Raw genomic sequence first — 133104 nt, forward strand, 5'->3', positions numbered from 1 at the left:
CATGTCCAGATTAATCTAGAGCTCTCAGTAACAAACCCTTCCTGCATTCTGTTTCTAGAATTCCAGGCATTATAGATAAACTACTGTCACCACGGCAACAGCATCATGGATATCTAAATAAGTGGATGATGCTAGACGCAGAAGGCAGTCAGTAACTTGAGCCAATCCTTTCTACTCCAATGAAAGTATAGCATGGCTCTTTAGAGAATAGACAGAGAAATAATACAAGGGTATGAACTGTTCTAAGACAATAAAAGAGTCGTCTAGAGGGAGGGTTGGGGGTAGGATAGTGATAGGGGCAATAAATGGATGGATGTGTTTCTCCTGCTCAGTGGCCAATAAAATGTCGACTTGCTGAATCATAACGCAGGGTGGGGTGGAGCTGGAGCTCAGTGTAGCAGGGCAGTAACAAATAACGGCTAAAGTGTTTGGTCCACAATTTATATTTTATTTGTAATCTTGCCGAACAATACATATGTTGCAATTGGGTACATTCTTAGAATTTAATAAATAAGTATATTGGCTGTTGTAATGCACAGAATTTCTAAATGTACAAGAATGGGTTTACCCATATGTAAGAAGGGGGAGGGAGAAATGTTTAAAAAAAAAAAAACTTTGATGATAGACATTAAGATGTACTAGTACAAGTTTGAGTTCATTATCAAATGTACACTGACTGAAATGGAAATGTTTAACGTGCATTCATCAATAAAAAATTGTTTTAAATAAGGTGGAAAAAAAAAAGAGTTGTCTAGACAAAGTGAAAGGATCAGAAAACTGAACAAATTAACACTTCAACTTAAACAAGAAAAAAATTATTTTAATGAGAAACAATACAAATTAAGTTTCAAAGAATTTTATTTAAGCACTTATATCACAAGAAAAGCCAGGGTACTGCTCACTGAATATAAAACTGCCATACCATTGTGCACTGAAAACACAAACCACTTCTACAGTGCTAAATGCTATGAAAAATATACCTTTTGGGTTCAAATCCAAAAACAAAGCTCTTTGTGTACAAGGGCTGTTATAAATCTACACAGGGATTATACGTGTTTAAAAACAGGTGCAAAGGAAGAATTGCTTTTACACAATCTGCATGTAGGTTTTATGTATTTTATGAACATAACTTCTTTGGAGTACGTGTAAATTTGTACAAATGTACTTATGTGATATTGGGAGTGGTTCTGGGTGCCTTTTCCCAACTTTGACACATGCATTCTGTTATTAAGTTAGCTCCCAGGAGTAGAACTGAAGCTTCAAGTATAAATTCTAGCGTTAAAGAATTTATGGACTAATATGGGCAACACTAATTGGCCATATTAAACTGAACATGGCCATTTTAACAATAACATTTTACTTTAAGTGGTCAATTACTACAGGAAATTCAAAGGGAGAAGGGGGTGTTGCCAACATAAGGGTTATTTTTCCCTTTGTCTCCAAACCAAAACTGTGCTTCTGGCCCACTGACCTCCACTCATCTAGACTGAACTTCAAAGTCAGGCTTCCATCTCATTCCCATCTCCCCCAAAACAAAGTAAAATAAAATAAACCCTAGCAGTGGGGTTAGTTGGGTCACCAAATTATTTCCCACCCCAAGTCCTCCCTAGTGAGGTTCAGAGAGTGACATGAAGTTAGTTGGTTCAAAAATCTCCAATATCCCAGCACTAAAAATACATTGACTTTCAATCTTAAACTTAATGCAACATAACCAAACCACTGAACCAGCAGACGACTCGTTTCACATGAATCACAGTCCATGGCTCATCCTTTGTCCTCATGTGGAAATGGTATTACACTATGAAAACACTTCTTCCAATATTTTACTTTTTAATTAGCTTACAAAAAGATTTAAAATGTATAAAGGGCTTAATGGCACTTATCTCAACCAAGGTACAAGTAGACTTAGGGCCCTATTTACTAAGGTGCACTAGTGTTTTTAGCGCACGCTAACGCTAGAGATACCCATTTATTCCTACAAGTGTCTCTAGAATTAGTGTGCGTGCCTATAGCGCAGCTTAGTAAATATGGACCTTAATGTTGATGGTCTCTGCACAGACTTCTCCCACTATATAGATTTGTACCTACTTCAAGGCAGGTTTAGATATGTGGCCAAACAGGAGTCCTGTTCTCAATAGTGGCTGCACTTTAAAAAAAAAGGAGACCATTTGTAAGGCTTTCTTTTAAAAATGGACTTGAAGGCCCATAGGAATAAAGTTCCCAGCGGCCTGTAGTTGCCCTGTATAAACCTTGTACACAGGCATTAGTCCATGTTAAACGTGGGTGTTTAAGCTAATAACCATTAGTACAGAGCCCCTCGTTATTCTATGATTGTCCAAGACAAAGGAATACAAAAAATATTGACAGATAAAAAGCAGTCAGTGATATTGAACTCAAGATTCACAAGAAGGTTTTGGATATTTTGTGATGTTCCATTTTGGCCCCACAGTGCCCAAATATCAGACTTTTTCAGGAGCCACTCAGTACCACCATAGGTGACAGAAAATATTTTCTGTCGCATCCTTTGATCATTGTGAATGCCAATCAGCCTTTACAGGCAAAATATGCACAAGACAACAAATCTTATAGCTGATCCAATCTGGAACTGCCTTCAACCCTTGAAAATAATTCCTGGAATTTAAAGAAATAACAATGAACAAAAACATTTGACACTTTCATCCTTTGAAATCTCCCCCCCCCCCCCACCTTATATATTTTTGTTCCCTCAACTGAAGGCACTGACAAGAAAAACACTTATTTCTATCTCAGGCTCATATACTGCATTCTGTTCCACAAAAGGATAACCCAAAGCAGTTTACAGCAAAATAAGGAGAGCAATTTTCATTGTACATTATAATTTAAATAAGGTTTCTAAACTGGGCTATAATCATGGACCCCAGTATTTTGCAACAGCTCAAGAGTAGATTCTGCAGCAAGTCTTAGGAAATTCTGTAAACTAAACATACAGTTTCATTTTACTTAAAAAAATGAATTGAACACACAAAGCCAGAAAACTGCATAATTTTTTTTTTTTTTTTTAATGGGGGAAAGGAACTGAGGGAAGAGTGGGCTGGGATGGAGATAGCAATCTCAAAAGGAGGAAATAAGACAGGAAGGGCTGGAGTAGGAAGGGAAGAGAAAGCAGACCCTGGAGTGGGGATGGGGATCAAGATCAGGAAAGGGAAGTCAATCCATTCCCACCCTTCCTCCAAATTCTCTCTCACTCACAGCCCATTACTACTTCTGATGCTCTTGCTCACACCCCAGAGCACCCCCAAACCTTATTCACTCATCTCCAATAGTCCATTCCCCATATTTCCCTCACTCTCATTATGGATTAGCAGTGTGACTCCTGGGTCTTGTGTCATGCTCTGAAACAAGCACAACACCGCACTGCTGTGTGGTTCAAAATGGGACATCCGGCCAAGCAGCAGAAGAGAAGAGTATGGCCTGCTGCCAATGTCCTCCAAAGACAAGTCAGCACAGGCTGAGGAGGGGGAGAGTGGTTTCACTGACTCTGTCTCCCTCATCAAATCATGGGGAATTCTATGGCCCTTCCCACTGCCATAGCATTCCAGTAGACCAAGGGCCCTAGCTGTAATTCACTTCTATAGAATTCCAGAAAGCCTAGGTTTCCAAAGATGGCACTACAAAGAGAGGTCAACAAAAAGCACTGCACAGTTTAACTAGCTGGGATTAATTAGGTGTTCAAGCCCTAGCTTTATCATGGTAAAGCCTTGTGACAGGGAACAGGTAGGGTTTGATCTAAAAGAACTAAGCTCTTACCAGGTGAGAGTGGTTGTGCAAATCTCTCACTGCAGTTCTGGGTTCCACTAGTGTCCTCAGATCCAGGCTACTGAGGATGGTATCATTGCATAAAGTGCTACTTTCCCAGCCAGCTGAACAGTGCTGAAAGCACAGGAGAGGGGGAAAAAAAACCTCGTTTAAATATGCTTTCCGGTGTGAAACATGTGCTCCACTTTTAAATACTGTGCATGACGTGCTACACATAGGAGCCAATTTTTCACAATCCTGCAAGTACTAAACCCATCACATATTACCCACACTTGGACAAAACGAAGGCATTTTCTCAATATAAGCACCCACAGCACTCAAAAGAGCTGGCTCCTATAGACCTACACCATTCTCTGAAATGAGAAGAATCAGGAAGACAAAAAATAAATTGCCATAGAAAAGGAAAAAAAAAAAAGTCCTACTGTGATCCATCTGCCTTTAGTCACCACTCTGGACCTTTCTGGGTTGCTGCATCAGCTCTTCTGCTGTCTTCAGTGCTGAAGAGACTGAGCAGCAGAGGAAAAAGTGACAGTCCAGCACAGCTCTTTACCTAACACACTGAAATTAGGAACTTATTGCTTTCTTGTCCCATCTCACAATCTTACACTGAGGCACCAATTTTCGAAGAAATTCTTTGAGGGTAAACAAGGCATTTACCCATAGAAAATGGTTCTTTAAAAGTTGCCTTCTACTAGGAAAAGATAGTGCTGAGGGGCAAGGCAGGAGGCTGGCAAAAGTAAGTGCAGGATATTGAAATACCCCTGCATGCCACTGATCAGCCAGCCTATATTTTTAAAGGGAAACCCCATGGGCATTTCCTTTAAAAACTGGCTTGCAGGCCCACAGATACCTTACCCACGAGCCTACAAACAGTCACCAGGCTAAAAATTATCCCTAAAATAACTGTGGAAACAGCTTTACTTAGGAGAAGCTAGAAAGGCAGTAACTTACAGGGAGTAAAGCCAGGCTGTCCATGGCATCAAAGCTCTTCCGACGATGTACTTTGTACTTATAGGGAGGAAGAAGAGTAGACTTGGGAAGGCTGACCCTGTATCACATCAGAAACATTTGCTTTAAGATAAAGTACCATCAAGGCCATCGCTTTTCCCAGTGCTTTTGAAGTGATGGCCCATTTTGAAGCACTATAATGAACATTATTAAAGCAAACTGACAACTAATCATGGCCACAGTCTATGTGCAAGTTTAAAAATCTTTCCCTGAAAGAACTCTGTCCTGATTTCCATTTACACACCTGACATAAGCTTCCTCTCCCACAGTCCAGTGTTGTTGGTTTCTTTTAGTTTTACAAACAGGGCATGATTCTGAACTCACAGGATTCAGAAAGAGTCGTTTATTCACTCTGTAGCAGTACACACCTGAAACATACAACATTATTGTCTCAGAGATGGTTGAGTGGCAATGCTGTACACTGCTTTGTGGAAGGCCCCCAGTTTGATTTTGATCTTCCAGGTCAGGTAGGACTGTGGCTACTGCAGAAGAGACCTTCACAGCCCCAGAGAGAGGAAGTCACAGTCACTGCTTAAGGGTAACACCTAGTGGTTAGACTCAGGGACCATGAGAGAGCCCTGGTACATGGCTTCCAGAAGGCCTGTCACTGCAATGACCAGTCTAGCTGTGCTGGGGGATGGAGGGGAAATATCCCCTAGTAGTTGAAAATGAAGGCTGGATGGTGTCTGGATTCCAGTTCTGGTTGTGACTAAACTGGAGGTCCAAAAGAGCAGGAGCAAACTACCAAGTCTTAAAAAACAAACACCTACCCACCCTCTCCTGTGAAGTGTTGACCATTGTAACCTATGGATTTTAAGTTGACTGACAATCACACCTTTAGAAGGGGCAGTACAGCCTTTTCTATTATCTAGTTTTAAGTAACTACTTATGATATAGATAAAAAGCTTTAAAGAAAAAAAAAAGGATAAAAAGTTAATATTGTGTTCTGACCCCAGTGTTCATTCACTGCAACACACACCACAGCACAGCACAGCACAGCAAAGCAAACGCTTCCGTAGAAATCCAGGAACTCCCTGCAAGACTGCAGGCAGCATCTTGACTTACATGGATGGGAATTGAGGGAGATCTCCTTGTGATCCTCCTCAGCAGAAATATCCAGTATCTCCGATCTGCAGGATATCCATGTGTGTTTCAAAAACAAAACATGTTACAACCCTTATAAACTAATAAGCTGAAGTTTTTATAAACTAAAAGACAAAAAAAATGAGAAGAAAGAACATGGAAAGCAATCAGAATTTACATAACATAAAAACAAAAGTACTGACATATTTGGAGTTACACAGCTTTTCATACCAACCCCCAAACAGAACATACGATAAATATTCTGTACCCGGTGGCCACTGCACTGAGGGGGAGGGACTAACCACTTGAACCACAGCAGCAGGGGCAGAGTATAATACACACTGTATTTCACTCAAAATCTTGCCACACTGCCTCCTGCTGCAGGGCCAAGTATTATAACAGCAGCCATGTCAGTGCAGCAGCAGGAAGAGAAGATAATGCATTTAAGTGCCTCTCCTGCTACTGGGTCCAAGAGGTGGAGAGCAACACTGTTGCAGGTAATTTAAGTGTTTGCCATGATCACCTTCTGCCAGCCTCAAGAGAACCTTTATCAATCTTGACATGGAGGGTGGGGGAAGGGGTTAAAATCAATCATGTACATTTTAGTTGGATTTTTAAATATGTGGTTCTATTTGATTAAGGGGTGGAGGTGAGTGGTCTGCATTTTCTTTCTTCATTTATATTCTCATTTTTGAGTGGGGAGGAGGAGTGCTAAGTAAACCTGAAAATTCATATCATTTATATGAATTTATAATTTTTCAGGCTTTTTTATAAGTGATTATTTTTGCTGTTTTCACATTGAAGGGCAGAAATTAAACTATATATTAAAAATAAAGAAATATTGCAATATTTAGACCTTTTGATTCACAGAGCAGTAAGTTTTACTAGCTGAGTATGCAGATATCTTTGGGATGTACTGCCTTTCATTCCACCACTTACCATCTGGGTACCACCATAAGACCTGAATATTTCAGCACCTTAAAATGAATGTTTTTTGGCTGTGGGTTCATGTTCATGGTTTCCTATGTTCATTCTTATCTCTACCAGTTAATACCATTTGACAATTCTACTTGGCAATGTGGCCTTTTAGAGAAAAGGAGGCTTAAACTGCATGTTTCTCTTTCACAGAAGAATATCATGTGTTTTGAAAAGTAATCCACCCATGCACTCCCCTCCCCACCTCGATCAGAGTTTTGCTCAAGGGCTCAGAATTTGAACTTACACCATTACCTTTACCAGAAGTGTTCAAGTAATGCAAAGCCTGCCTTGACCATTTTATACATCTGGTTGCCAGCAATAACTTACGTTAAAAGGTCCTGGACACATTCATTCCGGTTTACTTGCCGGAACTCATGTAGCTCAGAGAAGAATTGCTCTGATTTCTCCGACAATGATGAATCCATGTCCAACAACCCTAGAGAAAATTAAGTAGGAAACATCTGGAAGGACAGCCCACTAGGAAAGTGTGCAACAGATGTGCTACTCTTGGTTGCTAAAGCCATGGCACATCTGGTCAAAAGAAAGTCTCAAATAGTACCAGTTCATCCATTCATCCCTAGCGGTAGTCTCACAGTACCCTTGCCTGATCGCAAGACCACAAGGGGTCAGGCTGCCAAAATAGGGTCAAATGGTAGAACCATAAAACTATCACTAGGGACCAACTGATGCCATTTTGAACCATAAGCCCTAAGAGGCAGAAGTGACTGGGGATTGTTCCTGCCCTGGCCAATGGACACAACGGAAACCCCCGACAGGTATGGGAGGAGTAGGGGTAGTCTGAATGTTTAACCAGGTATCCACACTGTATTTTTTTTTTTTAAACAGCCTCTTTAAGATGTTCCCAGGAGCAGAATAACAGCTTGCAAGGTTGGTCGCAAATTGTGTTATTCATATACTGTGGGAGTTGAAAAATCTGTGGTACTTGAGTTACTGCAAGTTTGCAACTCCCACAATAAATTAAGTAGCAATAGTAACATATCTGGAAGGTTTCATAGTAACATAGTAGATGACGGCAGAAAAAGACCTGCACGGTCCATCCAGTCTGCCCAACAAGATAACTCATATGTGCTACTTTTTGTGTATACCCTACTTTGAGTTGTACCTGTGCTCTTCAGGGCACAGACCATATAAGTCTGCCCAGCACTATCCTCGCCTCCCAACCACCAGCCCCGCCTCCCAACCACCGGCTCTGGCACAGACCGTACAAGTCTGCCCAGCACTATCCCCGCCTCCCAACCACCAGTCCCGCTTCCCACCACCGGCTCTGGCATAGACCGTATAAGTCTGCCCAGCACTATCCCCGCCTTCCAACCACCAGCCCCGCCTCCCACCACCAGCTCTGGCACAGACCGCATAAGTCTGCCCAGCACTATCTCTGCCTCCCAACCACCAGCCCCGCCTCCCGATCTTGACTAAGCTCCTGAGGATCCATTCCTTCTGCACAGGATTCCTTTATGCTTATCCCACGCATGTTTGAATTCTGTTACCGTTTTCATTTCCACCACCTCCCGCGAGAGGGCATTCCAAGCATCCACCACTCTCTCCGTGAAAAAATACTGACATTTTTCTTGAGTCTGCCCCCCTTCAATCTCATTTCATGTCCTCTCGTTCTACTGCCTTCCCATCTCCGGAAAAGGTTCGTTTGCGGATTAATACCTTTCAAATATTTGAACGTCTGTATCATATCACCCCTGTTTCTCCTTTCCTCCAGAGTATACATATCTCTCCACTCTCATCTCTCCCTACATTCCTCCCCAGGAACTCCGTTCAGTGGGTAAATCTCTCTTATCTGCACCCTTCTCCTCCACCGCTAACTCCAGACTCCGTTCCTTTTATCTTACTGCACCATATGCCTGGAATAGACTTCCTGAGCCAGTATGTCAAGCTCCATCTCTGGCCGTCTTCAAATCTAAGCTAAAAGCCCACCTTTTTGATGCTGCTTTTAACTCCTAACCCTTATTCACTTGTTCAAAACCCTTATTTTATCATCCTCACCTTAATATTCCCTTATCTCTTGTTTGTCCTGTTTGTCTGTCCTAATTAGATTGTAAGCTCTGTTGAGGCGGCACTACCGAATGCCTTAAAAACAACGCACGATCTGACAGCCTTCCAGAAGTTACTGAAGACTAACTTGTTCAATAAGACTTATAAAAAGAATCCTTCATAAAAGACTTACCATCAAAACTGTACCAGAACTAGTCAACATTGAACTCTTTAATTTGGTTACTTTAATCACATTGTTATTATTGAACGTTATACTTTATCCTAGATCTCACATATGTGACATAAATTATTTCTTTACTTCTAATTTTCTTGATATCTTATGCACCTTAATTGTAATAATACTCTGTTCTTCTCATTCCGTTAATGGTGATTGCCACTGCGGCATAATGTAGGCCACAAAAACTCACGGTTCAATGTGTTTATCAATCTATATGGTACCACATCCCTGTTAGTTTTTTGCTGGTTTTTCCCGCATGCCAAATTAGATCCCGTTTTGTTAAACGTTTGGAGAGCTATTTTGCCCACAGACAGACAGACATTTTTCAAAACCTTATATATAATTCTTTCCAATTTCCTTTGCTGCAGTCAAAAATACCTGTCTAGAAACTTTCAACCTCCAAGAAGTCTCTCAATGCCACCTGCCTGTTTTTTCCCCGTTTTCTTTTTTTCAACATACCAGCTCTGGAAGACCCCTCTTTAATCCTCATTGGTTTAGCCAAGTTGACACGAATTGTTCTACCAAACAACTCAGATTCATTCATGTTATCAATAGCAATAAAATACCACAGCTTAATAACTTTCCCTTCGTGATAGGAGTTTATCCTTACCTTCCTCAGGCACTGACAAGATACAGATGCATGTATGAATCACATGTTCATTGTGAAGAAATATCTTTTTTTATTCTTGGTCTCTATTTTCAACAAGTTGATTAATTATCTAGTAACTGACTGCTCAATGATTCCAACTTTTTATTCTTTCTACCCAAAGGAAATTGGAAAGAATTATATATAAGGTTTTGAAAAATGTCTGTCTGTCTGTGGGCAAAATAGCTCTCCAAACGTTTAACAAAACGGGATCTAATTTGGCATGCGGGAAAAACCAGTAAAAGATATTAAGTTTGAAGATGCAACAGATCAGACTGGGGGGTTCCAGTGAAATAAGCTCCCACCTCCCAAAAAAGTCTCAATGAATTTCTATGCGAAAACCAGTTTTAGCTTCTGCAGTATAGAAATTTAGATAATGAAGCCTCAGTTTGGGAATTACCTTTCAAACTGCTTCCTATCCCCCCAACATCAAAACTAACTCACAATTACTTGCACCCCCCCCCCGCCCCAAAACTACACCACCACATCAAAGTTCTCTAAATTACTCCACACCCAAAAACCACCTGCCTGCAACTACCTTGTTCCAGAAATAAGCGCCCCTCAAAAACTGCCCAATGCAATGCAATGGGAGTAGTTCCAGCTTCTGTAGCAAATAAGCTTTGATACAGTGAACATACCACCCTAACCCCCCCTCAAAACTACCCCTAACACTACTCTTCACTCCCATATACTCCCAACTAATCTCCCACCTTGAAAAACTATCCCCTACCCCCCCCCCCCAAACACTACTCTTCACCCCATATACTCCACCCTCCAAAACTACCCTCTGAAGCTGAAGGTATAGCTTGAAATGTCTACCTCAGACCTTTTAAATTACACATGTATATGCTGCAACAGTGTTGCTGAACATACATATGATTTGAAAAGATCTGTCAGACATTTCAAATTACACGTTCACTGAATAGCTGCATGCTGACCTCAGTATGTCCATGTAATCTACTAAACCTTCCAGTCACGCCAACATTTTCTCCCCTTGTGAAAAAGCTTACCTGCTATCCAGTCATAACCCAGAAGAGGACGCACTGCCCAGGAGTCTAAAGGGACGGAAACTTCTTTGGGACTGGACAAGAATGCAGCAGCCTCCTTTTGGAAAGGAAGAAATACAATTATATCACAGGAAAGACCTTTTTTCATTTATTTTATTATTACATAGAAACATACGGTTGTCTGTGCCTGCCACAATAGTGGCACCTCCCCTAAGGACAGGAGCAGCCAAGCAGGAAGCCCATAGCATGTGCAGCCCTGGCAGCCTCTGAGGAGAGGAGCAGGAGGCTAAGAATAGGGTAGCACACAGTGGAACTGACCTGTGTAGTATGAGGAAGTACTGAAGGAATGGCAATGTGTACTGCCAAAAAGCAAGATAATGTGTGGAAATGGGACAAGAAATAGTACTCCAGCCTCTACAAAAAGATATGCTATAGCATGAAGAGGTGATGGAACAGAGGGGCATGAGGGAAAAAGATAGAGACAGAAATGGAGAAGAGAAAAAAACATTTAAAACAATTTAAAAAAAGGATTGGGGAATGATTAGAAGGGGGTATTATATTCCAGGGGGATGAAAGAGGAGAAAAGATAAATTGTGACAGTAAATTAGGAAGATGAAAAAGTGATTAGGTTGGGAGACAGGGAGAAAAGTTGATTATGCCAGTGGGATGGGGGAGGGGAGGGTGAGAAATGTGATGGTGTGCCATAACAACGTGAATCTAGTGCCAAATGTATCATCAGATGAAAGAGGTTGGGAACCAATGACCTAACCAACCCTCTTGCTTTCCCCAATATCAACAATTTCCATCCATTATTTTAAAAGATTTCCAATTCATTTCTGCTTCAGTATCATCACCTGCAAATACAAAGCTCTCTGCTCACGTCCCCATTCCAATGACTTTAAGGATGTGCACTGTGCAAACATTTGTTTGTTTGTCTGGGGTTTTTTCCCCTATTCTTAGACTTTTTTTCAGTTCATACCACATTTGTTTTAATACATTTTTTAAAAATGAGCCTTAGAACTTTAGCACATGCTGACTTAATGCACATTAAATTGATTAAGTGTACACTAAATTTTATAAGTGTGCTAATGAACTGAATGTACACTAATGAATGCATATCCTGTTATGACTGTCACAGAAGCAAACCAGCCTAAGCCAGAGGCCTGACCAGTTACTTTAAGAAGAAACCAGACAGACGATTGTGCAGACCTGGGGTTGTCACATGGTTATTACAAAAGGATCCTTTAAAATCAGCATATGTGACACGTATGACTGTGTTGGTGAAGTTATGCAGGAATCGCTGCACCCTACGCTTGGAATAAACTTCCTGAGCCCCTACGTCTTGCCCCATCCTTGGCCACCTTTAAATCTAGACTGAAAGCCCACCTCTTTAACATTGCTTTTGACTCGTAACCACTCGCCTCCACCTACCCTCCTCTCTTCCTTCCCGTTCACATTAATTGATTTGATTTGCTTACTTTATTTATTTTTTGTCTATTAGATTGTAAGCTCTTTGAGCAGGGACTGTCTTTCTTCTATGTTTGTGCAGCGCTGCGTATGCCTTGTAGCGCTATAGAAATGCTAAATAGTAGTAGTAGTAGTAGTAGAATCAGTGCACTTTGAGTGTGACACAAATGGTGACATTATAAGCTCTTCTGGAACTGCATTAGAGGAAGCCTGCATAGAAATATGTGCTTTAACATCTGCTCATTGCCCCAGGTACAAATAAGTACCTGTACATACTATATAAACCGCTTTGAATGTAGTTGCAAAAAAACACAGAAAGGCGGTATTACTACTACTATTTATCATTTTTATAGCGCTACAAGGCGTACGCAGCGCTGCACAAACATAGAAGACAGTCCCTGCTCAAGTATATCAAGTCCCTTTCCCTCATTATTGCTACAGCATCCTCAGCTTGTATTTTTTGTAAATAAGGAAGGTACCAAGAGCTAAATGTTAGGAATTTAGAGGAAAAAAAAAACTGTAGCTGGATGGGACACAGAAATAAGCTAGAAGGTGGGAAAGATTCTGGAACATGGGTGGAATTAGTGACCAGATGAGAAATGATTGGTGATATAACATAGATAGGCATATGAGAGAGATGGGACATAAAGATAGAAACTTATAAAAAGAAGGAAACATCCTTAGTCGGGGGGGGGGGGGGGGGGGGAGTCTAGGAGGTGATTATCACCTAATGCCCCACTTCTAACCTTTCTACTTTTAGTAACTGCGTGCACTCTGCCCTTGCTTTTGGTAATTGTCTGCTGATTGAAGTAAGAAAATAAAGAGAATTGTGCTAAAGTGACAAATGGTTGTGTGAGAATAATTTGGGTAAGCCTTCCCCATCACAGAGGTGGTGTGAAGAGGGTATTCTCACAGTGAATGTTCAGGTAGGCTGGTCCCACATGGAATAATCCCTAGATGACTTATTCTGGCTAATATGTCTCCTGTTTACCTCTGAGTTGTTGTCATATCAGCCAATGTACCTAGTGTAAATCCCTCTTCCCTAGCTTGGTGAACTCATGTATAGAGATACTCTTATCAGAATTTTCTTCCTTTCTTTTTCACAATACTATAAGAAGTGACAATACCAATCACACAACTGAATCCTGTTTATATAATAGGGTAACTTGTAATGTATTCACTTTAAAAATAATTCACAATTGAATAACATTTGAATATTGTTTTTTTAGGAGGTAAAAAAAAAAGATCTCAGTGGCTCACATAGCTCTGATAAGGAGCATATAGAGGAACCTCACAATAGAACCACCATCATCAGTCTAAAAAACCCTCTTTCATTAATATAATGTGACTCAATACCTTCACTAATAACACACTGTATCAAAGTGACAATTTAATATTCACTAATAATCATAAGGCTTCCTTTGTTTTTACCTTTGTGTCGTCCTTTAGAGGTGTAATCAAAATAGATTTGGGTTTTTTAACCTCCTTCATGAATTGTTTTCTTTGCCTGTTGTTTCCTTGATCCAGCAACTTGTCTGCATAATTTGCTGAGCCCAAAGCTGACTGCAAATAAGATTTCTGGAAATCAGAACAGTACACTGTGTTATCAAGATCTGGAATCATCTTCTGCCTGTTCTGTTGAAAGAAAGTAGTTAAGGTGGGAGAATCCAGTCTCACAATAATGAATCAATGCTACAGCACACTTCCCAGAAACAACACAGGAGGGAAAAAGGGAAGACTCACTGTAAGGTGACAGCAGTCCTGTTTGTGTCCCAGGGAAGCTGAAGACAGACCGCCATTTTCTCCTTCTACAGCCCTGATACTGGGGGTACCAATATCACTCCCGAAGTCAACTGCAGTTCCAAAATTACAATGCCCCAAACACACGGATATATATAATTTTTTTTTAAGAGCTGATTTATATAAATATTTTAAGAGCTGATCTTCCACAGTCTAGAAGGAGGGGAACGGAGCACGGCAGGAGGGCAGAAGGGTAGGAGAGGGACGTGGGGTGACCAAGTGTACCCCCTAAAGTTGGCACTGCTCAGTCGCACACATCATAGCTCTACTACGGTAAACTGGCAGACCCAGAATAAGAGTTGTGACCAGATGAGGCCTGGAGCCTGTGAGAACCCGTCCATCCAGCTACTGGAGATACATAATACCGAATGGCCAGGGAGCATACCATCCTATATGACAGCAAAATTCAGCACTTTCTATCTCCATCAGATGTTAGATGGACACAACCCACAAGTCTCTGGATTCATCTGCTGCTGACGCTAAGGAACTGTGCATTGTGGAGAAAAACCTCTAATGGCCTCATTACTGTTCATTTTAATATACTGTACATCCATGTGTACTGTTTGAGATAACTGTACTAAATCCCTTTATGCATTATGTACCCAGTAATGCATATTAATAAAATACATACTATGTAACTCCCCTGCCCTAAGGGTGATGCAAAGTTTCCAGCTGTGTAGGAGGAGTGACTCACTCAGCAGGCCTGAGATTCTGACAGACGTCTAAATTAGTCTCAGAGAATTATTTGGACAATGTGAATTTTCTGCCAAAAAAACAAAAACCAAACAAACCTGGCACTCTTTAGCAAGATGCAATGCAGGAAAAATAATTTTTCTTCTATATCCCTAAGCTCTACTGGCTTTGCGCATCATCTCTGCCTTAACAACAATTATCTTAGACCAGTTATTTATTTAAAAAATTAGAGTGAAAAGTGTTCTTCAGAACTCACTCTCTTTCCTGGATCCATTCCCCCAAATTCTCCCTGTTTCACTTTCAGCCTTTCCAGAAGCTTTTTGTTTTCCAGGCGCAGTTTCTCCATGTGTTCAAACTCCGACATCCTTTCAAATATTCCTTACTGCAAAAGAAGCATGAGGATACAGAGACAGGTTGCCCTATTTAATGACCAAACCCTATACTTCCCCCACTTTGAAAGGAATAAAGGGATGTAACCGCCAGCAAATCTAACAATTATTATAAAAGCACAAATTGGAAAGAGACGAAATAATCATCAGTCAATGACTAATTCTGTACTTCAGGGGACCGATTATGACAAAGTTTCTATGTTTCCTTCCCTGGTGGATTTTTTTTTTACATTCTTTATATATTTGTCTAATTCTTTTTTCCAAACCAGTGTTTTCCAAGTCACTCCTGGAGTACCCTTTCCCAGTCAGGTTTTCAGAATATCTACAATGAATATGAATAAAAGAGATTTGTATATAATGGAGGCAGTGTATGCAAATCTCTCTCATGTATATTCATCCTGAAAACCTGATTGGCTCAGGGGCCTCCAGGTTCAGGTTTGGCCACCACTGTAATGAATATATCTATAACTCTTTTGGTCTATATGGGGCTGACATTCTGATCATGGAAGGTAACCGGGCTGCCTCCTCCATTAATCTCTCTGGTTCGGGTGTGCCAGTGGCGTAGCTAAAGGTGGGCGTCAGCAGCCCATGAGGCCCCCAAAATTTTTCAGTGGTGGCGCCTCACTACTCTCTCTCCCCCGCTTCTCATGGCCTGGCATCTGCCCATCTCTCTCTCTGGAACCCAGAAGTCTGCAGCCTAGGGCTGGCGCAGGTTGACTATAGGAATTACGACGGGCAACGGGCGGCTCTGAGGTAGAACCGGGGGAGGGATCTCTCTGTCAAAAGAAGGATATTTCGATCACAATCTCTTATTCCGAGTGAAAATGTCTCAATTGCTCTCACCCTTAGAAATGGATTTTGGGCTGTTTCCTCCAATTGTTTTTTTTTTCCTTTTTTGGCTTAATTTAGAGTGAGTGTATGAAACACACTTTCTTCTTCCTTCAGAGCTAACTTCAGCCGCTATTAGCCTATTTCTTTTTAAAGCTCGCTCTACGTGCTCGAATTCATTAATATGATCTCCTTTCTCCTTCCTTACAACCTCTAGCTTCCCAATTGGTCTATGTGTATTACCCACAATTCAACTTCAGCATGAATTACGGAACGCATTAAAGGAGCAGACTACAAATCCCCAGCACTTCTACGGAAGAAAGCGCTCAAGTCTCACGCGATTACGCTTACCTTACCTTTAAGGCAACCTTAAGGGCGTGGTGATGCTTGGAGTCGGCCTCCCGATTGGTGGAACTGAAACCGCCTGGAAGCGACAATATCCCGCCGCTAATTAAGACGAAAACTCGGATCCGAAAGGGTGTGGGGTTGGGTTTCGGAAAAAACTCGGATCCCGCGGATCCAAACCGCACGACCTTAAATAGCGAGACCTCTGTTTGTTGTGCCGTCATCCATAGATCGAATGTACAAGTGTTGACATTTCATACAGAATTGGCTAATTACTCTGATCAAAGGATTACAACTGTGGTTTATCGGGGTAGATCAGAAAACTTACATTTGAAAAGCAAGTAATTTGATCCCAGAAACCAAATCGACGTACGAGAATTTGCCCACATTAAAATGGATAAGTGATCCTCTGAGGCCATCTAATATAAGAATATAGCCACTTTATTATTTATTGTAAGTTAGACTTCACCGTGACCGTACAGCAGCCTTAAAGGAAAAAAGAAAGCATGTACCCCATTTAGGGTAACTTAAACGTCAAGTGGATATTTTCAACCCAGAAAAAAAGCACCACGTGTCTCTACGAACAAGCAAGTATATATATTTATCAATATATATATATTAAATAAGCCACTCTAGGTCTCAACTCCACCTTCTGAATATGGTGCCCCCCCCCCCCCCCCCCCCCCAATGGTCAATTATTTCTCCTACTTTGATATGTATGTGGCTGTTTGAGGAAGACATATACACACATTTAACATTAAATACAGTTCTTACACCAATGTCATTCAGTCTCCTGCCTCCTTGCATAAGAGCTGTGCTTGGGTCTTGGAGAATTTGTTGTCTTGTATAGCCAACAAGGCACTGAATTGACCTTTATGTCAAACACTAACACACCTGTAGGGATGTACTGACACATTAGCAGGTTTTAACGAGCCTATAAATTAAAGGCACATTAAACACTAAAGCGCCAATAACCTCAATAGGTGTGTTAGTGTTTGACACGTCTTAATTTTGAAGGCATGTTAGCGGGTTTGGATGCACCTACAAATTGAAGGCGCCTTAAACGGTAACACACCAATACACCTCTATACGAGAGAGATTGTGTGGCGAGGATCATGGGTAACAAATTCTGAGTGCCCAAAAAAAGAAAAGCTGTTATATTGTGAGAGAGAATGTGTGTGTGATGAAGGGAAACATTAAAAGACTCATATGAGAAATCACTGAAGATCTCCCTTCCCTGCGATAAGGTAAAAGTAGTGCTAATTTTGGGCCAACCCTACTCATACAGCAAGATTTTAGCGCTTTATGTGAAGCAAGTGGGTGGTTCTGAAAACAGCCTTTGGGTTCTATGTGCGGATGCTGTAGACTGAGCTCACCATTACTTGGAGCTGGTGTATTGATGATAGCCTTGGTGCCCTCGGACACTACTGCCTAAGAAAACTGAGAGTCACAAGGTGGCCAAGAGCAAGTAAAGCCAACTCAAAAAAAACAATGTTGTCTTGCTGGCCCTGAAGCAGATATCTATTCACAAAACTAAGGAAACAATGAAGGAATCAATGCAACCACCAGAAATCTAAAACATACTGTACAGCATCACATTAATGTGGGCAGTATAGCAAGATGGTACTGTATAGATGAGACTTCCTAACTCAGGGGCTGTTACACTGAGGTGATGCTGTGTGTGTGTACTCAAACCCACAGCTCTACACGTGGAGTTCATAATTAAAACGAAGGGCAAGAAATGCTGTCTAACAAATGAGAAAGCAAACTCAGCCACTGAAATTATAAACTGCCAAAGAAAAAGATGAATAGAACAGATAGGAATAAACACGTTTTCTAGTTACTTGATACACTGACTGGAAGGGCGTCCATGCTCCCACATCCCCTAATCCAACAATGCAAAAGTTTGAGAAAGGAGATGAAAAACATTAACAAAGAGGGTAAAATATTGGAGTTGGTTTAACATACAGGAGCTTAATGAAATCAAAAGATTGGAGCCAGAAAATAAAGTTCAAAGAAACTATCATTACTGGAAGACAAAAGGAGACAGCGGGGGTCACAAGAAGAGCGAGCAGCGGATTAGCAGGTGACGCTCCGCAACAATTCAGGAAAGGACATGAAAATGCCCATACTCATGGACCAATGATCAAAAGCAAACGCTGGCGCTAGAGGCCAATAGCGCGTTTGGCTTCTGCCCATTGATCAAAGCCTGCGAGCTCATGCAACAAATCACTCACTCAGTGGCTCTGAATGCAATACGCATGCAAATGCATGCTAAACAGAGCATTACTTATTCCTCCCCAATGCTCAGCGGGCAGCGGGCAGCACGCCAAACACTGGCACTGCTCCTGCAGCAAACCCTATGCCACCTCAGAGCATTGGGGAGCCCTGTCCATTTGCATGCTAGCAGGCTCCCCCATCCCCCAACAGGACCAGAACCCAAGTCCCCACCCTGCAGGAGCCCTGACACCCCCCCCCCTCAACACAGGGGCATAGGGTGCTGGATCTCCAGCCCCCCCCCCCCAACCCCCCTCACACCCAAACAATAAGGCCCTGGTGACCCAGTGGGCTGCAAGCTCAACCCCCCCCCCCCCCCCACCTTGTGGTCCCTCCTCTTCAGCACAGCCTTCAAAACAGCAGCACCCAGCCCTGCCCAGAGCATCTTGGGCACACCCTATTTTAAAATCTCTTCCCACAAGCCTTTCCAAGAATGATTCCTAATTTTTCCACCAACTGAGTACTGCTCTTTTTGTGGTCACAGATATGGACTGGTGTCTCCTCCTTCCACTCATTCTTCTTTCTTTACTGTACCCTTTTTATTTTTTAATAAGTTTGTGTGTTGCTTTCTTTTACTTAAAAGATTTTTATTGTAGTCTGCCTTGTCATGTTGGCAGGAAGGGCAGTATATCAAATACAACAAACATACCCACACATCTGGACTGGTTCTGGAAGGACTAAAGGAAAGAAAATTAGCAGGTAAGATCTAATTTCTCCTTAAATTGTAGGGGGTGAGGTTGCACTACTTGAACTAGAAGGACTTTTTATACTTGGACTTTGCATATACTTTTGTGTTTTAACCAAAGGATCAGAGTTCCTCTAATGAACATAACTAAAACCTTACAGCTTGAACGTAGTAATAGTAAAACCTATTTGTTAACCAGCAGCCAGATAATTTGCAGTAGTCACCAATTAAGGGAGACAGCTAGCTCTGTCAGCGCAGTCTTGTGATCAATACACAGAGGCTGTATTATGTGGATGTGCTGAAACAACAATAAGTTACATTTTCTTGCAAAGTAACATTTTCTGTGAAACTGACATATTCTCTCTCTGTGAGAACTACAGAACTACTAACTGTACTGCGCATGTGCTTGTGTGATGTATGGCATGTGGTATGCACATGATCACTAATGATGTATAAGAATGAGTGTCAGATGACACTCGGGGCGCAGTATCCTGAGTCTGAACTTAGTACTATGTCAGCTAGCTAATAAAAGTTGCCTTGCTTTGGAAGTCAGCGTTTCAGTCTCCTGATTTACTTGCTGAACAGTCCGGTTACAAAATGATTAAACTTACAATTTTTTTTTTAATTTTAATGCTGTCTCCAATATTAATAGTGCTCACAAAGCAATTGGACATGCAAAGTGTTACTGAATATACAAAAAGATATTTTCAAAGGAATTTCCAGGAGTTCATCAATGAAACAAAAACAATTCATAATTTTCAAAAACCCTCAGAAATTCAACCAAAAACCTATTAATTGAGGTTCACGCTTAAACTTGTAGGAGATACTTTCTCCTGCTGAACCATATGTAGTGCCATGGAGAACTCAGTGATCTAGGAAGAAATATGATGTCCCTAAATCATGGTGGAAAAAAGGTTTAGATTCCAGGTTCTGTCCTTGATTTTCAGATGGACAGCATAATATTTACTTTTTTCATCTTTTATTTATTTTTTGTAACTTTATTTTTTCATCTGTTACCAACAAAGTCATATACATTTTTTCTCCACATTACATACAATAACATCCACAATTTAACATTCATTTTTAAGAGAGATACCTTTTTTTTGCTTCCTTCCTTCCTTCATCTCCCCCTCTCCTACATTTTACTCTACCCTAAGCTCATGCCTATCTTAACATAACCTGGTCTGTTCCCTGGGCCAGGCTCAGCAGCATCTTGCTCATCCTGGAACTGGGAGCTCACCCCAGGCCACCATAGCAGCAATGGCAGCTTTTTCTTGCAGAACCTGTCTATAGTCCAAGCAGGAGCAGCTCCGTCTCTCCCTAACCACTTCATTTGCAAAAAACATTTTGCCATTTAGCAAGCAGGATCCTGAAAGGATGACATGCAAATGGTAATAAAGTGCCATTAGCCAAACCTTATCCATAAAAATGCCTCAAATGAATCTGAGTAGAAGATGGACCCTCCACTTAGGCTGTTATTCATTATACAACAATTTGCAATGAAATACATTACTGCATTTTTCTTTTTTCATGTAGGGCACAAAAATCAATTTAGCAATTCAATGATTCTACAATGCACTACTAGCTTATATGCTGTGATAGGGACTGTGGCAGGATTCTCCAAATTCCCAGCCAGACCACATCCACAGAAAGCAGAAGTATCAGGTGTTTGTGCTACTTCTCAGAAAAATCCCTCCTTCGGTGTAACATTCAGACTTGAATTCTCCCCCTGATGCTGTGTAGCACATGCAGATAGGCAATTTATTCCTGGGACAAAAATGTAGTGAAAGTAAAATGAACATATCCTATTTAGGGCCACAGTAATAAATGTTAGGACCTGCATAAAAATTAAAAGCCAAAACACAAACAGAACTGTTCTCAACAACTCTCTGCACTAGCCAATATTTCATGTCTTATCCAACTTTATCCACAGCCATTAAGAATTTACTTGATCTTTAGCTGATTTTGGAAGAAAACTGTAGCCTTAAAAAAAAAGTTCAGGATTAAGCTTAGAGAAAAACATATCTAACCCACATTCCCTAACACTTTGAAAAGCAGAGGCTACAACTGCAAATTCTATTGCAGACTTCAAATGCCAACTTCAGTTAAGGACAGCTGGACTTCTCTAATACAAGAACTTCCCTTTCATTGAAAGACCTTTGCAGAGTAAGCCTGGTGCAATGAGGAATGCAAAAACCTAACAAAGATACTGGCACTTAAACAGAACTGCAAAAAGAATAATCTAATGTCCACGCTTCAACCAGCCAGCCTGAGCCAAAACTAATATACAAGCTAAAAGAGAAGGGTACATATCCAAGGGGCTGAATTAGTATCCGCATTAGTATAATAGTATGCTGAAAGCATCTGGGGCAATCATTTTTGAAGAATGCTTAAAAAATACATATGATGTTGGTAAGAATTAATATTGACTAAAATTGAATCTGATCATGATTAGTGGACACAGGGAATTAAAACAAGATTTAAAAGAATTCATGTAATAGGTACTAAAAGTAAAAAGAAAAATGCTGTTGGAATTTTTTTTTTTTTAATTTTCACACTTACGTTCTTAAATCAGACAAAAAGATGAAATTACTATAGATGTACATTAAAGTGGATTTACACTTACATGGCTGATACAGTGCAGAATGATATATTGGTTTTTACCCTGATCCTCACCAAAAGGCCTCCACATGTTCACTGTTACTGGAGTCTCTAGACTCACCATATAACTACTATTGGGGTCTCTTGGGGGTCTTAGGCCCACCACACACTCAGTACTGGGCTTCCTAAGATAATCCAGGTACACCGTGCTCTCTGTAGTTCCCACATTTCCCCACCTTCTCTTTCTTATCGGCTCTGCTGAAGATATTGATGAGTGAACATGTTAAGTTCGCTATCCAGCCAACCAGCTTTATTCCTAAAAAAATTAAAACAAAAGCCACAGTATAATCAGGTTGTTGCTGTGAATACCTGTGACACACAGGGGCTTCTTTCAACTGCCATTATGACAGCAGAAGGGAAAGCTTAAACAAGATTGACCAACAAAGTCAGAAAAACAACTCAAAGGCTGAGTGAGACTGAAGAGGAGGGATGTGCATACAGTTTCACAGTAATCGGTATGCACATCTATCCCCAAGTGAACAAATCATTCTGATCACTTTTGCTGTTACTACTGTTACAAAGGCCAAATACACTTGCTTCATTCAGGTATCAAAAAAAGAACACAAAGCCAGTCTGGTTTTAGGCAGTTTCTGGTGTACACATAGAGAACAAGTGGGGAAAGCATGCAGCACATGACTCATTAAATTCTTTCCAGCCCGTGTTTATTTATATTGCTTCTGTGAGTATGTGCGTGTGAGTATTGCCTCTTTCTGACCCAGTGGGGAGAGAGGTGAGGTGATTTAAAATGGAGCAGCACCAAACATTCTGTTCATTTGTAAAAATAACCAACTGTGATATTAAACAATTAGATATCACTCTCAGATTTAAAACGGGATCAGTACCAAAGCTTTTCCATATAGCAGCAATATTCAGTTCATGAGCCAGACAGAAAACTGAATATTGCTGCTCTCAGACTGCCCCAGCTGTCTCAGACCTGCATTTTCCAGATAGTGTTGAGGTGGTCTGTGATATCTGGATAATGCCACTGTATATCTTGGTTGGCAGCATATATATGGAGAGCAGATGATGCTACCTGGGTAAGCAGATTTGAATACTGACCCAGATGTGTATTTTTGTCATTAGTTTTTCCTCTTTGTTCAGTTTAGTTCCATTAAACATTATTATAGTGTTATCTTGTCCCCCAGGAAGACATTTTTTTCATCTCATTTTGAATAAATTTCTTTTGAATATTCAGATGGGTTGGAAAGAACAATTGGTGAAAGCATGTGGAACAAAGTTCACGGAATTCTTTCAACCCCTCTGTGTGTGTGTGAAACTGAGAACAGAGAAGAGGGAGAGGTAGTTTGAAAGAAGATATTCTTTAACTACTATGATTCAGTGAATCAGTAATTTTATGATACATTTCTCTTGGAGAATCTGTTTCTGCATTAGGTCATTTCTTGGGGGACTCATTTCTCTGGAACCACTTTTTAAAAATTATTATTATTTTCAATACAAAAATAGTATCAACAATCTCAAAGAATATCAACTGTTGACAGCTCGGCAGAATAACCAAATATATACAGTTTGTGCTTGAGACAGTTAAACTTCTTCCCTCTTTCTCTGGAACCATTTTTAATCTGGCTCTTTTTACCAATTTTTGTTCCACACCAAATCAGTGGCGTAGCTACAGATGGGCCCGGGCCCACCCACTTTGGACTCAGGCCTACCCAGAATTCTAGTGCCCTTGTTATAGCTGGGTGGAGATCTTCAAGTCCCACCAGCTGCAGAGGTCCTCCAGAGGCAAGAACAGCTCCCTTTCCTACTTGCTCCAGCCGGCGGCACTGTTTATGCTGCCTCCCCCCTGCCGCACATGCTCAGTTCTTGCGCATGCATGAAAACCAAGTATGCACGAGTGGCGGGGCAGAGCAGCATGTGCACAGAGCCACCAGCTGAAGCAAAAAGGAGAGGGAGGTGTTTTTGCCTCCAAGAGTACCTTTGCAATTAGTGGGGCTTGGGGATACCCATCAGTTCAGGTATTTAATGTTTTTTTGTTGGTGCCGAGGGGGAGGGGAATGTAGAGACTGCATTTGCCCACCCAGTTTGCCCACTGGCTCATCTAGAATTTGAGGTCTGGCTATGCCTCTGCACCAAATTTGGTCCCATTTTACTTTTTAGATATTTTGCCCCAGACATTCAACCTCTTATAATTTTTCAACATCCATTGGGTTAGAAAGAATAAGAAGGACCTCATACCGGAGTAGTTTTGCTTTACTCTGCAGGGAGTCAAGGACTTCAATTTTTGTGTTTAGGGCAGTAATTTCTTGCTCCAGATTCTCACGTGTGACATCAACCTGCTGACATAAGTGAGCAAATGTGCTTGCCAATTCCCTAGGAGAGAGTTTAAAGAAAAAGGGAAATCTCATATTTAAGCAACTAATTATTTACATCTTCTCTTAGAAGACTGGAACATGCCTTCTTCAAATGTTAACTCAGTCTGACAAAACACAAAGTGCATATTCAAGTTCCAATAAGTAGACTTCTTAGAAAGATCGATTCTCTTCAGCAAAGGAAAAATTAAACATTTAAATTCCCAATTTATAAAGAATCTGGATATTTTCATATATCTTTACTATATATTAGAAATGTCTGTAGTCTAGCACTCATGGAACACAAGACAATACAGATGGTAAACATGTCTTAGTATACTACTCTGGCCTGATCAGTCTGGTGTTTACAAAAGAGCTCAGGGCAGTGTGGCATCAGAATAGCACAGATCTGAATTTATGATACTGGGATTCTAGAGAATACAGTACTGACAGCGTATTACTGTACAGCAATTATCAAACTGAAGTATCTTGAGCACTCACTGTTGCACCTGATGGCTGCAGTTGGATCCAGTGTAACTGACAATCAGTTGTAGTTTCTCCCCAGCATATTCCACAAATTGGCGCTTGAAGGTTCGTTCCTTGGCTTTTGTTGTCCAAGTGAGGCGTTCATACACATACAGAAGCCCATAAAGACCTAAGGAGAGGGCAATCAGTCTCCAGCCTACAGCCTTCCAGACCTGAAAGTCATAAGGAACTAAGAATCATTCAAGTCTGAAAAGCAGGTGTAGCATCCAAATATCTCTACTTTGGGAAGTAGATGAAAACTTGACTTCTTTCATGCCTTTAATGGAAGAAGCAACTAACTAGCTAATCACACGCACACACAAGGATTAACACCAGTTGCACATTCTGTAGCAGGACTTGCTTATCCACTCCAGCTCTAGATGAGATCTTTTTCATGCAACTTTTCTGGCTCCATGTGCAATTTTTCCTTGTTAGTCACCCTTGTTTTCTAATTCCTATATGCTAAGCTCTATTAAGATGTTTTAATGCATATTCTGTTAACATTGCAAGTAGCATACTATGGCATAATATATACTGTTTTTACTGCTATAATTGTCTATTACAGTTTAATATTATTTATGCCTGCATATTATGTAATTATTCATATATTTGTTTGCCATGTTAACTTATTAGTCATTCATTCATTTTTTTATGGTTGTGGATATGTTTTCAATTTTAACATTTCTATGCTTGTTTTGATGTATTAGTTTTATCTTTTAATAAGATCCCTGATGCAGGCATTGTGCCGAAACACAGCGATGTCGGGCTGGTGTTCAATAAAGGAACTGCGGTTTCGCTCAAGTTTTTGGCCACCTCCACTATTCGGTTTTCTGTGTGTATCGTGCAGAGAGCTTTATTCTTTGCTTTGTTGTTGTTGCCTATTATGATGTATCATTTGTTCCCTGCTGACATTTATCATATTTCTGTTAAACAACTATTCTACTGTGCTGTTTCAGTATGTATATTACTATATCATGTTATTCTTATTTCTAGGATTCAATTTGCCACCTCAAAGTTTACCTCATTGGTTGCATTTATTTTTGGTCACTTTACAATTGTTATACTGTTAACAAAACTAAGTTTTATGTTAATTTAGACCCTCTGTACACCACTTTGGGTGAATCTTTTCATAAGGGTAGTTAATAATTCCTAATTGATAATAATGGATTATTACAATTCACTATAGGTAGGTTTTGTAAAGAGTAAGCAAGCCAGATTGCAACTTGTGCAAACTATGGTTGCCTGCTTGCTACTTGAATGAATGGTATAGGATCATATTTTTCCAGCCCTGGAGTCTTTTTATAGGCCTCCTGTGGTTTCCAAAGTTCAATTTAAGATCATCATAATTTATAATAGGCTACAGTATCTCAGACTGTTTGCAGGTTTAATAGCACTCCCATCTTCCCAACAGGCCTTCCTTTGTAGTTGAAAATAAAGGGCCTGGGTCTTGTGTCCTAATCCAGGAAAATGTTCATAGATTAGGGCTCGTTATCTGGAGTGTAATGCTCACAACATGGAACTCTGTGTATTCTTGCCCATAGTAACATACGATAAATTGTGTACAAAAATTGTTCTTTTGTTATGACAATGGCAATTTTTTTTTTGTTTGAGACTCATATGAGTCTCCCCAGCCCCTCCACCTTCCATGGAGGCATCTGATCCATGGTGGTTGTTCCTACACTCTAGCAGCCCAGGCTGGGGAATAAATGGGAAAAAAAAGGCTCTCTCAAGAAAGCCCCACCCCTTTCTATTAAATAGAACAAGGGCTGGCCTCCCCTCTCTTTTCCTAGGAGTAGACTTACCCAAGAGATTGAGGGGTCAAAAGCCCCAAGTGTCAGCTATTGTCAAAAAGTGCCACCTGAGCCTAGTGACTTCGCAAAAGCGCACTTTGCATGAAAAAACTGAAAACACATGGAAACAGGCAAACACAACAAATGTCAGGCATTTTGTGCTCTAAGCAAAGTGCACTTTTGCAAAAGCACTTTGCACAAGGCCTAAAAAGAGGGATTGTCCTGTCTTTTGGTCCTACACTGTGGAAAAAGAACCTCGAAGAGATGCAATTAAAGAGGGAATACCCTTGTTGCAGCAAAACACTTTACAGCCTGCTCTTTGATGTCGTGTTTAACTGATGATGTTAAACTGGAGAATTGTGTTCTTGAATTAGTGTTCACAAAATAAAATATGTATCACACAAAAAAATAATTGGGATAATTGATGCTTAACACTAATTCAAGAATACAATTCTTATTTATTTATTATATTATATGTGGTGTGGCACTTTTCACTGAGCTTAAATGGATAGGTGGATAAAAAGCTTAATAAAAATATACACTTTCTAAATAGTATTTTTTTCACATTTATATAATAACAAAAACAAACTTTGCTGCAAATGTTTTTGGATTTCCTTTTCAAACAAATAAGATCACAAACTACAGTCCCACAATAGAGAATATAAGAACATAAGTGTTGCCATACTGGGACAGACCAAAGGTCCATCAAGCCCAACATCCTGTTTCCAACAGTGACCAATCTAGGATATAAGTACCTGGCAAGATCCCAAAACATTACAATACATTTTATGCTGCTTATCCTAGAAATAAGCAGTGGATTTTCCCCAAGTCCATTTTAATAATGGCTTATGGACTTTTCTTTTAGGAAGCTATCCAGATCTTTTTTAAACCCAGCTGTTTTCACTACATTCTCTTGCAACAAATTCCAGTTTAATTACACGCTGAGTGAAGAAATATTTTCTCTGATTCGTTTTAAATTTACTACTTTGTAGCCTGATTGTGTGCCTCCTAGTCCTAGTATTTTTGGAAAGAGAGTAGATTCACATCTACCCATTCTACTCCACTCATAGACTTCTATCATGTCTCCCCCTCAGCCATCTTTTCTCCAAGCTGAAGAACCTTAGCCGCTTTAGCCTTTCCTCATAGAGAAGTCGTCTCATCCCCTTTATTATTTTCAATACCCTTCTCTGTACCTTTTCTAATTCCACTATATCTTTTTTTGATTTGTTGTGACCAGAACTGAACACAATATTCAAGGTGTGGTAGCACCATGGAGTGATACAAAGGCATTATAATGTCCTCATTTTTTTTTCCATTCCTAATAATACCTAACATTCTATTTGCTTTCTTAGCCACCGCCGCACACTGAGCAGAGGGTTTCAACGTATCATCAGCGAGGACACCTAGATCCCTTTCCTGGTCAGTGACTCCTAATGTGGAAACTTGCATCACGTAGCTATAGTGCGGGTTCCTCTTTCCCAAATGCATCACTTTGCACTTGCTCACATTAAATGTCATCTGCCATTTGGATGCCCAGTCTACCAGTCTCGTAAGGTCCTCTTGTAATTTTTCACAATCCTCTTGTGATTTAACAACTTTGAATAACTTTGTATCATCAGCAAATTTAATTACCTCACTAGTTATGCCCATCTCTAGATCATTTATAAATATGGTAAAAAGCAGCGGTCCCAGCACAGACCTCTAGGGAACCCCACTATCTACCCTTCTTCATTGAGAATACTGACCATTTAACTCTACTCTCTGTTTTCTATCTTTTAACCAGTTTTTAATTCATCTCCAAGGTTAAATTCCACAGAAAACTGGAATAAACAAGGAAAAATGAAAAAAGGAAAACAAACAGAAAACCTGTTGCTAACAATTCACAGGACCTACCTAATCTATGGTGCAGAGAAGGATGCCACAGACGCCTTTCCCTTCAAGAAAATACTGTAGTTGCACTGGATCATACAAAAAAATATTACCCTGATAGGAAACAAAGCATTTGCAAGGAAAGCACAAATGAAAATTTGCTCCCCAAAATATAACTGCTTGGCAATTAGCCAAGAACTTCTTCTGCCCGAGTTGTGTTCATCTAGAAACATCCAGAAATATAAAAATCCTCCCCATAAAGGAAACGGATTTAGCTATATTGAGCCCTTTTCCTGGAAAAAAAAAATGAAACCAGTAGGGTGGATCTGCAAGAAATTTCAATTCCAGATGAGTCTAGAAGCCCAGAAACATCCAAGCCTCTCCCTTTATTGTCAACAATTCCCCCCTCGATGAGATTAAATAGCATATCTTATGAACAGGGGGTATATTAGGAAATTTAAGAACCAATGTCAAAACATTTTGAAAAAGATCCTTAGGAGCCAATATCCTAGAAACTGGAAAATTCAAAAACCTAATGTTTAAGTTCTGATTAGAGTTCAAATTTTCTATTTTCCTCATTATCAAACTATCTCCCACCTGTTGAGCAAACTATACTTTTAACTTCTAATACAGATTTTTCCCACTTTATTCTGTTCACTTTCTGTTGCAAATTGGTCTCCAGATTTGCAAGCCAAATGATCATCTCCCGATGGCAGCATTGTCTCTCTTGACGGTGCTGAAGTTGCAATCACTTCTGGGATCACCTGGTGCTTTGACTCTAGTAACCCAGTAACACTACTGGGTTCCTCCAACATACCTGGAGAAGGTGGTGTAATCAGTCCACCCAGGCTCAACGAAATGTTATCATCCAAGCTAAGCTCTTTCCTTATCTCAGCAGCAGAGGTACAGTACATGCTGTAATTACGGCTTGGTGCGGAAATGAAGTAGTCAGAAGGGCTGGCGTGTATACCCTCTGCAAGTAGTATGCAAATGCATGCTAAACATATCTCCTCAAAAAAGCTCTGATGGCCCAGTGAGCCACAAACCAAGCCCCTCCCCAACCTGGTGGGGTCTAGAAGCCTTCTTCCCCTCCCCATACCTTTGTTGAAGGAGGGTGGGCTTCACACCAAATAGGGTATGGGGGTGTGGGGAAGACGGTTGCTAGACCACCAGGTGGGCTGGAGACCCACTGGACCTTCCTGTGAACTTGTGTCGGGGAGACTGAAGGTCTGCTGGACCTCCAGCCCCCCCTGAGTCGCTGGCTTAGGGTCAGGGGGTTGAGGTTCCTGCTCCTGCAGGGGGGTTTCTATTGGAGGGAATGGCAGGCCTGCTAGCATGCCAATGCATGCTGGACAAGGCTCACCATTCCTCCCCAATGGTCTACAAACCCTAACGCCAGTTCTGAGCTGGCGTAGGGTTTGCAGCACTGTCCCGCTGATCATTGGGAATGAATAGGTTTAGCATGCATTTGCATGCTACTTGTGTAAGAGCCCTGTTTAGCATGCATTTGCATGTTAGTTGCGGTCAGAGCCCTGACCGAGAGGGACTGTACAGCTAACTTAGAGGTTCCACCAGAATTCTGTAGTTCTCAGTCTCCACCCTCCTGCTGGTAGGAGTGCAGAACCCATCCATCTAGGCTGGTCTGAAAGGACACTGAGGAATCATCACATTTAAAACTTTCCTGCTCCACTTGACCAGCTAAATTCCACATGGAAAAACTGTGGCCCATATAAAATTAAATCAGATAAAGACAGCTGGTGTTGACCCTATTTCTGGGGCACGGTTAACTTTAGCAATTTGTCCGGTTTATGACCAGACATTCAGACTATAAGAGTTTTTTGGCTGAATATTCAGATAACGTTAAGTGGACAACATTGGTTAACTTTACGTTTAAATATCTTTATTGTCAAAAACAGAAACAGCGCAAAACCACAGATGAAATGCAAACAAAATAGACAACCAAGTAACATTCAAATGTGTAGAGATCACAGAGCAATTTGAAAATTATACCCACCCATCTATAATCTCCTCACCTACCCTTCCTTAAAACATCCTCCCCCCAACACCCCCCCCCCCCCCCAAGACTAGGTTGCAAGCAAAAAGACACAAATACTGCAGCTGATTCAATCCCTCAGTAGCACAAAAATATTTATATATCCAGTTTATTCAAAAAGGTGGAGTGAACCCAAGTGATAGGAGTATTCAAATACGGCGTGCAGATTTTCAGAAAGCGCTTCTTAGCTGGGCGACCAGCAATATATCCAGCTGCAAACTATGCCAAAACATTTCACAGGACCCGTCATTCACAAAGGAAAAATATTCAACATTAAGGAATCTTTCACGTGCTCATCTTCCAATGTGGTATATATCATTGTGTAAAAAAATGCAATGAAGGCTGCTACATTGGAGAAACAAGTCAGATGCTAAAGAGATTTAATTTACATAGACACCATATGAAAAATGCTAGTACCAACCAGGATGTCACCTCTGTGGGGCAGCACTTTACGAAACCAGAACACTGTACCAGTGATTTTATTGTAAGAATCCTAAAAGGGAACTTTAAAATACAGGAACGTAAGACCTTTGAAGTCAGAATGTTAAATATTTTGACACCCACCAGACAGGACTTAAGTACATAAGTAATGCCACACTGGGAAAAGACCAAGGGTCCATCGAGCCCAGCATCCTGTCCACGACAGCGGCCAATCCAGGCCAAGGGCACCTGGCAAGCTTCCCAAATGTATAAACATTCGCTTCACATCCACCTGTTCCATTCCACTCGTATTTTATTTACCTCCATCATGTCTCCCCTCAGCCGTCTCTTCTTCAAGCTGAAAAGCCCTAGCCTCCTTAGTCTTTCTTCATAGGGAAGTCGTCCCATCCCCGCTATCATTTTAGTCGCCCTTCGCTTAACAAAGATCTGGGTTTTCTAGCCCATTATAAACCATAAAATTGTACTGCTTTGTCACCCTCCTGTCTCCATGCATATCTCCCTGTCCCTCATCCACCCGACTCTTCCTATCTCTCACCTATCCACCCCCATCCTGTTAGACTGTCACTGGAATACTTTAATATTTCACTTATATATACTGTCATCTACCAACATTTGCTTATTTCCGATCTGACGAAGAAGGGCTACCTTCAAAAGCTAATCAAAAAATGTATTAAGTTATGTCCAATAAAAAAGGCATCTTATTTTCTTTTCCATGTTTTATTTCTATTGATTACCAAAGGAAGAGAATGAAAACAGGCCACGGTATCTTGGGGTCTATCAGCTCCAGCAGGACCCAAAGTCCAATGCGCTCTACCCAAAAAGTATCCAGCGGAGTGGAAACATGCTGAAGTAAGAGTGAGCATTTGGCACGCATAAGCTTTGTACAGTCCTTCTTAACTTCTGCTTCCAGCACCCCTCTCAAAATGAGTATTATTGCATAGAGTTCTGTTTTCTATGTCCTCCAGCTTCTCCGTGACTAAATCCAATAGCATTACTGATTTTTCACACAGGCATCAAGATCCATCTAGTTGTTTCCTCCACGTGGGCCCTAATATATTCTCTGCATGGGACTCTAGTTCCATTTCCTCCACGTGGGCCTCAACATCCTCCAGGCCCCGAAGAGTTCCTGTATAAGAAGCTTGAGCTCTGACATACATTGGGCCACATTTCTCAGGAGGTCTATTTTTAGCTCTTGAAAAGGACCTGTAAGTCTCTTCAGTCAGCACAGCATGGCTGTCCATGGGGGAAAGATCCTCCCACTCCTCACAGGCTGACAAATCCTGTTCCTCTGATGAGGTCCGCCAGAATCATTGCGACCTGGCGTTTGAAAATACTGTTTGAGCTCTGTGGGGTGCCGACCTGGGTATAGCAGATTGAACATTGGCTGCAGAGTATATCAACCTCACCAAGTTGCTTGAAATGCCTCTTAAAAAGGATAACTTGTAGACAAAAAGTTGATTTACTTATTCTGTTGGTGAAAATCAAATTATTTCCTCACTCTTGAACAAAAGGTCTATTCTTCAGTTAAATTACAAAAAATACATTTCCAGCAACTGGTAAACTTATTAGTAGCAGTATGCTCTTTCTATACTAAAATGAAACTTACTTAAAAGGTTTATAAAACAAGCAATCACAAACTTACCACTCCCCCCACCACGAGAATTCCCATAGAGGTGCGAGATGTCAACGATGCAAGTCCTGTCACCATGGAAACCATGAGTTCCTCCTGAGTCATAGAGCCCTGAGTTAATGGGGGCATGCTGGGATTCACAGGGGTTAAGGGTAAGGGGCGCTGGACCTAGTTAATGCAAATAAAACTATCCCAATTAGAAGAAAAGTCAAAATTCAGTAATTCTCTGCAAATACATAGCACTGGTAGCAAATTAACTGGATTTACAGGAGATTAGTATTAAGCCAGAATCAATGAATAAATTATGGTGAAGTGTTCCTTATTAAAAAGATGCAATTTATTCATGCTCTCCTGACTTTAGCTCTTAGGACACCTGTTAACATGCTCTATCCTAAAAACATTTTAACAGCAGCAGCCTCAAGCAATAAAAAAACAAGACAAACACCAGGCCTTTCACGTTCTAATATCTTTTACTGTATGTGTCAGACTTGTGGTTAGCAACTCATCTAATTTCATAATTAGAAAACAGATTACCTTTGGAACTGAGCCAGGAAATGAACCTTCTTGATTGTTAGATAGAAATTAAACACTGGTGTTTCCATCCTAAATTTATGTATATTTTGATGGTGGAGATCTTTTAGTTGTTTTTTTGTAATTTGATTGCATTTGATTTTATGCATTGTTTTGTACACCAACTCTGATTGACTGTTGTATGGAGAAGCAGTATAAATGATTTTAGAAATAAGATGAAAGGGCACAAACATGTCCGAGGTTTATTAGCATTCTGATTTAAATTATTTTTCCCCACTGACACTGGGTTTTAACACTACCAATCCTATGGGTACACCTTCCACAAAAAGAAGGCAATTTATTACCTGATCACTGTATCCCATCAGTGCTCTTCGGCTATTCTTTGGACCCAGGAATCTGTTAACAAGCATTGTCCATCCAAGAGAGAAATGGAATTCTATATCCTCCTGGAAATCAGCACACAGCTTATCACAGTTTAGGTCATAGCTGAGGTTAAAACATGTGCGGGGAACTAACATGTCTACCTGACCCCGTAACGAGGCTGGAAGGAGGGGCAGTAAACCATCTGTAAAACAGAGAAGAGAACAATTAAAAAAGTTATTCTATGCTTCCATACATAAAAATCAATACTATACTGGATCATATCAATGATCCATGAAGCATAGCATACATTTTGGGCAATAAAATGTAATACTAAACCGAAAATTAATACGTAATGTTTGCTCTCCCCGTTTTCCTTAGCATACCCTCCTTTGTTTGAGTCTGTGGCTCTAGCAACAGCAATGGCTCTGGCTCTAGCAGCAGCGACTACGGTAACGGTAGTGATTCCCACACACTACATTCAGCTGACCTGAAAGACTCATTTTTGCAGCGTTCGGCAATGAAATAGTAAGTTGCGACAGAGGAGGCTTGGAATGTGGTATAAGCAAGGCTTTCAGGTCAGAAGCATGCAGGGTGAGGCAATCACTAATGCTGCCTGATACTCTGTGAAAAGAAAGTCTGTGGAGGTAAATGCGGGAGGGGGTGAGGTCAGTGTTTAAATAAAAAAAAAAAAACATCCTGGTCTGCGTTAAAGTTTTAATGCACTATCTTGTTATAAATGCATTAATTGCCCACACCTAGTAAATATCTGTGCAATTTCTGTTGCCTACACTAGTATTTTACAAAGACACATAGGTGCCTATCCATCTCTATAAAACAACGCATAACCTCTTAACCTAGGTGTATGTTATAAAATTACCCTTAAAATGACCTGTGATAGCATGAGTGAGGTTTAAGGCTTGCTAGATCCTTGTGTTATTTGGATTGTAAGAGTATCTAAACACATTAGGTGTGATTTTTTTTTGACACAAATAGTAAATGAATATTTGGTGAAGCAAGTGGTTATGTTCTACACAAAGTATTGTTGGGCTTGATTGACCACAAGAATTTCAGGTCTGCAGTTAGTAGGGAAGGAAACAGAAAAAGTAATTTTGATGCAATTACAGAATTTTGCTCACGAGAATAATTTCCTGGATAGATTCTAGCTTGCATTTCACCCGTTACATAGTACAGAATGCTTGTTAGTCTCTATACTGGGTATGGTAAATGACTTATCAATTCAAGATGCAGGGTTTTGAAGCTGTGTTGGCAGACTTATCCCTACCATTGACATGGCATAGGAGGGTATGCCAATGCCAACTTATATTAGCATTCTATAACAGAATCTTAGTAGCAAGAAACCATTATAGAACTGACACTAAACACATGGCATTGGGGTACCTAAACTGAGGTGACAAATTATAGAATTGCTGCCATACTACATTAAAAACCCCCAAATAAACTATGCACTATGCATAAGCATCCCACACTTATAAAAACTGCCTGGGAGTACCAATGCATAAGTGCTCATTTATGTGTGGAAAATGCTCCTCTACATGCTTGGGTTGCTTGTAAAAAAAATATTCGTCTTACTGTTTTATGTTTATGTTTTGTTTTGAATTGGACACTATAAAAAACAATGATTTCAATATACTATTAGAAAGTATGGTCTTTACATTATGCATTCAGCATAAAGAAAATCACTGGAGCCTGATGAAAAATGATAGTTCATTGCACTTAACTCAGTTTATAAGATAAGATGAATACTACACACATTTGCACTATTCTTTAGAGTTGAAATTTTAATCATGGAATGCACGAAATGTTGAAACCTAATGGGTATTTCCATTTATTTCACTCTATTTTTATTAAGTCAATTCAAAATTGTTGTTCCTATTTGATTGGTAAACAAAAATCCCCACAAACAACTACCTTGGAAACTATTTCTGTCAGAGAAAAGAGTCTGAAAGAAAAAAAAATTATCACTAGTGGACTTCGGGGGGAGGGAAACGCAGCTTACAAGCATGCATCCAGAAATCATGCACATATGTGCATTCATCACTCCAACCCCGTCAAATACACAGGTATAATCATATCATCGACAGATTGACTATAGATGTATAACTGCGCTTTTCAAAATCCCCGCATTATACATGAAAACACCTTTGAAAACTGCCATTATTAATAAAGTAGGTAACAGCAGATAAGAATTATTTAATTGCCTCCATTTGTTTTTCTTTTTACCCATACCTCTCAACCCTGTTCCTATTATGCCCAATCTCTCCCCAAAGTATGTTTGAATTCCAGTACAGTGTTGACCCCTTTGGCCTCCAGTGGCAGGCTATTTCAGACCTTGTCATCGTTCTCTTTGCTCACCTATCATCTCTTGCTGTGTAATCTGCAGAGAGACTGCAATAGCATTGGAACAACGATTAGACATGTTTCGGCCAAGACCTTCCTCAATATATTTGTGAAGCTCCTGGAATAAAATAGAGAAACAATTGTCCTCTTTGTATTGCTTAGTACTTCAAAAGCACTAGTTGTAATAGCTAATTATAATTACAGCTACCCTATTTTATTTTTTAACTTTTGAAATTACAAATTCACCATACAAGTACATACTTGAAAGAAAAATTGAGAACTTCTCAGGAAATAACAAGAAATTCTATCCTAACTGCAATATTTTTATTTCTCAATACCAAAGTCCACAAAATAGGGAAGGAGACGAAAAGGAGGACAGAACCAAGGCAACACATTTCAAAGGAAATAGATGCTACACTGCGCTGATCAGTGCTAGACAATTCTCACAATGCGGGTCAATTCAAGACCCTTACATCAGATCCAGATCTAGCAGCGGTAGTGATTCCTGCATTCAGCTGATCCGGAAGCCTCATAATCATGTTGACTTATCACTCAAAAAAATAACCAACTGAGACAAATCAAAAATTACATATTTCAAATTCTTAAAATAAACAAGACATTTGCAAGGACATCTTAACAAGAAATGTGCTCCAATCTGAAAGACTCTAGGTTTAAGCAGCAAAAGCTGCTGTCTTCTGAGTTGCTGTTGCAGCGGGAGGTGGAGAGCAGGGGGGAGGCAGGGCAAAATGTGTCCCCCCTCCCCAAATTGAGGGCTGGCTATGCACCCGCCTGCCGTTACCTTAGGATAGTGCCAAGGTAGTCTGTAAGGACATTCACTGGTTAGAAAATATGTGTAGGTTTACTTAGATATTGTAAAGGAAATGCAGTCAAAACTGCCGAATATGAAAATAGAGAAAACAAAGAAAACAAGTGGGAAAAGAATGCAGAAACATGGATTAAGGAATGGTTTCTATATAGGTTTGTAGAAGAGGATGATTGGTCATACATTACGTACTTACAAAGTGCATTCTACCTGTTGCAATCTTGAGGCAAAAGGGATGAAGACCAATTTTGAATACATCTTTTTGTTGTGCTTTTGGGTCTGTGAATGTGGCTTTAGGTAGAACTAGGGTGCTTATGGAACTCAGCAGCTAGAGAATATTGACAAACACTACTTTCGAAAAACACAAATCATATAGGCAGGACAGGTGGAAGACATAAGGCCCTGCGCAGAAACATGGAAGGGAGCCCCAAAGCCTATCAACAGCCTATCAGCTTTGGGCAGGCTTGGGGTCCTCTGTGGCAGGTGGACCAAGGCAATTGCTCTGGTTGCCATTCCCCTTTTGTACCGCCCCTTTATGTAGGTGCAAGTACAAACTTTAGGAAACAAGCAAGAATGAGTTACACAAACACATGGATTTGTGAGCAGTGATGAAAATCTCAGATGCATGTGTGGGGAATAGTAGGAGAAGGATGGGAAAAGGGATAGAAAAAGAGTAAATTCCCATGGTCTGAATATCAGCATGCTAGACATCTAGACATCAACCACCCAATATTCAGCGATATAACTCCCATGGTCTGAATATCAGCCCGCTAGACATCTCTGTAGACATCTAGTTTTCTAGACATCTATCCATAACGCTTAACTGGCTGTGTGCCAATATTTAATGAGGGATAACTAACTGTCTATCCCCGCTCAACATTCCCAGTTAGCGGCTAGCCAGTTATATCATGCAGTATAATCGGCTATCTGCCGATTTTTAAACCCAGTTTAGTGGCCATATTTGGCACCTTGAAAACCTAGCCTATCTTTGGCCAGTTTGAAGATAATCGGCTAGCTCTGATAGCCAGTTATCTTCAAATCAGCCAAAAATAAACCGGCTATTCAAGTCTGGTAACCAGAAATGGCCTGATATTGAATATTTGGGCTTAGCAATGAATGCTGGAGTTAAGCGGTCTAACTCCCGTCATCTGAATATCATTCTGCTGTAGATCTGTCTATCTAGATATCAAAGTAGACATCTAGACCTCTATCTAGACATTGTACATCTATCTAGACATTCACAGTACTGTAGTTTCACTTGTTCACTGAGTGAAACTAAAAGAGGGCATTCACTTTTCTATAACAGCTTTAACATAAACCATGCACCACCTTACGTTTCAACAATTTTTTTTACTGATGACAACCAGAGTCAAATACAGAAACAAGGATATAACATTTCCAAGGCAATCAAAATGACACTAACATGGCCAAACCGTCATCAACCAAAAGTTTTAACCCTTACCCCATCCCTTTCCCCCTTCCACCAGACCCCCCCCCCCCCCCCCCCCACTCCCGGTCAACCAATTCAAGACACAGCAAATTCTCTTCTCTTCTGCTTCACGCTACTGTTATTTGTTGTACTTTCTCCTGCCTTGTACACCACATAGAGCCCACCTTGGTGGGAATATGTGGGATATAAATGTTCACAATAAATATACCCCGCAACCCAGGAACATCACTTGCAGAACATATCAAACTATAACCGTCCACAACCTGGTATTTATATACATTTACCTCCCTACCTCCCCCGCCGCCCCTCCCCCCCAGGCATTTTACAGGCTTAAAACACACTGTTTCTTCACACAAACCATGAAGGAATTTGGATACTACATGGCTAAAGCTCACCTAGAGCCACATGATGTTGAAAGGAAACAGAATAGCTGTTACAGAGGTGGCAACAGCAGCAAGATTCTGTGGAAAGCGATAAAGCATTATCAAACTTGGTGGAGATCTGGTTTGGAGAGGAGGGCAGGATGATGACAGTTGACACTAAGAGAGCTGAGTGTGTATTGGGGAGAGTGTTTTGAGGAGTGTATATGTTAGGGGAGACAAGGTGGGCTTAGGGAGAGAGCAAACTTGGGAAATCAGACTTTGTTTTAGTTACGGAGTATGTATGTGCATCATTGCAGGGAGACACTTTCTTTGCTTCACTGCTTAGGACAGCGGCCACTGCTCAGTAATTTTTCTGGCTGTCACACGGAAATTTTTGCTAATGTTGCTCCTACTTGAAAAATAGCATCAGATGGTTTTAGAGTATTTTCTAATTTATGAGTAGAGTATACTACTCAAGGAGGACTGTTTTGATTTGACTGAAAACAAGTAATATACAGGGCATTACTTGTACCTATGTAAAACTTTTAAAATAAATTCCCAGTGCGCAAAGCTACAGTTTTCTTTTGGGTACATAAAACTCCAGAGACAGGTTGTAGAGCTCTCCAGTTACTCACATTCTTGTAGATTTTGAGGACAACAGGAGAAGGATGGAAATCTGTTTGAAACTCATCTACTAAAACAGACAGTCGCCTGATTTCTTCAGCCATTGCATTGGATACCTATTTAAAAGAATAGCAAAAAAAAAAAGCAATACAGAAACATCAGAAATAAAGAAAAATGTCAGAAAGAGAGCGTTCTTAATCATACTCCTAAGCCAAATCCAGCATAAGCTCTCTCATCTTTCCCCTTCACCTCCCCACCAAGTGTGGAAATCCTACCTCCGTTCAATCCTAGTGTCCAATTCCTCCCCAACCTGCCACTGGGGGCTTAAGTTCCCCATTCACCATCAGTGCATTAGCTCTCCTATCCATGAACTAAGCCTTCTCCCTATCAAGTCTCTCATCCTGAGCATGCTAGCTCCCCTCCGAGCCTCTATCCCTTCCCCTCACTACCCCACCGTCTTCTCTCCTAGTCTATGGGTCTCTACTTCCATCTGCAGTTGATGTAATCCAATCCTCACTTAAGCAGGGTCTCTACCCTCCTTGGACTTGTATCATTACAGACTGAGCAGGACAAACTTTCAAAAGTGCATGTAACAAATGGACATGGATAACCCCCGACTCGTAAAATGCACACCCAGGTATATGGATTCGGATGTTTCCTTAACTGCCTTACAGCTTTTCTATAATCTATAAATACTGAAATGTTTATGACACTGCTGTACACATTAACTATTCTACAAAATGACAGCAGGTGAGATCATGGCAATAAAGAACGTGGGTGTGGCTCACGACTGGTAATTTTTTTTTTTTACCATGCATGCTTGAATAGATCAAATGTACTCTCTCTTGTCTACAAACTAATAGCTTTGCTCCATCTCAGGTCAACTTAGACATTGAGGACATATAATGGAGTGGCAAATTCCCAGCCTATGATAAGGAAATTGAGAATGACTGTCCAACAAAGGGTAGAATATAAATGTTGCACTTTCACGTGAATCTGATGCCTTTATTAGGTTGTTTTATGCACATACTAGAGTGTGGAAACACAGCCAATGCTGGGTTCAATGCTAGCTACCATGGGGTTTTTAAATGACTGGCGCTGAAAAAACAAGAAATTGCCAGCCGCTGGAAATTCAGTGTACCTCTAAAATCCAGCACTGGTACCCAGATAATTTGCCTTCACCCCTGACAGTGCCAAGGCAGCCAGACATGATATTTAGTAGCAGCATCTGGGTAACACCACTGAATATCACTGACAGCCTGGCGAACACTAGTAATCCAGGTAGCAGGTGCTGAAACCCGGATAACTAGTTTTGATATTGAACCCAGCATCTTTTTTTTGTGTGTGAATGAATACAGTAAGAGTACTTTACATATATGATGCTTAATGTATTATTTCAGAAGATGCTTCTCTTAAGAATTTTATTCAGAAACAAAATCTCATGTTTAAAAAAGGGAAATTAGGTCTTACTTGCTAATTGCCTTTCCTTTTGTTCCTCCAGCAGACAAACTGAGAAGCACTGGTTTGATGTCACCACCCTACATAAGGATTTATGAAACAAAGCAAACTCCCTTTGAGAAATGAAATTCAGGCCTGGGTCACTTTCTTCTTGCTGAGCCAATCCATTACTGCTTTTGCTTTGTGCTTAGGATTTGTTGTCATGCTGAAAGGTGAATCTCCCCAGTCCCAGGTTTGTGGCAGACAAACAGGTTTTCCTTCAGGATGTAATCTGTGCTTTGTACTATCCATCTTTTCCCTTGATTTTCACAAGCTTTCATGACCCTGCTGCAAAACATCCCTACAGCATAAAGTTGCCACCACCACACATTACAGTAAGGATGGCATTAGCAGGGTGATATGTTGTGTTTGTCAGTAAGTTGAAACTGCTGAGAAGAGGCCATGTCTTGAAGAGAAGTATTAAACGTTTTCATAAATAAAATACTTCTCAGCACGGTGATCAACATGTTCTATTTTGGTCTCACACCACAAAACTCTCTCACATGTGCGCAGTCTCCTTTAAGTGTTTTTCTGCAAATGCTATGTGTCAGGACCTACGCATTTGCTTCCTTCTTGAAACTTCCCATGCAGACCATCTTTGTAGAGTAATCTTGAAACTGTTGAACACTCAACATTTTTTGCATCCGAAACTGCTGTAGTTCTAGTCTTTGGAGGGACAGCTTGAATGACACAATGTCAATGTGTTGTCAAATTTTTTCCACTTTATAAATAAAGAAGATAGACATGACAGTGCCCAAGAGATATGGAAACACATCAAAACATTTACAGCCTTCCCCCAATCCATAATTTTCAATAATTTTATGCCAGAGTTCTTTTAGCAGCTTTGTGTTCAGCATTTAAAAAAAAAGACACTGTGTATAATAGAAATGGTGTGATTTTTCATCAAGAATATTTGAAATCAGTTCAACAACTGTGAATAGACACAGGTCTTTTTCTTATTATGGATTCTGTTAAGGGCAATTTTTTGAAACAGAGCCAAGTTGGATTTGCAATGACAAAGGGAAAGGGGATGGGGACTTGATAAACAGCTTTTCTGTGTTTACAATGAAAGTGGTTTAACTAATTAATTTATTTTATAGCAGCATTTAAATCCCACATTTTCCAAACGAGTCTGGTTCAATGTGGCTTACAATGGAAGATATCAGAGGTAGAGAATTACATAAGTAGTGATAATAAAAGTTACATTTAAGATGAACATTGGGTAAAGAGTTACATTTGAGATGAATGTTAGATAAAGGGTTATATTTGAGATGAAGTTAGAAAGGAAGTTACTTTTAGGTGATCCTTGTGATCGCTTCAATGGCAGAGAATGTGATGAGGAGCCAGTGATTGAAGGAAAGTTCCTGTTTGGTAGGTTCTAAGTGGAATGGATGGGAAGCAGGTGGTCGAGGGAAAGTTCCTGTTTGGTTGGATCTAAGTGGTTAGGAGTTAGGTTGTTTGGGGTGTTGTGGGGAAGAATTGGGTATTTAGATGTTTTGATCATGATTAGTGGGAGGGGGATTGGTGTATATGTTGGCGAGGTGGTTGGCTCATTTCTTTTGGGTGAAGTTGAAACACTTCTGTTGTCTGTGGGTAGGAATTTCTTAAACAGGTGACTTGAGGTGTTTCCTAAAGATGGTGTGGGGAGTTAGAGATCTTAGTGGTTTTAGTAGTGTGTGCCACATCTTGGGCATTTGTAGGGGAAGTTCGCAGAGTGTATAAGTCTATAACAGCTGGGGTATTGAAGTGTCAAATAGTTCCTCACCTCTTTCAGTGAGTTCTTAAGGGGTAGGGTGATAATATCCGAGACGTACGTAGGTGCTTTGCCATGAATTAAGAGACCATGGTACAAAGTTTGAAGGTTATGCAGGCTTTGATTGGGAGCCAGTGTAATGCTTGTAGTAGAGGAGTGGCTCTTTCGTATTTTGGTTTTCTGAAGATGAGGAGTTGCTGTTTACAACCTGAGTAGAGGGCATTGCAGTAGTCTATTTGCATGAGAACACTGGATTGTACAATGATTTGAAATACTTTAGTGGGGAAGTTATTTTCTGATTCTCCTCAGTTTCCATATCATGTGGAATGAGTTCATAGCAACCTTTGTGACCTGAGGTTAAAGGACAGTTTTTGATCAATGATTACTCCCAATAATTTTAAGTTATCCAAGAGGGGATAAGAGGTCCACTTGATGTTTATGTTGGGTGTGGTGGTTTGTTTGTGTGGTGCTGTTATTACCAGGAATTGGGTCTTGTCTCTGATGAGTTTGAGCTTGAAGGCGGTGGTCCAGTTTTCTAGTGTGCTGAGGCTTCTTTTGATTGTCTCAGATCTCTTTAATGTCGCTTTTGAATGGGATATAGATAGTTACGTCGTCAGCATAGATAAATGGGTTGAAGCCTTGACTGTCGAGTGTCTTGGCTAGAGGGGTCATCATGATGTTGAAGAGTATTGGAGAAATTGAGGATCCTTGTGGGACTCCGGATTGTGCTTTCCATGTGGAGGATAGTTCATTTTTCATTTTGACTTGGTATGTTCTCTTGGTTAAGAATTTCTCGAACCACTGAAGTATTGCTCCGCTTATGCCAATCTTGTCTAGTATTCCTATTAGGGTGTAGTGATCGATCATGTGAAAGGCCATGTCAAATTGTAGTAGTAGTAGTAGTATGTTTCTGCCTTGTCTGATTTCTCTTCTGAAGTTTGCAAGGAGTGCCATTAAATGTCGTTTCTGTGCTGCAGTGAGATCTAAACCCTGATTGAGAGTTGTGGAGTATTGAAAAGTTGTGCAGGTATTCTGTGAGTTGCTTATTGACGATGCTTTCTAAGAATTTGGCAATAAGGGGTATGGAGGCCACTGGCCTGTAGTTTTTGACGTCACTTTTGCTTGACTTAGGATTTTTGGGGTAAGTGTTGAATGATATTATCTTTCTCCTCAGGGACGATGCCTGCGGTTAGAAGGTCAGCTAGGTAGGCCGTGATGCTTTCTAGGAATTGTGCGGGAGGTTCTTTTAGAAGGTAACTGGGCCGAATGTCCAATGAGCAGTGGGATTTGGTTGATTTGAGAAGTAACTACTGAATTAGCATTGTATGTGGGAGTGAGAAGGATGACCAAGATCTGTCCGTGATGAATGGCTCTTCACTTCAGGTGAGTTCCTTTAAGTATGGTTCCAAGTCGGGGTCATCTTTCTGGAAGGAGACTCTCATTGATGTTATTTTATCCTCAAAAGTTAGCGAGTTCTTGTGCTCCTGGAGAGTTTTCTGATTCAGATGTCTGGTGGTCTGTGGTTAATGTCTGGTGGTCTGTGGTTAGAAGTGAGCAGATTATGCTGTAGAGTTTTTTTTTTGTAATGTTTTTGTAGTCAGAACAATCAAATTCAACCACTACAAGCAAATAATCGGATCAAAGTTTTGCTTTGTATTGTATGCATTTTAATTTCCAGTTCGTTTTGTTACATCTGTTTTGTGGTTTTTTTGCCATAGCCTTTTCGAGGTTTCTGTATTTTCTTTTGTGTTCGTCGCTATACCATGGGTTCACCTTGGTTCTGACCCTTTTCTTCATTTTCAGAGGTTCTATGTTGTTGAGTATTGTCAAGCATCTGTCCTCCCAGGATGTTAGGAATAGTGAGGAATTGTCACATGGTGACCACGGATTGGAATAAGCGTTGTTCCAGAAAGTTTCATTGTTGATTTTGCCATGAGATACATGGGTTAAGTTGGTAGTTGTGTTTTTTTTTTTTTTGGGGGGGGGGGGGGCTTCTTTCCATTTGAGGGCCACAAGAAGTCTGAAATGGTCAGACCATGGCATTTCCCATTTTACATCATTGAGCATTATGTGGTGAGTTTCTGTGAATTTATAGGCTATTAGGTCGAGTGTGTGGCCTTTGTTGTAGGTTGGTTGAGGGGGATGGGTATTCATGAGAGATATCTGCATGCACTGCCCTCCACTGCATGCAAATCTCTCATGAATATTCATTGTGGATATCCCAAAAACCCAACTGGCTGGGGTGCCTCTAGGATCAGGTTTGGGAACCACTATCCTACAGTATCTCTGCATTTTTTTCAAATATGAAAAATTAATATTCTAGAATAAAAATCCTGGTCTCTGATTTATTAAAATTTGAATTATCCACTCCTCTCAGATGCCTAGGGCTGAATATAACAATGACATAACAGAAGCCTTTGTGAAACTGGTTTATCACTCAGTGACTGTTTTCAAAGTGGATTCACACTCATACTCCTGTTTAAAGCAGTCCACACAAACTGCAGTGTTCTGGCCCACTTCAGAAACTGCTCCTTAAAGCCTGGTCCCATTTTATTCCCTCTTTCACTGCTGCAATGAGGATCACCCCATCATTATATTTAAATGTGATGACCGACTCATCTTCCACCCCAAGGTTCTCCATTAACAGCATTCTGCCAATCCTACCATTCAAGCGCTTCCCTCCATCTGGTCACTCAGTACCAAACACACACTCCACACAATACTTCTGCTCCCCACTACTCTTCAGAGTTCATGCTCTTCCATTCTGTTGAAAGCCTGCCCATATGTCACCATTATTCAGAGTACAGACTACAAGGTCTCCAGTCCCTGGTTTACTAATGGACTTTTATACCTGTTTCTCTACTTCCTCGGTGACCCGCTTTATTTTCAGCTTGTAATCCTGAGTTAGTAGCTCCAGCTGTTTATCAATAAACTCCAGGCGATCTTGTCGCTCTTCTCGCTTCTCTAGGCAGTAAACCCTGATAAGAGAAAAAGGTCAGTGAAACCATAAAATCAAAACACAAAGTGATGAAAAACCAGACACAATTAGGCTAGTACAGTCTTGTCCATGTTTCCTACTTATTTCAGTAACACAGACCCTATTAAACCTCTAGCTTTAGCACTATTTCCAGTGTCCTCTGTGACTGTCTCAAGTCTTTCCATACATCAACAGAATTTTCATCCCCCATCTTTGATGGGAGTAGGGGACTGTTCCATGCATCCACAATGGAGGTCCAGAAAGGCAGCGAAGCCTTGCTTCTACGACACCATCATGACATAACCCAACTTGGGGTTCTAACAGTTTTTTGAATCATTGTCTTAATAAAATCCAGTTTGGAGGAGGGAATGATGCAGTAGATATGGCTTATCTACTATTCTGATCATGTTTAAAAGTTCAAATCATGTTTGCTTATCAAGTTCTTTCTCCTGTACTGTAAAACAGTGTTCCCTAAGATGCCATAACCCATTGACTTTAAGGTATTGCACTAATCTATCCTTAGCTCCTCAGTGATGTCAAATTAAAGTCTGTAGTTTTCTCCACTTTCTACATTTTTGTGGTACATCTGCTCCTCTCCAGTCTCTTGAACTTCCTGTTTCCAGTGATAAGCTGAAAACAGCTGCGAGAGATACAGTCAGTACCGCCATGACCTCCATCACTATTCTTGAATGTAACCCATCAGATTCCATTGATTTGTCCATTTTCAACTGCATCAGTACCCAATGCTTCAGCAAATGATAAACTAGACTCAGAACTATAAGGAACACTGTTAAGTGTATGAGAAGTTTCACACCAAATAAAAAGACTACCATGCAAGGGGCACTAAGGTGCAAATAAGAATGGGAACCAAGAGTATCTTCATTCCTATGATATGCATTACCAAACACAATGTTTAAGGCACACAGATTCCAATATGAAAGGTTAGGTGTAGTCTTTCGACCCAGCTCTTCTATACTGTTGCAAGAATGAATTCCTTCAAAAAGGCGGTAAATAAATCAACTCACCTCTGTTCCTGGGCAGCAACATGCACTGAATCCATTATGTGACGTACAACTTCTGCAATCTGCTTAGCTCTCATTGTGTGCTGCTCAAATTTGGTTTTCACCGCAGACTGAGAAATACATTCCTGGAAAAAAAAACCCCCACAAACAATACAGAATTTTACTTTATGGTGAGAATATAACCATATTTATTCATTCAAGATAGAGTGGAAACAGACTTTTGGTTAAGAGCAGTGGGCTAAAAATTAGGGAAGCAGAGTTTAGAGCCTGCATCTCACTCCCCCCCCTCTTGCAACCTTGGGCAAATCACTTCACCCTCCATGCACTATGTAGATTAGGCAGGGAAATAACTTGTGTACCTGCTTATAATCACCTCAAGCTTGGATCTGACAGAGGTGAGTAATCTCAAAAAATTTATGTACAAATTTTACAACGATCTAATGAAAAGACTTCAGTGTAAAGATGTGCACACATTATATAGCACAGCAGATTTACTGCACCGTCCTCAAGTACTTCTTTTGAAGGCAAGCAGTTTTGAGGCTCTGTGGTTAGTATTTAGGGGTCCTTTTACGAGTGCTGAATGCCATGCAGCCCACAGGAATACAATGGGCTGCACAGCTTTTAGCGCACCTTATTAAAAAGGACCCCTTTGCTGGGAAATGGAAATCTTTTTTAGGCTTAGAATTCCTAAAATAAAACTTATTTTAAAATATAATTCTGCTCACCTCAAATCTTCTCTCAAAGTTCTGAAATTCAAACATCCTTACTTGAAATCCCTCTGCTAGTGCTCCACCTGAAAACAGCACATAGTCACAAGGTGATCGAAAATAACCCACTGTTAACTACACAGATCCAATCCCTCCATTAGGCAGCCTTTTTTGTTATATTTTGACTAGAATCATCTTCCAAAAATCATTTGAATAAATGAAAATAATGGTCTTTCCCCTACCGCCTTCTGGCATTCCTTGTGCTTTCTGGATTCGAGCGTTTAATACTTCCTTTGAAGACACAAAAAATATGCGGTCACTCGCCTGCACCCGATCCACTACGCCCAGCTCATCTACCAGGAAACTGGTGCAGCGTTCCATGTGTTGATGGCGTACCTGTAACACAGCAAAAACAGTGAGTTCTGAAGAAGCCACCTGCCTCCTTACATTGACACATCATTTAAGGGCCCTACAAGTCATTTTCTTTTTTTGTTTTAAAGAACAGGAGTTCTAAAAAGAAGACAGCAAATACAAACCAAAGGGGAAAAACTCCCAAGCGCATTTACAAAAACAAAACTTTCATTTTATATAAGTATTTTTTTGTTTTAGAAAGGTAAACCAAACCTTTCTCCCAACACTAGCCCTCCCCCCCCAAAGGGGGTAAGAGAATAAGAAATCGCCCCCACTACATCAGGGCCCTGCAATTGTTTTCTTGCTGTATAAATAGCAAGCTAGCTGTGTTGGTCCATGCGAGTACACAGAAATAAAAATGTTGCACCAAAAATAAGAGGACACGTCTTTGGTTGCTGAAGCAACATCATTTTTGTCTAGCTTTTGGGAGTTCACATTCCTGTCCTCAGGTTCAAACAGAAAGAGCAGGTTAAAATAAAGAAAGATGGCATTACGTTTTCTGGCTCTCCTACTGCTGCCTGCTTCAATGAGCTAACCACCATTATTCCTTAAATCAGCAAGGATTCACTTCTCTCGCTCCCTTTACGGTGCCAAGACAGATACGGACTAGCATCATGATGCTGGTGATTACAGTTCTGCTACACTGTGGCAAGCAACCCCAAAGCAGCATCATGGCACCACTCAATGTGCGATTCGAATATCTCTGATAAGACCAGCAAAGGAGCTGGTGCAGAGAGCACTGTATGGAGAACATAACAGTGCTACTCACCATATTTAAAGCAGCATATTGAGTGCCTCCTGCAGTGCCCAGTCCAGGCCCTTGTACCATGCATGACTCTCCTGGCAGCAGTCAAGTTACTAAGGCTTCCAGCACAGAAAGTACTTGACGCATGACAGTGCTTCACCAAAGTGAACCAAATATGGAGGCCTGGGTCATGCCAGTGTCTCTTTTCCTTACTGCCACCTCAACTGCCTCACCACTATTAACTCTCCAGTTGTTACTGTCATAGCCACCAAAACATACCCTAGAATTGTTCAGTTAATATAAAAATTACTACAGGGCTCAGCCTCAAGACCCTTGCCTTGCATTCACTGTCAGTTATTGCCCTGCCAGAATTAAAGGTTGAAAGGTTAAAAATGCTCTCTCCATTGTGGTGGTGGTGAGGTTATTGCCCAATTATAGAATGCTTAGGTGCCTTCAGAGGAACCACTCCCAGTTCTCACAGGCTCAACACAAACCTCCTCCATGTACTCTGGTTCTGAAGCTGATGCATCCCAGCGATTATTCAGAATGAAGATATTGGGACGAGAAAGACGATCATTCACCTTGTGAAAAAACTGCTTCTCCTATATATAAAAAAAAAAAGAAAACACAATTGAAAACACAATCAAAAATGCCAGACAATGCAATTTGGAATCCAAATCAGTATTTAGGTAAGATCGAACCATGTTGGGGGATTAGACTCAATATCTGTATCTGCATCACAGAATCTTGATCCTGTTTGTATGGGAGAGTGCATTACAAGATGATAGATATTTGTAGCCTGCTCTATCCTTAAAATTAGGTTCAGAGCACGTTAAAAAGAAAAGGATACATTAAACCAAAAAAGTACAATAATGTTAAATTTTGTCCAACAATGAAATCACAATACGAATTTTGAAAACAAATATGGTTTTTATCCGTTTACAAAAAAGCATGTATGATGAGCATAATCTTATTTCAACTGGAAGAATATTCCAAAATTTGCTATTTGAAATGTAAATGATTTCTCATTAAAAAAAACTTTTCAATTTAACATCTCTGAAGGAGGGAAATTGCAACACAAGAGACGTACAAGTTCGCTGGCACCCAGGAACACCCAGAAGGGATAATCAATGTCAAATCAGTCAGACTATAACCCTCTAAAATTTAAAAAACTAAAGCAACACATCTTTCACCAGAAGCCAGTGCAAGTCAATCAACAGCAGAGACACATGATCAAAGTTAGTTCTACAAAATATGTCTGGTTGTTGAATTCTGGATCAACTGTAATCTTTGTATTTGTCTTTGAGTGATAATAATATACAATTACAGTAATATGTGACAAAACAATTGCACCAATATTTTGAAATGATTAGAAAACAAAAACCTACTAATTGAAGATGTTTCAACTTAAAAAATGCTTTCTCAGATAAATGTTTGATCCAAGCACTCATACTTAAGGCAGAATCCAAAATAACCCCAAGGACTCTTGAGGTTTTGTTTATCACTTGAGTACCATCAGAACAAGAAATATACACAGGAATATTACCTAAACGTATACTAGAGAACTTTTGTCTTATCCGTGTTCAATTTAAGATTGAAAGAAAAAGCCCAACAGTTAATTTTCTCTATGCAATTATTAATCTTGGAAAAGGTAACATCTTGAGAGGAATCCGCAAGAATCAACAAAGATATCATCAATGTACGACAGAAGTTTCACAAGTCTCCCGTACAATATTTCCAAGAGAGCTCATATAGATGTTATATAGGAGCGGGGAAATAGGAGAACCCAAGGAGATTTCTTTGATGTTTCACTTATATATACGGTCATCTACCAACATTTGCTTATTTCCTAGCTGAAGAAGAAGGGCAACCTTCGAAAGCTAATCAAGAAATGTATTAAGTTATGTCCAATAAAAAAGGTATCATCTTATTTTCTTTTCCATGTTTTATTCATAATATTTGAATCTGACAGATTTTATAGCCGATTTGTATTTTGTGAGTGCTTTCCTCCATTCGGTTTTGTTTTCCTCAGTTTTTGTTTACACCATTTTCTTTCAAGTTGCATTCATAGAGTTAATATTAAACCATGGAGATGATTTAGTTTTCTTTGTTCAAGAGTATTGCAGCCTAAGGTCTTTTTTGTTGTTTCATCCCAGAGTCAGGAAAAATTACTTGGATAAGATTATCTAGAAATAAATGCGAATTGGCTTGGGAACAAAATTCTGTTACGTCCATTTTGCTCCTTGTTTTATAGTTGTGGTAGAGTGTTAGATTTTGAGGACATTTCACGCCAATTATTTATTTATTGTGAACATTTATATCCCACATAATCCCACCAAGGCAGGCTCTATGTGGCTTACAACGTTGTAGGAGGAGTACAATATAATAATACACTTGCAAGATCAAGCAGGAGTGGAGTAAGAACGATCACACAGGTAAGTATGAGTGTTAGCTTTTCATGGCCTGACATTGTTGTAGACTTCCAGTCATAATTATTTATGAAATGTGAATTATGAGAGGGGAACCTGAATGCAAATAATTCTAAAATATGTCCTTTCTGATGGGAAGAATGAGCCAGAGGACTAATATATTACTCCAAGAGTTTAGAAAGTTAAGTTCCTCGGTATAAGGATCATTTGGATTATCTAAGCGCAAGTTATTATCACCTAGTAGAATAGTGTTTTGAGCATTTAAGCATATATTAGGTATGAATTCAGTAAATGGTTGAGTATCAGTCCAATTTCCATGGAGCCGATAAAATAAAATTGCAGTTAGGTGACTGTGTAAGGAATCATCTTTGATTTTACAGACCAATATTTTGAGAGGAGGCGATGAGAAATTGAAGATTAAACCAAAAATAATTTATAAAGGAGAGCAATGCCCCTACCCCTTTTCTTGATTCTAGGAGGTGGAATAATTTGTAACCAGGGGAACATAAATTATTTATAATTGGGTCTTCCTTGGATTTCAGCCACGTTTCCATGATGAAAGCTAGATCTAGACTGTCTTCAACAATCCAGTCCTTAATCAGTTCAGGTTTATTAAAAACAGATCAGGCATTTATGTATCTGACAGGGATAGGGATAAAGGTGTTATCGATGGTATTTGCACAACTTGATCAAGTGTTGAAATTTGTGTTGGAGTCTAATCAGTGATACCAGAAGGTTAGAGTTTGGAGTGTGGTTTAACAGGAGCAATAGGTCTTTTCAGTTTACGTTAAGAAAAAGTGAGTACTGGGATATTGAAAAACTCATCTAGTGCATGTACATGACAACTCAAGAAGCACACCTTAGTAAACAGGGCCCTTACTGTCTAATTACCGGTCATTTTTTGTTAAATTGCTAGAAGGTACACAAGCTAGAAGTGGTTATGATCCTGAAAATGATAATGGACCAGAAACTTTGAATGATAAGGTGGATGTTATTGTGGATGATTAATGTCGAGATTATTGTTTTTCCCAGAGTTCCAGGTATGACTCCTAAAGTTTTCCTCAGAAATATTTCCTTAATTATTACTTTGAAAGGAGTGAAGCCTGTGAAAACTGGGATTGCTTTAATCAGTGGGATTTGAATTAGAGACTTAAGTATATGTATTGTTAAATAATTTCTGGTTTTTAAAAGAGAGAGAATGTAATCAGATGTATTATTTCTAACTAAAATCTGGACAATAAGTATGTTCTCAATTAAATGAATTGACTATACACCGTATTTGGTCTTAAAGAAGCCAACCAGATGATCAATGTGGAATAATGAATTAGATGAGTAATATCTGGGGATAATCAGGTTAATACCATGTTTTCTTTTTTCTGTTTACTGTTTAATTGATCTCCTTGTCTTATCTCACTCTCCCTATTTTTCTTTACTTTGTGGTCTAAGAAAGAGAAAGATTGTATATAATCCATATATCTAGTTGGGATTGTTTTCTTATCTTGTATTAATGTGCAGTCATCTCTGTATTACTGTTTGCAAGTGACCCTTGTAAAATGAAAAATTATAAATAAATGATTTAAAAAAAATTGCTAGAAGGTTTACTGATGGTACAAGTTGACAATATTTGGATGTTCTTTACACTTCTCAGTTGGGCTTTCGGGCATTTTTTAGTACAGAAATAGTTATAAGCTCTCTTTTGGATAAAGTAAGGTTATTAATTAAGTGAAGGAAAAAGTGTGCTATTGTTTCAATTTGATTTACCATCTAATTATTGGACATGTTCTGATTTTTTTTTTTTAACTAAGAGATCATACAGGGTACTGTTTTCGCAGTGGTGTAACCCCTGTGGAGTGCCACAGATGTTCCCTCTTTCCCCTGTATTGTTCACTGTATTTTTGCGATCCCTTGGCCCTCTTTTAGAGAGAAATGGTTTTCTTAACTATATCTATGCAGATGATAGCTCAGTATTAATTCCTATTCAATCAATTATTGATACTGACCTTTCCAGAACCTCTCTTTGCATAAATCTACTAGATAAATGGATGAGTTCTCATATGTTAAAACTAAACACAGATAAAACAAAATTTCTGTGTTTTGACACCAAACCAGAGAGAATTCCTAAATTATCTGTTAACTATTGTGACTATACTATTTCAAAAGTCATCAAGATTCTGGGCACTCAGGTCGATAGTGCTATTTCAATAGAAATGCAGGTCAATATACTAGTTAAGAAGTGCTTTTTTATGATGGGAAAATTACTGTCTGGAAATATTTTGATAGAAATCAATTTGAGCACTTAACTCATGCATTTTATCCTATCTTGATTATTGTAACGTGATATATTTGGGCTGTACAAAGAGGCTACAGACTGTACAGAACACGGTGGTTCATTTGATTTTTGGACTTTCTAAATATGAGACTATTTCCCCATTTTATATTAAGTTACATAAGCCAGGATTATTTTCAAACTGGCTTGTTTTAGGTTTAAAGTTTTACATGGTTTGGTTCAGTTTTATTTTTTTGTCCCATTTTTGTTTTGGCGCTGTCTCTAGAGCCAAAAGAGTTGGCAATATTATGCTATTTGCCTTTCCCTCAGGTAAAGGAATGAAGTGATTAATGCTGTTTGAGAAATCACTGGCCTTTCAAGCAGCAAGGCTTTGGAAGGATCATGCTAAATTTGATTTGTTTCCACTATTTTACCTCATTTAGAAGGAAGATCAAAACATGTTTATTCAAGAAATTTATTTTACAAGAGGGTTAGTAATTTTGTCTTAGTGATATTTTGTGTCAGAATTATGTAATTCCCAGAGGATGTTCTGGCTTCTTGATCTTTGTGACTCAATTAGAACTGTAAGGTGATAGCAAGATATGTCAGAAATGTAATGTAATAGAATTCCACTGACTAGGAAGCTTATGTATCAACAGAATTCCTACAGATGTTAAAACATTTTCATAATAACATAGTAGATGATGGCAGATAAAGACCTGTATGCAGTGGTGTGCTGGAGCCAGCTTGCAAGAGCCGGTTGTTAAATTTTTTGGCATCTTGCGAGCCGGTTGTTCTGGGAGAGCGATCCGGCTTGCCTACCCCCCCCCCCCCCCCCCCAAGCTGCAGGGTCACGGACTCCCAGTGCTGGCTCACCTGCCTGCCCTCAGCTCCACGATAGCTCTCCTTTCCTTCCTGCCGCTGCCCTGTGTTTAAATATTTTATTTTTACCTCAAGTCGTGGCAGCAGTGAAAGTAGCAGGCTTGGCTTGCCTCTAGCCTTCCCTTCCCGCTCAGTGTCCCGCCTTCCTCTGATGATGTATTTCCTGTTTCCGCAATTGCGGGACACAGAGGGAAGGGAAGGTTGGAGGGAATTCCAGGTATCTACCACCCTCTCCATGAAAAAGTACTTCCTGACATTCCCGAGTCATCCCCCCCCTCCCACTATTCATGTCCTCTAATTCTACCACCTTCCCGTCTCTGGAAAAGGTTTGTTTGTAAATTTAATGCCTTTCAAACATTTCAGTGCTTCAATGTCTTGTATCAAATCACCCGTGTCTCTCCTTTCCTCCAGAATATACATGTTCAGGTCCTCAAGTCTCTCAACATACATCTTGAACCGCAAACTCCATACCATTGAACCACTTGAAATCTTTATGTCCTTAGCATGATATGACCTCCAAAACTGAACACAATACTCCAAGTGGAGCCTCAACAACAACAACAACTTGTACAGGGGCATCAACACCTCCATTCTTCCGCTGGTTATATCCCTCTCTATGCAGCCTAGCATCCTTCTGGCTATGGCCACCGCCTTGTCACACTGTCATCAGTTAACTCAGTGATTTTCAACCTTTTACATCTCACAACACACTTACAAGGTGCAAAAATTGCTAAGGCACACCACTGGAATCTAACCTATACCTGCCCATCCCCACCTGTAACCTTCAGAAGTATTTCATGTAATTATGTTACTGAAATACATTAGAGCACCAATATACCTGCTACTAGAAAACTGGAACAAGATGGACTGTTACAGATTCCTAAACAGACACCACATGCCAGCAGAATCCTTTACCTTAGCTGCAGAACATGACTCTCACCTAATACAAAATAGAGAACCACAAAAAAAGAGATGCCAGACTCTGAATGCCGTGCAACACCAGAGAAATAGAAAGAAATGCATGTCCTCCAGACCACTGCAAAATAAAGCCTACGATCTAAATTCTCAACACCAACATAATTCAATTACTAAACTAAAAATAAAATTATTTTTCCTACCTTTGTAGCTTGGTGATTTTATTATTCCAACTAGTAAAAAAGCCCCGTTTCTGATGCAAATGAAACGGGGCCTAGCAAGGTTTTCTTCTGTGCGCATGTGGGAGTGTGTGTGTCCCTGCCCTCTCTCCCCTCCCCCCTCCGAGTCCTTCACTGTTACAGAGAAAGCGATTTGATTCCGTGCTTTGCTGCGTTTTCCTTCACTGTTACAGAGAGAGCGAGGGCGGGGCAGGCACACATGGGGAAACCGGATATCTCTCCCTCTTCACACTTCCGGCTGGAGGCTTCATTTAGAACGTTGGTGGTGCCTTTTATATATAGAGATCTTTGCTCTCAGTCTTGTACTGATCTTTCACGTTCAGCTTTCTCTGCCTCCTTCTCAAATCTATCTTGTTTTCCCTCTCTGTGTAGCATGTCTCCCCTCTTCCCTTCCCTTTATGTTCAGCATGTCTCCCTCTTCCCTTATTTTATTGCATTTGTATCCCACATTTTCCCACCTATTTGCGGGCTCAGTGTGGCTTACAATACATTGTGAAGGATGGAAATACAGTGTGTTACAGTACGATTATGGGTTACATTGAGAGGAGTTAAGGGAAGATAAAGTCAAGTCAAAAATGTGCAACATTTTCATTTTCTCCTCTGCCCCACCCCTGTTCCTTCCTGCAGGTCCAATATCTTTTCCTACCTTCCTCCTCCCACCCCTCAGGCTTCTCTTTCTTCTCTGCTGCAACTCTACAAAACTTTGCAGTTGCTGGCAGCTATAAAAACAGGCCTTCCTCTGGCCGTCCGGAAGCTTTCCCTCTGTTGCGCCCTTCCCACACGGCAAAAGGAAGTCATATCAGAAGAAAGGAACCTGGGTCTGGCCAGAGGAAAGCATGTTCTAATAGCTGCTTTCATCCACAAAGCTCTTGTACAATTGTGGTGGAAAAAGACACGATGGGTGGGAGGAAGATAGTGAGGCGAATTCAGACCCAAGAGGGGATTCCCGCGGGATGTGGATTCCACAGCACACGAATGTGCTACGGCACACTAGTTGAAAAATGCTGAGTTAACTGACAGAGTAGAATCTCTAAACCAGGTGACTTGTAAGAGCTGACAATAGAGAGCAAAAAAAAAAATTCTTATATATTAAAGCTAACCCCCCACCTTTATCATTCCTAGGGACATGTAACAGAATAACTTGGTGGCTATACCTCCACCACTATAGGGCCTGAATAATCTCATAATCAACTTTCAATAATAAAAAAACAATCCTAGTTCAGAACTAGAAATGAAACGCCTTAGCAATAATTTGTTACAAACAGACCTAGCATTAAAATACCAGCATGGTATTGGGATAGTAGAATCAAAAGATATCAGAAGATAGCACAGGAATTTTCCTTAATGTACACTATTATTTTTCTGAGTACAGTAAGAATAAGATCTCTTACCATAAATAACTTCAATCCATTGATGCATAACATAAGAACAATCTATTGGAAACACCCCTAGCAGTCAGATCAATCTCTAAAAGCATTAATCCCAATTACAAAATTTGATAAAAATGAGTCTCGCTCTGTAGTCCCATCAAACCTTGAATAAGCAATAAACAAAAGGGCGGCAAACCAAAACCATCCCAAATTAAAACCTATAATTAAGAAATCATTGTCAAAAATCTTACTATAAAAAATATTATTGCACAAAGGTATGCGCCTTTAAGATGCTACCATTAAACCTTGGCGGTGTCTTGACATCACCAGGGGAGGTGAGGTAAGCTCCCACACCTGGGAGAACAGGAAACTGCAGCTCTCAGCAGCAAAGGAAAACAAAGCTGCCAGTCTGTCCAAAAACACTTCTCCAACCACAGAGCGCACTGGTTGAGTGAAATGGGGATCATAGATGTTAGTAGTGACTCTTAAATCATGGTGGCGTCTGATGTCACAGGGGGAGGGCGCAGACCAAGCTCCCATGCCTGGAAGAACAGGAAACTGCAGCATTAAGCAGCAAAGGAAAACAAAGTTGCCAGACTTTTTTTTTTTTTTTAATTGATAAGAGGTACTTTATTGAGGCCAAAAGAGCAAACGTACACTGAATATATCCAATGAAGCAAATTAACAGTAAATTTGGCATAAGAACGCAATGCATAATAGTATCAATACTACAGGTTGTGAGTGCTCAAACAGGATAAGACAATGTTAAGGAGCACTAGCAACTTCTTTTTATAAATGTTTAAGATAAAGAAAAAAGGGGGGAAAAAACCCTTAAAACCCCACTGTCACACACAGTGTTTTCACAGAAAGATCACCCTAGGGCAGGATAACCCAGTCCTCAGGACACACCTAGCCAGTCAGGTTTTCATGTTATCCAAAATGAATATGTATGAGAACATTTTTATACAATAAAGACAATGCATGTAAATATATCTAATAAAAATTCATTGTAAATATCATGAAAACCTGACTGGCCTGGTGTATTCTGAGCAGGGGCGTATCTGAGGTTCGGCGGTAGGGGGGGCAGGGGCTAGAGTGAGGGGGCACATTATAGCCCCCCCCGGCTGTCGCCGCCCCCCCCCCTACCGCCATCAACCCTCCCTCCCTCCCCCGCCTACCGCCGTCACCTACCCCCGAGGTCCGCTTCCTCCTGCCGGCTTTTTAAAACATTGCTTCAGCTGGCGGGGGACCCCAACCTCCCGTCAGCCCAGCCGCGGTCTTCTTTAACTTCTTCATCCTCGTCGTGCTGTGAAAGCTGCATGCATCCTTAGTTCCAGTTGGACGGAGTCTGACGTCGCAGTACGTTGACGTTACAACGTGCTGCGACGTCAGACTCCGTCCATCTGGAACTAAGGTTACATGCAGCTTTCACAGCACGACGAGGATGAAGAAGTTAAAGAAGACCGCGGCTGGGCTGGCGGGGGGTTGGGGTCCCCCGCCAGCTGAAGCAATATTTTAAAAAGCCGGCAGGAGGAAGCAGACCTCGGGGGTAGGTGACGGCGGTAGGCGGGGGAGGGAGGGAGGGTTAACGGCGGTAGGGGGGTCCGGGGCGAAATCTGCGGGGGCTCAGGCCCCTGTAGCCCCATGCAGATACGCCCCTGATTCAGAGGCTGGGTTGAGAACCCTTGCCCTAGGGAAATCCTCCCAAGAGGCAGTACGAGGTCTGCACCTATATCACACACAGATCAATATACAAATATTTTGCCTGGCTAACTTCAGGAGTTAGCTAGAAAAAAACCCCTCTCTCAATTTTCTCTTAGTTGATCAGCTAAATTTTGTTCAGGCAAATTGTAGATGGATAAAAAGGCAGCATTTACAGTTTTTCTGTGGTGTAGTTGAATATTGGTACTGACTGACCAAGGTTTAACGCCGCCCAGCCTAAATTATCCAGTTAATTCTGTTCAGCCAAACTGCAGGCCTAAAGTTAACCACATAGCCTCGGTCTCAGTCTTGAGCCCAAATAAGGTCAGGCTGAATACCCAATCTAAAGTTAATGAGCAAAACCGTCTCGTTAACTTCATGACTGGCTCAATATCAGTTTCTACAAAAGGAATGCAGTAGGGTTATCTTCTACAGGGTCTGCTAGAGAACCTTATAAAAATCATCCTGGGACATCCTACAGAGCTTCTACCTGAAGGTGAAAGTCTATAACTTACAGTCTGCATGAGAGTGGACTCCGAGTTTGCCACCAATACAAAAACATCAGCATCCAGACAGAACTTGTCGATCCAACTGTCCAGTTCCGTAGTTACATCAATCCCAGGACTAAAGAACAGATGAAAAAGAGCTACTGTTATTGTGTCTGAAAAAGTTGAGCTCTGGAATTTACAAAATAAAAATATTTCCTGGAAGGAAGCTGCTTGTTTATGAGGGAAAATTAATAGGAATATTCTATTTATGAAGTTACAAGAACTAGGTTCCCCACAAGTAAAATTGATCAAGAACATTTTTAACCAAAAACAAGTTGCCTTGTAAAATATTTCCTCAAATGTAGAGGCAGAATTTTACATACTTATGAGTTCATATAACAACTATCCTGAGGAATGAAAACTTGTTCTCTGTCAATCCTTTGGCAGTTTAAATTTGTCTAAAACTGTTTGTTTGTAGCAGAACTCCTTTGGACTCACTACCTTTAACACCAACCATTGTTAATATAATTTCAATCTTTTTCCGAGATCAAAAATCTTGGAATTATATTGAATTTGTCTCTTTCAATTGAAATCCCTGCTTAAGGGTTTGATCTGTATTTCATATTTTTGCCTGAAATTATGTAGACATCTAAAGATGATCCTGACAAATTCTGACTTTAGAACAGTGTTGCAAGCTTTGATTTAGACCAACTGGACCTATTGTTTATTCTTTATTTTTGGAAGTCTCTGCTAGAAACATAGAAAGATGATGGCAGATAAAGACCATATGGCCTATCCAGTATGCCCATCCATGCCATCTACTCTCCCTATCACACCCTTAGAGATCCTATGCACTTACTGCTATTAGGGGCTATACTTTATGCTAGTACTACTCTAATACTTTATTCTTTACATTAGCTTCCTACGTTCTGGCGAATTAACTTTAAAATACTATGATTTATAAGATTCTGGTAGATGATGCGCCATCATATTTTCTATCTTCAATGGTATTATATCTTCTAGATCACCGAGGTGTGACAATACTAGGAAATTGCAATTGACTGCCAGTCGACAGTATCAGTTAACTGCATTATATAAAAGTCATTTACTTTATGTGGGTTGTTTGAATAGAATACTTTAACAACTGATGTAGGAATGGCAAATAACATTGTTGCTTTTTATTGAAACCACTTCTGTTCTCACAGGTTTTTAGTACATAATTGGTAGGAGCATAAAGGAAAGGACATTGATAATCTAGTCTGAGCACTGATGGAAAGTTTTTACATTTATTTTTATCATGCATATTGCACTATGTTTTTACTGTAATTGTGTTTCTTTTTTCCCCACCTTCAGCTGTGGTAAGTACGAGCTATACATTTTTAAAATATATATATTGAACCTGGCCATTTCCTGACTCACCTATCCATCAGCACCAGGTCATCCTTCAGAAGTGGACATTTGGAATTAGGCCACATGACACTGACTAGGCAACCTGCATCTAGTTGTTCATCCTGATGGAGGGCATGAGCCAAATGATTTACAGTCTATTAGGCAAACAGAGAAAATTGGTAAGAAATGACAGAGAGGAGGAAGCCAAATCAGAAACATGTAGATGAAGCTTGTATGAAGAAGTTGTCATCAGCAATTATAGAAAATAGTCTCTTAAAATACTGTGCACAGTTATGTAGTACATTTTTACCAAAGGTCCCCATCAAAAACAGCTATATATGCTTCTCTCCCAAGGAGGTATTTAACCCTGATCAACTAGAGGGCAGAGATAATATTCAGCCTGCAGCGGTAAGTGATTTTTAAAGGCTGGCTGCCATGGTATTTTTATACCTGGATATTCACTGCCAGGTCATACCTGGATAGTGATGAACACCTGGGTATATAGGGCCGCTGGCACTTACCCAGGTTTGGCCACATTCAGACCAGTACCTAAATAACTATCTGGATAAAGTTAAGAAAGCCTTTTTGCTGTCTTAACTTTATCTTTATTCTTAAGCCCTAGTGGATTTCAAACAATAGTAGAGGCAGTTCTGCTTCCATTATTGGATTATTGTAATTCTCTATATTGCAGCATAAAACAAACAACAAATGCAACAACTCCAACTTTTGCAGAATACAGCTGCTAGATTAATCTTTGGATAAGGCAGGTTTTGTAAAGTTAGCTTCCTATTGAATAACTTACATTGGCTAAGATTAGAAATTCAAATTCAATTTAAAATAGCTGTCCTATAAATGTGTTTATGGTGATAATTCAGTTATGGTAGGAAACTTGCTTATATTCCTCAAGTCATAGAGGGCATCTAAGGAGTTCTAAAAAAATCTCTCTCTCGATGCCCCTTCTGTAAAAATAAATAAATAAATAAATAAATAAATATGCGATTGAAGTCTATTTGGGAACATTCTTTTGCCTTCCAGGGCACAAAAATATGGAATAGTCTACCTACAACAGTTCCCTTAACTACTCCTTACAGTTCTTTTCGAAAGGTCTTAAAAACATTTGCTCATTACTTAATGTTATATTTTATAAAAATTACTTAGAATATTTTTTATTAAGATTAGATTTTAATGTAATTTTATCCAGCTGGGATATCTCTTTGCTCTGTGATCCGCTTTGAATCACAAGTTAAAAGTGGAATAGAAACAGCAGAATAGAATAGAATTGATATTCAGCCTGCTAATCAGGTAACTATCACCACTGACTGGGTAACTCCCAGCTCCAGCTTAGTTCAAACTCCCTTCTCTGACACCAGATACTGGCAAAGCAGTCTGTCTGGATTTTCAGCAGCATCATCCAGATAATGCTGCTGAAAGTCTGGGTATGGACCTAACAAATGGACCTTATCCAGGCAGGAGCCACTCCTTCTTGGATAAGTCCTGCTGAATTATTGACCCCTTGATATTCATAAAGATAGGGGTTCTCATTGATAATCTAAGCCACAAAGTGGTCTAATTCTCAGTGTAGCTAAAATAGGCTATTTAGTCTCACATCTTACATATGCAAATACATCTGGATATTTATTCCTGATAAACAAATCTGTTTGCAGCCTTTAATGAGAGCCCATGCACCAGTTCTATGCATGCCATCATCGCACAGTAAAAACAGAATAGAGAACTCAAAACATGTACATTTTAAAGTCAGTGTTTTGCTATCTAAAAGAACATTCCTATATTTCATTTTCTTCCCACAACTGACCATTACACAAATTAATAGAAAAAGAAAAAATGCTACATAAAGTCCAAAACACTGGTAGAAGGTCACTGTAGAAAGCCATAAGGCCATCTGGATATCCCTGAGAAAGGGCCCTCATACAACTCAGGACCCATTCAAATGATAAATCATTCTCTAAGGTACACATGGCATTTCACTTTTAACATTATTTACCGCCACACTCTTTCTCTCTTCAGAGCCCTCAGTCAGTAGATAGGCCTCATTGCCTTCTGTACCCTCCACACGCAGAAAACAGTTGGTTGTATGTCCTATGCCCGAGGGAAGGACTTTATCCCATAGCATTGCATTTATCACTGTGCTTTTACCATTGCTAGTCCTAGAAACAGAAAGAATTTTTCAAGATTAGTCTAAGTATCTGTCCAGTAAAAGAATGAGGTACTTGCAGAAGTAACAAGGCATGAGTATAACCATAGGTGCCAGCTCTATGGGAGCTGTGGGTGCTTGAGAACCCTCAATACTGAGCAAAACGCCTTCACTTTGTCCAAGCAGGGTAATCTGTAATAGGTTTAGCAACCCCAAATCATTCTGAAAAGTTGGTATTGCAAGCTTTGATTTTTATACTCATAGGAGCCAACAGCCCTGACTGGATTTAATGGTTATAATGGGAAAGGATTCTCTGTTGCAGCTGGACCAGAAGCAGAGCCATCAACTTTACTTGGGAAATCTATCTTGAGTTCCATACCGGGAGGCGGGGATAGTGCTAGGCAGACTTATACGGTCTGTGCCAGAGCCGGTGGTGGGAGGCGGGGATAGTGCTGGGCAGACTTATACGGTCTGTGCCAGAGCTGGTGGTGGGAGGCGGGGCAGACTTATACGGTCTGTGCCCTGAAAAAGACAGGTACAAATCAAGGTAAGGTATACACAAAAAGTGACACATATGAGTTTATTTTGTTGGGCAGACTGGATGGACCGTGCAGCTCTTTTTCTGCCGTCATCTACTATGTTACTATTAGGCATATTTTCAAAGCACTTAGCCTTCCAAAGTTCCATAGGTTTCTATGAAACTTTGGAAGGCTAAGTGCTTTGAAAATATGCCTCTATATCTCACTACAGTCTTGAGAAGTTAGTGGAAGTTGAGTTCTAGCACCCATATTGACCCTGAAGGAACCAGTCTTTTTAGAAAGACCAACAGACTGTATTCAGTGAGCTGTCTGGTTTCAGAAATTAATGTATCACAATCTCTTAAAGTATCTTATCTATAAAGATTTCAGGATAACTTCTGAAGATCAGAACCCCCCCCCCCATATTAAATCTCAGCTTTATCCACATCAGCAGTGCCACCCACAGCCATTAATACCTTAGAAGAAATATTCTACTAACCTGCCAAAAAAAGCCACTTTCATGTGTCGTCGTGCCAAAACCTCACTAATGCCAGCAACATTGGATAAATAGCCTTTCACCTCAGATACTTGCTCTTCAGTGGTAACAGGATCAAGTTCTGGATTCCTGTAAGTTTCTTAAAACAAAATAAAAAGAAATTCTGATGACAGAAAATAAGATGCAGTCATTTTATTGAACATGAATGTGATGCCCACATTACTTTCTACATAGTAGATGATGGGCAACAAACTGGTCCATCCAGCCCGCCTAGTTTTACTGGACTAGGCTGCAAAGGAAATATTCCAATTACCAGATGCAGAAATAGAGAATATGATAGTCCTCTAGGATGACCAGTTTCACTACCATATATCACAACTGATCTTTGGCTCTCCTCATTTCATCATAGCTAGGGATCTTCTTTGCTTATCTTAAGCTTTCATTAATTCTGTTACCATTTTGATCTCCACCACCTCCGCTGCGAGGCCATACCATACATCCACCACTTTTCTCCATAAAGAAATATTTCATGACGTTACTCCTGAGTTTACTCCTTTGAAGCCTCACACTAGTAATTTGTTATAGAATACTCCCTCTTGCCCCCTCCCTGAATTGTAATCTCCCTTTGGCAGGAGAAGTCTGTGAGCAGTTCTTATCTTCTCACTCTTCTTCTGGCTTCCTAACCAAATCAGTTCTTATATACTGCTAATATCCCCGTTACAGGGTTCAGTGCAGTTTACATGCTTGGTGCAACACAGCAGAAACTATTAGAAAGCATACATGTAATAAATGAACATTTTAGGACAGACCAGAAGCAGTAACTATAGGGTCACCCAAATCTCCCGAGACTACGGGTTCTGGATAGTTTTGACTTCAGATGGAAGCCAGTGAAAGAGTAAGCACTTGTAGGTAAGATGCACTGCTTGACTAATTAAGGCAAGATGGTACTAAAACTGTTATGGGGTGAAGGAAAGGTGAGGAGAAATGATGGCATTCCACAATATAATAAACCCAATACTGGGTGTACCATGATATAAATGCTTCATTAGAATACCCTGAAAGAATGTCATAAAAGCAGAGGTAGCACAACTGGATTTAAATGAAAAGCAGACATATGAATGAATCAAGAGCTAATAAGCAAATTGAGACACCAACGGGATACTAGTTTTGTGAGTCTCGATGGGATAACTGTCAGTCTGGAGTTGTCCGCACGTATTGTGCAAAACTTGCAGTCAGTTTAGTCTCCTGAAGATGCCATCTTGGCGAAACATGTGGGCATGTTGAGAATGAGCAAATGACAGATAAATGACTTCACAGAAAGGATTGGATTTCATACCTCTCTGAATCACTGTTAGCTACTGCTGGGTTGTCTACAGCCAAGAGTGAGGAAATGATAATTGTTAAATTGAATGGAGGATTTTCTGAGTCCACTGCCAGCTATTATACCAGCTTTAACATCAGATATTACCCTCAATTTGGATAAAAGAATTTTTGCAATAAGAATATTGGAAATCTAAATGTATTTTATTAGGCATCAGTGAATAACATTCTGCAAATGTTTTCTGGTATATATATTGTAAAAGGACTCGATATCAAAGTGTCATTAGTACTTCCCTGCTTGTTTGTTAGTGATTTTTAATATATGATTAGTTTTATTAATAAAGTTTGTGTTAGTAGTGATTTAATATTGTCAATATGATTTCTGTTTTTTAAGCCTGGAGTAGGATAAAGATATTGCAAGAAACCAGCTGCACTTTGGAATCTCTATAAATAGAAACTTCGTATGACAAATCAAGAACGTAGCACAATCCACCTGACCTGGATAGCAAGATAGCCCTTCTAATCTCATTTCAGAGGCTAATAAAATTGGGAACACAATAATGGAGAATTTCCTTTACTCCAATATCGACTTGATGACTAACTCAGCAGGGAATGCTACAGAGTATGAGTTCCAGAAGCCATTATGATTGATTCATGGAGCAGGTGGTCCCAGAAGACAGATGAGATTGGGGGTTGGGGGTAGTCCACATCTATTTCTTAATCAAATACAGGACCTGGTACAATGAGTAATAACGGTTGGAAGAGCTGATTGACAATAGTCCGTAATAATGCTATCTACTTTTGATTTAATCAATGCAGGAAGAATTAGTAGAACTAATGCACAAACACTTAACTGAAAACAGGAAGACAACATAACACTATGAAATTACTAGCTAGAAGAAAACGAAAAGGAATAGTTGCAAGGGTCACATTTGCATGAACTATGGAGATTGTTTGAAATATCACCTTGGAAGAAGAAATAAAAAAAGTATTTCATGCATTGTCAAAAGTTGACTAAGGGGGTCTTTTATAAAAGCGTGTTAGCATTTTTAGCACACCCTAAACACTAGAGACGCCCATTGGAATATATGGGCATCTGCAGTTTAGCACGCACTAAAAACGCTAGTGCACCTTTGTAAAACGACCCCCAAATGACTGCTAGCATAGTTAACCTACAGTACCTGAATGTACTTCACTTTGGCCTACTACTCAGATCTAAGTAACTGGTGCTGTGAAAAGGCTATTAAAGCTACAAGGACATATTTTAAAAGAACAGAAAGCAGATCCTAATGAGTAAAACAGGACTGAGCATAAGAACTTTCAATTTAGCTGTAAAACACCAATAAAGCAGACAAAACAAGATCCGAGGAGAAACATACCATATTGTCAATAACTAATAAAACAAACAGGAAGGAACCTACAAGGGTGTCTCTTGGACCATTAGATGATCAGAGACAAAGAGTTCTCAAAAAAGATGAGGTCATAACAGAATAACTAAATGAATTTTTTGGTTCAGTCTTTACCAAAGAGAATATTAGTCTGTAACCCAAGGAATGCAGGACAGCCAGTACAACAGGAATTTTCAAGAACAGCTGCAAAATGGAAAACTACAAAAAAAACCGGAAAACTACAAAAAAACAGTGATGCTGACATCAATACGGGGCAAACAAGTGGACGGTATTGCTAAAAATAGTATTACTGAATATATGGCTTAACAGGAAAGAGCCAAAATGGTTATAGCAAAGGAAAGTCATACCTTAATTTTTTTCCCCTTCATGTGGGAAAACTAAAAGTTAATTACATATATAACAAAAGAAATGAAAATAAGCAATTAGAATTCTTTAAAGATGTAAACAAACACATGGCATTTCTTTGAATATGTAAATAAACACAAGGCAAGAGCGATGAATTCAGTGTAACAATTTTCAGAAGGCATTTTATAAAATTCTTTACTCAGACAATGAGACAGCAGGCTATTTCATCTTTCAATTGCACTCCCTAAAAGGCTTTGCTTAGTACAAGACTATTTGTACTTCAGGAAACAGGTGAAAGCTTGGCTCTTCAACCAGGCCCTTAACGGAAGAAGTAAATGACACCAGCTGCACATATATATATATACATCTATGGATGTTGTTTCGTTATATACGAAAATACCACACGAGAATGCCTTAAAGATGATTAATACACAATTGAATCAAATGGAATTATCGACAGGGAAAAACAGACATACTTAACAAAATGGCTGACAATAACAATGAACTATTTTCAATTTGAGGATCGATATTACATACAAACTCATGGAATAGCCATGGGGGCAACAGTTGCACCCACAATCGCATGCCTGTATATGGCAGAATTTGAAGATCAATTCATACGGGGTTGCAGATTTGGCCCTTGAATTTAAATCTGGAAAAGATTTATAGATGATGTTTTCCTAGCATGGACGGGGAATTCAGAACAACTTAAGGAATTCCTAAACTACATCAACAATTGTGATCAATTTATCAAATCTGAAACAACATTGGGAGGAAAAATCCATTACCTTTTTAGACATCACTATCACACACAACACTAATGGTTTTAACACAACAGTATTTCGTAAACCGACAGACACCAACACATTGTTACACTTTAGGAGCTTTCATCCACACACATCCAAAACCGGCATTCCGATGGGGCAATTTTTACACATTAGAAAGCTATGCAGTACAGAAACAGATTTTAAAACAGAAGCAGAGGGAGGCCATGTCCAGACGCTTTAAACAAAGAGGATACCCAATTAAAACTATTAGTAAAGCATATAAAAGAGCAGCAAGCACGCACCAGCAGTGGTTATTACAACCTGCAAGAAGAGAAAGAAATCGAGACAAATTTACTTGTCTTGCCCCATTCGGCCCAAACGGGGCAAATAAAAATCATCATCAGAAAACACTGGCCTATGTTTTCTCTGCTCAGTTTTACTGAAAATCCATTATTCGCTTTTACAAGATCTAAAAACATGGGGGAGATGCTAAAACAACGGATGGACAGAACTTCACACCCTATAAAGCCCGGAGAAGCAGGACACAAACCGTGCTCTAGATGTGTACACTGTAAATACATATGGAAAACAACATCAGTAATTAATCCAAAAACAGGTAAACCATATTAGATTCTAACAAAAACGGACTGTAATTCATCACATTTAGTTTATGGGATTATATGCCCATGTAAAAAAATGGTATGTAGGGTACACAACCAGGAAAATAAAACAAAGAATTGCCGAGCACATCAGTACCTCCGAATAAAAAAGAAAGATGCCCCATTGGTTGATCACTGGGAGAAGAAGTAACATGGTCTTGACACATAAAATCAACACATGGAAAGGATGGGGCTAAAATACTTAAATGAAAAGAGCAGAGATTAATCTTCCAATGGAACACCGTGACACCTCACAGATTGAATCATGAGGTTGAATGGTTGATTGAATAGCAGGAAATGACGTCAAGATGATGGACTACAAAAGCATTGCGCATGGGTGAGCGTTTTTTCAAAAGATAGAAGTCTTAAACAGGAATGATGTTCCACAACAGGTACTCCACGCACATAATATGACAAATTTATGTTGTAATTTGTTCAGTAAGAGGAATACAAAAAAGTATATTACATGTGAAATGATAAGGTGCGAAATAGAAAGCCAACGATATTAACACTGAGTTTATGTTTTAAAGGTAAATAGTTCTCCTGAAGACGCTAACACCGAGCGAAACACAGCTTGTGTTGGGAACTAAGCTAAGGGAACTGAGTTAAGTTAAAATGAAGAAAGGAGAAGTGCATGAGCACAAGTCACGGACACAAAATTAAAGCCATTTGCAACTCCGTGGTGAGAAACGCATCACAACTCAAGCGATAGAAGACCCGCCCTGAGATAAGTAAACTGTTTAGTATACGGGAATAATCATAATTCACAATTTGAGATATGTGAACGTATGAGAATTATAATTTCGCTATGGAGGTAGGCAGGGCGGTGGTGCAGTGATGTGTAATGTAGCATATCTCTATTAGACAAGCCACACGGAGGAATATGCAAAACTGAGCACCAATATCACAATTAAGACACATTAGATACTTCACAGCAATAAGAAAAATGTATAAAAAAAAAATATAACATTTAATGCCAAGAAGTGCAGAATGATGCATTTGGGGTGTAGAAACCCAAAAGAGATACCGAATAGGAGGGAAAAGAGATTAGTAAAAACTCTGGAATTCGTTGCCAGAGAATGTGGTAAAGGCAGTTAGCTTAGCGGAGTTTACAAAAGGTTTGGACGGCTTCCTAAAGAAAAAGTCCATAGACCATTATTAAATGGGGAAAATACACTATTTCTGGGATAAGCAGTATAGAATGTTTTGTACTTTTTTGGGATCTTGCCAGGTATTTGTGACCTGGATTGGCCACTGTTGAAAACAGGATGCTGGGCTTGGTGGACCTTTGGTCTTTCCCAGTATGGCAATACTTATGCACTTATGACTCAGGAGAGAGACCTTGGGTGTTGGTGTCGGAGGATATGAAGGTGAAGAAACAATGTGACAAGGCGATGGCCGTGGCCAGAAGATGCTTGGCTGCATAGAGAGGGGTATAACCAGCAGAAGAAAGGAGGTGTTGATGCCCCTCTACAAGTCGTTGGTGAAGCCCCACTTGCAGAATTGTGTTCAGTTTTGGAGGCCGTATCTTGCTAAAGATGTAAAAAGACTGGAAGCGGTGCAAAGAAAAGCTACGAAAATGGTATGGGATTTGCGTTGCAAACCGTACGAGGAGAGACTTGCTGACCTGAACATGTATACCTTGGAGGAAAGGAGAAACAGGGGTGACATGATACAGACGTTCAAATATTTTAAAGGTATTAATCCGCAAACAAAACTTTTCCGGAGATGGGAAGGTAGTAGAACTCGAGGACATGAATTGAGGTTGAAGGGGGGCAGACTGAGGAGTAATGTCAGGAAATATTTTTTCACAGAAAGGGTGGTAGATATGTGGAATGCCCTCCCGCGGGAGGTGGTGGAGATGAAAATGGTAATGGAATTCAAACATGCGTGAGATAAACACAAAGGAATCCTGCTTAGAAGGAATATATCTACGGAATCTTAGCAGAGATTGGGTGGCAACGCCGGTATTTGGAGAGTAAAACCAGTGCAGGGCGGTCTTCTATGGTCTGTGTCCTGATTGTGACTGAATAAATATGGATGGGCTGGAGTGTAAACTTTAAGGGGCTTCGATGTTAGCTTCAGATCTTTTAGTACAGGAACAGTGCTGGGCAGACTTTTACGGTCTGTGCCCTGAGAAAGCCAGTGACAAATCAAACTCGGGTATACATATAAAGTATTACATACCATGTAAAATGAGTTTATCTTGTTGGGCAGACTGGATGGACCGCTCAGGTCTTTATCTGCCGTCATTTACTATGTTACTATGTAATGATCTAGAAAAAGGGTGACATGGCCAAGGTGATTAAATCTGCAGATACCACAGAGCTATTCAATTAAGTTAAATATGAAGTGACTGTGAGAAGTAGGCATCTAAATTGCTGATGCATCTCTTTGCATTTGTTCACATTTTTTAAATTTCAAACAGTACAACAAAAAACAATCTTAATTATGGGTAAACAATGCTGAGTTCCATTATTAGGTGCTAACACTCAAGGAAAGGACATTGAAGCCAAGTTCAACCTTCAGCTTGACATCTTCCCTACCCCCCAAGTTCCCACCAGACATAAAATAGCTTCAAGGAGTATTCCATGGTCCTAATACTAATTGGTAATGGATACATATAACAAACATTTAAGATTTAGATTGTAAGCTCTTCTGAGCAGGGACTGTCTTCTTCATGTTCAATTGTAAAGCACTGTGTATGACTGGTAGCGCTTTAGAAGTGATTTATAGTACTAGTAAAGATTTATTATACTGTAGAATCTGTTAGAAAACACAGTGAACTCTAGCAGTATAATTGGGTTCAAGAGAACATGTCCATTCATATTTATCAGCCAGAACACAGAGATCACAACAGTGAATGAATCTTATTTGGATCTGCTGGGTATTTCACGAGGTTTATTATGTTAGTCAGTCTCACCATGCTGGGCTCTATGGCACTTATATTAGTTTTTGTCTCTTTTTAGCTATTTACCAACCTGAGAAAATTAATAAAATTTGTGGAAACATGTACACTCAACAATGAACTGTTATACAAGTCATATTATTCATTAAAAAAGTTACCCTCCAGGAAGACTGCGCCTTCTTGGATATACGCTGCTAGCTGTTCAAATATGCCATTGATTTTCTTCTTGGCCGTAACAAAATGTTTCAGCGGAGAAGCATTCACTTCCGCCATTAGCCTTTTATCTTTCTTTACAGCCACTGCACTGTTAGAACGACTGAACAGCAAAGACATCGCGCTGTGTTAAAAAAAAAAAAAAAAGAAAGAAAGAAAAAGAAATATTATCCGGCCCACAGACATTAATTACTCCAACAAGCACTAGAAAGTGTAAGAAAAATAAAAGCAGTATATAATAAATAAGGTTAGTAAGGTTGTTCTGACGACTTTAAGTTGGAAATGTATGCAAATTCAACCATATTTCTTTTTAAATGCAAGCTTCACAAAAACTCATATAGTATTAATAGCACACACCACTGTTTGCTCGATACCGAAACACACGCCCAGTATCCTTCTTCACATGCGACCGGCTAGCTCTCCCCTCCCCTTCGCAGTCCGACAGCTCTCCCTGCACACTCCCTTACCCTATCTGCGGACCAGCAGCTCCCCTTCTTTCTCACTCCCCAGTCTCCGCCCCCCACCCCACGTCCTACCTTCAAACATGTCTTCGAGGTCGACTGCGAGTGCGACCAAGGAAGTTTGATGACCGACCCCACTCCCCGCCGCAGCTTTCCCCTGACGTCCCACCCACCACCCCTCAATGCAACTTCCTGTTTCCGGGGACTCGGCAGAGGGCAGGTCGCCGCCGCCGAAGGGCAGGTGCTAGGGGTTTGGGTTACACAGAATGTTGCCAGTTCCGTGGTTTTCTAGCTCATTTGTGCTGCATTTGAAAGTTGGTTGCAGGAAACTTTGAGCAGTTTTGGGCTACTTTCCCGCAGTGTGTACGGTATTCGCCTTTCAAGGAGTGCTCCTCTGGCTGGCTCTGTGCATTTCAAGCCTCATTCTGGGGCTCCAATAGCTTCTCCCGTTGTATTCCAAACCTCATTCTGGTTCTGGTGCTTTTCTGCACGTTTGAGAGTTTCGGTTTTGACCCCCACCTGAGCAGCACGTATTTACACCTGAGCAAGGTTGTTAAGTTCTGACTCAATTTCAGTATGTCTGACAAATCTTTGAAATATATTTATGATAAAATACAAATTTTATTAACAATGTATGTTTTTCATTGTGCAGTATGGTGTATATTTATCATATTTTTAGTGTTTGGTCTTTGTAAATGGTTGTAGGCCATATGATTTTAATGTATTCATTGTAGCCAAGCAAGTGGCTGAGAAAATAAAGGCTAAAGAGTTGGCGTTCCAGGAATTCAGAAAAACTCAAGACGAGAAACACGGGGAGGAATACCGGAGGAAACTGAAAGAAGCCAAGAGAGAGGTACGGCTGGACGGTCTGGCGAAAGCGCAAGCGGAAGAACAAATGGCTAGAAAGGTAAGGAGGGGTGACAAAAATTTCTTCAGGTATATTAGTGAAAGGAGAATGAATGACTAAAAAGGGAATTGTGAGACTAAAAGATACTGCAAACCGCTATGTAGATAACGATGAAGAAAAGACAAATTTGCTAAATAGATACTTTTGTTCTGTTTTTACTGAAGAAAATGCGGGAGAAGGACCACGATGGACTGGCAAAAGTTCATTTGAGAATGGAGTGGATATAGCACCGTTCACGGAAGAGAGTGTGTATCAACTAGAAAAACTAAAGGTGAACAGAGCCATGGGACCGGATGGGATCCACCCCAGGATATTGAGGGAGCTCAGAGAGGTTCTGGCGGGTCCTCTTAAAGATTTGTTTAATAAATCCTTAGAAATGGGAGAGGTTCCGAGGGATTGGAGAACGGCGGAGGTGGTCCCTCTTCACAAAAGTGGTGATAGGGAAGAAGCTGGAAACTACAGGCCGGTAAGCCTCACTTCGATTATTGGAAAAGTAATGGAAGCGATGCTGAAGGAAAGGATAGTGAATTTCCTGGAAGAAAATGAGTAGCAAGATCCGAGGCAACATGGTTTTACCAAAGGGAAATCATGCCAAACGAATCTCATTGAATTCTTTGATTGGGTGACCGGAGAATTGAACCGTGGACGTGCTATAGACGTAGTCTACTTAGATTTCAGCAAGGCTTTTGACACGGTTCCCCACAGGAGGCTCTTAAATAAACTGGATGGGCTGAAGATAGGACCCAAAGTGGTGAACTGGATTAGGAACTGGTTGACGGACGGGCGCCAGAGGGTGGTGGTGAATGGAGTTCGCTCGGAGGAGGGAAAGGTGAGTAGTGGAGTGCCTCAGGGATCGGTGCTGGGGCCGATTCTGTTCAATATATTTGTGAGTGACATTGCCGAAGGGTTAGAAGGTAAAGTTTGCCTATTTGTGGATGATACTAAGATTTGTAACACAGTGGACACCCCGGAGGGAGTGGAAAACATGAAAAAGGATCTGAAAAAGCTAGAAGAATGGTCTAAGGTTTGGCAATTAAAATTCAATGCGAAGAAATGCAAAGTGATGCACTTAGGGAGTAGAAATCCAAGAGAGGCATATGTGTTAGGTGGTGAGAGTCTGCTAGGTACGGATGGGGAGAGGGATCTTGGGGTGATAGTATCTGAGGATCTGAAGGCGATGAAACAGTGTGACAAGGCGGTGGCCGTAGCTAGAAGGTTACTAGGCTGTATAGAGAGAGGTGTGACCAGCAGAAGAAAAGAGGTGTTGATGCCCCTGTACAAGTCGTTGGTGAGGCCCCACCTGGAGTATTGTGTTCAGTTTTGGAGGCCGTATCTTGCTAAGGATGTAAAAAGAATTGAAGCGGTGCAAAGAAAAGCTACGAGGATGGTATGGGATTTGCGTTACAAGACGTATGAGGAGAGACTTGCGGACCTGAACATGAATACCCTGGAGGAAAGGAGGAACAGGGGTGATATGATAAGACGTTCAAATATTTGAAAGGTATTAATCCGCAAACAAACCTTTTCTGGAGATGGGAAGGCGGTAGAATGAGAGGGCATGAAATGAGATTGAAGGGGGAAGACTCAAGAAGAATGTCAGGAAGTATTTTTTCACGGAGAGGGTGGTGGATGCTTGGAATGCCCTCCCGCGGGAGGTGGTGGAGATGAAAACGGTAACGGAATTCAAACATGCATGGGATAAACATAAAGGAATCCTGTGCAGAAGGAAGGGATCCTCAGGAGCTTAGCCTAGAATGGGTGGCAGAGCTGGTGGTTGGGAGGCGGGGTTAGTGCTGGGCAGACTTATACAGTCTGTGCCGGGGCTGGTGGTTGGGAGGCGGGACTAGTGCTGGGCACTTATACGGTCTGTGCTGGGGCTGGTGGTTGGGCGGCGGGGATAGTGCTGGGCAGACTTATACGGTCTGTGCCACAGCCAGTGGTGGGAGGCAGGGATAGTGCTGGGCAGACTTATACGGTCTGTGCCAGAGCTGGTGGTGAGAGGCGGGACTGGTAGTTGGGAGGCGAGGATAGTGCTGGATAGACTTATACAGTCTATGCCAGAGCTGGTGGTTGGGAGGCCGGGATAGGGCTGGCCAGACTTATACAGTCTGTGCCCTGAAGAGGACAGTACAAATAAAAAAGTAGCACATATGAATTTATCTTCTTGGCAGACTGGATGGACCGTGCAGGTCTTTTTCTGCCGTCATCTACTATGTTACTATGTGAATCATTTATTGTTTTACAGACATGATTGCATGCCCCTGATGCAGGTGATTGCTGAAAGTGTGCCGTATTGAGCTGTACTTCATTAAAATATTGTCCACCATACTGCCTTGTTTTCTATTGGTTTCCAACTTCATGGCTTTCACAGTGCTATTTTCTGGCTACTGATAACTACAAAGTGAGCGGAGCAGCAGATGTGAGACTCACAGAGAAAAATAATAAAAGAGGGACCATGCAATGGAGAAAGTAAGGCATGTGAATTTCAGACTGCTGAGGTAGGGATGAAGTTGGAGCTGTTTTTTTTGTAGGTTGTGAAAGATCCTGCCCTTTGCACGAGGGTCTTCGGGATCTTGCCTCCACCCTGGCCACTCAGCCTCCCGGCCCCCTGCAGTCCACAGGGCAGGGCTCAAATAAACTCCAAAAAGGTAAAAGTCACCAAGCTCCTTTATTGTCAGGGCTTCACACTTCAGTAACTTTCAAAAGGAATCCTGCAGCCCTTCAAAACAGTTGCTCCTGTTTTCCTCTCAGGGCCCAGGTACAGCAGAAACACAACCCCGTCCCCTTCCAGCTGCTGCACAAATCAGTTGGAGCCAAATTAACAGTCCCCACAGATAGGTTCCTCTGTAGTCCAACTTCACACCCCAAAAAGAATCCCTGTATCTTGTCCACCCCCACGGGGTTTCTGCAACCAGTTCCAAACACACAGTTCTGTGGGCCTAAGCCCACAAAAACAAACAAAAAACACTGTAGCTTACTTTCCCCTCCCCCACACAAAAGAAGGTTTGTTTTCCCAACAGTTCAAAATCCACAGTGCTCAATGCCTTAGCACTCAGTTTAGACACACAGTCTCTTCAAAGAACACAGCCTGAACTCCTTTGGGAAAGAGGAAAAGATCCCCCCTTTCTGGGTCACTCTATTACTTCACTGACCCTCCTCCCGCATGACCTTTTCTCTTTCCCCCTTCCAGCCCAGCTGTTATACCAAGAGTTCACCTGGTTCTTCACTTTGTTTCCCACGGAGTGAGCCCAGGCAGAAAGGTCCATGGGTTCCTCAAGGCCTCCTTCCTTTTCCTTCTCCCCAGCTGCTTGCCAGTCCATGGGCTCAGTCTCCTCCTCCCTGGGCAGCTGTTCCTCTTTTACTTGATTACCCTCCAGGTGCCCCTCCCCTGCCTTGTTAGAGCTCTCCCCTCTGGCCTGATGGGGAAGATAATCTCTGTACCAGGGTTTGCCCCGGGGTTGCTGGGAAATGTAGTCTCTGCCTCTCCTCCATTTTACAGGGGTCACTAACCTTTCTCTGCTCTCGGGGAATGATGGGTAATGTAGTCCTCCCTCCCCGCTTGCATAGGGGGCATTACTACTTCTCCTCTCGCTCTCTGGGGCTGGAATGGAGGCAAGACTCTGTTCGGCCTTCTTCTGCTCTTGAGCCTCCTCACTTCTTCCCCCTCCACTTCCATCTCATCCACCCCCAGGTCGTCTCCTTCACAAGGTGCATGGGTGCTCGTTTTTTTTGTAGGTGCATGGGTGTTCGCTTTTCCAAGCATAGAGCCTAGTCTTTCAGAGTAAGCAAACGAATCCCACTCCCCACACACACTTCTTCCAACTTGGCAGAGGGCTGTACTTGTCACTAGAGAATGACACGGGGACAAAGTTTGTCCCTGGCCCCACCCGTTCTGTCTCCGTCCCATCCCTGTGGGCTCTGTCCTCATCTGCAGAAGCCTTGACTTAAAATAAAAAGGAGAGGGGATAGGACAGACCTTTGGGGGATAGATAGCACAGGACACGGAGAAGCAGTTGATGCTGCAAATGAAACCTGAAAGGTGCAGTTAGTAAGAAAGGAAGTACTCCAGGACTGCAGTGTTCCAGAGATGCCTAAGGAGGGCAACTATAGTAGTAGCTTGAGGTCGACTAAATAACCGCTGTGTTTGATTTAGTCGATTGAGAGAAACGGTGAGAACAATCGTGTTTATCTAAATGGGAATGTATTTCACTAAGAACTGCTGTTATGGTTGTCTCGGTGCTGTGAAAGTTCCTAAATCCAGACTGTCTAGGATGGAGCACAAAAGTTTTATCAACAATGAGAGCTCGTCCAGTACAGTACACATGCAAATCCATGCAAGCATGGATAAACTTCAGTGCAATACAGGAGTCTAGGAGATGCTTTGCAGGCTCTTCTGATGCTTTTTATAGGGCACATACAAAGTCTACAGCAAACTTGAGAGTTAACATATGGGGTAGGTTCAGGATCAGGTGTGGGTTATTGAGTGTCTGCTGCTGGTTTCAACCTCATTGGTGTCTCTGTGTTGGGGTTGTCTGGGAGCCTTCTGGGGAAAGAACACAGGACTGTTCACGTGTCCTTTAGATTGTAAGCTCTTTGAGCAGGGTCTGTCCTATGTTAAATTGTACAGCGCTGCGTAACCCTAGTAGCGCTTTAGAAATGTTAAGTAGTAGTAGGACATCCCTAAGGAGAGAATTCCTGTCCTGTATTGTTCAGAGCTGCAGTTTGCTGTAGGCTTTGTGTGTGCCCAATAAAGAGCATCAGGAGCCTGCAAAATATCTCCTAGACAACTGAAGTTTATCCATGCTTGCATGGACTTGAACATAATATACCACCTTTCTTTGTTTACAATCAAAGCAGTATATATGGTGTAATCTCCAAGGTGTACTCCTATGTCCTGATGGGCCTCTGGTGGCTCCTATCCACCATTAGAAATCCACAGCCCCTAAAGCATTTTCTCTGTGTGAGCCATGTTCTATGTGGAAATGTTTTTTTAATAAAATGTGGATGTACATACATGTGTAAGCGCAGATAGCAACAGAAGCATGTGTACTTTTAAGAGGTCTGCATTTGGATAGAGTTGTTCTACCTGTATGTATTATTTTATATAAAATAAGCATGTCCCTGCATTAGAATACATGCACATAGTTACACCTTCCTTGAATCAGATGTAGCTTTGTGTGAGAGCCTTTGTGCACTGCTGAGGAGCATTGTAGGAGTGTCATGTATAGATGCAGCTAAGCACATAAAGGGGCTAATTTTCAAAACAAGGGTCCAAAGAATGTGGTAAGGTGGCAGAAGGACATTTTTCTCTCAAAAACATCCAAGTTGCGATGTTCAACACCTCGATTTTAGATATTTTGCTCCACAGTTTGTCCAAATTTCAAGGGGGCGTATTTTGGGTGGGACATGGGTGACACCAAAAGATTAGATGTTTTTCTGCAACAATGGAACAAAATGAAAACGGGCCAAAATTAAGAGGTTTTTTACTAGACCTGTTTCAATCACGAATAAGTGACCAAAAGGTGCTGTCACGAAACGCCTAACCAACTGCCTGGCGTTACCCTGCGGGCACTTAGAGGGTCTATCCCCAGCACAGCTCATGTCCACCTGCACCTGCTGCTTGTGCTCTACATTGGCACCCACTGACTGGGTCATTCACAACTGCCTCTGAGTGAGTCTCCCACTCTCAAATTATCCCCAGTGATTTCTAAGTTACTAGAGCAACATTCCCAGTGGTCCCACAGTTCCTAGAAAGCACTCACAGACCCAACACACAAACCACCAGGATTCTGTTTTTCCTACATAAGCACACAACTGTGGAATGCATTACCAAAAGCCTTGAAAACTACGAACGACCACCTAAACTTTCAGAAAACACTAAAAACTAACCTGTTTAAAAAGGCTTAGCCTACCGATCCAACATAAATGCCTGATCTTTGCAACACAACAAAACTAAAGAACGTAATGGACATAACACAACTCTTCCGTTGTACGATTACCTAGTGTGGCTGTGCCACGTGAACTTTATCTTACCACATCACTTTGTATTTGTTTACACCAGAGTCTGTAATGCCTCTCCAGTACTATTTATGCCACATTGAGCCTACAAATAGGTTGGAAAATGTGGGATATAAATGTAACAAATAAATAAATAAAGGCTATTGTACTGATGTACAGTAGGGTTTTGGAGGGTTCACCATATGATATATGGAGGTAATGGTGAGATGTGTACCTGGGACCTTTTATTTGAAGTCCACTCCAGTGCCTGTTCTGCTGAGATGTCTGTGTGGCCAGTCCACTAAGAATGCTGACCCCTGCCCCCCCCCCCCCCCCCAATACATCCCAATGGCTCATTTTTATGCACTTTTCGCTTGAACTTTTTTTTTTTTTTTTTCAGAATTGGTGTTAAAAGATGAACACACTGAGCACCAAAACATCTAACAAATGGCCATTGTCAAAACAAAAAGTTGGACGTTTTTCTGGTTTGAAAATGGCCATGTTCCCTACTGGATTTTTGGACAGTTTCTTGCAAAATGTCCAAAATCAGATTTAGACATCGAAAATGCCCCTCAAATTTCCTTTAAAAAATAGAAGTGTGGGTTGATTTTTGTTTTCAGTTAGCACTGTGTTGTAAAATTACTTTCCACACGTATTAACTTGGCAAGACAATTTAAACCAATAAAGTTTTCTCAGTCTATAAAGGATGTTCCTCCCTTTTTGAGAGAGGAACATCATGTACATATTAACAGCTGTTTCAGTCTAGTGGATGATGTGCCATAGTGAACTAGGCGAAGTCCCTAAATTGATCAGATGTGCATTTTTTAATACAATTAGGCAAAATGAATTAAAAGAAGAGTAAAATTTTTGTTTTGTTAAAGAGTATTCTATATTGTCCCGCTAGAGCAGTCTGCACCAGTGGGTCAAGTCGCTTCCTGAACAGGAGATGCAGGTAGAGAATCTGAACTTTTCAAGTGATATCACCAATATAAGGGGCGGTGCCTGCTGGAATCTTCTATACCTCCAGCAGATAGTAAGGTTGGGTTGGTGTAGGGAGGTAAGGTAGGCCTCATCCCCTGGGAGGCAGTCCACAGCTTGCGTTCTTAGGGACAGTTTGAGCCATTTTGCTCCTGGGGCTTTGGACCAAGGTCCTTACCCCTAACACAGCCAGGAGTACTGCTCCTAGCTTACTGGGCTAGTCGGCATGGGTCGTTTCAGGGCTTCAGCTGGTATTGGAAGGGGTTTCATCCAGTTGGTTGCATTGATGATAGTAGCTCAGAGGTGGCTGTAACTCCTAAACTGAGCAGAGGATACGGCCACCGAAATGCAGTTCAGTAATGTCACAGAACTCGGGATGGTAAGCGCTTGGGCTGGGGAGGCGCAGAGCAGAGCGAACCAGGCACTGAATACAAACAAGATACCAGACATGGCAAATAAACAGAGCACACTCAAGACAAGGTGAAACCAGAGCCTGGCTAAAGCGAAAACCAGAAATGGAACGTAACAAAAGCACGAACAAAGGAAGGACACTCATAAGGGCCACAAGGCCTAACTGGAATGGTAAAGTAATTGAAATGATCCTTAAGAACACAAGAAAAGCCATACTGGGTCAGACCAATGGTTCATCTAGCTCAGTGTCCTGCTTCCAACAGTGGCCAATCCAGGTCACAAGTACCTGACAGAAACCCAAATAGTAGCACCATTCCATGCTACCAATCTCAGGCAAACACTGGCTTCCCCATGTCTGTCTTAATAGCAGACTATGGAGTTTTCCTCCAGGAACTTGTCCAAACCTTTTTTAAACCCAAATATGCTAACTGCTGTTTACCACAAATTCTGGTAATGAGTTTCATAGCTTAACTTTTAACTAATTAAAAAAAAAAATCAGATCCACTGAGTGTATTTTATTGCATAGAAAATCTGGTGCACTTTACAAATCACTTATTGAAATGTACAGCTTTAGTTCTGAACTGTACAAATTACAGAAAATTGTGTATTGGGAGTGTACGTCATCTTTCTAAATACATAAACAGAAATAATATCCATACAGCATTTCAATTTCATCGTTGCATGGATCATTTGCTGCCCCACCTCCAGACCACTCAACATATCACCCCCTTCTTATACAGCCAAATTCTGCCTATATATCAAATGGTATGGCCAGAATTTGACTGTACAAATGGCCAAAATAAATGTACTTGGTCAGCATCTGTTGCAAACTATATAAGACATTGTGACTATGGGCCTCAATATTCTTAGTATGCATTTTCTACAGCCTGGAAACAAACCCTTCATTTTAGTTATCAAGAAACCTCATAAAGCCTTAGGGTACACTGTTTTCCATTATGATTTCAATTATCTCTTCCCTTTCCTTGCGCGCAGTGTTTCTGTTATTGTTTTTTTTCCTCCTAAATCCACGTTATTTTGCTGCCCTAAGAAGCCCTGTTGTCATGCCTCTCTTTTCACTGTAAGCCAAGCAGGAAGCATTTTAATAAATAGACAGTGGAAGGCTAGCAGTACAATAGACTGTGGAAGTCCTTGGAGATGAACAGAAATTAAAATAAACCTCTCTAAGTCCGAGTTATCTATAAGAGACGCGTGTGTGTGGTGCTGGTCGGGGGGGGGGGGGGGCTTCTGTGGCAGAATATGGACCAGAAAATGAGGAAATACATTTACATTCCCAAGCAGGAAGGGTTCTGATGCCATATATATATTTGGCTATCCCAGAAATTAGACGCTTTGATCTCCTGGAAATAAGGCAAATTGAACTGTAATCACGAGGAGTTTAGCGACAGGACAGAGAATGATTTCGTAGTCATATCATTTCCTTCACTGTGTAACAAGAAATGCAGTCAGAAATGAAGAAAATATGGCAGAAAGATACTGAAATATTTCCCATTATTTTGGGTGCCTCAGGCTAGATCAAAAAGAATTTCCAAATACACTTTGATAAATTACCTATACATGTTACATCTTACAAACTCCATAAGGAAGCTCTCTTTGGCACAATGCAAGTTTTATGATGAGCATCTTCACATGTCATGGCTTAGGAATGAGGTTCATTCCTGTCATAATATGAACAAAACTAACTCATTTGGAGAAATTGCCCCCGAGTGAAATATGTTGCCCATTAGGTTTCAGAAAACTTCAGGTGAAAATCAGCTTTGCAGGTCTGTGAGGATTTCCCTTCCAAATCTAAACAATTTTGAGTTGCAATACAGCGCTGCGTACGTCTAGTATCGCTTTAGAAATGATAAGTAGTAGTAGTAACATACAAGGGTGAACCATTTAGGGTGAAAAACAACCAGCAGCTTGCGTTGCCCATCTTTCAGGACTGGAATGCAGATGGTAAGTCTTGTCTTGATACTGTTGAATTAAGGGTCCAGGAATGACACTACAATGTAACGAGTGCCTTTTGTCGTTGGGAGACCTTCATGATAATGGGTCAGGCGTCCAGGGTGCATGAGGGCCCATCCTTTCCGAGGAGCTATGATGGAGCAGTTATAACGCAAAAAATTACAGCCTCCTCCCTACAAAAACATTAAGAAGTTTTTATCAGTGAAGTACGTAAGACCAGGTTATGTGACTTAATCTCACCATTAGCTCAGGTTCTACCTCTGAATGTGCAGCTCGATTAAAGCAATGATTTATTACAGGTCCAGAAAAAAAAAATTGGTCAGTATTCAGCTGTCTGTGTGTTTAAAAAGATGAGTATATTCAGCCTGAATTCTATATATAGCTAAGAATTTCATGTGCAAATCTGGGTGTGTGTCTGACTTGCGTGTGCAATTTAATTGAATAATGAGCCAATTAGCGCAGATAACTGGGCCCAAACAATTATCAGTGCTAATTGGAATTAATTTGGATTTATGTGCACAAAGTAAGGAACTGGGATCCACATGTAAATCTTACGCACAGGTCCACAAAGGAGGCACAGCCATGGGACGGCCATGGGCGGATCAGGGGCATCCCTTCAGTTTACATATTTTTATAGAATAAGGGGGATCTGTGCCTAATTTAGGGGTGAAGATAGATACCAGTTGGTGTAAATCCTCACAACTAAAGACAGTCGCAGATCCCAGCGTAAGTGCAATTCTGTAAATAGCGCCTAACTGTGAGCGTCATTTATAGAATAGTCCTTAATGCTTTTTTTTCGACGCTGATTTTTCAGCGCTATTTAAAGAATTTAGTCCTACATGGTACTGAATATACTTATAGATCACTAGTAGCTATAGTGCTTATTTTAAAAGCCCAGTGCAAAAAGTGAAGACACTACAACACTCTCTAGTGAAAGGAGGAAAAAGATTTCATCATACTGTGGCAATAAGAACACATAGTTCTTCTTCTAATGACTTTAGAGCACACAGTTAAAAAGACAGATCAAAACACCTCCTGGAAAAAGTTGTTTTTGTTTAATAATTTTTATCTTGTAAAACAATTTTAGTATTTACTTCTGTGTTTTTACCTTTACTCACTTATTCAAAAACTCAACAGAAATAGTCCCGCAGCCAAATATTAAGAAAACTCGGGACTTATCTGAATAATGCAGCGTTCATGAGAACAACCCCAGCTTCCAGGTTCAAATCAGTGTGGTCCTGTTTCGCGATAGCTTCTTCAGGAAACCCACTGGTAATGGCTGTACTGCTGCTGGAAAATGGTTGCTCCCCTGACTAGCAGGGAAGCGACTATTTTCCAGCACTTGAGCCTGGAAGCTGGGGTGGTTCTCAGGAACGCTGCTTTTGGCGATCGGAGGAGGGCTGTGGTTAAATGGCATCCAAGAAAAAGCCTGATGGTGAGAGGGCGCCTGCACGGAGTGGCGAGAAGTTGGCGGCCCATGGCATACGTGGTGTCAGCACAGTGGAGGATGGTGGTATGCACTTAGTCTGGTCTGTGGGTGGTCCCTTTTCGTGAAAAATAATTTCCTGACATTACTCCTAAGTCTACTACTACGCAACCTTAATTCATGTTTTTGTAGAATTTATTACCTGAAAAGCTTCTATAAATTTAAGACAGGGTAAAAAAATGGCTATTTAACTAGAACATTCCTGACAGAATGCTGATCTTGTGAGTTAGGTGTGGTTCTGCTTACCTCTTTTCCTAGTTAGATGTCATTCCTTTCCTTGCTAACTTCTCTTCCTCAGAGTGATAGTTCCCTCTGCTGATATCTATGGCAGCTTCAGTTCCCTCCTCATTGCATTTCCATTTCCATTGTATGTTATGGTTTAAGGTTGTCATCCTATGCAAAACCTCCCCCCATGTCTTAATATAATTTGATTGGTCAGGCTCATTTTCAAAAGAGAAAAATATCCAAAAAGTGACATATGTCTGCATTTGGCCGTTTTTCTCACAAAAACATCCAACTCAGTATTTTCGAAACCTCTTTTTAGATGTTTTTTTCTGAAGTCCGTCAGAAGTGCATCTAAATCTCAAGGGGGCATGCCAGGAGCGTGTTCAGGACAGGACATGGGAGTCCCTGAGACTTAGATGTTTTTCAGCCATAATGGAACAAAACAAGACCATCCAGGACTAAAACTTAGACGTTTTGAGCTAGACCTGTTTTTATTACGAATAAGGCACAAAAAGGTGCCCTAAATAACCAGATGACCACTGGAGGGAATCAGGAATGACCTCCCCTTATTCCCCCAGTGGTCAATGACCCCCTCCCACCCCCCAAAAATGTGATGAAAAACATTAATTACCAACCTCTGTACCTCAAGATGTTATACTCAGGTCCATTAGAATAGCATGCAGGTCCCTGGAGTAGTCTAGTGTTGGGCGCAGTGCACTGCAGACTGGTGGACCCAGGTTCCTACCTCCCCCTACCTGTTACACTTGTGGAGGAAACTGTGAGCCCTCCAAAACTCACCAGAAACCCACTGTACCCATGTATAGGTGCCCCTTTCACCCATAAGGGCTATGGTAGTGGTGTACAGTTGGGGGTAGTGGGTTTTGGATGGGTTTTTGGGGGGGGGGGGGCTCAGCACACAAGGTAAGGGAGCAATGGTCAGATGTGTACCTGGGAGCAGTTTATGAAATCCACTGCAGTGCCCTCTAGGGTGCCCCATTGCTTTTCTGGGATTTCAGAGGGTCAAAGTGTACTAAAATTGCTGGCTCCTCCTACATCCCAATGACTTGATTTTGTGCATTTTGCACTTGGATGGTTTTTTTTTTTTTTAATGGACCAAGAAAAACCCCATCCAAATCACAAAACATTCATAGTATTTTCGAGAAAAAAAAAAAAGACGTTTTTCTTTTTCGAAAATGACCATCTTTCCTGTTCAGAATTTGGAAGATTTGTGGAAAACATCCAAATTTAGATTTAGACATATCAAAAATACCCTCCCCCCATATCAATGAGCATATAGTCCTCAGTTTTATGCAACTCTGTCTCAGATAAAAAAATAATTACTACTGTAAACTGCACTGATGTCAGTTTTATTGTTTGACCTTTAATAAATAAGTAAATAAATAAATAAATAATGGAGCCGGTTGACAGCCCTAAATGCAGCCCTGGAGGCACAGCTTCCCCCCACCCCCACTCTAGCTAGTGCAATGTAACAGTGCAGATTAAACATCTTGCTCCTCCATCTCCTACCCATCCTAGCATTTAAATTTAGTATTATAATGCAAGTATTTCCTCCATTCTGAGTGAAAATGGGGCCAGAGCTCCCATCCGTTTCCTTCTCTTGCCTTATGCCAGGCTTAGCCAGGGGTCCTAGTGGAGACTAGGAACTGGGTCATAAAGCTTTCTATCACCAGTCAAATCCAAAAAGTTATCATCAGGTCTAGGCACAATCCCAGAAGATCTGACATGCTCACCTCATAATCTACGCCCGCTGAGTTCAAAGCAACGTTGAGAGTAAATGTAGAGGCATCATGATGAGGCATTAAGGATGGCTGTTCATCCGGTTTATATCGCACTACAAAAGCCAACTCAAATTTTGCCTATTGGGGAGGACAAATACAGAAGAAGCTTGTGAAGGATTAGTATGACAAACCCCAGATTAGCCGTGTCTGAAAATTTTCCATTACAGACCTCTAAACAAGAACATCTGTCACTAGAACACAGTTCATGCCTCCTTGAACACTACGGTATCCTCTACATTTGGCCCTAGTTTCTTCTCTCTCCTCGGCCTAAACTCATCTTTTACAAGGGGCTCCTCACCTAATATGGGAGCTTTCCCAGAAGCTACTCCTGGATTTTGAAAACTCTGTTTTTTTGTAAACTCTGGTTCTTCTTAATGGGATAATGCACTCCTTACTGTGTGCATGAGGCCCTGCTGCTCCAAGGAGTTTTTCTGCATGTTTTGCTCTGCACTGCTGAGGCTCACCACTCTGAGCACTGTGGTGTATACCTTTCTATCTGCTTTTCCTAACAATATTCCCTGTAAGATTTTCAGGTGCAAAATTATTTTTAAACTTCCTACTCAAAAAGTAATGTATATTGTATTATTTTGACAGTGTGCAGAATTTTACAATTTCTTTGTGTAAATTCTCCCAGGAGCAACATTTTCTCTTGTACTGTATAAAAAACCCAGATATTCAATGTCAGTGCCTGGACATGGTCCAGAATTGAATATCTGGTAATAATTTAGCCAGCGACAGTCAGTGCTTACAAAACCACTGACCGCTGCTGGCTAAACATGGACCAGCAGTAGTGGTGACAGCAGCAGTATCTCTGGCTCCAGCAGTGTATGGCTGGAGGGGTGGTAGACATGGTAGTACTGGGAACTGTGCATGGCTGTGAACACACCTTAGAGAGAGAGCGTAGTTCTCTAAGTCCTGCCACTCTGACAGTGCTCTACCAACTGTGCCACTATGAAGGCTATGGCACATACCCTCCCATTTGCTTTCCTGAAGCCCTGCCGCTCCATGGACTGGGGTGCAAACCCTCCCATTTGCTTTCCTGAAGCCCTGACGCTCCATGGACTGGGATTTGCTTTCCCTAGGTTTTGCCGCTATAAGTGCTGTGGTGCATACCTGTGTGTAGTATCCTGGATACAATTTTTGTGTAATGGGTGCAATGTACTCCAGAAGGAACTTGTGCCATTCTTTCTGATACTTAATCTGGTTCATGTGGATATCAATTGTTGGAATGTTTTCATATCCACCTTGAAGTCTACTGTCCTGAAAAAACGGTGATAATTTACAATAAAAAAAGGTAGAGAGAACGCTTTACAAAAAAAGGTAGAGCTAGGTACATGTCTAACAGAAGCATTCTTCAAAACCTGAGAAAACAGAGCTGTCCAGTACGTTTCCCCCTCCTTAAAACAATCAGTGACAGAAATTTCAGGGAGTAGGACTGGCCTAATATTCCTATCTCCCCACCCCCCCCTCTTAGCCTTCCTTAGCAGCGCTTTGCATTTGACTTGACATTCTTTATGCTGTTTCTTATTATTTTCAGTCAGTTCCTTCAATTTTCTGAAGGATTTTCTTTTAGCTCTAATAGCTTCCTTCTCCTCACTTTTTAACTACGCCGGCTGTCGTTTGGTCTTCCATCCTCATTTTTTAATATGTGGAATATATTTGGCCTGGGCTTCCAGGATGGTGTTTTTAAACAGCATCCACGCCTGATGTAAATTTTTGACCCTCGCAGCTACTCCTCTAAGTTTGTTTTCACCGTTCTTCTCATTTTATCATAGTCTCCTTTTTTAAACGCTAACGTATTTGATTTCCTATGTATATTTACTTCAAAGCTAATATCAAATACGATCATATTATGATCACTGTTATCAAGCGGCCCCAGCACCATTACCTCCTGCACCAGATCATGTGCTCCACTGAGGACTAGGTCTAGAATTTTTCCGTCTCTCGTTGGCTCTTGTACCAGCTGCTCCATAAAGCTGTCCTTGATTTCCTCAAGGAATTTTGCCTCCCAAGCGTGCCCCGATGTTACATTTACCCAGTCAATATCGGGGTAATTGAAATCACCCATTATTATTGTGCTGCCCAGTTTGTTTGCATCCCTAATTTCCTTTAACATTTCTGCATCCGCCTGTTCATCCTGGCCAGGCGGATGGTAGTACACTCCTATCACTATCCTTTTCCCCTTTACACATGGAATTTCAATCCACAGTGATTCCAAGAAGTGTTTTGTTTCCTGCAGAATTTTCAATCTATTTGATTCAAGGCTCTCGTTAATATGCAATGCTACCCCTCCACCAATTCGATCCACCCTATCACTATGACATAATTTGTACCCCGGTATGACAGTGTCCCACTGGTTATCCTCCCTCCACCAAGTCTCAGAGATGCCTATTATATCTAATTTTTCATTTAGTGCAATATATTCTAACTCTCCCATCTTATTTCCTAGGCTCCTGACATTCGCATATAGACATTTCAAACTACATTTGTTGTTCCTATTTACATTACATCATGCTTAGTACTTGACAGTATTAATTTGCAATCTTTTGTCTGATTTTTATTTTTATTTAAGGACACCTGATCTAGTACGGTCTCTTTTGCAACCTCACTATCAGGATACCCTATCTTTCCTGTTTTGGTGATATCTTTGAAAGATACATTATCCCGAACCATGCGCTTTTGAGCGACTGTCGGCCTCCTCCCCCCCCCCCCCCCCCCCCGTTTCTACTTTAAAAGCTGCTTTATCTCCTTTTAAATGCCAATGCCAGCAGCCTGGTCCCACCCTGGTTAAGGTGGAGCCCATCCTTTCGGAATAGGCTCCCCCTTCCCCAGAATGTTGCCCAGTTCCTAACAAATCAAAAACCCTCCTCCCTGCACCATCGTCTTATCCACGCATTGAGACTCCAGACTCTGCCTGTATTTTGGGCCCTGTGCGTGGAACGGGTAGCATCTTTTTTGATAATATGGTTCCGGCCAGCTGTAGCGCCGCCACCAAATTTCCCCGGTGACATTCGATTATGCCCCTTTTCGATTGCAACTAGTTAAAAATGCTTGTTCTTCTTTCTCTCTCTCTTTTTATTCCCCCCTTAATACTAAACTAGGTCCTGCTTGCTTTTCCCTCTCTCTCTCACTTTTTATTCCCCCTTAACACTAAACTAGATCCTGCAGTGCCTGCTAGATTCTATCTGTTAATGCTGTGGTACAAAGTTTTTAAAACTAAGTGGAAAAGACTATGGAGATTAGTTGATAAAATTTGCTTTTTATATTTTTATTTTGCCTATCACTAAACTACAATTCCTCCTTTAAACCCCAATCTTTAAGTTCCTAAATCACAAAGCAAAATAGTGTTCACTTATCACTCTCGGAGCAAAATCCAAATAAATAAATAAATACCATGTTGTTGCCACTGGACCACTGGCCAAAATGTTCCATTTCCTCTACAAGTTCATCACAGGCTGCTTCTGTAAATATAGGAAACCAGTACACATCCGGGCAAGGCTAAGGGATGAAAGAATGTAGATCAAAGGTAGCCAGAACACATCAGAGAAAGTGTGAAGGGATAGAAAACAAAAGTCAAGGAGACACAGACTGCTTTCACTTATCTCTAACATGGTAGCAAATGCACATTTTAGCTAGACTCACTGCTGCTTGCATTCATGCAATCAGGTCATTTCAAAGCAAGTATTCATCCCTGAAGTAGCAATTTTTACAATGGTTCCGTGTTCTTTCTCTCTTCTGACCTAACCCTGCCCCTTTTTTAGTTGCAGGAAAAGGTATGCGTGCTGGTACTCCTTTCGTGAACATACCTACTCTAAAGTCACAGACAAGTACACACCTAATTGCAATGTGTGAATTTTTACATATGAGGTTACTTTATGCGCTTATACTGGCATATATACATGTGAAATATCCTATAAAGGATATAAAGGGGGTAGTTCTATAAAGCCCCCTTGAAACACTGAGGGGCTTTTTACTAAGTAGTGATAGGGCTAACACGCAGGTAGAGCATGCCAAATCTGCACTACAGCAGGGGTAGCGTGGCCAAAATAAACCTGGATATTCGATGCCAGCCTGGCACTGAATATCCAGGTTTGATGACAGCCTGCACCTTTCTCCTAAAGTTCCCAGAACCACTGCTCAGAGTGTACCCCTCCTCCTGTATCATCTTTTCTTCTGGCTAGAGATGGAAACCCTTATAGAATATGAAATGTCTCCTATATTTACAAAGAACTATCCAGAGAATCTTACTGTTTCCAGGTGTTTCCCTTGTAAAACCATTGTGTAGTTTTCATGGATATATTTTTCTTCCCAGTCCTACAGTTAAGAAATAAAAATAAAACTCTTACTGATACAGAACTTCACAGTATGATGTACAGCCTCTGCATCCTCTCCCAGTCTTCTCTACAGCTCTTTCATGTCCCCAGCCCCGCTTCATCCCTTCGGTCATGGATGCATAACTGCATGGATAAAATCAAATGAGGACAGTCACGTCACCTTTGGATTGCTGAAAATCTGCCAGAGATCATTGTGGAGGTGTGTTGTTTGGAAGTTATCCAAGGAAAGGATGTGTCCAAATTCCTGTCTATTTGTCAGAAACATGAAGATTCCCTGCAGGAAAGCACAAATCGTAAATCTCCAGGCTGTTGTGCCCCGGGGAGAGAGGGTGGAGGGGGGGCATGCACAAGAGATGATACCAATTCTATCACTGACTGGCACATCCACCATGATGTCATGAATGTGCACTTGGCAATTTAGGTATATTATGTGCGCAATGCTTTACCAAGGATACCAGAATTGGTAGTGCTGTGTAGGTGGTTGATGTCTATAATTTTTAGCTATAAGCTATACAGTTTTATTGCAGGTATACTGCACTATTTCCCATCCCCATCTCTCTTTTCCTATCAGCCACATGAAGGAATTTCTGGCTGGTCACATGCTCTGATGGGGTCTCATGTTGCTAAGGCAACTCAGATACCTGGTATATCTTGTTATGAAAATAAGTTACTGAGAAGAGGAATGGCAAGGACCAATTGCAAGCTTCCAGCACATATGAAAGTCCCAATTACAAGTCTCCAGCCCATATGCAGTACCTATGATTGGACCAGGGTAGAGGAGAGATGGATGCTCACAACAGCCTATAAAATCACGCTGCAGACAAAGGAACTCTGAAAAACTAGGCTTGGAGAGAGAGTTTCAGATCCGTCCAATGGCCTATGCTTTTCCAGAAGGGGTCTGCTTTCCCCCCTTCGTACCTGGTAAAATCTAATTCTCTATAGCTATGAATCTTTCTTTCATTTATTCTTTCTTTCTCTGCTTTCTCTCTGTTCTGTGACCTTTGTATGAGGAGCAAACTTTCTTCCTCCTTTCTCTCTTCTTTATCTAATTAGTCTAATTACTTATCAGAAATTAGATAGAAAAGTACTTGACTGACATTTTGTTAATGTACACTCATACAAATGTCCATTTATTAAACCTGAGCACTATAATTTTACTTCTGTTCCTATGTGTAAAGGCATTTTAGCTTTTGCCTTACTCCTGAATCACCTTGATTACTGCAACTCCCTTTATTGCAGTATTAAATTGTCACCTCTCCATCATTTCCAGCTTTTACAAAATACTGCTGCAACGTTACTTTTCAGAGCCTCTAGTTTCTCTTCATTGGTTGCCTATTTAATCTAGAGTTCAGTTCAAGCTTTTCTTATTGGTCCATAAAACATTTTACTGAGGTGTTCCTGATTCTCTTTCTGATCTTCTGAACTATCACTCTTGGAATCCTCCTTGGTTCCCAATACATTAATCAGCTTTCTTTGTCAACCCTGGTCCAGGTTCAGCTTGATTTTACTAGGTGTACTCCCTTTTCATATTCCAGGCCACTTCTGTGAGACCTCTAGAGCTTGTTTTAATAAGGCCCTTAAGACCAATCTCTTCTTTCTAGCTTTTGGGGAGATATGATTGTCTATTCTGAGACTGAGACCATAGTTTCCAAGTTCAGTTTTCAGATCCCTGACCCACTCACTAGTGCTATCTAAATCTGACTACTGCAATGCCATCTATGCAGGACTAAAAACCTCACTAATCAGAAAACTACAAACTGCACTGAACACAATGCATTGAAATCTTCCGGTGTATTGGTTGTGGCTTGGGTAGGGAGACAGTGGCTGCATATTTCTCTCTTTTTTCTATTGGTTGATTTTAATTTAAATTGTAATAGTCAATAGAGAATCCACAAAACGTGGAGAACTCAAAGAAGACCCACGGATACTTTGTAAAACAAACAAAAAAGTGGGCACAAAACCAGGAGTCCCAGAGACTGGATCACAGTAAAGCTAAAAAATGAACTTGCGGAGCTACTGTTAGAAATATGCAATCTGTCCCTAAAATCGAGTGTAGTACCGGAAGACTGGAGGGTAGCCAATGTTACTCCGATTTTTAAGAAGGGTTCCAGAGGAGATCCGGGAAATTATAGACCGGTGAGTCTGACGTCGGTGCCGGGCAAGATGGTGGAGGCTATTATTAAGAATAAAATTGCAGAGCATATACAAAAACATGGACTGATGAGACAAAGTCAGCACGGATTTAGTGAAGGGAAGTCTTGCCTCACCAATCTAATGCATTTTTTTGAGGGGGTAAGCAAACATGTGGACAATGGGGAGCCGGTTGATATTGTATATCTGGATTTTCAGAAGGCGTTTGACAAAGTGCCGCACGAAAGACTCCTGAAGAAATTGCAGAGTCATGGAATCGGAGGTAGGGTATTATTATGGATTAAGAACTGGTTGAAAGATAGGAAGCAGAGAGTAGGATTGCGTGGCCAGTATTCTCAGTGGAGGAGGGTAGTTAGTGGGGTCCCGCAGGGGTCTGTGCTGGGTCCGTTGCTTTTTAATGTATTTATAAATGACCTAGAGATGGGAATAACTAGTGAGGTAATTAAATTCGCCGATGACACAAAATTATTCAGGGTCGTCAAGTCGCAGGAGGAATGTGAACGATTACAGGAGGACCTTGCGAGACTGGGAGAATGGGCGTGCAAGTGGCAGATGAAGTTCAATGTTGACAAGTGCAAAGTGATGCATGTGGGTAAGAGGAACCCGAATTATAGCTACGTCTTGCAAGGTTCCGCGTTAGGAGTTACGGATCAAGAAAGGGATCTGGGTGTCGTCGTCGATGATACACTGAAACCTTCTGCTCAGTGTGCTGCTGCGGCTAGGAAAGCGAATAGAATGTTGGGTGTTATTAGGAAGGGTATGGAGTCCAGGTGTGCGGATGTTATAATGCCGTTGTATCGCTCCATGGTGCGACCGCACCTGGAGTATTGTGTTCAGTACTGGTCTCCGTATCTCAAAAAAGATATAGTAGAATTGGAAAAGGTACAGCGAAGGGCGACGAAAATGATAGTGGGGATGGGACGACTTTCCTATGAAGAGAGGCTGAGAAGGCTAGGGCTTTTCAGCTTGGAGAAGAGACGGCTGAGGGGAGATATGATAGAAGTGTATAAAATAATGAGTGGAATGGATCGGGTGGATGTGAAGCGACTGTTCACGCTATCCAAAAATACTAGGACTAGAGGGCATGTTGAAGCTACAGTGTGGTAAATTTAAAACGAATCGGAGAAAATTTTTCTTCACCCAACGTGTAATTAGACTCTGGAATTCGTTGCCGGAGAACGTGGTACGGGCAGTTAGCTTGACGGAGTTTAAAAAGGGGTTAGATAGATTCCTAAAGGACAAGTCCATAGACCGCTATTAAATGGACTTGGAAAAATTCCGCATTTTTAGGTATAACTTGTCTGGAATGTTTTTACGTTTGGGGAGCGTGCCAGGTGCCCTTGACCTGGATTGGCCACTGTCGGTGGCAGGATGCTGGGCTAGATGGACCTTTGGTCTTTCCCAGTATGGCACTACTTATGTACTTATGTAAAACCAAATTTTATTAATTAGTATATTTGACTCGTATATTTGAGGGCCTGCATTTACTGCTGAACTCTTCACACAAGTGATCCATTCCACAATTCAATACAAAGGTCTTTTTTTAAGACCATTTAAACACTATTCGCCAGTATTTCTTATTCTGGATCATCATTAGCTGTCTACCTTAGTATTTAGACTCCTGATGCAGGCCCTTTGGCCGAAACACAACGGTTGTGTCGAGTCAAATATACGAGTCAAATATACTAATTAATAAAATTTGGTTTTAGCTTTACTGTGATCCAGTCTCTGGGACTCCTGGTTTTGTGCCCACTTTTTTGTTTAATTTAAATTGTAAATCATTTTGCTATTCTAAAACTAATGGTGGTATATCAAATTCTTAATGTGATGTAATTTACTAAGAACCAGGTCAATATCAAAGTCATTCATCCGGATTACAGCCACCATTATCCAGACAATGACGTGGCCAGCTCTGGCTATGGATATTCAACAGTATCTAGTCGGTGCTGCTGAATATCCTTATGGACCACCCTGGCACTATCCAGGAAGTGCCAGGGTGGTGCATGAGCAAGACGAGGACAATGCTGGTAGCTATCCTTATTCTCATAGGACCCTTAATCCCAGACTCTTACCTCTTTCCGGACATTGTAGCAGAAAGCCATATCTGGGTCCATCTTTTTGCTATGGAAAAGATCTCTCTGACTGAGCTCAGACCTCAGAACACTTCCTTTTATCAGATAGACCCCAGAGATGTATGGAACATTCCAAATGCCTCTAAGATCAGAATTGGGAGAGGATTAAAATTACTAAATGTATGTAGAGACCAGGAGGAATGCTTAATGTTCTACATGTGTCTAGATCATCAGGGGAAGGAGAAGAAAGATTGAAGAGCTAAGAGCAAATTAGGCATTCAAGAGAGTCCTGGGAGAATCTGCAGCTTTTTATTCTGGTAACTGCCACGGTAATAATTCCACTACCCACTAACTCATCCCTAATGATAGGTCAGCCCAAGTAGAGCTACTTACACTCTTTGCCTCTGAACAATATCCACATAGTCCTCTGAGCGAGCATAGAACCCATCTGGACTTAAGGCAGCCCAAAAGTTTGACCACAGTTTTCCAGGATGGCTAACCAGAGGGGCAATAATGGATCTGTGGGGGGGGGGGGGGGTGGAGAAAGAAAAAGATATGATCAATAACACTATCAATAGTACCTTAGATTTGTTAAGAAAAAGATAGTTTAAAAACTGGATATTCATCAGAATGAACAGGGCAACTTAGTTCCAAGTCTTAGTCCAAACAGGTTATCAGTGCTGAATTTTCAGTGTGGAAAAGCGTTATATCAGTGCAAGGCGCTGAAACTGGGCAAAAATGGCACATCAACGTGAAAACACATGTGCCCATTTATAGAATAGTGCCTAAGTGTTTCTGTGCAGATCTGCAAATGGGGCGTGGCCATGGTAGGGGCCTAAGTAGGTCATGGATGTTCCCTTAAAATGCATACAGTGTTATAGAATAGAGCGGATCTGCGCCCAACTTGGGCACCAGGATTTACACCTGGCTTCAGTTGGTGTAATTCCTCAGGCCCAAAGTTGGATGCGGATCCTGGCACTATGCACTATTCTATAAAGGGTGCTGATCCCAGAACGCCCATACAGAATGCCGTTCAGCACTGAATTTTATCGGTGCTGAATTTTGAGTGCCATTTACTGAATCCAGCCTATGAAACTTTGGATTGAAAATGCTGCATTGGTTGCCATAATTCTGTAGATTTAATCAAAGAATTTATGGAGAAGTTCCAGCTTATGTCTCCAAGGCTTTGCAAATGTATAAACCATGATGAGAACTGTGATCTGAAATATCTGTTTCAGATTTCCATTATGTGAAAATTCATGATTGTGCCTTTTCATTGGTGGAACCACTATTATGGAATTAATAAACTTTTTGTTTATCTCAGGCTTTGAGCTACTGCCTCTCTGTTTAAAAAATATTTTGTGCAAGCCTACTCGGGATGAAGTAACAGCATAGTGACTTATATTTTAATCAGTTACATATTTTCAGTCATATCTTGTCTGAGGCATAGAGGGGCATAATCAAAAGGGATGTCCTCGTTTCGATTTGGATGTCCTCACAGAACGTCCCAATTGAGGGACGGGGAAACACGTATTTTTAAAACAAGATGGACGTCCATCTTTTGTTTAAATAATACGGTCAGGGACGTCCAAATCCTTAAATCTGGTCATCCCTAGACTTGGTCATTCCTGATTTTCGTTGATAATCGAAATCAAGGACATCCATCTCAGAAACGACCAAATGAAAGCCATTTGGTCATGGGAGGAGCCAGCATTTCTAGTGCACTGGTCCCCCAACATGCCAGGACACCAACCGGGCACCCTACTGGGCACTGCAGTGGACTTCAGAAATTGCTCCCAGGTACACAGCTCCCTTACCGTGTGTGCTGAGCCCCCCCAAAACCCACTACCCACAACTGTACACCACTACTATAGCACTTACGGGTGAAGGGGGGCACCTAGATGTGGGTACAGTGGGTTTCTGGTGAGTTTGGGAGGGCTCGCTGTTTCCTCCACAATATTTTTAAAGATGTTGTTTGAGGGTGGGAGGGGGTTAGTGACCACTGGGGGAGTAAGGGGAGGTCATCCTTGATTCTTTCCGGTGGTCACCTGGTCAGTTCGGGCACCTTTTTGTGCCTTGGTCGTAAGAAAAACACGACCAGGTAAAGTCATCCAAGTGTTTGTCAGGGATGTCCTTGTTTCTTTCAATTATGGGTCGAGGACGTCCAAGAGTTAGGCACGCCCAAGTCTGACACGCCCCCTTGAACTTTGGCCATCCCTGCGACGGAAGGCAGTTAGGGATGTCCAAAATTGGCTTTTGATTATACCGATTTGGACGACCCTGTGAGAAGGACGTCCATCTTCTGATTTATGTCGAAAGTTGGGCGTCCTTCTCTTTCAAAGATGAGCCCAATAGTATGTTTTGTATATGTGTCCATCTTGATGACTATTGTTGTGTTTTGCTTATATGTTTTTATTGTAATCTGCTTTGGGATTAAACCAGAATAAAAATGCTTAAAATAAATAGTCAAACAAACAAACAGAAGGTAGACCTCCTTTTCTCTTCCAATTTCCAGGATATAAAAACTCTCTTTTCTCCTGGACTTCTTGTGGGCTGTACCATTCTGGTCACTCCTGGAGAGGAGTACGATAGTCAAATGGTTCAGTCCATTATATTTTCTACAATATTTTCCATATGTATTCTGTTTGTTTTATGCTGCTTTCTGAAGGAAGGGTTCCCATCACAGAGTGAGCTATCTAAACCCATCACACTAAGCTGACTTAACAAGCACAGATCACGAAGGAATCCTTTTACAGATACACTGCAGCTCCTAAGAGGATCCGTCATCAAAGATCTGTACAAAATCAGCATACCAAGAAGGGGACCTGTGTCAAAGAATTAATTCATCCAATATCAAAAGATCAAGACAGAAAGAAAAACAAGTGATTAGTAGAAAACCATATCACAGAGCCAAGGTGCATCCAATTCCAGACAGTCAGGAAAGAATCTTACCACAGAGAAGAGATCAAATAACCATAGAAAATAAGGAAAGGATATTTTTCTACAAAACCTACAGTTTGACAAACATATTTTGTTAGAGAGAAGTAATCTGATGAACAACAAAAATCATGAAGAGATTCTGCCACAGGACAGATCCAGGCAGCATAAGGGTCCTGTTCCAAATGTGAACCCTTCAACACCTGCAGGTCTTATCAGAAAGAAACAGAGCCAACACCAGTAAGACCAGGAAAGAAATTGGCACAGAAAAAGGAATCAAAGTAGCAACTGCAGATCATGAAGGGCTCTTACCATAAGAAGAGATTTGTCAATATCAATCAATCAAACTCAAGGACTCACTTGTTTTGTTCCACAAGGATTTTCAAGGTATCCAGGTTCTTCAGGGAAATCTCTGCATCAAGGCTGAAGTAATATTCACATTCTGAATCTTGTCGGCACATGTCTCTAAAGAGATAAGGTGTAAGATTTTTGCCCATACCCAAAAAGAGAAAAGGATCATTTAAGACATAGCAAGAAAACAGAGAGGATAACTGAGCAGCAGAAACAGACAGAGTAGTGGAAAGGAAAGGGGAGGAGAAGGAGAGAAACAGAGTAGGAGAAAGAATGGAAGAGGGATAATGTTTAATTGGTAGTTGATATACCACCTTTCCTAAGAAGGTCAAAGTGGTTTCCAAATTACAACAGAAGGAGTTAAGGAGGAAAGCAGTGAGAAGAAACACACCCCTAATGCAAAGGATGACCTGTACAAACTAAGAGGAGACAATAAGAAAAAGAACTAAACTATGAAGAGCCTGAAGAAGGGAAAGTAGACTAGTGTTCCAACTTCTACTGAGTTTCTATTTTATGGGGATTCTACATTCTCATCAGCTAATGGGTACAATTCAAGAGTTTCTCTATGAAGTGAGGTCCTTAAATTTTTGCACCCTATATGCTGCCTCATCCTTAAAGTTCTGATGGTGTCAGACTTGTGAGTTCTTGTACCAAGTAGTGCTGCTGAGCCCGGTACTCGGACCAGGTTCTGCTTGGCAGCTGGACAACCCCCTAGTTTCACCTGCACTGACCGCCGTTCCCCAGAGGTTGAGCCCATAGTGCGGGTAGCCTGCAGGACTTACGGGACGGAGCTGGAAGCGGGGTGATGAATGTATCGGCCAGGCAGGCAGCAGGTCAAGAGAGTAATCCAGACGCAGGCGAACATCAGTAGGCAGGTGGCAGGCAGAGGGGTAATCCAGGTACAGGCAAAGTCAGCAACGAGGGACCAGTAGATAAGAAGCACACTACAGAGTTAGAAACACCTACTAAAGTAGAAGCCGAAGCATGGAGTCCAGGGAGAGCTCAGCTGATAAAGTGCTTGCGTCTGACATCAGCAGGGAGAAGGGGCACAGCCATAGGACAAGAGCAGGGGAAGGAGGAACCAGAAGACCAATAGGAGAGAAGCAAGGGAAGCCAGGCAGAGGAAGAGCAGACCCAGGTGGGTGGGAGCAAAGCAATCAAGGAGCCTGGAAACCAGGCAGAGAGAGAGAGCAGAAACAGGTGCATGGAAGCAGAGCAATTAAGGAGCCTGCAACCACCACTCTCTGAACAAACCCAGAGAGGACTACACACACATGGCTCAGGCAGTGCCAGTCAAGTGTGCGTGTCGACGGGACCCCGCGCAGCCCGAGGACGCTGCTTGCGTTGAAGTAGGGGACATGACAGATGGAGTGAATCTGCCTCAAAGTGAGAGAGAAGCACTTGGAGCTAACAGTACCCTCTTGATTGCAGGGTCCCACTGTTAGAATCACTTCCACAAGCCTTCCCACTGAGCACACTGCTCTGACTGTCAAGCAAGAAATGTAAATCCTGGTTCCTGATCTTGATCTTAATCCTCATACCATCCCCTGAGAGACAGCATGTCCTGAGCGATATATGGAGGCAACACCTCAAGATCAGTAAATAGAGTGCATTTTGATTGGTCCCTTGAAGGAGTTGCAGATTTTACCTCTCAATTACTGACTGTTGATGCAATCAGGAAATATCTTGATATTGGCAAATGAAGTCTCATGGATCCTGAATGAACCAGGACCTGCCAGAGTTGTTAAAAGCTCAGGAAGGAGCAGATGTGAAGCTCCTAGGCTAGAATGATTAAAAATAAGCAGACTCCAGTAACACTATGCTCCTCTCTCACCTTTCCGACAAAGGTAAAACCTTTCAATTTCCACAACTGTCTCAGTAGAGAACCATGTTTTATTCACTGTTACTGTAATGTCTTACTGTGTTTAACACTGATGTTTATTCACCTTTCTGCCTACTTGATGAATCACAAGATCAATATGAGAAATATCGGAGACCTTTTATAACAGGTCATCTAAGTCTGTGCTGCAGGTTTGCATATAAAGTAGGCCTGTTTTATAAGGCAATGTATGCACAACTCTGCCAAACTCCAACTCCCCAAAACATTTATTGTTTGGGTGTACAGAAGTGTATTCACAAATGGGTTCTGCACATCCTTCTCTGTGCAAGAACCCAGGACAATTTTATAAGAGCTCATTACTGCAGTTTAAATGTGGGGTTGAGTATAGAAATTACTTATAAAATGACCCCCAACATGATCAAAGACCAAACGTAATAAAGAAAGAGCTGCAGAAGGACAGTGCATGAAAGATAGAGAGAGAATACAGCATATAGGGACATTGTGTGAAAGAAAGAAAGAAAACAGCATATAGGCGACATTGTGTGAAAGAGAGAGTACAGCATATACACAACATTGTGTGAAAGAAAGAGAGTACAGCATACAGTATAGCCAAAATTTTATAAAAGAAAGAGTATAGCATATAGGGGGCATTGTGTGGAAGACAGAGAAAATATATCATGTGGAGGGGCATAATCGAACAGGGCGCCCAAGTTTTCCTGGGGCCGTCCTCGCAGGATGGCTCCGTGAAGGGGCGGGGAAACCTGTATTATCAAAACAAGATGGGCATCCATCTTTCGTTTTGATAATATGGTCGGGGACACGCAAATCTCAACATTTAGGTTGACCTTAGAGATGGTCATCCTTAGGTCGTCCTTAGAGATGGTCGTCCCCGGTTTTCGGCGATAATGGAAATCAAGGATGCCCATCTCAGAAACTACCAAATCCAAGCCATTTGGTTGTGGGAAGAGCCAGCATTCGTAGTGCACTGATCTCCCTGACATGCCAGGAACCAACCAGGCACCCTAGGGGACACTGCAGTGGACTTCACAAATTGCTCCCAGGTGCATAGCTCCCTTACCTTGTGTGCTGAGCCCCCCCAAACCCCCCCAAAACCCCACTCCCCACAACTGCACCACTACCATAGTGTCATGGAGCTAGGTATGACATTTCAGGCTGTCATAGAGGCTGGCAAAAAAGTTTTCAAAGTTTTTTTTTTTAGGGTGGGAGGGGGTTGGTGACCACTGGGGGAGTAAGGGGAGGTCATCCCCGATTCCCTCCGGTGGTCATCTGGTCAGTTTGGGCACCTTTTTGAAGCTTGGTCACAAGAAAAAATGGACCAAGTAAAGTCGCCCAAGTGCTCGTCAGGGACGCCCTTCTTTTTTCCATTATCGGCTGAGGACGCCCATCTCTTAAGCACGCCCCAGTCCCGCCTTCGCTATGATGCAGACACGCCCCTGTGAACTTTGGTCATCCCCACGACGGAAAGCAGTTGAGGGCGCCCAAAATCGGCTTTCGATTATGCCGATTTGGGCGACCCTGAGAGAAGGACGCCCATCTCCCGATTTGTGTCGGAAGGTGGATGCCCTTCTCTTTCGAAAATAAGCCTGATAGGGGACTGTGAGGGTAGGGTTACCATATTTGCCGTGACAAAAAAGAGGCCACAAAATATAATTCAGTCACACCCCCACCCCACCACACACCTGCACCACAGTGTCATCTTGACCCCCTCCAAGAAAGCCAGATTCTCTCTCTCTCTCTCCCCACGTATGTCCCCTCCCCACTATTTTTCAGCCTCCCTCCACCCACCTTTTTTTTACAGCTCCCTCCCTCCACCCACATGATTCCATTCACATTCATCAAACATGAGCAATTGACAATTACAACAGTAAAAATATTCAAATAACAATACAAAGTATGGCATAGTATAATACTTACAATGTCAACACAATACGTAATAGAACATTTTAATTGACAGTGTAGGGTATAAGTAAAGATGGAACATATAGATAGGTATGAGAGTAAGAGGAGTTAGAAAATAAGGTGACTAATTAAAAGAAAGTTACACAAGAGGTCTGAGAGATGACCTCACAAGACTTCTGTGGAAGTCTCACAAGGCCACTGCTTGAACCCTCTGCAGCCATTTTGAAGCGGCGCTGGGAGCAAGAGATCTGCAGCAGAACCAGGCAGGAAAGAGGCCACTACATCACCAGGCACAATGATAAGGTACAGGAGGGGAGGGGAGGACAGGACACCCTGAGGCCCACCCGCAAGCCAGCCTGCCTTTCTGCAAACCCAGACAAACAGGCTGGCAAAATTTGCTTGGATGCCCTGTAGTGTCCTCAAAAAGAGGACGTTTGGGTAAAACCAGACATATGGTAACCCTATATGAGGGGGTTTATAGAACTCTGCTCCTCACCCTTAAGAGTAGTCCCACAGACAGCCAGAGCCACCTTAAGAACTCTAGACCCGCCCGAGAGGAAGTGGGGCCAAAACCAGGAAGTATAGAAGACAGAGAGCCTGACTGAGGTTAAGTGGGCCCACAGAGAAGAAGGAATTGAAGCCCAGTGTATGCTACCATCTATGATTAAGAACTGTGACCTGGCTGAGGTAATCCATTTTCGCTTCTTGTTTGAGACTGACAAGCCTTGAAATGAGGTCTGGCTGGAGCCAGGCCCTAGTACTCGGGGGGGGGGGGGGGGGGGGGGGGGGAATGAGAAAGACTCCTAGACTGTGTTTTGGGTGTGGTTGCCCTACCAGCCACAGGCTGTGATCGGGCATTGCAAGCCTGAGGCCTGCTTAAGACTGCTTATTGAACTACAGAGATGTTCTGTCTTTTGTACCTGGACCTGTGACATAACAGGCCTCAGAATTAAACTAAATAAAACACTGGTTTTCACTTATATCCCTTGTCTGGCTGTATTATTCCTCAGGCCCACCCTCACCCCTCACTCGGGTGTCACAGGGACATTGTGTGAAAGAAAGTGTACACTATATAGGGGACATTGTGTGAAAGAGAGTACAGCATATAGGCAACATTGTGTGATAGAAAGAGAGCGTACAGGATATAGGGGACCGTGTGTGAGAGAATACAGCACATAGGGGACATTGTGTGAAAGAAAGACAGCGTACAACAAATAGAGGACCTCTGGCTTTCACCATCAAACCCTCACTTACATGCCCATATTCCGAGCATCAGCATTTCCCAGCTTCTCTTTAGGTCCCACCATTTTAATCATGCGATACCTGTTACCATGTTCTGTCACAAATTTCTCCACCAGAGACTGGTGATGTGGTTCCTTCAGACAAAGAAAAATGATGATGGAGAGACAAAAAGAGTGCTCTGGCAGAAAGAGGTCTCTCACAAAAAATGCTGTGCTTCTATTTGGCATTCCTCGGTTTGTATCTAGACTGCAGCAATACAGACAATAATATTGTGTAGTATGGTCTCTAGCAAAGTTAATTAGATATCTGGTAAGTGAGCACCTTCCCCCCAACTGGTTTACACACACCCAGGAATCTTGGCCTACAGCCTTCCTGAGAGTGGCCTGCTCCTAGCTGCTGCACCAGTCCACATGTCCACACTATCTGCTGGAGATAGACAAATACTGGGGTACTGGGGAGAAGAAAGCTGCATCAAACCCCTTTAAAGTTAGAATGAAGTTAGATTTGGACATTTTTTTAAACCTTTTTTGTCTCCATCTGCTGCCAGGAGAACATAACCCACCCTTCTTGACTGTTCTGGTATAGATGTATTATGTTATGTTATGCTATGTTATGTTACATTTATTTAGCACCTTCCATGAACAAAGTATATCCCAAAGTGGTTTATAGCAAAAATAATACAATAAATAACAAATGCATCCTAATAAAATGATGCATCACAGATGGAAACTACACTTACTTGGTTATAAATGAACAGCTGGATCTGCTCCTTTGGGTACACGAGATTCTCAAGCCACTTGAACAACTGAGACACAAAAGGAGTTGGCAGCTCAATGAAAATGCCGATCACAACAAATGGAAACGAATCTTCCTGTGATAAATGTGGGACAAAAAGAGCAAAAACAATGACATGGGAAGGGAAAAAATCATGTGAAAGGGGAGAGAAGGACAGATGTAAAGGGAACTAAGAACCTGAAAGAGAGAGAGAGATGTGCAGAAGCAGATAAAAATATGGAAAGAGAAGAGTAATTATTGTCAGCATTAAAACCTTTGGTGTTATTATTCAGCAGGGATATTCCACATTTTTTAAAATAAAAATCTGGCCATCATAGTTGAATTAAATCCAGTGCTGGTATCTGGATAGTTACCGGTGCCTAATATCTGGATAGAATTGTCAGTGCTGGTATCTGAATAGTGACCAGTACCTAATATCTGGATAAGGTTATCAGTGCTGGTATCTGGCTAGTGGTCGGTGCTTAATATCTGGATAGAATTTTCAGTGCTGGTATCTGGATTGTGTCCGGTGTTTACTATCTGGATAGGGTTGTCAGTGCTGGTGATGTCTGGATAGTGACGGTATTGAGCTCTCTATCCAGACAGTTATCTTGTTTGCAGACTGAATTTCATTGCTAACCTTATAACTCCAAGGACCACCCATGCTCCCAGCTATGGACCATCTCGGTATTATCCTGATAATGATGCTGAAAATTGCCGACTGAGCCCAGTGAGAGGCACTTATCTGGGTAAGAGGTGCTGCTACCTGGAAAAGCACCTTTGAATATTGGCCTGTTTAATATTAATCACTTCCATGAATGTTAAATTATATCTGTTGTACACCAGTATGATAATTAATCTGACTGAATATGGGTTGATATTCAAAGAGTTTAAGCAGGTAGGAAAGGCTCTGCTCTGGATAACAGCAGAATGTAAATGGTAATAAATGGAAAATGAAACCACACTGAGCTGGCCGACCACAGATATTCACAGCATTTATGTGGGAAGGGCTGCTGGATATCAGCTATGTCTGCACCTGCACATTCCAGGCAGTGCTGGAGTGGTCTGGGGGCACCGTCAGGACTCAGGACAGACCTGGAGGTTATACGAGCATCGGCAATATTCAGTGGCAGACAAGACCTCAGAAAATGCAGTTCTGTCTTTGCCCAGTTGGGTATATGAGTAGCAACACTGAATATCAATTGACACCCACGTAACTTCCAGGACAGATGAAGACTCAGATGTTCAGTTCCGGTCCAAAGACATGGCTCGGCTATCAATATCTGGATCTAATTCAGCCCGTGTCTGTCAGAAGCTTTAAAATTGCTGACCACCGGGGCTGAATATTTCTCAGATAGTAACCACTTTATTCATATACAAATTAGCCAGTGAAGACAGGGACATGTAGAAAGAATCTTATACTTAATCTGCTTTCCCCTCTCCATTCCTTCCCTCCATTTTCCCCATGTCCTACCTTGAGTTCTGTGAGGTTCCTTATGTTTTCCCCGCATACAGTGCAGCCTGTCTCAAAGGTCCAAGTGTTAGGAATGTAATTTGCCAGGTAATTCAGCTGCACCTGTATGAAGAACGGGATTCAGTTCCTGAAAGCTTGGGTACTTCCCATCACAACTGAAGTAACATCCTAGGTTGGATTACTGCAATTTAATCTATTGTGGTGTGGGATCTCTTCCTATCTGCGACACCATTTACAAACCCTTCACAAATTGTGCTTAAATCAAGGACATTACTAGCTTGTGAAACACATGAGTATAAACCTCAGGATCTGTATGAAAGCACTGAAATCTTTTCTTCTGTATACTAGGATTCTGACTTGCTTTGTAAATAATCTTTCTGTATCTTAGTCTGTCATTTTCATTACTGGCAAATTTAGGTGTGAACAACCCCTGGACTTGTTCTTTCTTTATCTTATTTTACACCGACTGTGTACCCCTCAAATAGGTCTACTTATTGTCATCGAATCATGTCAACCTTTCCCTGAAATTTCATGTATTTCCAAACATACATAACAAAACTTCACAAAGAAGAAAAGGGAGCTCAGGGCTTACCTTCGTGGGCCCATTTCCATGGATCACAACGGGTAGTGTGTCATAAACTATATTTCTCAGTCTCACGTTTCCATTTTCAAACTTCAGGACAACTTCATCTAGGACCCCAGTGAATGACCAGGTCAGGGTTCAATAAAACATTTGTCACTCTTAATGTTATATAACTCTTAAAACTCACTCCAAGACTTAACTTGCATAAATGTATACAGATTGTAAGAAGGAAGTGAATTGTGATTATTATACTCATGTGTGTGTTTGTATCTGTGTATACATTTGTGTGTCAGTGTTTCTCTGTGTTCAGTGTTTGTATCTGTTTTGCTTTCTACGCCTATTTGTGTATAAGTGTGCCTGTATCTGCGACTGGGAGAAGACAGGAGAGGAGAAGGTCAGTTTGAAAGGAGCAATTCCCTAACAACTATGTTTTAGTATATCGCTGTTTCTTTGCCGCAGGTGCTAAAACTTGTTCTCCCATTAAAATGCACTGGATAATTTTGGGGGACTTTATTTCTCTGGAATACCAGTTTAATCTTGTCCATTTTTGAATTCAGTGTCTTTTCCTCCACATCAAATATGGTGCTATTCTATTAAGTTTTAGGAGAGTTTTTTTTTTTTTTACTTTCAGAGAGTTGGACAGATAAATAGACATTTTTAATCCCTTATGTAGCAAATTCTTTCCAACATTATGTTGAGTTGAAAAGAATAAAAAATAAGTGAAAGTAAAACAACTTCTGAGTCCAATATTCAAAAAAACTGGGCTATCTGCGCCCTATTTTCAACCAAACTTACGAGCCTAGGGAGTTAAAATTTAGCTGACTGACACTGGCTAACATGGACTCAGATATTCAATGCCAGGTCACGTCCAGACACCAGCATTAAATATCAAGGTCTATATAGGCATGTGCTGGCCACCAGTAGTTATGCGAGTCCTGCCAGGACTCTCATTAGATACTTATGCAGGTCCCAGCTGAATATCATCTGGGATCCCCCTAAATAGATTTTCTTGTCATTCAACCCCCTTTTTCTGATACCGCCCTCGTTCTGATCTCCCCCAAGTTCTGATCCTCCTTCAACCCCAATGTTCTGATCTCCCTTCCATCCCCAAAGTTCCCTCTCCCATATCCATCCCGTGTTTCTGATCCCGTTGATCCATACCCTTACCCACCACCACCCCACAGACAGATCACCTAGAGGTGATCTCGGGTAGTCTAGTGGGACGGAGTAAGAGCAGTTCCCTTCCGCTCCCACTCCATCTGGCTCCAGGTTCACAACTGTGGGGCTGACCCCAGTGATAGTCCTGTGGTACTACCACTAGGGGGGGGGTCAACCTTTCATGCCCTTATATGGAGCCTATAATTTAAGCATGAGCACTTATACCAACCACAGAGCTGGTGTAAGTGTTCATGCCTAAATGCCAGAGCTATGCAAGTAAGTTATACACATAAGTGTGAGTCCCACCCAAGCTCCGCCCAGACCACCATCTGTAAAATATGCACTATGTAAGATATATGCATATTTATACAATAGTGCATATGTGCCAGTAGTCTAGTGATTTATGCATGTAAACGGCACATAAATGTACATGCCTACTTTAAAGAACTACCTCCCCTCCATTTAATGGTGAAATAAATTATTATCACTCTTGGTTTCATTTTATTCTAAATCAATGGAATGTATGGGTACTGCTCCATTTCAACTGCCCCTCCCTTCTCCCATCCAGCTCAGAGACACACACAGACAGCACGGATGCACACACAAACAAATGGGTCTGCAGGCTTCATCCACTTGTTTCTACAGAATTATATTTTCCGTCCATAAAATGCAGTAAATTAAATCCATGGGCAAACAAATGCACAATTTAAACAGCAGGCAAAGCAAACTAACTTGCACACTTTTCATACCTATTTGCCCAACTTTTGCAGAAATGTATATTTGGCCTTTACACTGTAGCAGAGACATGAATATACATGCACTATTAGGCAAGAGAAGACAGTGTTGCCTAGGGCAGCAGCTTCTGAGGGGTGGAAAAGAGCAGCAGTAATCAAAGCAAATCCTTAAGTCCAGACAGCCACATAAACTCAAAGAACCATCATTGCATACTTTAACCTGAAGGGAGAGCGACCACACACATATACACAAAGCAAACTTTAATAGGTGTCCAATTATGCATTTTTACAGGATTGTTATGGGTGATGTGTGTTGTGACGACTATGGTTGTTGCGTTTATTTATAAAATCTCAGGGGAGGAGGGCATAAAGCTGAACATTGGTCTAGAGTGCCCTGCATGTGTTGCTTACAAATCAGACTTGCACACTGAAACAAACAAACAAAAAGAGAACAAACTCTCGTCAGCCCATGACTCCATTTTCCTCTCCCACTTTCCTCAGGTGTTCTGAATTACTGCTGTTAGGTTGTTATATTTATTTCATACCTAGAGCTCCATACAGATTCTGGAAGATTCGGCATCGGTGATCTAAACTGATATTGATTTTTTCCTAAAAACAAGAGAAACATAAAGATTAAAAAAGATATTTAGGGGCAGTTTTCGAATGTCTGTAGGTAGTCCCAAATCCCTCAGTTCATGTTATTTTCCCTTTGAAATCTGCCTAGGGAAAAAGCACCAGCACAGATCTGCACCAGATGTTTTTGTTTGTTTCCTGCAAAACCATGTGTGTAGGGTTGAAAATTCATGTCTATGCATATGGCAGCCTCACCTGACTTAATTCTGCCTCCAAGCCCACCTACATTTTCTGTAATACACATGTTATTGATCCCTGCATGTCCTTTTACAAGGGGAAAGGGTGAGCAATTCTCAGACAGACAATATACCAAAGTACATTTATTTGAAAACTTGCTTTGCAAAATGATAACATTGTATATCTGAATAAGAACTTCACATTACATACTTACTACCTTCTGTCCAGTGTGCATCACCCCCTTACACCTGTCCCACATCCCACGTATCACTCTTTTTACCCTTGTCCTGTGCATTAGCACATTACTGCTATCTCTCATCTCAAAGATCATCCCCTCATTATTCTACTCAGTCCTGTGTATTATTCCCTCACTATCCTTCCAGAAAGCATTTCCTCAATCCTCTCACACCCTTGCATCACTCTTCTCATTCCATGTCCCATGCATCACTCTTGTCCCATGTATCACCACATTATTGCACTTCTTTTCCCATGTATTACCCTCTCACCTCACTACTTGTATACTGTGCATCAACCCCTCACTGCCCTCCCATCCCATGCATCACCCATTCAGTGCATTTTTCCAGCTTAAGCATCACCACTACCTTGTACTTCTATCCCATGCATCTGCTGTGTACGACACTTCCCATCTCCTACTTTACTATCTCATTGAATTTCCCATTCCATGTATCACCCCCTCACTGATCTTACCTGTCCTGTGCATCATGACTATTCTGCTCATCCATCCTGTACATCAGTCCCTCAACGCTTGACCTTATCTCATGCGTCCTCCTCATTACCCCTCATCCTGTGCATCACCTCTCATTGTTCTCCCCTATCCTATGCATCATGATTCATGACTATTCTGATCGTCCATCCTGTACCACTCCCTCAATGCCTGATCTCATCCCATTTATCACTCCATTATTCCTCTCCTCATCCTGTGTATCACCTCTCACTTTTCTTACCTATCCTATGCCTCATGACTATTCTGCTCATCCGTCCTGTACCAATGCTCCACCCCCCCCCCATCCAGAAACTGATGTTCAGAGCATGTTCCTTTTTCCTGCTCTCTCCATCCTATTCTTCCCATCCTATGATCCACATCTCCCTGTTCACTTGTTCCGTGAATCACTCTCCTCATTAGTCTTTCCAATCCAATGCATCTTTGCCTTCATTGCTCTCCCCATTGTATACATCACACTCTACTGCTCTTGCCCATCCTGAGCATCACCCTCCTTGATGCAGTCCATCACATGTATTAACCATCTCTGCCCACTTCCTCTTCTCAGAGACTGCAATCTGACTGACCTCCATAGCTAGCTACTGATTTTTGTTTACTTAGCTTCTTCTCCACAAATCATATTTGTTAAGGCCCAACACCATACTTGAAGCATCATAAACAAAACTAGTTTTCAGGCTAATTAAACATTTATAAGCTATTGGGCTTAAAAAGTGGTTAATTTGGACAGGCTGGTTACCACCTTTATGTATCCCCACGGAGCTGTACATGCTTTCCTTACAGTATTAACCCTTCCCTCACATGCTCACCTATTTGGCTCCCCACATTCACAGGTGCCAACATTTCAAAATTATTGAGGGTACCCCTCCCTATACACAATGAAGGAGCTTGCTCAACATACTGTTGGCTCCTATGTCCTCGTTATCTATTGAATATTAGAATTTTCCCTTTATGCTATGTACCTTTTTAACAGGATCCAGATATATCTTTGTATAAAAGAGTTGGTCGCTATCATCATCAGATCCCTCCCACTCATCCACCAGTTTCTGGAGACTGGAAACATAACCTATGAAACCTGAAAGCACAAAGAGTCACAATGTTAACCAGAGCACACCTCAGCCAGCACTGTGAAAGGCTGGGAAAGAGACAGGGTAGAGTGTAGTAGCTTTTCATTACTTGGGCTTTTGTTTTTGGTCACTTTATAGTACTGATGTTCAAATTTGAAGTTAGAAATGCATATACAAATGTGTTACATAGAAATAGAGAAAAATGTAGGCAAAGACTATAAAACCTATCCAGTCTGCCCATCCATGCCATCTACTCTACCTATCACTCCCTTAGAGATCCTATGTCCCAAGCTCTCTTGAATTCAGATACTGTTTTCATCTCCACCACTTCCACAGGGAGGCCATTCCACGAATTCACCACCCTTTCTGTGAAGAAGTATTTCCTCAGATAACTTTTGAGACAATCTCCTTTCATCTTCATCCAATGCCCCCTCGTTCCAGAGCTTCCTTTCAATTGAAAGAGACTCACCACCTGTGCATTTATGCCATAGAGGTATTTAAATGTCTCTATCATATCTCCCCTCTCCTGCCTTTCTTCCAAAGAATACATATTGATATCTTTAAATTTGCCCCATATGCTTTATGATGAAGACCACTGACCATTTTAGAAGCTGCCCTCTGGACCAACTCCATCCTGTTTATATCTTTTTGAAGGTGTAGTCTCCAGAACTGTACACAATATTCTAAATAATGTCTCACCAGAGTCTTATACAGGGGCATCATCACCTCCTTTTTTCCTACTGGCCATTCTTCTTCCTATGCACCCAAGCATCCTTCTATCTTTTGCCATCACCTTTTCTACCTTTTTGGCCACTTCTCTTTCGTGCACAAAAATACTTCACCTCCTAAACTATACTGTTCCCTTGGGTTTTGCAGCCCAAATGCATGACCCTGCATATTTTAACATTAAGCTGCCAAATTCCAGACCATTCCTCTAGTTTTGGAGGAGTAGCCTAGTGGTTAGTGCAGCACACTTTGATCCTGGGGAACTGGGTTCAATTCCCACTGCAGCTCCTTGTGACTCTGGGCAAGTCACTTAACTCTCCATTGCTCCAGGTACAAAATAAGTACCTGTATACAATATGTAAACCACTTAGATTGTAAACACTGAAAGGCAGTATATCAAGTCCCATCCCCTGTCATGTTTTTCCTGGGGGTGACTTTCTGAATTTCCTTGCTTCCTTTTGTCACCCTCACCCTCTAGTTAAATGTCTATAAACATACTGTCTGAATTTCTCCCCAAGGATCCTTTTTCCTGTCACAGAAAGATGTAGCCCATCATTACAGTACAGCTTGCTCTTTTTCCATGTACTGCCCCATCCTCCTATATATTTAAAACCTTCTTCTTTACAACAAGCTTCAAGCCACTTATTGAACTCTTCTGTTTTACACAGTCTTACCTCTCCCTTTCAGAAAAAACTGCAGTCCGAATCAAAGACTTGAGTCCCTCTCCAAGCTTCTAGAATGCTCTCTGTGCTCCAAACTTGCTATTATTGGCCAGGTCATTTTAATCCTCACTCTCTTCTCAGACCACATTCAGTATTTGGTTGATACTTCTGGTAGCACAGGATCCTGGACAGCATTTCACTGTGTTCATAAGTTAATGCCTCTTATAATGGAGTCTCCTAGCAGTAAGAATTTTCTGCTTTGAACTGATTTGTCATTGTTTTGTGGATGTCCTTTGGATTGAGTTAAATTCCTTGCATCTGGCTCCACCTTCTTTCTGAGCATCATAATACTCCAGTGCAACAAAGGAATTATATAGGCGCAAAGGATGGGAGGGTAGATGCCTCTGTGATACAGTCATAATCTATTTGAGCCTATTGTGACCCATCTATTCCTCTGTTGCTTTATTCTTTTTGGCAGTGCTGATGGTAAATTGGCTGGGAATTGGGAAGTCCTGGATGCTTCCTTAACTTCTGGAGTCTGTTGATTTCATCTTTTATAGCTGACATTTCAAGATAGATGGGGCATGTTCTAAGGTTCCAGATGGTTTGCTTTAGGACTAAGGCACAACAAATATTGCACTGAATGAAAGTCATGTTGATAATGATTAACAAATGTGGAAAGATGAACTATGTTAAGGGATATCAATGAGCAGGACTGTCCAATAAAGGGTTTATTGAAGATTATTTGTCTCTTGGTTTTTCCTATATAGGGAGAGATAGCCTAAGGGGGGGGGGGGGGAAGAGAGGGACCAAAAAGTCAGCAGGTGGACAGAATTATAGCAAATTATAGGAGCAAGCAGCTCTGCAAGTGAGAGGAAAGGAAGCTTTATTTCTTCTGTATAAGATACTGTAGATGAAGGTAAAGTTAGTAAATGTTCTAGGAAGAAATGAAGAGAGAGACACACAGGTAAGGGAGCAGTTTAGAATCTATGAATCAAATCAATATAAATTCAGAAAAGCTTAGCTTTTAGGCTTGCAGTACTTCTGAGGAATATATATAAATAAAATATAATATAAAATTCAGACCATGATATGATGATCATTCATGACATGATGGCACATAGTTTGCTGGTAAGCATGTACAGGATGGATTTTGGGCAGAGTGTGAACAGAATTTGCAAGTGTATGAGTGTAGAATGTAAAACAGAGTCATTTATATGTGTACTTAAATAATCTAGGCACAGAGATTTACACCTGCTCTTGAGCAAGTATAAGTGTCTGTGCCTGCAATGTAGGTATGATTTCTGCTGCTTATGCTAGTATTTTTTAAAGATGTATAGGCATCTATGTGTCTTTATAAAACAGAACCTAAGTGGGCACTATGACGAAACAGTGGGTTTCCAAGCCTGAAAACTGTATTTATTTCATGAAGTGTATTTCTCCTATTTGGCCAGCAGATGGCTCTTATTTTGAGTTTTAAAGCTGTTGAAGAAAGAGACTTTTTCTTCTCCAGTTTCAGCTTATGGAAAGGCAATCTGAAGTACCATTGGGCAGCTACTTTCAAAATTGATACCCTGGCCTCTGATTGGCCCTGAATTTCAAATCTAGCCTGAAGGTCCTGTATTTTCCTCAGTCTCAGCCAGGGAGTGGAGAGAGAAAGATCTCTTTACTGAGGCCCTGTGAGCAGTTATATTTTATAACCTGTGAACAGCTACAGTTCCTGAACTCCTCAGGTACTATCCAAGTAGTAAACAAATGTTTAGATAGTTTTATAATTGATCCATATGCAGTTACCTGTTATTGTCTGCTGATTTCACCTTTTTCTGTTCACTAATCAAGTTCTGTGACAATAAACCTTTTTAAGTTTATTGACCCTGATGTCCTGGACTGACTATGAATCCTGGTTTGTGCTTTTGGGTCTGTGGATGCTTTCTGGGAGCTGTGGGACCCTTGGAGTGTGGTTCCAGTGTCCTAGAAATCACTGAGAATAACCTGAGAGTGGGAGACTAGTCCAGAGGCAAGCGGGACCCAGTCAGTAGTAGGAGGGTGCTAGTATAGAGCATGTGCCCAAGTGCAGGCGGGCCTGAGCAGTGCTCAGGACAGACCCCTCAGATGGTCGCAGGGTTAACCCCCGGCAAGTGCTAGGCATTTCATGACAGACACCTTTTTACCCTTGTAAACTAGGCACCCTCTTATGAAATTACCCTTGATATGTAGTCTCTTTTTCCTGTTCTACTTTCTATTTATTCAGAGTCTCTTCAAACTCTAAGGCTGCAGATTCTAAACTCTTTCCATATCCTCAAATAGATGGTATGTTTTAAGAACATAAGAATAGCCATACTGGGTCAGATCAATGGTTCATCTAGCCCAGTATCCTGTTTCTAATATTGGCCAATCCAGATCACAAGTAACTGGCAGAAACCCAAATAGTAGCAACATTTCATGCTAGTTCTTATTCACGGTGGCTTCCCCATGTCTATCTCAATAGCAGACTATTCAGGAACTTGTCCAAACATTTTTTAAAACCCTGATACGCTAACCACTGTTACCACATCCTCTGGCAATGAGTTCCAGAGCTTAACTATTTGTTGAGTGAAAAAATACTTCCTCTTATTTATTTTAAAAATATTTCCATGTAACTTCATTGAGTGTTCCCTAGTATTTGTACTTTTTGAAAGAGTAAAAAATTGATTCACTTCTACCCATTCTACATCACTCAGGATTTTATAGACTTCAATCATATCTCTCCTCGGCCTTCTCTTTTTCAAGCTGAAGAGCCCTAACCTCTTTAGCCTTTTCTCATATGGAAGGAGTTCTACCCCCTTTATCTTTTTGTTGCTCTTCTTTGAACCTTTTCTAATTTCGCTATATCTTTTTTGAGATATGGCGCCCAGAATTGAAAACAATACTCAAGGTGAGGTCACCACCCACAGAAGGTGATCTCTCCACAGGAGAAACAAAAGCCAAAACACACAAACAGTGGATCGAAAAGAGTCCTCTCACAGGTGATGTTTTCTCAAACAAGGTCTTTATTTCAAATCAATAAAAACAACTCGAAACACAACTCGTGTGGGGTTGTTTTTATTGATTTGAAAAAAAAGACCTTGTTTGAGAAAACATCACCTGTGAGAGGACTCTTTTCGATCCACTGTTTGTGTGTCAAGGTGAGGTCACACCATGGTGCAGTTCAGAGCCATTATAGTATTCTTGCTCTTATTTACCGTCCCTTTCCTTATAATGCCTAGCATCCTGTTTGCTTTTTTGGCTGCCACCACACACTGTGGAGATTGATCTCCAGTTTGCTTTAAATCTGCTACCTGTTAGTTTCATGTGTTTTTTTTTTTTCTTCACTATGAGTGGTGGAGTTGTGAGTTGTGCTTCCACTGGTAGGTGCCCTGATATCATCTGTTGAAGGGTGTAAGAAGAGATTGAACAAACAGCTGGTTCCGAAAAATGGCATTTAATAGAGATAGTTCTTGAACTGGGAGTGTTCTAGAATATCCAATACCAAGTTCATCCTGCTATTTAATATCCAGATAGTTAACATCTCACATTATATAATATGACTCTGTCTGACTGTATGTTCATTGTCTTTTCTCATTGTCTCTCTTCATGTGTGTTTAGATGTTTATGTTTTCCAGAAATTCTTCCAGTTCAACTGCCAAGTGGACTCTGTATTTAGGTAATGCTGGTACTTTCTCTTACCTCCAGACCCTAGGTACTTCTTCCCTTCTCGGACTGGTGGGTGCTGATAGTCTAGCCTTCGGTAAGGATAGAGCAGAGTTTCTGCTGAGAAGACCACTTGGCTCTTAGCTTGTTTGAACTTCTTTAGAATTTCCTCAGGGCCTGATGCAAAGATCACATCATAGCTAAAAGGACAGAGAAAAAAAAAAAAAACAGGACAGCAAGAGAATGTAGAAAGCAGTGCAAGTGAAAAGCACAGTGAAATCTTGAAAATAATGTAGTAATAAAGAGAAAATAAATCAATTAGATAGGTTTATTTTTTTTAAGTAAGAGGATCAATTCCAGTTGTACCTGAATGTAACTCACCTTGAACTACTACTAAAAGGACATAAGGAAAGAAAGATAGAAAGAAAGAATTTATGCGGTATATGCAAGGTGCTGACCACATAAGTGCTTTCTTCCCCAGCTGTCCATATGTTGCTCTACAGCAGTGGCGTTCCTAGCCTGGATGGCACCCGGGGCGGATCGCCGATGCGCCCCCCCCTGCGAAATGACACCCCCCTTGGGTGCACGCCGCTGGGGGGGGTGCCGCGGAGCGCCTGTCGGCTCCCAGTTCGCTAACTTCGCTCGTTCGCTGTAGCTCCCTCTGCCCCGGAACAGGAAGTAACCTGTTCCGGGGCAGAGGGAGCTGCAGTGAACGAGCGAAGTTAGTGAACTCGGAACCGACAGGTGCGCGCCGCAGCACCCCCCAGCGGCGTGCACCCGGGGCAGACCGCCCCCACCCCCCCTTGGTACGCCACTGCTCTACAGCCACATTTTATCCAGTTAAGATGGGGCAGGCTTAGGGGCATTCTAGGGAAGGGGCTAAAAATGAAGTGTTCAGCTGCCAAAGTCAGCTGTTGAACAGATAATTTATCCATCCAAGTCTGAATACAGAAAGAGCAGATCTAATTACGTCTGCATAGTCAATGGTTAGACCTGGAAACAGTCTTGTTGAAAACCAGCATAAAATTATATGGATAATTCATTCTGTATAACTTTATTCACCATCCTGTTGAATATTGGCCTGACAGTATATGGTTACATGACGATTAATCCTGTGGCTGAAGAAAAAGGAAGGGTCCCCCTATGGATAATCCTGTGGTTCATTTTTCTTTAGGTTATCATACAAACTGTTCCCAGAGAAAGATCACTGACCAAATTACTACTACTACTAATCATTTCTATAGCGCTACTAGACGTACGCAGCGCTGTACACTTGAACATGAAGAGACAGTCCCTGCTCAACAGAGCTTACAATCTAATTAGGACAGACAAACAAGAGATAAGGGAATATTAAAGTGAGGATGATAAAATAAGGGTTCTGAACAAGTGAATAAGGGTTAGGAGTTAAAAGCAGCATCAAAAAGGTGGGCTTTTAGCTTAGATTTGAAGATGGCCAGAGATGGATCTTGACGTACCGGCTCAGGAAGTCTATTCCAGGCATATGGTGCAGCAAGATAAAAGGAACAGTCTGGAGTTAGCAGTGGAGGAGAAGGGTGCAGATAAGAGAGATTTACCCAGTGAAGGGAGTTCCCAGGGAGGAATGTAGGGAGAGATGAGAGTGGAGAGGTACTGATGAGCTGCAGAGTGAATGCACTTATAGGAAGCCAGTGAAGTGACTTGAGGAGAGGGATAATATGAGCATAACGACACTGGCGGAATATTAGTCATGCAGCAGAATTTTGAACAGATTGAAGAGATGGCTAAGTGGGAGACCTGTGAGAAGCAAGTTGCAATAGTCTAAGCGAGAGGTGATAAGAGTGTGGATGAGGGTTCTGGTAGTGTGCTCAGAAAGGAAAGGGTGAATTTTGGTGATATTATAGAGAAAGAAACGACAAGTTTTAGCAGTCTGCTGAATATGTGCAGAGAAGGAGAGGGAGGAGTTGAAGATGACCCCAAGGGTAGCCAATGTTACTCCGATTTTTAAGAAGGGTTCCAGAGGAGATCCGGGAAATTATAGACCGGTGAGTCTGACGTCGGTGCCGGGCAAGATGGTGGAGGCTATTATTAAGAATAAAATTGCAGAGCATATACAAAAACATGGACTGATGAGACAAAGTCAGCACGGATTTAGTGAAGGGAAGTCTTGCCTCACCAATCTAATGCATTTTTTTGAGGGGGGTAAGCAAACATGTGGACAATGGGGAGCCGGTTGATATTGTATATCTGGATTTTCAGAAGGCGTTTGACAAAGTGCCGCACGAAAGACTCCTGAAGAAATTGCAGAGTCATGGAATCGGAGGTAGGGTATTATTATGGATTAAGAACTGGTTGAAAGATAGGAAGCAGAGAGTAGGATTGCGTGGCCAGTATTCTCAGTGGAGGAGGGTAGTTAGTGGGGTCCCGCAGGGGTCTGTGCTGGGTCCGTTGCTTTTTAATGTATTTATAAATGACCTAGAGATGGGAATAACTAGTGAGGTAATTAAATTCGCCGATGACACAAAATTATTCAGGGTCGTCAAGTCGCTGGAGGAATGTGAACGATTACAGGAAGACCTTGCGAGACTGGGAGAATGGGCGTGCAAGTGGCAGATGAAGTTCAATGTTGACAAGTGCAAAGTGATGCATGTGGGTAAGAGGAACCCGAATTATAGCTACGTCTTGCAAGGTTCCGCGTTAGGAGTTACGGATCAAGAAAGGGATCTGGGTGTCGTCGTCGATGATACGCTGAAACTTTCTGCTCAGTGTGCTGCTGCGGCTAGGAAAGCGAATAGAATGTTGGGTGTTATTAGGAAGGGTATGGAGTCCAGGTGTGCGGATGTTATAATGCCGTTGTATCGCTCCATGGTGCGACCGCACCTGGAGTATTGTGTTCAGTACTGGTCTCCGTATCTCAAAAAAGATATAGTAGAATTGGAAAAGGTACAGCGAAGGGCGACGATAGTGGGGATGGGACGACTTTCCTACGAAGAGAGGCTGAGAAGGCTAGGGCTTTTCAGCTTGGAGAAGAGACAGCTGAGGGGAGATATGATAGAAGTGTATAAAATAATGAGTGGAATGGATCGGGTGGATGTGAAGCGACTGTTCACGCTATCCAAAAATACTAGGACTAGAGGGCATGAGTTGAAGCTACAGTGTGGTAAATTTAAAACGAATCGGAGAAAATTTTTCTTCACCCAACGTGTAATTAGACTCTGGAATTCGTTGCCGGAGAACGTGGTACGGGCGGTTAGCTTGACGGAGTTTAAAAAGGGGTTAGATAGATTCCTAAAGGACAAGTCCATAGACCGCTATTAAATGGACTTGGAAAAATTCCGCATTTTTAGGTATAACTTGTCTGGAATGTTTTTACGTTTGGGGAGCGTGCCAGGTGCCCTTGACCTGGATTGGCCACTGTCGGTGACAGGATGCTGGGCTAGATGGACCTTTGGTCTTTCCCAGTATGGCACTACTTATGTACTTATGTACTTATGTTACGAGCTGAGACAGGAAGGATTAGAGTGTTATACACAGAAATAGAGAATGTGGACTATCACTGGGGTCAGCCTCGCAGTTGTGAACCTGGAGCCAGATGGAGTAGGAGCGGAAGGAAACTGCTCTTATTCCATCCCACTAGACTACCCGAGATCACCTCTAGGTGATCTGTCTGTGGGGTCTGTGGTGGTGGTGGTGTGACAGGGGCGGGGTAGGGTTTGACAGGGGGCGGATGCAACAGGGGGCAGGGCATGTGTCCTCTTTTTTCTTTGGCAAATATGGTCACCCTATGTGTGTGTTTGTGAGAAGAAGGGAAGAGGAGGTTCAGTAGTGAAGTTCTGGTCACTACATTATAATATATCAAAGTTTCTCTTCTGCAGCTGCTGGAACTTTATTTCTCCAAAATTGTTGTATTTTTTCCTATTTTTTTCTCCTATGACTAATTTGGTCCCATTCCATTAAAGTTTTTTTCAGAGACTTATTTTGCTCCCAAGCACACAGTCAGATTTTAGAGCCCCCTGTGTACATTTCTTTCCAACAATCTGTGACCTTGAAGCAAGAGATTCATTATCATATGGGACAGTCCTATAATAAGGAGCTTACTGCCAAATATGTAACAGCCTTATAATAAAATAGCACTGTCAGTTGCCATGGCCCTTTAACAAGGGGACTTCACCTCACATCTTTAAGAAAGAGCATGCTGCTTCTTCTGGTTTTCAGGTAGCGGCACATCAGCTAACAACATTCATTATGTTCCACAGTCAGCAACAGGACACCTCAGGTCTATTAGTTACCTCTCTGTAAAGAGGACAATTAAATCATCTCTCCCAGCAAACTGCTTCAAAGCTGATTTCAAGAGTCGAACTTTCTGCCCTCCACAATGTGCCTGATTTCCTGCAGTCCACCTCTCACCCAGGCCAAGAACCTGCAAAGAAAGGTGAAATGTAATCTTTATCTGATCATTTGCTCTCCTTAAGTCCTTCACAGACCAATAATTGTCTAACAGTAAGCAAACAGGACTTTCTTTTGGTCCTACAGGCTTCCCCCACATGGTCCCGTACTGAATCCAAGTACAACCCTGGTCCTCATTTTCCACCCTTACCAGGACAGGAAGAGAAGCTGTCCACCAAAGTAAAGCCAGTTAAAGTGATGTGCTTGTTCCTCCTTCTTTTTTAGCCGCTTGAGCAGGTAGCCAAAGTTCTTGTGGTTCTCAAAGTGGGCAACCCACCTACTGTAGATCTTCATATTCCTTACTGGACATCCTCCAGAGAGGAAGGGTCAAGGCTCCTCCCTGAACTCAAGAGTTGTATATGTCCCTCCAAATGCTTAAGCTTCCATAAGAACATATTGGGTCAGATCAATGGTCCCAGTATCCTGTTTCCAACAGTGACCAATCCAGGTCACAAGTACCTGGCAGAAACCCAGGGGCCCTTTTACTAAGCCGCATAGGCGCATACGCTCGCACGTCAATTTTGAACTACCGCCCAGCTACCACATGGCCTGCACGGTAATTTCATTTTTTACGCGTGTCCACTAAGCACAACATTTTCCAGCACATGGCGCTAATCGGGAAGTAATCGGCATTGTATACGCGTAGACCATTACAGCCTGGTTAATGCGTAAGACTTTACCGCTAGGTCAATGGGTGGTGGTAAGGTCTCAGGCCCAAAATGGACATGCACCAATTTTTATTTTGTCGCACATTCATTTTCAGCCAAAAAAAGGCCTTTTTTGCAGGCACACTGAAAAATGGACCTGCACATGTTCAATACACGCATCTACACCAGCGCAAGCCATTTTTCGGCACACCTTAATAAAAGGACCCCCCAATTAGTAGCACCATTCCATGCTACCAATCAATCCCAGGGCAAGCAGTTGCTTCCCCCATGTCCATCTCAATAACATACTATGGACTTTTCCTCCAGTAACTTGTCCAAACCTTTTTAAACCCAGATATGCTAACTGCTGTTATCACATCCTCCAGCAGTGACTTCCAGAGCTTAACTATTTTTTGAGTGAAAAAAACATTTCCTCCTATTTGTTTTAAAAGTATTTCCATGTAATTTCATTGAGCGCCCCTTGGTCTTTGTACTTTTTGAAAGAGTGAAAAATCGATTCACTTTTACCCGTTCTACACCACTCAGGATTTTGCAGACCTCAATCATATTCTCCCATAACCATCTCTTTTCCAAGCTGAAGAGCCCTAACCTCTTTAGACTTTCCTCATATGGGAGAAGTTCCATCTCCTTTATCATTTGGTAGCTTTTCTTTGAACCTTTTCTGTTGGGACTACATTCTCAGAACAGACCACTATTCAGATTTGTTTGGCACCTTTGTTGACCAGGTTCCAGAATGTTCTTCCTGCAACTGCACAGGAAAGAACATTTTGGCAGCCTGCTACAAACAGAATGGCACTTCTCTCAACATTTACATAAATATGATTACTATAGAGGAAAAGAGGGACAAGGGAAACATGATACAAATGTTTAGAGGAATTAATACATAAACAAATCTCTTCCAGAGATGAGGAAGCAGTAGAACTAGAAGAGATGAATTGAAGCTGCAAAGAGATAAATTTAAGAGTAGCACCAAGAAATACTTTTCCATGGAAAGGGTGGTGGATGCCTGGAATGCCCTCCTGGCGGAGATGGTGGGAACACAACCAGTGACAGCATTAAAAAAAAAAAAAGCATAGGATGAACATAGATGATTTCTATAACACAAGAGGACACAATCAAATAACCTTCAAAGAAAGCAGAAAGGTGTAATGTGTACAAAGCGGCAAGTACAACACTAGCCATTTTACTGGGCAGCAGTGGCGTACCGAGGGCAAGGCGGTGGGGGCGGTCCGGACCGGGTGCACGCTGCTGGAGGAGTGCAGGGAGCAGCCGTGTGGTTGTCAGCTCCGCTGGTTCCCTGCGCCCTCTGCCCCGGAACAGGAAGTAAGAACAGAGGGAGCAGAGAACCAGTGGAGCCGCGCGGCTGCTCCCAGCAGGTAAGAATGCACCCAGGAGCAGGGGGCTTGGGTGATATGCTTGGGGGGGGGGGATGCTGATGCTTAGGGGGGGTGCACAGCGGCGATCCACCCCGGGTGGCAGCCGACCAAGGATCGCCACTGCTGGGCAGACTACTGATCTTTATGTGCCATAATTTACTATATTATTGTGTTAAAGTACAGCTCTGTTCTATCTCAGTGATCTGTTCTTACCTTGACGCTGTAGTTGAAAACCTCTGCAGACCTCTGAAAGCGCTGGAATCCTTCAGTCTCCTTAGTTGCAACAGTCAGAATTAGTAAATCTGCTAGAAAGAGATAACCAAGTAAGTGAGTGAATGGCTTGTCTGGTGCATTTTTGCTAGAAAAAAGGTGCTGGTACTCAAATGCCAGGCCATCCTTCAGGGATGGGGTGATCATTGAGGGACTCACTCTACAATATCCAGGCCCCCTGAAACCAGCCACAGAATCTGTGAAAAGCAGAATTAGTGTGCAGAGCCTGGGCTCATTTATTAATACATGGGGACCATGAGCCAATTTTATCAGGCTGTGGAAAAGGTGCCAGTACTCAGTACCCCCTGAAAAAAAGCCATGACTGTAACCAATGGCATAGCCAGACCTGACATTTGGGGAGGGGGGGGGGGGACACACTTAACATGAGGGAGCACTAGGCATATAGGTGTGAGTAGTGTTTGATATACTCTTAAATAATGCTTTAGTGTGCATTTGATGACATATTTCTAAGTAAACAGTCTATTCCGCATCAAACATAAACCCCATACATACTTATGGAAACTTTGGGCTCCTTTTACAAAGCCGCAATAGTGATTCCCGGCTTGGAAAATGTGACGAAGCTCATTCAATTCCTGTGAGGTTCATCGCATTTGCCACATGGGAATCACTACTGCAACTTTGTAAAATCAGCCCTTTGGAAAATTTGCATTATCCCATAACTTAAACTTTGCCATTAGAGTAGATTTTGAGTCTGGTCAACATCTCAACATGCACCACAGTATCCTGAAAAATAATTACCATAATGGTACATATCCTTCAACTTTGCTTTATAACAAATAAGCTGTATTAATAAAACAGATAAATACTTTTGATGTACCAGTTTAAATATGTAGCCTAAGAAATCTAATATAAAGAATACTGACCTCTAACACTGCACACTGGACTATCAAGCTGTTAACACATATTTTGCAGCCATACAAAATAAGGGGTCTTTTTACAAAGGCGAACCGAAAAATGGCTTACGGTAGTGTAAGTGCGGGTTTTGGGTGTGCGCCGATCCATTTTTTAGCGTACCTGTAAAAAAGGCCTTTCTAAAATTTTTTACCGGAAATGGATGTACGGCAAAATGAAAATTGCCACACGCTCATTTTGGGTCTGAGACCTTACCACCAGTCATTGACCTAGCGGTAAAGACTAATGTGGTAACTGGGTGGTAATGACCTATGCGCGCCAAATGCTACTTGGCGCACGTCCGTTATGCGCGCCCAAAAATAAAAATTATTTTGCAGATGCACGCATCAGACATGCACCAAAAATGAAATTACCGCAAGAGCCACGCAGTAGTCGGGTGGTAACTCCATTTTGGCGCATGTTGGTTGCACATAGACGCTTACGCGGCTTAGTAAAAAGGGCCCCTAAAAGCTGATTTTGGTGTAATCTCAGTAAAAAAAAAAAATCCTTTCCAGTCCCAAGCATACTATGAAGTATCTGTAATGCAAAGCCTACAAAAATCACTCAGGACCTGCTAATCTACTTTACCATAACGCCACTAACTTACAGAAGAAACACAACAAGGACCCTACCCAGGATAATGCAACACAATAAATATTGCAGTGATAAGTACATACATAAGTAATGCCATACTGGGAAAAGACCAAGGGTCCATCGAGCCCAGCATCCTGTCCACGACAGCGGCCAATCCAGGCCAAGGGCACCTGGCAAGCTTCCCAAACGTACAAACATTCTATACATGTTATTCCTGGAATTTTGGATTTTTCCAAGTCCGTTTAGTAGCGGTTTATGGACTTGTCCTTTAGGAAACCGTCCAACCCCTTTTTAAACTCTGCTAAGCTAACCGCCTTCACCACTTTCTCCGGCAACGAATTCCAGAGTTTAATTACACGTTGGGTGAAGAAAAACTTTCTCCGATTTGTTTTAAATTTACTACACTGTAGTTTCATCGCATGCCCCCTAGTCCTAGTATTTTTGGAAAGCGTGAACAGACGCTTCACATCCACCTGTTCCACTCCACTCATTATTTTATATACCTCTATCATGTCTCCCCTCAGCCTATTGGGAAACTAAACAAGCTGAATTATTACAGAGGCTTAAACAGAAACTCCATGCAAACAGACTACCTGATCCCAGTCACAAACACTGAACACAAATAGACCCTTGCCATACACAAAATAAGTCACCACAAACTTAAAATATGGATACGTAAGCAAAAATTAAACTTAAACCCCAAGAAGTCACACTCTGTAGGAAGCAGCACTAAAGAAAGTGAAATAGATCCAACACCCTGCACTCTTCAAACTATAAAGAAAGCAGTGTAAATTTATTCTAAAACTGACATTTTCCATTCCTTCTACCCTTGTTGTCTGGTTGTTTTCTTTTTTTTCCAATGTTTGTCCCAGTCTCCAGTTTCTGCTTTCTTCTATCTTTTCTTAACTTTCTTTACAAGATCTCCAGTCCATCTCCTGCTTCTTCTCTCCCTTCCTGTCTTCTTCACTTCTTTTCCTATATCCATCTCTGACTTTGATCTTTCAGCCTTCCTTCATTTATTTTTCCCTCTCTCAATCTGCTTAGACTTCATTCATTCTGAGTATTCAGTTTTCCTTTTTTTAACCACATCTACCTACAGCTTTTCATCTTCCTCACCCCATTCCCATTCTTCATCCTTCATCCTGTTATTCCTGTTTTTTTTTTTTGCTAACTCTCCCCTCTTCCAGCACCTTCTTTTTCTATTCCTCCCTTCTGTACAGCACCCTCTCACTCTGTTTTCACTCATCTCTCGTTCTTTTGCTCCCTTCTTACCAGCAAATCCTCCTTCCCTTACCTTAATCCAGCATCTCTCCCTGTAACACTACTCCCCCCCCCGTATCCAGTATCCCTCCATGTCTCCCTTTTTCCTCTCAACATTGTCCCTGTGTGTCTCTATCCCCTCTCTGTCCAGCATTGTCTTTTTGTATTCATGTCCCTATACTTTCTCAATGCCCAGCATCTCTCTTCTCTGTTTCCCTTTCTCCTGCATCCCCTACTGTGGGACCAATGTCTCCCTCTCAGTTCCCACCACCCCTTCATAGTCCAGTGTCTCTCCCCCTTTCCTCAAGTTCAGTCTCTCTCTCTCTCCTTCCCACCAGCTAGTCCATATTTAACAATTCCCGCCCTCCCCCGGGACCAGCATCTCTTCGTCCATCATCCCACCAAAGGTCCAGCAGAGCAGTACCTACACCTCTCTCCCTCTATCCTGTAGATACTGCATCTCTCCCCTTCCCACTCCCCCCCCCCCCCATGGTTCCAGCACCTCTTCCTCTATGCCTATTCCGCCCCTGGCGCAGTTCCAGCATCTCTTCCTTTCCCTTCCTCCCCATGGTCCGATGATCCCTCACACTTGTGTTGATCACTGCCGGTAGCACACATCCCACCTCCTCTGAGACAACTTCCTGTTCGGTGGGACATGTGGCAGGGAAGGCTGAGGCTCCGAGAGACTGCTATAATCGCAACAGTGCTGCTACCAGCAGCAATCAAGGGAGTAGGAAAGGTGCAAGATACCAGCGGAGGGGAAGGAGCGCTCCAAATAGGTCCTCTCAAGTGCATTTGCGGCTGGGGAGGATTAGCCTCTCCAAGCCTCTTATACCGGGTGCCAATGGAAGAAAGCCTGTGCACCTGACTGGGAGGTCTGAGCCAAGACTAGGGGGGGCCTGGGCCCCTGAGGACCTCCCATAGCTATGCCCTGGCTGTAACAAATCTGAAGTAAAATATATCAGAAAAAGCTCCCCCTGAAAGTAGTCACCCCCCCCAAAAAAAGCATATGTCATAGTTCCTTACCCCACCTATTGTATGTCCCCCTTGGACCTCTTATATAGCAGCTTGACCCCTAGTGGTAAGGATATCCCTAATGAACATGAAGATTGAAAACAACTCAAGATAAGAGACTATTACAGACACATGGGAGAGTCTTATAGGCTTTCAAAATTAACATTAAGAACAATTCCATGAATAGAGGTGGTCAGTGGGAAACACAGTGACCATTGTAATAGATAGTATTGTTTATGTATAGGCTTGATTTCAATCAGAAGCAAACAGTTTGAACTACTCGCACTGTGTATTGAATGTAAGAATGTAGTGTGGTGTATGGTATGAATGGAAAGTGATTGAAGCAGTGAGGACAAGGGAGTTTTTATAGATTTGTAAATTCAAGATGGTGAAATAAATAAATAAATAAATAAATAATTGTTAAAAAGTTAAAGGAATTAAGACAAGTTACTGGGGATAGGTAATATATATTGTAACTTTTTGAGGGAATTTCTCATGAGGGTAGGATAATGAATATGAATGAGATAGATTGAAGGTGGTGTGCATGCACATTCCTCAGCCCCTTAATCATCTGTTCAACACCTATGCTGTTTTAATAATTTCCATAATAAAGGAAATCTCTAATTCCTTATTTGTCCTGTTGTCTGTCTTGGATAGATTGTAAGCTCTGTCGAGCAGGGACTGTCTCTTATACATTTGTTTACAGCGCTGTGTACATTTAGTAGCTCAACAGAAGTTTCAGTTGAAAAATTCTTCTTAATTTAGGAGCTTAAATGTTAATCTTATAAATTTAGGCCTCTCATTCCTAGTGCTGAAAATCAGCTCCTGTTTCTTTTCCCCCTTCCTAAATCCGCCTCTGTTGCCACCCACTGTTTATGCTCCTAAATTTAGAAGTTTAGTGAAACGTAGGCACTCAGCTGTAGCATAACTCAAAAGTTCTTCACCTAGGTTCCCCCACTTACCTCACCTCCCTCATTTCCCCCTGAACCCCTTCCCGTTCACTCTAGTCCCTTTCTGCTTCTCGTCTCTCTATTCCCCCAGTTCACCTGTCCAACTCTGCTTTCTTCTGCCTGGTACCGTCCCTTTGGAATGTCCTCCCTTTATAGAATTCACTCGATCTGCGCCTAATTTAGGTGTCGGGATTTACACCAAGTAAAACATGGCCTAAATGGACTCAACCAAATGTAGTCGTGTGGCGAGCCGCTCAGCATATTCTATATACTGCGTGGAAATTTGTCTATTCTATAAATGTAGGTGTAATTTTTTTCTGCATGGGTTTTTCAGGCGCTATATACAGAATCTGGCCCTTAATACCCTTTAGTAAAACAGCCACAAAGTTAGGAGCATAAATCAGTTGAATATTGGGCTCTAGAACTCTACATGTCCAGGGTAGTAATTTTGTGGGATTTTAGTTTCAGAAAAAGTAGTTATTAACTTTCTGCCGGCAGTTCAGCAATGCAATATAATAAATTGAACTTTTGCTCTCAAGTATTTCAACTTAAAAATGCATTTTCATTACAGTTACCAAACTATGCATATCCACAAGAGTTTATACATACATATATGCTTCAGAGATATATAGTTTAGTTTAATAATTTTAAATACCACATTCCAGATGAACCATTAAAATCAATTCGGTAAAAGTATTACTTTGCGGTAGGGTTGGGCAGGTAAACTGAAAAACCAGTATGAAAAGTTGAAACTGTTATATATATCGGTCAGGCATGGGAGGCACTTTTTCAAAACAATATCAGGGTGCTGAAGCACCCATAGAACTGGCACCCATGGCTCCAGTCCATGCAAATCAGCATCTCGAGACATAGGTTATGTCCTAGGTCGGGCCAATCAAAAATGTATCACTTTTGCTCCAGGATTCTGCACAGTAGATTTATGACTCGCCTGCTGCTTTGGACTAGGAATCTCTCTGTGCCCTTTCCTTACCATTAGAGCCCGAGTTCGCGTCCCTCTCTCCCCGGGAGCTGCATAACAGGAGGCAGAGGGAGAGAAGCCACGGCAATCGCTGCATACTGGGTGGAAGAGCCGCGGATCCCGATCCCTCCAGCGGGAGAAAGCGCACTATTCCTCTCCCAGGGACCAGGAGAAGCTCTGAATCCGATCCCGACGGAGGAAGACCCCGGGCACCTTAGCAAGCATCCCTGCTCTCCTACTGCGCTGTGCCTGCCAGTGCCACGTAGGGAAGCCCCTCGCCACCCCGGGCCCGCCCCTCTCGCGAGACTCCGACCCTCCCCTCATTTACCCCTGAAGCTTCACAGGAGACCAGGGGGGACAAGGGCCAGGGAATTAGACTTAACTGCAAGCAGAAAAATGTGTCCAGGGCCCAGGGACATATTTAAACTTCGTCAAAAAATGTTTTATTGTTCTGCTTCTTTAAACAGTCCCAGATGTTAATCCAGATGTTCCAGTGATGACTTGCACCATTTCCTGACCCCTACAGCGAGTTAACAAACAAGAAAACAGTTTACTTGTTCATTATAGCCGTCCCTGGGTCAGATACGGGCAAAATTTACTTAGCCATACTCAAGGGTAACTTGTTCCTGTAGAACAACCCTCAGCAACCCCTTCACTTGAATAGCATAAAGTCTACGACCTCTTCAGATCTCTGGAACGTTGTGCCCTAAGTTTTTGCACTTACTGCACCGTGAGTGAGGCTGATGCAGAAAGCCAGCCCAGGCACTATACCGTCTTTTCTTAAAAGAAATGGTTAAGGCGGTTTACACATAAATTAATCAAGAACCATTAGAATCAAGAAAGGAACTCCATCAACTGATAGGAAAGGAAACACGCCCACAGAAAGAGAAAGCAAAATAAAAATAGATACTACAAACAGTATAAAATGTAAATATTGTAGACAGACAATGCAAACCACAGTGTTTCAGAGGTGCACCAACAGGATCAACTCTCCACTTTCAGGACCTAGGCATATTAAAAGCCAACTGAAAAGAATGCGTAGCCACGTTCTGTAAAAGTTGCAGAGCCTTAAGGGATACTAATAACCCAGAAAAATATTTGAATGATCAAAACAAAGGAAAACTGTCCCTTGAAACATTGTAAGAAAATCACTCATTGATAAAAATGGCCATAAACATTGTAAAACCCGCATCTTATAAAAATACACCGGAACTGTCTTTATGTATTGCTGAACACTCAACTCAGAGTCCAAAATAACACCAAATTTTCTGATTTTTGCTGGGAGAACAAAGCCATTTAATTATAGTCACTAGAATTCAGTAACATCATGGGAGCAAGTTTTATGAAACATTTAACAAAGTTGAGGTTAGCATATATACCCACTGGACATTTATAAGTCTGTCTTTCCTTTAATGATGCTGCATGTTCAGAAATCATAGCCATATGTATAGACAGATATTCAAACATTATCACATACACACATCAGAACAGGTATCCATACACACCTTACAAAAGTAAACAACAACTTATACAGAGTACATAAAGAACACAATTTTTATTTTCTCATTTCCATCTTCCAAAATTCTAGACAGCAGATCAGTAGAACCCAAAATAGTCCAAAACAAGTAAAGTCAGAAACAACACAGTTTATACCTAATTGTTCAACAACCCTTAGGATTTGCCTTTGGATTTAAAAAGCAATGCAAGGTCTGGATAAACAAATTAAAACAATCAAAGTTTAAGCAAATGCCCATAATATGTAATACTAAGTTGGTAGCAATAATGAAACAGTGATAGAATATTCACATAGCAAGCAGCCTGAGCCAACAGATTTATTTTCCACTAAACATAATATAGTAGATGACGACAAAGACCTGCACGGTCCATCCAGTCTGCCCAACAAGATAAACTCATATGTGCTACTTTATGTGTATACTTGACCTTGATTTCTATCTGTCATTTTTAGGGCACAGACCGTAGAAGTCTGCCCAGTACTAGCCCCGCCTCCCAAACACTAGCCCCGCCTCCCCCACCGGCTCTACCACCCAATCTCGGCTAAGCTTCTGAGGATCCCTTCCTTCTGAACAGGATTCCTTTATGTTTATCCCACTCATTTTTTAATTCCGTTACCAATTTCATCTCCACCACCTCCCGCGGGAGGGCATTCCAAGTATCCACCACTCTCTCCGTGAAAAAATACTTCCTGGTATTTTTCTTGAGTCTGCCCCCCTTCAATCTAATTTCATGACCTCTAGTTCTACCGCCTTCCCATCTACGGAAAAGATTTGTTTGTGGATTAATACCTTTCAAATATTTGAACGTCTGTATCATATCACCCCTGTTTCTCCTTTCCTCCAGGGTATACATGTTCAGGTCAGCAAGTCTCTTCTCATACGTCTTGTAACGCAAATCCCATACCATTTTTGTAGCTTTTCTTTGCACCGCTTCAATTCTTTTTACATCCTTAGCAAGATACGGCCTCTAAAACTGAACACAATACTCCAGGTGGGGCCTCACCAACAACTTATACAGGGGCATCAACACCTCCTTTCTTCTGCTGGTCACATACATGAACTTATACATGAACTTTGTATGAACTTGACAGTTAATAGTGTTCTGAACTGGACAATGTTGGCACATTTAGACTGCCTCTGGACAGAACTTCTGCATAAAGGAAACCCTTTCCTCATTATTCAATACCTCTTGTGGAATAGTAGTAATAAAAAAAAGCAAGTGCATTTTTATAATATACCACTACATTCCACACAATAAAAGGAGCAAGCTCCCACATACCATTTTTCTTTTGATGTAAGCACATAAAAAAAAAAAAGATAAATGCTCCCAGGTTTCAACCTAATTCATATATTTTTTTAATAAATTGTACCTATAAATAGTAAGTGTGATTGTTGAGCATCTCTGCATGAATACAGGGCATCCCTATAACCAACCCCTCCAAATGACACAATGATTACGATTTAGAACTAATTACTACTGTTACTGATGAAACCGATACTTCCTCTTTGTACATCTGTATGCTGCATAAGCCGGCATTTTTTAAAATATATGTGAGATCAAATAAAAATGCTACTAACAATAAAGAATGTCAATGTTGATGCAGCATCTGATAGGTTTGTTTGCTTTGTTTTGCGTGTATGAGGATGACGGCTGTGTGGGGGGGGGGGGAGGGAAAGGGAGATTAATCTAATTGGCTTCAGCTTTTTTACATCATGCTGTCCTCTGCTATAAATCTAACCTCCTTGGTTTAATAAGACAGGAGATGGCCTGATGTCACAAGGATGAAGCCAGTTTCCCCCAGCAGCCGCCATCTTAATACACCAAAGCTATGTTTAAGAGTGGAGCAGAACCTACCACTCACCTCCACTCTCTGCAGCAGCCTCTTCTTCTTCTGTCTCTCCACCGCCACTTCCTGTTTGCCATAGCTTCCTGGCTCTCCGCTCTGCTGAACCATGCGCTTGTATTTATTTATTTATTGCATTTGTATCCTACATTCCCCCACCTATTTGCAGGCTCAATGTGGCTTACATAGATTTGTTAACATTGTCATTGCAGGATATCAGATACAGTTAGTAATGTGTGGCGATTCGGAAGGGAAGAAAGAAAGCACACATGCTGTAGTTCCACAACTTCTTTCTGTCCCTGCAATGGACCAACTATGGGTAAATTGTACAAGCTTGCCAAGGAGGTTTAAAAGGATGGAGTGGGAAGAGGGAAGCAGGATGGGGGGATGGAGAAGGGGGAACCCGAGACACTAGCATGGAGAGGAGGGAGAAATGATACGAATGCACGACTCCATGTGGCGGGCTCCGTTTAGCAGGTAGCACTTGATTGTTATCACTCAGCCCTGTTTCCTCTCTCCTTCTCCAGCACAGTACATAACAGTGGCCCACTGCGCATCAGCCAAATGGGATGGAGCCTGCAAACTGTCTCACTCAATGGAGGATGGATTTGGGTGTATATGGTAATCTCAACTTTGTTAAATGTTTCAGACATATCCATCTACTTGCTCCCATGATGTTACTAAATTCTATTTTTTTTCTTACATTTATACCCCGCGCTTTCTCACTCATAGCATGTTCAATGCGGCTTACATGTTATATACAGGTACTTATTTGTACCTGGGGTAATGGAGGGTTAAGTGACTTGCCCAGAGTCACAAGGAGCTGCCTGTGCCTGCAGTGGGGATCAAACCCAGTTCCCCAGGACCAAAGTCCACCACTCTAACCACTAGGCCACTCGTCCACTCATTATTCTGTCTCACTGTATTTTCAAGCCACATTGAACCCGAGTTTGCTTGGGATAATGTGGGATATAAATGCCAAATACATACAAAAATAAATAAATACAATATTTATCTTCCACCTTTTAAGGCACTGCCTATCCAACTGGAACAGCTTTAGACTTTTTACAGATGGACCACACATAGGCAGTCCATTATTTCGAATAAGCATTTGCCATTGATTTAATAAGCATTTGCTATTGTTTTGGGTGACTCAGTATGGTGGCAAGCTCTGCCTAGTGGCTTCAGACCATTCACCCAAGCATGATCCTGCCGTCTTATTAAACCTCCTTGGCTTACATAAGGAGGTTAGATTGAGAACAGGAGACAGGGTGAGCCTATCTAGCCCATTATATGGGTTGAAGCCAGTAGGCAGTAGGCTTGCTGGCAGTAGGCGGTGTTTGCTGACACACTGGTTCACCCAGAACAATAGCAAATGCTATTGAAAACAATAGCAAACAATTATTAGAAATAACAGACTGCCTATGTGTGGTTCATCTGTAAAAAGTCAAAAGCTGTTCCAGTTGGATAGGCAATGCTTTCAAAAGTGGAGGACAAAAGATTTTTTTTTTACTTATTTGACAGCTTTTTAATTTATTTGAAAGCTTCCTATATGTAGATATAAATACCATGAAATAAAAACTGAATATCACTAAAACACCTTCAAAAATTATGGTAGCTGGTAGAAACAGAACTAATAAAGGTTGTATTTTGTGCTCATTTTTCTACACTGTTCTATACAATACAGTAATACATGGCCAAATTTCAGTGAGGATATCCTCTTTACTGATGGGTTAACTGTTGTTGTAATCTGCCTTGTGAAGCCTGGTGTTATAAAGATTAGAAGTAAAATTAAACTCCCCTTTCATTGGGGCACATGGAAGCACATCTTCACCTCATCTCTTTTGTACAGAATGATTATTCTGTTTTGAGCATGTTTCAGGGACTAGTAGTTTTCATATGTCAAAATAATAAAAATAAATATTTTCTTTCATGCACATCTCTCATTTGTTTAAACATAACTAAATAGGCTATAAGCCCCTAATGCAGTCCATTGGTTTTCTTATATTTTGTCCTTGTGACAACTTATACTGTGACAAAACTGGAAATACAGTGAGACAGAATAATAGAATTCAGTAACATCCAAAACTTATTTTTTATGGTTTAATCATCTTTATTCAAAGTATAATATGTTGGTTGATAAGCTTCATACAGAGCAAGAAAAAAAACTGAGAACTGTCCAACATGGCAAAGTAAAAACTTTGACATAAAACATACCCCAAGAACCCTTCCCTTTCTGTATTCCCCTCTCTCCTTATAAGCCCACCCGATTGTTTCAACTCAACAAAATAACACAACAGATAAACAGATCAGTAGGACCCAAAGCAGTACAAAACAAGTATGTCATAAATAACACAGTTTATACCAAATTGTTTAACCACCCTTAGGTTTTGCCTTTGGGTTTAACAAGCAATACCATGTGCATGTAAGGTCTAGATAAATGAATTTAAACAATCTATGTTGAAGGCATATGCCCTAAACCAGCTCCTTGTGACTCTGGGCAAGTCACTTAACCCTCCATTGCCCCATGTAAGCCGCATTGAGCCTGCCATGAGTAGGAAAGTGCGGGGTACAAATGTAACAAAAATAAAATAAATATGTAATACTTGGTAGCCATAGTGAAACAGTGATGGAATACTCACATAGCAGGCAGCCAACAGATTTGATTTCCAATGAAAATAATTAACTCTGTATGAACTTGGTGGCTAATACTGTGCTGCTTGTTATTTTGTATTTTGGTGGTATATTGTTTGCCTGCATAATAAAATCACACTTGCAAATATTTTTCTGCTATAGCTTTAATTAACAAAAGCTGTCGAAGAAAGGGCTCTAATGGAAACCTAAGCAAAGAACGTGTGACAAGTACCAAATTGTGGACTGCGGCTATTATTGTATGAATGTGTTACCCTAACTACCATCAGAGGCAAATCACAGTAGTAAATTAACATTATAATTGTATTCACATTTGAGTAATAACTGAGAAAATGCTGTTATCAAATCATATTAGGAAGTTTGACGTCGACTTCGTTAACTTCTGCTGAATATCAACCAGCTAACAGTTTTAAGGCTAGATTTTGTTTGCTGAACTCATGCTGACTTATTTCCCCTCCACCAGATTTGTTCCTACTTAGTTAATTTTAAACAAGAAGCTAAGAAATGATTTACTCTGGTCTTACAACAAGGACATCCCATTGAGCTATGCAACACCATTTGGAA

General features: G+C 41.3%; 3 protein-coding genes across 9 annotated transcripts; all 3 read right to left on the minus strand.

Moving 5' to 3' along the window:
• Nucleotides 1-1948: 1948 nt before the first annotated feature.
• On the minus strand, nucleotides 1949-16212 carry MIIP (migration and invasion inhibitory protein). 3 transcript variants are annotated; one of them, XM_030186007.1, is made up of 10 exons: nucleotides 16184-16212; nucleotides 14976-15101; nucleotides 13658-13804; nucleotides 10763-10856; nucleotides 7192-7300; nucleotides 5869-5933; nucleotides 5048-5171; nucleotides 4747-4843; nucleotides 3787-3909; nucleotides 1949-2631 (listed from the first exon to the last, which is right to left on the minus strand). In XM_030186007.1, the coding sequence occupies exons 2-10, from the start codon at nucleotides 15081-15083 to the stop codon at nucleotides 2584-2586; spliced, it is 915 nt and encodes a 304-aa protein (XP_030041867.1). In that variant the 5' UTR covers nucleotides 15084-15101; nucleotides 16184-16212; the 3' UTR covers nucleotides 1949-2583. The 3 variants fall into 3 exon arrangements, with proteins under 3 accessions (XP_030041867.1, XP_030041866.1, XP_030041868.1); XM_030186006.1 differs by lacking the exon at nucleotides 16184-16212 and adding an exon at nucleotides 15952-16172; XM_030186008.1 differs by lacking the exons at nucleotides 3787-3909; nucleotides 4747-4843; nucleotides 16184-16212 and adding an exon at nucleotides 15952-16172.
• A 4512-nt stretch (nucleotides 16213-20724) lies between these two features.
• MFN2 (mitofusin 2) lies at nucleotides 20725-71251 on the minus strand. 4 transcript variants are annotated; one of them, XM_030222282.1, is made up of 18 exons: nucleotides 71147-71251; nucleotides 70556-70734; nucleotides 62993-63128; nucleotides 61826-61988; nucleotides 59854-59978; nucleotides 58462-58570; nucleotides 48639-48746; nucleotides 47231-47384; nucleotides 47007-47074; nucleotides 46285-46406; nucleotides 45134-45260; nucleotides 39044-39148; nucleotides 35789-35891; nucleotides 33397-33617; nucleotides 32534-32689; nucleotides 24715-24911; nucleotides 24101-24235; nucleotides 20725-22160 (listed from the first exon to the last, which is right to left on the minus strand). In XM_030222282.1, the coding sequence occupies exons 2-18, from the start codon at nucleotides 70728-70730 to the stop codon at nucleotides 22091-22093; spliced, it is 2274 nt and encodes a 757-aa protein (XP_030078142.1). In that variant the 5' UTR covers nucleotides 70731-70734; nucleotides 71147-71251; the 3' UTR covers nucleotides 20725-22090. The 4 variants fall into 4 exon arrangements, with proteins under 4 accessions (XP_030078142.1, XP_030078144.1, XP_030078143.1 ...); XM_030222284.1 differs by lacking the exon at nucleotides 71147-71251 and adding an exon at nucleotides 71078-71096; XM_030222283.1 differs by lacking the exon at nucleotides 71147-71251 and adding an exon at nucleotides 70968-71069.
• An 8595-nt stretch (nucleotides 71252-79846) lies between these two features.
• Nucleotides 79847-126783, minus strand: PLOD1 (procollagen-lysine,2-oxoglutarate 5-dioxygenase 1). 2 transcript variants are annotated; one of them, XM_030185682.1, is made up of 19 exons: nucleotides 126543-126783; nucleotides 120765-120853; nucleotides 118351-118481; nucleotides 114122-114285; nucleotides 108924-109036; nucleotides 106958-107021; nucleotides 104530-104627; nucleotides 103938-104039; nucleotides 102429-102560; nucleotides 101702-101823; nucleotides 96697-96801; nucleotides 93793-93918; nucleotides 93400-93541; nucleotides 89337-89450; nucleotides 89091-89156; nucleotides 88236-88340; nucleotides 85956-86102; nucleotides 84795-84920; nucleotides 79847-81505 (listed from the first exon to the last, which is right to left on the minus strand). In XM_030185682.1, the coding sequence occupies exons 1-19, from the start codon at nucleotides 126625-126627 to the stop codon at nucleotides 81350-81352; spliced, it is 2187 nt and encodes a 728-aa protein (XP_030041542.1). In that variant the 5' UTR covers nucleotides 126628-126783; the 3' UTR covers nucleotides 79847-81349. The 2 variants fall into 2 exon arrangements, with proteins under 2 accessions (XP_030041542.1, XP_030041541.1); XM_030185681.1 differs by having other exon boundaries at nucleotides 120765-120856.
• Between the last annotated feature and the right edge of the window lie 6321 nt (nucleotides 126784-133104).

This window comes from Microcaecilia unicolor, chromosome 13 (genome assembly GCF_901765095.1).
Source record: "Microcaecilia unicolor chromosome 13, aMicUni1.1, whole genome shotgun sequence".
Taxonomy (NCBI): Eukaryota; Metazoa; Chordata; class Amphibia; order Gymnophiona; family Siphonopidae; genus Microcaecilia; species Microcaecilia unicolor.

Coding starts and splice junctions, on each gene's coding strand:
- MIIP (XM_030186007.1), bottom strand. CDS start 15,083: ATGTCGGAGTTTGAACACATGGAGAAACTGCGCCTGGAAAACAAAAAG. Junction 5,172..5,868: donor CTCCCTCAATTCCCATCCAT/GTAAGTCAAGAT, acceptor TGTATGTTTCAG/GTGTGTACTGCTACAGAGTG. Junction 4,844..5,047: donor GGAGAGGAAGCTTATGTCAG/GTGTGTAAATGG, acceptor GATGTGATACAG/GGTCAGCCTTCCCAAGTCTA.
- PLOD1 (XM_030185681.1), bottom strand. CDS start 126,627: ATGCAGCGATTGCCGTGGCTTCTCTCCCTCTGCCTCCTGTTATGCAGC. Junction 120,857..126,542: donor CGCGAACTCGGGCTCTAATG/GTAAGGAAAGGG, acceptor ATCTCTTTCTAG/CAGATTTACTAATTCTGACT. Junction 88,341..89,090: donor AAGGGAAACACCTGGAAACA/GTAAGATTCTCT, acceptor TTCATCCCTTAG/CCTTGCCCGGATGTGTACTG.
- MFN2 (XM_030222282.1), bottom strand. CDS start 70,730: ATGTCTTTGCTGTTCAGTCGTTCTAACAGTGCAGTGGCTGTAAAGAAA. Junction 59,979..61,825: donor AAGAGAGAAAGAGTGTGGCG/GTAAATAATGTT, acceptor TTTGCCTAATAG/ACTGTAAATCATTTGGCTCA. Junction 48,747..58,461: donor AGTCCACTCTCATGCAGACT/GTAAGTTATAGA, acceptor TTTTATATATAG/GAGAAGCAGTTTTTTCACAA.